Here is a 142,324-nt window from a genome sequence, read left to right as displayed (position 1 = left end):
CCCCCCTCTGCCCACCCCAATTCTTTCTAGGATATTAAATCTTGTTCTGGTATCACCCATAGATATGTGACCCAGATGGATGAGCTAAAAAAATTCTGCAAATAAAACTGTGTACCTCAACGCTCTATAGGTTGGAGGAAAAGGAAAAATGAGGGGATGGGAAGAGGGGAAGAAAGTGCCTTCTTGAATTTAGTTCTGATGGTGAGTTGTAGGAGGTTAGCAAGAAACTCCTGCTATGATTGTTTGTGTCCTGATTAGCCATGTAGGGTATTTTATACCTTACCCTAGAGTTGCATTTTAGGGTTTCTGCAGGGACAGAAATACGTTGCATACCAGTGAAGAAGTCTAAAACAGAGAAGAGTCTCACAAGAGGAACAGTGAACAAATGGGAAGTTTGCTACTTAGTAGTGCAATGCTGGGGTGTAATTCTGGTCCCCCAATCAAATAAATCAAATTCTCACAGAAGCTGTGCATGAAGAGCAACTGAAAAATTAAAGTTTTAAACAGTTTAAGTACCATGTTCCAGTCAAATTATTGTTAGAAAAGTGAGTCAAGTTATTTATTAAGAATAATGTTCATGAAGAAATAACTGCTCTGTTTTGTTCTCATCTTTCCTAGTGTACTTGTTATTTGCCAAATAATTTGGACAAGCACATATATAGCATTCTTCTGCTTTTGTTCATGCAATCTGTTCCTTGTCTGATGTTTGTGGCACATCCAGATGATATTTTCCTTCTTTTTGAAAGCAGTGACTGAAGTGCTGTGAAACTGGGGCACTGTCTATAAGGCTCACAGAAGAACAATTTAATTTAGGTGAGGAGTAAGACAAAGCCTCCAAATAAGACCAAGGGTTCCAAGTGTTTTACATACTCTGTCCTGTTAATAGATCAAGCCCTGAAAAGTTATTGGAGACAACAGGTGGTGGAGGAAGGGTGTCTGTACCGTGCAATGCACATCTAGGCTTTGCCTTCCAGTAAGCCCTTACCTTCTTCTTCTCTTAACAAGATTGTGAAAACTCACCTGGTTTTTAGCTATCTTGCTGGCTCTCGTTACTGAAGATAAAAACAGTGTATAGGACAAGTTTTATCTGAATGGCAGATCTATTTTGCTTCAGGTACTGCAGGAGCTGACTCATGAGGAAAAGGTGAAAGAGCTAAGAAAGGAGACGGCAAGTAGCTGATTAGCAAGTGCCCACAGAGAGTCTTTTGCAAGAGTTGCAGGATATGGGAATCTTCAGACTGTCCACCTATGATATCTCATGTCTTGCTTTGAGAGCATGAGGGCTGTGTGTGACCCTTCAGACCCTGATAAGGTAACTTGTGCTAATGAGATTCCATGTAGGAGCTCATCTTCAGCCACAGTTTCTCCCAAATCTTTGTCATTACTACCTATTAGCATCTGTAATGTCCTCTTCCTGCTTTAGTCATTCCCCTCAGACTGCTGACAATGCCTCAAGATTATTACATAAAAGGATTTTGTTCTCAGTCTTTCTCCATGGTGGATGCCTGTGGGATCCAAAATACTCTTCCAGCTCCCTTTTCTGTATGCAGCTGGTAGATAGTGCTGCCTCTTTGCCCAGTGAGGAAGATCAACATCTTTCACATTACACCCTGTATCTTTTTCAAAGAAGTGGATCTCGGTGCTTTGTGCTGCCACATCAGCTGGGGATTGAGTTCCAGACACTCTTGCACAACTTCATGGTGGGCAGCAGCCTCAAGAACCATCTCCTGCAGCACTTACCCTCTTCTGGGCAGAATTCCAATCATACTTGCAAGATAGTCTTCACTGTATCAGGATTTTGCTTTGATGTAGGAATGGTAGGTAGGAAGAGATTTGCACTAACATAGTCTTTGTGATTGTTATGTATGATGTGTGTTCATGTAGTTTGAATTTCAGCATCTCAGCAGTTCATCTGAAAATTGAAAGTGGGCAGAAGGAGCAGAGGAGGCTGTGGCATTGAAAGGAAACTCTGCAGAACAGAATTTCAGCCTGCAAGATAGCTGGATTCAAAATGTGTTTTTTCTTTTTTTTTTTTCCTTCTTTAGAGTAGGAAATGAAAACCAGATTCCAAACTGTATTCCTCATATAAATCAGAAGTAGCTGTTAGAGCTGAAAGGGTGCAAACAGGAGCAAAACTGGGCCTTCAAAGTTCAATGGGAATTGTGGCTAGTGAGTGCAGTCTGTTAAAAGGCAGGCTTCCTGATATCTCAAGTTGCTACTCTCTGTTGCATTATCTATCTCAGCTGCAGGAACTGATGCACCAGTGCAGTCCCAGTTTGCAGTTTCTAAGTCTGGGAATTTGCAGACCCCAGAAAAGCAGGTCCTGCAAGGAGAACAGGAAAAAAAAAAAGCATTGAGAATGAAAAATAAATTTCATAGTCCAGCTGGCAAATATTTCCAGGCCACAATTGTCTTTGGCAACCCTCCAGCCCCCAAGGTCTCCAATGGTTCTGAGGCCCCCACCGCAAGAAAATCAAGGGTTTAAAAATATAATAATTAAAGAAAATCTTGATGTCATCTGGGTTTGGGAGTATTTGGAGGTTAGTGTTGTGTGAGCATGTTTGCACATATGTACCCAGTTTTGTTGAAGCCTGAGCTGTTGAATGACTAAAACCCTCTACCCTGGGGCAGAGGGAGGGTATTCCCACCTACATCTCATTCTGAGAATCTGGGAATTGGTGGGGTGATAAGGCACTTCTTGTGGAAGAACCTCTAAGGTGGCAAGTCCCTCCCCTTGCTTCATGCCAGCTCCACCCTGCTGACCTGCAAGGCCTTGGTTCCTTTGCAGGGGTGAATAAAACTTGTACTATACTCATCACATGGTGACAAAATCACTTTGACCCAAATGAAGTTGCTTGTGGTTTCCTCAAATGTATATATGAGCAGTAAGGTAATGGGGAGAGTTATGTTTGTACGCAACCTTGGAATTATGCTGACTGGAGCCTCACCTGTAAAACCAGGAGACAGCACGTTCAACAGGATCATTCATCTGGTCTATTCAATGAGAGTCTCAGCTGCAGTGGGAATCCATTCCCCTCTCTGTCCTATTGGCATCCCTTACTCACAAAGTCTTGCCCCTGCTGCCTCTTTCATTCCAGAATGGTTGGGGCAAGCAGTTACACTGGATTTGCCCTCACTTTTGGGTTTCCAGAAGGTGCCTGGAATGGACTGACAAGCAAGTAGCAGAGGCATCCCTTCTCTTTGTCTGGGAGATTCAAGACTGCCCAACACAGTAAAATAAAATGGTTTTTGCTCTGTGTGCTGTTGTGATTGTTGCATTTGTCTCAAGAAGGATTGACTCTAAAGCAATTGAGTTGAAGGTGGCTCATTGTAACCTTACCTGATTCAAGTTTAGGATGGTGTATGTTAAGTATGCAGAAATATGATGATAGAAGGCAAAACCATACTTCCCTTCTCTCCCATGTTAGGGAGATAATTCCCCTCTTCTGTTTGGTTACAGACTTTCTAATGATCATTTCAGACAAAGTATTCAGAACCTGGGCTTCCCTGACAGCAGCCTGCTACCCCCCCTCTATTGTTCGGGAATAGTACATCTAGTTCAGCAATTATCTCTTTGGCTTCTCTGTCAAGGCACTTGAGAGTAGAGCAGATACAGCTAATTCTTTTGAACTAATGTAACTGTTAGAGATGCTGGCTGATGTGGACTCAGTTAGGAAGTATCAACTATGATAGTTCAGTTTTCTTAAAATGTAAAATTTATTACAGGGGTTTTTTTCCAACAATTGCTTTCTTATCACTTGGTGAAGCCTCATGCCTTGCTCAACCTCCCAAAACTGACTAAGGAGAATTTTCAAAGGGGTCCTTTCAAATAAAATGAGACAAAAACCATCTTTGAGGAGGGACAAGGTACAGAAAATTTCTACCCTAAAAAAGGAAAATTTCAGAATTAAGTGTCACAAAGCAAGATTATTACAATGGACATTGCTTTTTACTCTTATTGTAGTTTGCTCACAATGAACTCTTTATTCTCCATGTTCCATGGCCAGGTGGTGGTGGTTTTCACTGATGTATATGCTGCAATAAAGTAGGTGAGTTTTCATTGGGAAGGGGTAGAGCCTTTTGCAGCCAATCCCTGACTGATCCATCAATGTTTCTGCACTGATAGAATGAGGGGACTAGAGAAGAGGTGAGTTTTATGAAATCTGTGGTTTCTCTTTCTTTTCTCTCTTTCAGGCTAATTGGTAGATTGGACCAGATCTCCAGTTCTTTCATCTTGTGCTTGTATGAGCTTTAAAACTTTCTTGTTACTTTTTTTAATTCTTTTTCCCAAGGATAGTAGCAAGAGTAGTCACCTGCTGATAGTTTAAGAAAGCCTTAAAGAATGTAATTGCTGACAAAAGCCAAAGTAAAGCTGAATCTTGGGGAATACAGCCTAAGTCCAAGTTTCCCATCTCTCTGCTCCCTGAAGGGGAGATGGCAAATCTGCAGTCTCATTCACTGGGAGCAATCCTCAGATGTCAAAGGGCAGGGAAGAGAGTGAATAGCCACAACCCTTCCTGCAGAGAAGCCATGCTCCCTGCTCCAGTGAAGTGTGGCTCTCAGAGCAGTGCTTTAGGTGTTACATATCACTGGCACATGACATCTGGTTCAATCTCAGAGCAGGTTGTGGAACAGGTAGCAAAGATGCACACTGGGAACCCCAGCACTGTCTCTCCTGGGTGGTACAGGTGGGCACAAGCCATTGACTCCTGTGGCCATGGGGAGCTGCCAGGCTGCTGCATCAGACCTCTGTGAGAACCAGTTCAGCTTTGCTGCTGCTAATGGTTACAAGCAACTGATCTCTTGTGAAAGTGCCATAAGTGAGGAAGAGTAATTTTACTATTAAAAATACTAAAATCTTCCATATGGAAGAAAGGGTTGACTTTTTTTGTTTTTAATTGCTATTCATTTTTCTCATTGTGCCCTAAATATACATAACACCATCCAGCTGGCTGAACCACAGAGCAGAATGAAATATCTGCCCCATCTATAAAGGCACAAACCTATAAGGTGCAGATGACAGACTGAAGTCTCAAATCTTTGCTCTGTTCACATATATGGATGTTTTAGCATTGGCTTCAATGAGAACAGAACCAGGACTTGGCTTATGTGAAAGGAGCATTGGCAAAATGAGCACAAGCACACGAGTCAGAATTTCTGTGGTGATTCCTTATGTTCCCACTGTTTGCCTGGATTTCTTCACTGTTCTCTGCCTCAGTTTCCCATATTTATCCGTGCATAATAGGCTGAGGATGTCTCACCTAATTATTAATTAAATTAGAATAATAAAACTAACTTTGCATCTACTACTGTTTTTGTAAAAGTCTTTTGAAACTCCACTAGGGGTGTCATTTTGCTGGCATAAAACCTGTTTGTATTGTAAGGATTATCATCTCTGTCAAGAGTCTGGCTGTCTCTGCTTTTTCCTGACCGTTGTGTCTACAAAAAGACCTTGGCATCATTTGTATTGTAGATATTCAGGTACAAAGAATCTGCAGTCGCTACTTTGAATAAGTGTCTGATTTTCTAGAAAAGGGATGAGAGCAAGGAGCTTTCCATTTCCTCCACAGATTGTAGGTTGGTTTTGAGAGGTGTCCAGATACAGAAGCTCTGCAGCCACAGCTCCAAATAAGACGAGGTCACCACTGCAGGGATATTGCTGTGGTTAGTGCAGGCACCGTTGTGACCATCTAAGGACTTAAATCCATATGCATGGCTTGCTAGATAAAGCAAAGTGAGAGAAGCCACTCGGTGGATATAACTTAAGTGTTATTTTTGGCTGATTTCAGCTTCTCTCTCAAATGCCATCTTTGTGCTTAGTAGATGCTTTATCTGACCGTATTATTGTGGTTAGAGTGCAATACAGGATAGTTTGTGTTAATTAATAATAGGGCAGTATGTTAGTAATTGTTGTCCCTTGATTCAAGCACAGCATCTCTACTACTAAGATAGAAGGTTTGTTTTTTTTTCTGGACTCCAGGAGCTTTGTGTCACACTTCAAAAGTTTTATTTTCCTTTATTTTTTTTAACTTTATTATTTCAAGATCCTGAGGTGGCCTGCCAGGCTTCAATTATCTTTTTTTATATTTATTTGGCTTCCCACTGAAACCATCCATTCATCCAGTTTCCATAAAACCCTTAATAACTATTTTAAAGTTTTTGTTCTTGCCTCTTTCCAAACCTATAAATACTGGTTTGAAAACCCAAGCTGAATTCTCTGCAAATAATCCTCTCTACCATCTCTTTGCCTCTAGTTATAGGATGGTCCTTCAGTATTTTGCTTCCCAGCACTTGCTGGTTATCAGAGGTCCACATGCCTCTTGTCTGGGGGGAAAAGGTAGTTGTGGCATATAAGCAACCTGACAAAGGATGTCTCAGAAATATGATGTTTGCAATAAAAAAGGAAAATAGCAGCAGTTAAATTAGTTAGAACACACTTGCATTCCAAACATGTCTTTTCTTCCTGGCCTACTGCAATCCCTCATTCAGCATTTTCATGCCTCTGAGCGAGGAGATTATTGTGCTTGTCAACAGCTCTCAGCTTTTCTGTGACAAACATGAACCAAGCCCAACCCTCTCCAGTGAATGCTGGTAGTGCATGGGGAAAGCCCTGAGAGACTCATGACTTGCCCCCAGAGATCTGTCTTCAGTCTCGTGACATGTTGAGTTGATGGGTGAGAGGAGAAAGTACAGCCATGTCTGAGGGGCCTGACCTGTGCTGCTGTGTAGCTTGAGACACAGCGTGGAGGTGAAGCAGTAGAGAATTCCAGCAGAATATCAGTGCCTTGGAGAGATATGGTGGTTTTTTGGGGATGAGAGGTCAGCCCGGTTATCTTTTTCCTTAGATTAAGACTTGGCATTGATATCTAAGATGATGTCTGCTCATTATGGGAAAGTTTTGTTCTTCTTGTCAAAAAGCAGACCGTTTTCTGCAAAACTCATCCCTAGGAGATTTATTTCTTGCTGCACTTGTACTAGTGGTGGTATGAGCTAAATCAGGATGCAGAGAACTGACAAGGACTTCATGCCAAGTCTGTCAGGAGAAGATTAGAATCAGGCTCATTCCTTTTCTTTGTGCTGTGTTGGCTCTTTGTATTGTGTAGGTGTCTGGATCCTGAGTCCCAATGGCAATGGAATTGCCTTTACAGAATCATTTAGGTTGAAGAAGGCTTCTGAGATCATTAAGTCCAACCTTTGACCAAGCACCAGCATGTCAATTAGACCACGGCACTAAATGCCACATCCAGTTGTTTCTTGAACACCTCTGGGAATGGTGACCTCCCTGGGCAGTCCATTCTAATGTTCAACAATTCTTTCCATGAAGAAATTCCACCTGCTTGTGCAGCCATGGACACCAGATTTATCACAGCTGACCAGGGGCAGCTCTTCACTTAACAAGTGCCCATAAGTGAGATGGATCCAGGATCACATGTCCACCTCACGTCCTTCACAGATGCTCAGATTAACTGGTATCACAAGCAGGACGCCAGTCCTGGAGCTGTTGAACTCAATGGAAAGAAATCCATATGTCTTCAGAAGTTTTGGATTCTCACCAGAGATAAAAGCAAATCTTCCAATGTTCTTGTTCTGTGTAGAAACTGAGTGGGGCCTCTGGCCAACAGCTGAAAAACCAGGGCCTAAAATTAGACCCCTAAAATACCAAGAGCAGTGAGTGGTTCCAACTGATACCAAGTTAGGAAAAAGGGCCTGAAATAAACAGATTCCTCAGTAACCAAGATCCTGTTTTTGAGACAAGTGTTCATTCTCACAAATCAAAATAACAAGAACCCAAAAAGAAAAAAGAATGAAAACATCAAATCAAATCCCAGCAAACCAATGATATTATCAGCTAAAGCATGTCTTACTAGAATGTTTTCCAAAATTCCTCAGAGAGTAGCAGTGAGCCATGAAGAGGATATTGCTCTTTTCTAAGTATTAAACTGGTATTTTTTTGGAACACACCACATTTATTCATGTGATAAATCTGTTCTTCTATTAGGTCCTGTATCTGCTGTATGATTCTTTTGTCCATTGTGAAGTTTCTTCCTTTTCCAGACTTATGCTATAAGATAGATAGATAGATAGATAGGATTTAAACCTTTTTTTTCTTGTCATCTTTTTGACTTTGTGATGGACAGTATATTATTTGTCTTCCTTGGCAGGTGAAGTGAGGAAGCACTTAGCTGCAATAAATACTTTGTCAAGAGGATAATGTTGATGTCCAGGGACTATCTTGCTTTGATCGGTGTGTCTACACATTGTTCTGTGCAATCCTGTTCCCTGACTAAAAATATTGGGAGTACTGATATATGAATGTCAGAAAATATTAATAGGAATGACAGCAATCTGAGATTAGCTCCAATTCCTTTAGAAATAGTACTCAGATCTGGCTTTCAGTCCTCTTCTAAGTTTGTGGATTTGTTCCTTTCTGCATACGATGAAAGTGGCCATGCATTTTATACTATTTTTATGTCTCAGGAATATCTACTTTATCACTTCAGGATGAATGACTAAGCAATAAGGTATAGGAAGCCTTACAAGATCGTAAGCTCTTTTTTTGTTTGTTTGTTTAATTTTATACATAATTGTTCCAGCAGCTTGAGCATCTAGTATTTATTTATTGTTGTACTCAATTGCTGTATTGTCCCAGAATCCTACTGGTCAGTCAAGATCTCAAGTTGTACAACCCAAAGACAGTTTCTGATGCAGGAGATGATGTACCTGTTTGACTCTATACAAAGTGAGGGAGGACTCTTACCAGCCTGAACTGTGCAGTTTCCCCAAAGCGAGGGCATGGAACAGTGCAGGCTGCTTTGGGCATCAACCAATTTTTTTGTATGTATCTGGAGAGAACTTAAGAGATTGAATGTGATTTTTGGCTTAGTTGTCATGTTTTCAATGCAGTATAAATAAGTGAGATCTCTAAGAAGATGCACCTTGAAATCCACATTTGAGGAAGCAGGTTAGGGGCACCCTAAAATAAGCAGCAAAGAAAAAAGATGTGTCTCTGTGGCTGTTCAGTACCAGAAATACAAAGTCTTCTTAGTTCTGCCCAATCTGATTCCTAACAAACATTTTTTTTCCCCATTCTTTCTTCCAATTCTGACCATGTGAAGCTCCTATTGGGTACCACACCACCAGACTGCCCTGTCAGCTGCAGGGGGGGGCAGATGAGACAGAGCAAAGGAAACAGGATTGAAGTACTCCCAGGGCAGGAGAACTTCTATACAAGGCCAAGAGAGAGTCTGATCATCCTTATGAAATGCAATAAGAGCTTCCTTTTTTGACAAGGCATCTGAACAAGGGCTGGGTTTTTCCCGACACTGCAGTCCCCTGATGTTGTGTATCCTTTCTCTGTAACCAGAGAATTCACTAGTTCCTGTAACTGGGGAAAGGAAAGAGGCTGAAGCTTCCAGAAGCCCCACTGGTAACTTGCTTTGTAGTCTAATTAAGAGGGAGGTGGTCAGAAACTAGAGACACTGGCGCTGCTGCAAACCCCTGGATAGACCCTGACATAGAAAAAGGGCTTTTTGCAACACTCCACATAGTATTTTCCATTTGTAGTTCAAGTGCAGTAACGGGCAATAATGACTTGTTCTGTCCAGTGTCAGTTTATGACAGAACATAAATGTAGTTTTAAAAATATATATTAGGTTTAAATGCAGCTCAAAATGTCAGCATATTACTCTGTGGTTTTGCAACAGCAATGTTCTAATAACATCACAGCCCTTCAGCTTCTGGAAGACAACACAGAGAATGATACTTCTCTGGTACTGAAAGTTATATTTTCCCTTCATAGTTCTGGCAGATTTCTTGAAAGTTCAGTGATATCCAGACACAAAGAACTATTTTAAGCAAACCTGAACTCTGCCTAGAAATCCTGATATTATCTATGTTTGGAGCTTCTTACCTCTAGTTCTAATGGTGTTTTAGTGATTGAAGGTGTTTTTCTATGTGTGTGTGAGTAGCAGGAGGTGTTACATTCCTCTCCTCCATCTCCATTGAAGAAGCATTCTGTGGGTGTTTGACTAGGGAGATATTCCTACTTCAAAAATCTGTATTAATCTGGGTACCTCTGCCTGGCCTTGAGACTCAGAAGTCCCCTCTTTCTCTGCCTCCTAATATCTTTGCAATTTCTACCATATGCATCTTCTTCTCTCTCAGCTGGCAGCAGATCTTTCTCCAAATGAGATGGCAGCTGGTCAAGTCTAGGGCAGTTTACACTCCCCCTCTGACTATATTAACTCTCTCTGTAAATGCTATGTGCTGTCTCCTGCACTTTTCCCCTCATCTGCTTAAAAAACGAGGGAGAATTTTTCACTGTGTGGATTTGTTACCTTCCTCTCTCCCATTCCCTGTCCATTCCCCTCTCCCTGAAAATGTTGCTCATCATCGGTGATGCATAATGTGCACTCTTGTGTCCATCTGGATGAGCTGCCCTCAGAACCTGGACAAGCATAGACTAGACAGCTAATGCTAATTGAGATGAAGGTTTTTCCATCCATGGGCCATCTGAAGTCACGGAGTCCATGACAAATCTTCTCTTGGGTCAGGTTCCTCATGGGGAAGGAAGGAACACTGAAAACCAGAAACTAAAACTTTGGTCTTCTGCCGCATGTTGATGGAAAATGAGCTCTTTCTTGCCATCTGGTTACAAAAAGGCAAATCTGCAAGTCACGTAAGTCATACACTTACTGACTCTGATGGGAGACTGGTATTGCAGCTGCATAAAGTAGATTTCTTACAATTTATTTGGTTCTCTAGCAAGAACAGTGCTGGATTATCTCTATTTATGTTTATGTATTCAAAGTGGGTGCCTCTGCTTTAAGCTTAACGTAAGTTAACTGATGAAGGCTCAGCAAAATACAAACATCTGTGATCAGCTTGGGGTCTGATGCTCTAGGAGTCTATTAAGTCTTTAGAAGTTTCTTTCCACCTTAAGTAACGTATGAGCAGTTTTTTACCAACATCCAAGCAGACACTGTTGTGAGGATTCTGTAGGCATAATTTGATGGGTTCATGTGGGTCCTTTCTTTGGGTGGTGTATGAAAATTAAGTACAGTAAGAGCTGGGTTAAATTTCTGAAATCTTAAAGCTGGTTAATGTGAAAATAAGTTTGTTTTCACGGAGAAAGGTAATGAATATTTTAAATTATTGTAGAAAACTTTTGAGAAAGTTATCAAAATTATTAAACTACAAAAAAATCCTGTGAGCCTTTTCAATTATAGGAATATTTGCTTGACACAGAAGATTCCAACTCTAAGCTCCAATTTACTTTTTTGCTTTAGTTGCTTTAAGCATTCCTTCATTCTTGAACTAATTCTCTCAGGCTTTACTTTTATATCAATCCCATTGTATACGAAGAGTGCAGCATTTCTTTCTATGACATCAGTTAAACATTTTGGAGCTCATCACCAGGGGAGCACCATACTTGAAGGATTTGTGCCAACTAAGACATACAGTAACTCTCTTTAAAATAGTTTATTTAACTTTGTGTTCTAAACACAAAAAGATGTCTTTTTCTGCTGTTGGCATCATTATGCACTAAGTATCAGCTTTCTTCTGTGAAGGTAAGAGATCCTGTGTTGATGAATCAGGCTTCAGTAGACCTATGCTGATTCACACTGGCTGATGATCTGAGCAAACTCAAAGTTGCATGGCATTCAGCAGGAACCTTAAATCAGGTCTTTTCCATCTGTATTGTAGCAAGAGAGCTGTCTATTAGAAGGCACATATGTTGTTGTAAAAAGAGAAGTGCAGCTCAATTCTTCTGTTGAGTAGGTGCTGTAGTTCACAGAACTCTTTACTCAAATGCAATGCTGTGTCTTCTGGATCCAGATGAGTCATGCAGACTGGCTGCTTCCATCCCTATAAAAGGGGAATTCAGCATCTTCTTCCTTTCTTCAGGGGCCTTGTCTCCTTCAAAGACATGCTGTCCTTTTACCAGGCAGAAAAGGCAAGTCATCACAGCAGCTTTTCAGCCTGGAACCAGTCTTGGAACTGGTGAGGCTCAGCCTCTGGTAACCAGGGAGCCTAAGTCATGTCTTTGCTGCTCCTGAACAAGGTGGCAGTCAGCACACCACTTCCCGACACTTCTCTGGCTTTCCGCTTGCTTTCTGCCACATGGGCAATGTCTAATGCAGCACTTACATCTTGTATGTATTAATGTCTGTCTGCATGCATAGGTACCCAGATGTGCATTTTCCTTCCAGAATTTCACACGTTCCTACATGCTGTCTGCCCAGAGCACTCCAAGCCTGGGGCTGTGGGAATGTGACACAGCTCAGTTTAGTCTGTGACTGAGGAAGGTTAAACTGAATCAGGTTTTCCTGTTGTAAACTAAGAGTGCACAAACAATAAATGCTACAGTCAGCTTAATGTACAGTTAAGTTAACTTGACTACGCCCAAATCCTTCAACTGTAAAGCTGTGGGACAGGGCAGGGTCTTTCTGCTCTGTTTATACAGCTTCTTGACATGGTAGGGCTGGGACCTGTTTTGAGACCACAGTGAGTGAGCTTAGCTTCTCGTTGCTCTTCTACATCTATCATGTAAGCAGTATTGGCTTGTCATCTCCAGCTTTCTGCACAAGAAGTAAAACTTATGCTGCCCATTCAAGTCCTTGTCCTTTAGTAGAGGCAGAGGGACCTATTCTGCTCTGCAAGTAATATTCCTGTGAAGTACAGGAGCATGGGTGTGAAGTACTAGGGCATAAAGAAGACCAGATTTTGATATTGACCCCACATGGTGGCCATGGGCTAGGGCTGAATACATGGCAAAGAGAGGACACAGAGCAATTCGTTTCTTGCCTCAGGGTGGAATAGCAGACTTTCCCTACTGACAGGTCTGCAGAGCCAACCCCATTTTGAAAAGCCAGTGTGCTCACGTTACACAGTGTTCAAAAGTCCTCAGTGTTTCCAGAATATTTCCTTAGCTTGTTTGTCCAGTGAGGGGCACAAGGGAAAGCAATTACTGCAGCGAAGGTGGAAAATAGAGGTAACGGTTCAGTATAATCACACCCCCACCGTGGAGAAAGCTACATCTCTCCTAACCACAGAGGAGGTGTTTAGTGCTCCAGCTCAAGGCAAATATTTCCTCATCACTCAGAAGCATTTAGACAGGATGTGCCAAAGCCAGCCAGGTCTTGTGGCGTGAGGAAAATGAGCTGCATGGAACTGTCATCAGCAGCAAGAGTCCTAGAGCTTAGACTCAGCTCTTCTCATGACGCTAAAACAGATGACATGCCACATACACAGATGCAGAACTAAACAGACCTGAGTGCAGAGCTAGTGGCTGGTCTTACATTTAACTCTTTGAAGATCACAAATGACACTTGCACCCTTCTTGCTAGAGTGTAGATGACATCAACCAGGAATCCCTTCCAGGGGCAAGCGTGGCTGGTGAAGACGATCCCTTTCCTGCACTGATGGATGAGGTTCCTCTACAGCTGTAGCTGCACTGAGCCACTAAGTCAACGCAAATAGGGGCAGCCTCCCAATACCCATTTTCTCTTGTGATGAGTCCCACTTCTGGTGGAATCAGGGACCAAGCTGGATTTTACACCTACCGAAGTCTTTGAGTCTAGTTGACAGAAGGGAGATAAACCAGGCCAGTCTGATCTCATTCAGATCAGATTTACCTCAGTCAAAGTTGCTGTATTGATTCTCACAGTATTGTTCCCTGTTTGTACGTGACACTGCATGCTGGTTTTATGTTATGAACAGGCATAGCAATTGTTTTCCTCCAAGTGCTTGCCTCTGTAAAGCATTACCAAGTAGTAAGAGGAATTTCTCAGGAGACATGCTGTAGCCTGAAAGTATTTTATCAAGATGAATGTGTGGACGGCTCCAATATGCCACAGTTTAACTATGATCAAATTCTTACCCAGATCCAATGGTGGGCATCTTGTGTATCGTTGGAATTACATTGCTTCAACTAATGTAATTGAGCTGGTTTTGGCTAAGGTAGAGTAAAGTTTCTTCCCTGTAGCTGGTATGGGGCTATGTTTTGGATCTGTGCTAGAAAATGTAGAAAATTCAGGGTTGTTTCAGTTATTGCTGAACAGCACTTACACAGAGCCAAGGCCCTTTCTGCGTCTCATCCCACCCCAGCAGTGAGAAGGCTGGGAGTGCACAAAAAGGTGTGAGGGGACACAGCCAGGACAGCTGACCCCAGCTGACCCGAGGGATATTCCACACCATATGACATCATGCTCAGCAATAAACAGTGGAGAAGGTGGGTTGGGGGCAGCTGCTCAGGGACTGGCTGGGCATCAGCCAGTTGATGGTAAGCAGTTGTTTTTCATTTGCATCACTTGTCTTTCCTGGGACTTATTTATCTCATTTTGTTATTTCCTTATTCATTAAAATTTATTATTATTTGATTTCAATTATTAAACTGATCTTAGCTCACCAATTTTTTCACTTTTACGCTTCCAACTCTCTTTCCCACCTCACTGGGGGCAGGGAGTAAGAGAGTGACTGTGTGGTACTTAGTTGCTGGCTGGGCTAAACCATAACAGGAACGAGTAAAGTGAATGCACAGTGACAGCCTTGGTTCAGGCCTTGCAATAAAAATACAGACCTCCAGATGCTTTAAGCATTGTATAGATTTTGCCTTCAGAAATGTGGTCTAAAGGTTATGAAATCCTGTGTGCACTATTGTAGACTATTGAATCGTTTCAGACTGGTGTCCTGAACGTTGAACTATTTCTGCCGGGCAGCAGTAGTTAGGTTCTTTACTTTCTCTCTGGATCAAGTCCAAGAGGTGGTATTTTATTAATGAATAAATTGCAACTTAAGTCCAATTTATGACAGAATACTTGATGTAGAGAGTGCTGAAAGAAAACCATCCAAGTGAGCCTTCAAGAAACTTCAGTATAAAATATTGCTTCTCTGCAGATTGGTTTATAGATTTATGTACACTGATGCCAAACTACACTCACATACACTGACTTTTCATTGGGGATGGAGGTTATATACCAGATGTTGGTACCCCATATGCAATTTTCCAGAGATGTTTTAATTTTTGAGTCCCTAACAAGTTATTAAAAAGACCTCAATAATTACAAAGGAACTGTACAAAGAGCAATTAAAAATGTCAATTAGATATTTGCTGTATCAAAGGTCAAGCCACATACTTTTGTTTAATGAAATCAGTTTCCAGTAGAGTTCATAACATCATTGATAACCTAAGCAGTGCACCTGACAGCTTGCCTGCCATCTCGAGCTGTAAATCTGGGTAACTAATGGTATATCGAAGTAGAAAAGGTCAATAAATGCAGAAATGTGGGGAGAATCTAATCTTTCCCTGGCACTTGTTATTCCTTCCTTTTCACTCTCCTTTCATTCTATAATCTGTCACATTAAACTAGTCATGCTTGGCATGACCTGATCAGGACAAATTTCTGATAAAGCTGCATCTATTCTTGGCACACGGCATCGGATGGACAAAGGCAATGAGTGACTGCAGCCCCGGGAACACACCAGGGGAAAACTCTCTTCTGGAAATGCAGCTTAAGAAGGAGCCATAAATACATGTAAATAAATTAAATTTGAGAAAGAGAAGGGAGAGATTACAGAAGTCACTCACCTCTTCATGAACAATTAAAAAATTTTTTGTGAGTTTGTTTTTGTTTTCAATAAAACTGCTACTGTAGAGAACAGAAACGTCTTAGGCTTCTGAGCAGTAGTTCAGGTACTGCCAGTACATTTCTTCCCTGTACTGTGCTTATACTTTGCCCATTCCAGAAAGAAATGACTCAGTCAAAAGGACTTCCTTCATGTCCCTTGGGTGATTATTCCACAGCCTGTTAGGTTTTCCCTGTTAGGAAATATTTCCAGCATCATTTTCCCTGCACTTACTTTTAAAGCATTGTTCTGTGACTAGAAATTATCCTAAACAGTGCTCTCCTATCATTAGTGTTTCCATTTCTTCTATACTAGTCTATGGTTATCATATGCCCTCTAGCATTTCACTGGTGTTTAGTTGGGCTGCAGATGTTTAATGTATTTAACCTTTCTCTGTATGCCAAGCATAGGACTGGCACCAGGATATTTATACACCATTAAACAAGGGTGGTGCCTGCTAATGTAATACTGTCTTCTGATGTTTTTATGGTAGAGGTTGTGCTAGAGAACAAGGGCAGCTTCTATTCTAAACTACATGGAAAAGGTACAACTGCTAAAGAAGAATGACTTATAAACAGACTATATATAGTAATATGTTAATTTAATATCTAGCCTTGATTTAAGTCCACAGGGGAAGCAGTTGAATTTAATTGATGTCAGCTTCTCAAACAAAGATATTGCATGTATATGTGCACATAAGCAATTCCAACCAAACTGATGAATATAATCAGGTTTACTAGATTCTTTATTTTAACTGTAAAGAAAATCTCTAAAACCACTAGAGTCTTTTAGACTCTGGGAAACATTGCAAATGTTACCACATTATGTCTGGATGCATAATATGTATGTATTTTCATATCTCAGCATATTTGAGTTTCTTTAAACTTTAAGATTAGCTCTGAATTTCTTGAGTACACAAAGCTCACTTCACGGGTAGTTACATAATCACTGTATTGTATATTACTCTAAATTGCTGATATGTACTTTCTACTTAAACTTCAAATAATTTTTTGAATTAAAGGTAGGGATGATAGTTCTGCTTCTTATTTAAGTTGTAAACATTAAGCGTTTCACTATTTTAGTTGCTTATGAATTTACTAAGCTTGAAGTCTTTGAGCTGAAATGTTCTATGTCAACTCTATCTATTGAAAAAAATATGGGAGGTGTGTGGATGTAAATGATCATTTCAGTGATTTCTTTTTTTTTTTTTTGGTTTTTCTGAGAACGAAGAAACAGGAAAATGTGATATAAAAGTGCAAGAACAGTCATACCAGGTCAGACCAGATGTCTGTCTAGCTCAGGATACTCTCTCTGACAGTGGCCAGTATTGCAAGCATATTTGACACTTCCTTCAAATATTCTCCCAGTCTCCAACAATTTGTGGCTAAGGGATTTTAGAACCAGACACAATATTTTGTGCTTAATAGTCCTTGAGGGATTTTCCTTTGGTGACTTTGTTTTTGAATCTGTGTAAGCTTTTGGCATCTAGAATATAATTTGGTGAGGAGTTCCACTGTTAAAATACACAGTGGCTGAAAAGAGGTCCTTTCTGTTTTTTGAGCCTATTTCCTGTCATTTTCAATTGAAAATCCCAAGCTGTTACATTGGAAACAATCATTTTAAAAGCCAGCCTCTGCCAAACCCCCTCTTGGTCCTCATTTTGGAACACAAACCGTCAACTTAAAGCCCTTTGCTATGCAGGCAAAGAAGTATTTAAGATTGTTTCTTCCTGTGTGCATCACTTCACGTTTATTGATACTCAATGTCATCTGCCCATTTTCTGGCCATCTCGTCACCTTCATCTGAAATTTTCTGTAATCCTTCCTTCATATCTTGGAATACCTAATTATTGCTAGCAAACTGTCTTCTAACTACTGTCTGTCTTTTCCAGATCATTACATAAAGCTTATTTTTATCACGTTACAAATGTTAAGAGTTTTCTTTGAGCAGCTCTACCCACTTCATATGACAGGAAAGAGGAAGATGCGAGTCAGGATTGTCAGGAATATGCATATTGCTGTGTACATGGCCGTCCCCAGATTTCATGAGCATTGTGAAAGGGAATGCTGCAGATTCTTGACAGCAATGATTAGGGAAACTGCAGATGTTCTGTTTCATTGAAAGATAAGTATATTTATGTAACTTTAAAGGGCTGGCTTGAGATACCAAGGATCAACAGATTTCAGCTAAAGAATTAAATTGCAGACCCAAAGCTGACTGACACTGAGAGTGAGACTTGCTTAGAAATCAGTAGCGTGTTGTATAAAATGTAAATATAATATTCTTGAGTTAAGAATTAATAGGAACTAGCCCAGGAAAGCAATTAAATGAACCTTTAACTGTACATGCTTGAGTAAATATTTTCAGTGGGAATACATATTCTGAAATTGAAAACCATACCTGAAACCTTTGCTGGACCCTTTGAGGAGTCCTCAAGCTATCTGTAAATATTGAATATACGTGAATTGTTTGAAATGTATGACCAAATTGAAAATAACCTCTTTATCAGTGGGCTTCTGACTATCAACCTTGACTGATCATTAATTGTTTTCTTCTTTTTCATGCATCTCTCCCAGATTCCCTGTGAGCTGAAAAGTTTGAGAGTCTTTTCTAGGGTCTGGTTTATTCCCCACTGATATGATTATGTGGCAAGGTTCACCAAAACAGTATCAATAGGACTTTTTTTTCTTTTTTTCCTTTCAAAATAAAGTTTCCTAATCTTATCCATTCTTTCCCCCTGTTCCTCTCCAGGAGATCCATTCCACACAGACCATGGAATTTTGGCTTCTCATTTGTATGTGGAAGAAAAACAAATTTCAGAATGTTGGAATTTCCTACAGATCAGAAATTCCTTTTTCCAGATAGTTCTTCATTAAATGTCCTAGTGGCTTCTGTGGCACTTGGCTTGTCTATGTAGGGTTTTCAGGCAGATACAGAAACACCTGAATGGAGGAGAAGGGACTGTATGGCAACACACCCAGCACCTTGCCATGAGGTGAAGCACCCTCTGCCCCAGTGATGAAACTGGGGACTCCCAAAGTTCCAATCCATTGTTAAATCTGTTCCAGAATGATGACTCCTTTGCTCAGTCAGATTAACCTTTCCAGCTGTAAAGGTACTGGATGACTTTGTTAAAGATGGGATGCTCAGAAGTTCTGAAGAGGGCATCTGTCAGCTCTTAGCAGCTTTCACAGGGACTTTTTAATCCTAACCTGCCAGTAAGAGGGAATTTTGAAGGCATTATTCCTTCACATGATAGTTTTTCCCCAGCATAAAAGAAAATAAATAATAACAGAAGTAGAAGATTTCAGTTAGTAGAAAAGGAATGGAATTAGTCCTAATATCTCCCTTTACATGGTCCCTGATGCAATTCCAGTGTGATGCCTTCCAGTGTGTTAATTTTGCTGCCTGCTCTCCCGATTCCTCTGTTAAATTTCTTGGGGGAGGAGAAGAAAGCCAAATTTCACTGAAATGCAGTAGAAATAGGGATAAGGGAACAGGAAGCTCATTCTATGTGGGACAAAAAAGGTAAAATTTAAATTATCCAAGAAGAAATGTGTCTGGTGGCAAGGCATGAGCAGGAAGTGTGAGGGAGATCCTGAAGGAGTTCTGCTCCTCTGCTGCTGTGTCCTTTCCATAACAATTGTGACTCTGTACGTGTAGCATTTGAGTGTGGGTGAGACACATCTTCACTCTCCAAAGTATATCTCCTGTAGTCATTTCAATGAGAATATGTAACAAGCTACGATTTCACTGTTTCTGGTTATTTTTTGTTTTCCACAGTAAAAGGCAGTTATAGTTTACACTTACACAGATGAGAAAGGTATCAGAACAAATTTTGAAGCACTTTCTTCCATAAATGACAATGATTTGCCTTTTCTGTGCTGGAAAACAATATTTAAAGGAAGCCTAGCTGATTGGATTTGTTTACAACACCCTTAGTCCTAAGACAAAGACCATCACAAAATGTTCTTACAGAAGTTGAGTAGTTAGGAAGGAATGATGAAACACTGAGTAATGGTCAAAAAGAGAAATAAAATTATATCCAACATGTCTTAAGGGACAACAATAGATATCTCAAGGTTCCTTGGATTTTCTATCTTATACTTAGGGAACATAAAGGTCAGAAGACATTCATGAGCATCTCTGTCAAAGACTTATCAGGAATGGGTGAAGGATCTTGCACAGTTTTAGTAGGGAAAAGGAAATCAATCCTCCCTAGTAGCAATTTCCGTAAGCATTAAGTCTAACTTTAAAAATGTTCAGGGAACAGAGATAAAGGCAAAAACCAAGGAAATGAGGCAGATTCCCAGAGAGAGGATGTCAGGGATGGTGGAATGAAGGTATGTGCCTTTCAGAGCCTCAGAGTAAGGACCAGAAGAGATTCTTTGGGCATGCCTTTCAGATCACTGCCTGGAAGTATGAACACTATTTATGACACCCCCAAACCTGGCTGGCTGCACTTGTAATGAAACTGCCTCAACACTCTCTCTGAGGAGCTTTCACAGATAGAAAATGGTTGTTTCCCTCTAATTTCCCTCTATTCTAATGTGAATTATCTGTGGAAAATACCACTTCTGTAAGGCCAAAGCTGCTTGATATGACTCAATTCAGGCTTTGGTCTGCTTTTAACCAGGACTAACTCCTTGAATTTCAGGTTTGTTTTTTTTTTTAAATTTTCTTTTCTAATTGACACCACTACAAAGAGAAGAAAATCAAGTGATAACAATCTCTTCCAGTAAGTGATCCTGGAGCTGTCTTTCCCATTAAAGTCTCTCTTCACAGCAGGGTCTTAAGAAAGTTCAAGGAATGCATGTCTGTCGATTCAGGAACAGGCACAAAAAGTCTAAGCGCCTTCCTGAACCGCTGCCTTAAAATAACTCCACCAGTGGCCACTTGTGCAGTGACATTTTGGAAATGTGCACTGCTTTATTAGAAAACTGGACTGTGAATACCAGGCAATCTACTGCGGTTCCTGGGATGGCAGCCCAGAATCTCAGCAGCCTTCCCATCTCAGCATAGCTCAGAAAGGCAATTTTTAAATTTACATCTTCATGTAAAATAATAGACATTGCGAGATGGGGAAGCCTCATAAACTGAAAAAATCAGTTGATTTTGCAGAAGTTGCTTGCTAATTTTCACCTCATAAAGATTTCAGAAGGGATTCTAGCACTTTGTTAAACTGCTGCAGTATTGGAGTCTCCCATGTTTATTTATACACACCTAGTAAACTCCCTGAAGTAGCCAAAGGGCCTGATTTCACCAGCACACAGCTGGGCTTTTCTGTTTTCCGTTGTGCTGGATTAATGTTCTCACAGACAAATGTGAGCAAAGTGTGTACATTAAGCGCAGGTGTTTGTTCCCTGAGGAAATGTGAGAGCCCACCACTAACCTCTCTAGTCCAGGTGCACTTGTCCAAAGAGGGATGATGGTTAAATGCCCTACTTCATGTATCCTTTCCTTTGCAGCTGCAGCTAAACCTCTGTTTTCTGTTTGGAGCTATTGGCTTGATTTCAGCCTCTGTCCCCTCAGCAGCTCACCTGTCACATTCAGCACAGGTGGGTCTAGCACTGTGTTCAGGAATTTGTTGTAGGGCAGGATCCCAGCCTAAAAAAGGTCTGCTCAGCTCTAGCCAGGTTTATTGTCCAAATTCTCAGCTGTTGGAAAGTTTAGTTGACTTAAACCCATTGTGAAAATCTGTGCAGAGATTTGTTTCCACTTTCAGGATGTTTGTGCTGACTTGCCCCACTGGAAAAGCTGCTTAAGCTGGTGGAATAAAGTAGTGTTTTCTCTGATTTGAACTGGAGGACTCAGAGTCCTCCAGTTCTCCTGAAACATATTTTCACTTCAGTTACACCAAAGCAAATGCTACTGAGGATGGAGAAGCTGTAACACCAAAATAGTACTGTGAGATACAAGAAACCTTTTGCTTATTTTGCTAGTTTATGCTTCACCCTGTGCTTATGTTCCTCTTGTGTCCTTCACCTTGTCCAGTGGGATCAGCCCCAGTGTTCCTGCCCTAAGCCTCCCCTGGCAGTCAGCCCTCTGAGCCAGCAAGGGGGTTTGCTCTGGAGTCACTCGCAGGGGTACTCAGGGTACCCCTCTTGAACTTCCCCCCAACAAGTTTCTCAGGTAATATCAGTGGTCCCCATTGAAAGTCAGCGTGAGCCAACAAAGTCAGTGGTTTTGGGCCAGTGACAGGGAGATAAGTGTCCTGGGCTAAAGCTGCAGCACAAAAGGTTTTTGCACGGGTGTTAAGGGATGTGCTGCTGGCAGACACCAGGCTTGCTTAACCCATCTGGACAACATCTCCTGCATCTGTTGGGGTTTTCTGCTTCATTATTTCTGTTGAGCCATATACCTCCCTCATCTGGAATATCTCAGTTGATTTTAGTGAATTTCTCAGGGTTTTCATCTGCGCTAAGGAACGTTTAGTTCATTGCTGATAATAGTGACACTACCTCAGCCCTGCAATGACTGTGGCAGATGGGCCAAATGCAAAGTTGGGGTAGGCAAGAATATCCTCTGTTGGAAATTTTGGGAACAGATTTTGCAATACTGTTTGTCTGTGCAATTTAGACCCATTCAGTGTGTAAGCTGGCCAGAAAAAGTATCTAAACAAAGCTGGTGGGAAGTGCATGTGCAAAATGAACAGGAATTCTATTTCACTGGGGCCAAGGAGAGGTATTTGAACAGAATGAAAGGAGAAGTATTATGCAGAGTCTGTGTGTGGAGACTTAGTTGCATGAAGAACAAGGAAAAATAAATCCTGCACAGAACTATGTTATCAGTGGATCTAGCTGCTGGTATTTTGGTGAATTGTTGTTGCTATCCCAGCCATCTGGAGCATGAAAAAGGGGTGAAGATTTTGATTTTTAAAAATAACATTTAGGACAATTTTTTTAGTTCCCAGCTCTTTGGAGGGCAGTACCCAAAGCAGTGCTTGTTGTTCATTGTGGGAGGGGAAGAAGCAAATGACCTGCACCTGGTTTGCTGGGAACTCCACCCTGGGTGTAACGCTTGTTCTCCTCACATGCTCTCCACGAAGCTCCTGGGTGCCAACACTCAGAGTGTTACAGTGGCTTTTCCCAGCAACGTGCATCCATCCTGCCAATCCTGAAATCCATCTTTGCCACTCAGATTTAACATTTGTCCTTTTGCTGTGCTGAGGACCAACTGTATGTTGCAGGTAAGGAGCATTCTCCCCTCCCTCTGTAGGTGTGACTTCTGCTGCCCTGGTGGAGGGGAAGGGAATGTGTTAATGACTCTGTAACGAGAGGGGTGATTTTTTCCTGACAGCACTTTTAGGTTTGCTTCCAAATTGTGTACAATTGTCATTTATGCTCCTTTAAATTCTTTCTTTTTCTCAGAAGAAGTCAGTGTATAAAAAGAGAATTTGGATTATTAGGTTGCTGGCACTGACCTGTATTTTCCACTGTGTGTGCTCGAAATACAGTATAGTCTTATGCCTCTCCTCATTTGTTTATTTTTTCCTGTCCACTCTTCCTTCTGCCCCCTCAATAAGATGTTGGATTCCTCTTTTCGTGATACTGTAAAATTTTTAAGTGAGCTATTAAGTCACTTCTTCAGTTTCTCTGGAAACATTAAACTTGTACATTTGATCTCCTGAAGTGTGAAAAGCCCAGTGAAATGACTGAGGCATATTAGTGCTTGGGTCCTCAGTGCACTCAGAAGACACCAAATTTTGGTCCTTGCTACTGGAACAAGAGCTTTGAAAACAAGGGATCTAATCCTTTATCGAGACATCTCATAGTTGTCAGTCTAAGGAGGTCAGTTTGCAGATGGGGAAGTGCCCAGCATTTAGTGCTGTGTCGGTACAGGATGGGTAGCATCTCCCTCCTTTCTCTGTTGCTGCCACCTCTTGTGTGCTGCAAAATCGAGCCCTGAGTGTAGGAGGGGATGAGCAGTGAAAAGGTAAAAGGTGGAGCAAAGGGACAATGATAGTGGCTGAGCTGATCTTCCTTTGGATGTTTCTGTTCAGGGTTCCTGCACCCTTCCAAACAGAATGTGGTTGAAGAGAACTGGGCAAGGGACAGGACAGCTCTGGATCTGTCTGTGTTCTAGTGCTTCACATAAAGATGCTTTTCAGCCCCTCTGAGCTTGAGTATCAGTGCTCCTGACCTGGGTATGTGAGTCAAGTACTGCAATTTGAAACTCTGCATTGTGGGTTCAAATCAAGCCCCAAGCTACAGGGAACAGCGGTGTTCACCGTTTCGTGGTCAGCTGATGGGTTCCTGGGATATGAGAACTCCTGGTCTTATCATTTTGAACCATCATTAATGTTGTGATAAAGGTCACCTTGGTCTATGTGATTGATTGGAATCAATGTTTTTAGGAAGGTAATTTTATTTTAGAAAGGATAATTGTTTTTTATTATGAAGATAATTGTAACTAGGGAGTCTCTGTGGTGCAATCCATTGCATGTTTGGCTGATAACTGAAAAGTTGAGATTTGAGCCCACCCATCATGGATTCTCCTTTTTCTCTGCCCGTGTCAGAAAGGTTAGAGTTACATGATCTTTAAGGTCCATTTTAACCCAAACCGCTCTATGATATTAGGCTTTAGGGTTTTGGCCATGCAAAGTGTGCTGTAAAGTGTGATATATATTCCTGATGGCAGTTCCTAGCACAGAGGAGAAAAGGAGTTGCTTCCTGTACCCCCACAGTGAGCCCAGTGCTTGGGACTGGGTACGCTGTGGATATACTTCCATGTAAAATGAACAGGGATGCCTATGATCAAATGGTAATAAGTTTTGGTTCCCAGGAACCAGTCCTATTTCAGAGTATACAGTGGAAATAATACTGCTTCTACTGCTGTTTTACTCTAAAGGAAATATTACTGTAAAAATAGAGCAATTTAGCAATAATTGTCAGCTAGCTGTCATGGCAGCAAAAGCCCCATAACAGAGCCAGTCCCTGAGCCAAGGTTATTTCTAACCCACTTCTAATTCGTGGAAAACAATTTGCAAAATTTTGGGTGGTTTGGGAATAAGAAAAGTCACTTTACAAATCATTGTCTGCTGCAGGAAAAGCAATTGTCATGGACCCAGAACGTAAAAACACAATATGGGATTTTTTTTAGTGTATCAAGTCATGTGACAAATGAGAAGGCTACCAAGGAACACAATTTCAACATAGTCAAACAGCTTCTGTTCTGCCTGTATGGTGAATATACTCTCAGTTCACACAGATCTTTGTGCTCCTGTGGTGCTTTAATAACATCACTTTAAAACCCCAACATTTGGGATGTGTGAGGAGCAGCAAATGCAGCACCTACAGTCATCAGTCGCTGTCAGCTCCAGGATGAGGTTTCTCCTTTCTAATCATGTGGCTCTTACGGCTCAAATGGCTCTTTCTGACATGGGGTGTTTCCTGCAGTCTCCAGAAAACAACCAGGAGAGTCTCTGATTGGTGTGCCCAGCTGCCTGAAGGCTCCAGAGCCTGGGCGGAGAGCTGGTGAAGGGAGAGGTTTCCATTTATTAACCTTGGCTGCTCCCAGGGGTGATGCTGATTTGTTATTACATCGTGTGGCAGGAGGGTGAGAGACCTGCTTGAGATGGAGGTGAGGGTGGGAAATCACTGGATAATAAAAGATGGCCTTTGGTCCAAGGAACTTACAGGACCAGGTGGAAAAAAGGGATGGAAGAAGGGCAGTATTGAGGTGCTTTGTGTAATGGCTGTGTGTGATAAATGCCTTGAAGAAAAAGGGTCTGACATTTCTCTCTGTTCAGTCTATGCAGCCAGGCTTTGGTCTTGTTTGTACTGGTGTCAATCACAGATAGCTCTGCTGACCTCAGTGCAATGACAGCACTCTCAGCTATCAAAGTATTGACTTGACATTAGTTATTCCACTTATAACCTGGCTGAATAGCAGCCAGATGGGAAGAAACAGGAATGGCTGGTAGCTGGCTGTTTCTTTGTGGCTGTTGACTCTTTATTTGATCTAGTGAGAACCAAATTAACCTCTCCATGAAATGGGCACTATCTGCTCCTGACAGCATGGGAGCCCTCTGAGCATTCTGAAGGAGCAGGACTTACACCAGTGGCATTGCTGTGTGCCCAGTAATGTCTGTGGGCAGGCAGACAAGGCATGGCACCACCCAGGGCATGGTTTCTGCCCCACTGGATGAGCAGAGACAAATTATATATGGCAGTGTACTGGGTCTGCTCCTTTTTCAGCAGCAGCCTTAGTAGCCCACCTCTTTGTGTTTAAAATGCTCATCGTGTTATTTATCATGTACTTTTATAAGTCGTATTTTTATTGTAGCATTTGTAAAAAAAGTCAGCCACTTCTTCTATGTTTACCTTAAGCACATCTGATGTGCAAGGCACCAAAACCCTCACAATGCCATTTTTTCCCAAAGACAACCAGGCTTGCTGTGGCACAGCTGGGCTGTAGAGAGTGTAGATGCTTCATACCCCAGAAGGACCCTCTTGTGATGCAACATTGCAGCTTCTGTGACCTGATGCAGTTCAGTAGCCCAGTTCCAGATCCTCTCTAACTGCTCACTGGAGCTGTGTGCTTGGTGGCAATGTGCTTGATTTGGGGCTGCGAGATAGGGCTTGGAGTGCTTAGTCAGTGTAATCTGTTCTGATTCATTCCTCTGGCTGGTTGGTTTCAAATGTATTTTGGATGCCTAATAATTCCAATAAGAAATTTCTAGGAGAACATCAGAAAAGCCGTCCACAGTATTTAAATCACAGTGTTAATGTGACTGAGCTCATGCGGCTCAGAGATTGCAAATCACTTTCAGATGCCGTCAGCATCTTTTTTTTTTGCGCTTGTCTATGTCCTTCCGTGACCATTGCTTGGAGAACCATGTGCACGCTCGAAGGATTTGCTTTGAGGGGAGGGCTCAAATATCAAAGTGGAAAAAAAGCATTCAAACCTAAAAGCTGACCATAAAGCCCAGCACATCATTTTCAGAAGCAGAACATTATTGTTACTCTGCTGACAAACTCCTTTTGAGGGCAGCAGCACGGTCCAGCACCATTTTAGATTTGTCTCGAAGCCGCACGTAACCAAAATAAATATATGGTTACATAAGAAACTATATTATGTTCTTGCTCCATGGTTCCAAGTTTAATTGTAAAGTAAGCACAAATGCAGTATGTCTGCACTTATGGAGATAGAGGGCCAACCTCTTCCCACATGCAACCCTGTTGATTCGCACCTGGGGTAAATGGGCCAAGCAAGTGCAAGGAAGGTGGTTTTGTCCCTTCTTCTAAGGTCCTTGTGTAAGATATAGAGGCCCACAGTGGAGATGAAGACAAGGGGACAGGTAGGGAGAGGTACTGAACAGGCTCTGGGGAGCAGCCACATTGCAGGGAGGGCAGTATGTGGCTTTTGGACATAGCCCAGCTTGGTGTGAGTAAATGCAGCCCAGAGGATTATATTGCTCACATGAATCAATGATGATTTATGCAGCTTGTTATTGTGCCAGCAGCAATGTCTATAGTTATAGTGACTTACTGCTGCATGGCACAAGCCTGCTTTCTGCTGCATATGACCAGGGAAAGAGTTATGGTGAGAAGCTGTGACAAACCTGCACTTCTAGAGCTAGGCTTTGAAATTTGGCAGGGGATCATTGTGCTGCTTTGCCCCTGAAGGTGGTGTGAAAATATATGAATCACTGTGTATTTCCAAAGGGCTTGGACACTATAACTTCAAATGGGATAGAAAAACCCACGAAGAAATCCATTTTGCTTCAGAGCAGAGATCTTCATGAAAGACAAACCTCAGCCTACAGAGGGAAAGGGTCTGGCCATGTGACTGGCACGATGCAGAGACAGACAAGGAGACACACGGCAAGAACAAGCTGGCAATGTTGGGACCTCGAGTTTTCTGAAGTTGTCAGTTTCTCAGTTCTAATCAAGGACAAATTGTTCAATTCCATGCAGAAGGGACTGGATAATGTTCACTGCCCTGTGTTCCCTATGGGATCAAAACTGCTTTTTGGCCAAGTTAGAATACAGCTGCCACTGAGGGGGAAAAAAAACCTGGGAAGATGAAAGGGCATTTTTCATGTCACAGAACTTTATAGCCCCTGGCCATAGGATATTATACAGTGCTCAGTATTCTGTCTCAGTCTCTAGACCTGTAGTGTAGTAGAATAATGTGTGTGTAAGCTTCCAAAAAAAGGATAAATTAAACCAAATCTGAGACACCTGGGCAGGAGGACAGCGACTGCTATAAAAGCCCACATGGACGTGAATATTGTCAATATATGGTGACAGGATGATATTTACCTATGAAGGACAAATGAAATGATACCTACCTCAAATAACCGAGGTTTGAAAGTGTTTTATAAGGGAGGTCAGTAGCATATGAACACCTGATGGGGGAGTGAAAGACAGAGCCAGAATCTTTTCAGTGGTGTGCACTAGAAGTATAAGAAGCAATGAGCACAAACTGAATACAGGAAATTACATTTAAACATCAGATTTTTTTATTTTTTTTTTTAAACCATGGCAGTCACTAAAGAGTGAACAGGCTACCTAGAGAGGTTGTGGAGTCTCCACCCTTGGAGGTATTCAAGCCCTGACAAAGTTGCTTTAGTTGACCCTGCTTTGAGGAGGGGTGTTACACTAGTCAGTCTTCAGAGGTCTCTTCCAAGCTCCAGCATGCTGTGATTCCGTAACAGAACATAGCTCTCCTGAATCCCAGAGTAATGTCTGAAATGAAATGGTTACCAGGATCCTGGGCATCTCCTCTATTTTGATTAAATCTTGCCAACAGAAGTATATGTTCAGGTATGGGGCTGCTCACGCACAGGTGGTCTGTGCATATGTATGGATTCCTGGAGAATCCCTCCATATGCAGGCAAGCCACCACATCTAGCCAGCCTGCCAGAAGAAAATGTGAAAAATTGCTAAATTCCACCAAGATAGAATTTCCAGCTGGAAAAAAGAGGAAGGACGTGTCTGGGGAAACCTGGCCATGTGCTGTTCCTGCCTCCAGGATCTTGTGCTAAGTCTCTGTACAGAACAGTTTCTCCTTAAATAAATACCTATTCAAACAAGGTCTTTGCACACCAGGAAGAGTATATTCATCGCTTGATTATGTGGTAAGTTACCTACTATTCATCACTCTTCATATTCTTCCCTTTAAAACTTCCTACCTGTTCCCATCAGGGGAAAGAAATGAGAGTGTGTACTTGTACATACAGGCTTGATGCTTTTCTCATACCAGCACATCCAGTTTGTGTGGCGACAATCAATTCATGCAGTTGTGCAACTGGTTTAGTTTATCCACATTGCTTGTGAAAAAACAAGCTGTAACAAAAACAGCTTAGTCTGGGGGTTACTTTACTGCTTTTTATTATAGCTGTGTCATACCGTTATCTGTCACACTACATGTTCCACTCCTCTCTGCAGTATCACAGCTACAGAACGCATGAACCCAAAATGCTGCAAGTTAGGTGACCTCCCATGTCAGAGAGGAAAGGAATAGTGGAGGAGCTGGGAATCAGAGGTCAGTCCTTTGTACTTGTAACAGTCCATGGATCCACTCGAACCAGCAAACACCTTCCTCCCGCTGCAAACAGAAGCACGCAGGCTGTCATGGCTCACTTGCAGCAAACCCAAATCAACTCCACGCACAGTGTGGCCACCTCTAGAGGGCGATGATTGACTGATTAATGTTCGTGCTGTAATTCAGGATGATTACTGGATTATCCTGGATGAATCCAGTTTCGATGCTGCAGCTGTTTAGCAAATTGCAGCTTCACTGCAGAAAGGTGCAGAGTCTAGCAGAGGCAGGTGTGCGTCCAGTTGAAGTGATAGAGGAGTTGAAGTGGACAAGTAATGTACCAGAATTTGACTCAAGCATTAGGATGAATTTACAAACTGTTGTGAGATCTTTCACTCTTAGAAAAAACAGAGACCTTCATTTCCATTACAGCATTGGCTTGTGCTGTCCCTTGAAGGAACAGATCCAAAAGTACATTTAAACCAGAGCAAAACAGGGAAAAAAATCAAATCAGCCAGCACAAATTGCTCTGAACTCCCAGCACAAATTGCTCTGAACTCCCAGGTTTACGCTAACAGCTTGCTCTGTTTGGCTTCCAGCACAGAATGGTGCTGCTGTGCAAGCCACCATCCCAGGGATGACCTTACCAGGAATGAAGGAACAGGATTTTTTTCTAGGGAGAAACATTTTCCCAGCCCCACCTTTCATGTGATTTCATCTTCCTTTACCTGCATGCCAGATAAGAAACTGGCAGAGAGATTTCCTGCAGCGTCCTGTGATGTTGTGAGTGGTGTGGCACTGCCCAGCTTCCATACTTCTGGATCTGACTAAAGAATATCACTCACTTTCCCCAGACTGTTATCATTTTGCTTACTAGCTGCTTTCTTTAATTCTTCTGTATATTTTCTCCTGATGCAAATAAACCAAACTCTGCTGTACTTCTCAGCTCTGCACAGAAAATAGTGGACAGTTGTGTGAAAAAAAAGTGTGAGGTGAGGACAGAGTTTCAGGGCAGATGTGTTGTTTTCTTCTTGTAAGCATGTGTAAATTTGAACTGCTGCTACACATTCAGTGCTGTGCTACATGGCCACATCTGTACTTGGCTCTGGAGCTGAATTGTGTGCTCTGCAGCCAAGGTGCCCACTCTGCTGTTCTGTGCTTTGTGTACTGTGCCACGAGGGTCCATGGGCCAGAAACAGTTGACTTCAGTGATAGGTGACATCAGCACCCACATCTTTGACAAGGGAGACAGTGTGAAAACATCAGCACTCTTCTTCCCTCTTAGCACAGGAATATGGGGCTGGTTCCCAGTTTATATTTAACACTGATTCCAAGGAGCATAGCTAGAGGGGATGGAAACATAGTCTACTTATTGTCATTTCTGTGTTGCCAGTTGAGTCAGTACCAGGCTGATATTGGCTCAGAATTATTACCATTTGCTTGGTACTTTGAGACATCTGTGTATATTTTTGTTACCTCTTGTCCATTAGCTTGTGGACCACTGTGGATGTAGCACAAAAGGTCCTGTAGCCTTTCTTGGCCATCTTCATTCCTCATGTCCATCTTGGGCTGGGAGCCAATGGCATGGGCACCAGAGATAAACTGTCTTTTATTTCCAAACACATCCTTCTGCATCATAGCACGCCTGCTATGGAGAAAGCTTGCATTTCAACAGACTGTCCTTTTTGGGACTTTTGCTTTGTTTTGTGAGAGCTTTTTATGGATTCATATGTCATGACACAGCACCTATCACAAGCACATAATTCCAGCACAAAGGACTTTTAAAAAGTACATATATAGAAACTGCGATTTGGAAGCTTAACATTCCTAAAGAATGTTACTGTCTTCAGTGTTATATGCTACCTTCACTTTATGGGTTTTGTTTCTCTGAATCTAACTAGCTGCAAGGAGTCATCTTAAATGGAAGTGACACAGCAAAACCTACTTTGATAGCTTGCAGATTTAAAAATAGCTGTCTTTACATAGTTTTTCCTTCCAAGGTAGAATGTACCTTCTGTTGGCAAACATGCATGCAAATTGTTAACACAGGGTCTCTTTTCCATAGTTTGTCTTACAGTGAGTCATCTGCTCTCTCACTCTGTATATCTATATGCAAATAGGTGGGAATCATCATGGTTTCTGAATTTCTCTCTTCTGTGTTGACAGAAAATCTGCGGTGGTTATTTTAAAATGTTTCCCCTTCTCTAGACAAGGTATGCACATAAATGGAACAAAAGTAATGTTGGATGTTCTTCGTGTACCAGTGATGTGGCTATAAAATGCTGGGTGTTGATTAATATGGTGGAATGATAGTCCCCTTTTACACTGGTGTCAGAGTTGGGCCAATTTTATCTGAAGAGTTTATTGTCTCAAGAAACAAAAATAAATTGAAACCACCATAATTTGGAATATCTCAGTTGTTTATCTCAGAGCCATATGAATCAGTATCAGCTGAGCACCTGACTTGTGGAGATCAGCTCTTTATTTTAAAAAGTATAGTTTTTTATTTGAAAATAAAAAAAAAGCTCTTGGATTATTTCTTAGAATTTGGGGGAAAACCTTTCAAAACTGGGAGAAATGTCTACTTTTCCTAACTTCTACATGGTGTTTATTTCCCATGCTAAAGCCAAAAATGGACTATTTCTGATGACACACTCACTGTTTGGTATTCATATCCCAGCAATCAGAATGTCTCAAGTCACAAGTCTTAATTCCATGCCAGCTCAATCAAAAATTCCTAAGGACAGGTCTAGTGCTTTGGCCATAACACCTGCTGGACCCTGCACGGTTCATGTTGATTTATAAGTGACAAATGAGTGATGTTGTGTGAAGGATCAGTGGTCAGTGGAAAGGGTTACACAATTTGAAGAGGCTGGAAGGTAGAGTTCCCATGGCACAAATTAGTGACACACCGAGGAAACTTCTGTGATTTAGACCACAGGGATGTAATGGAACTGCTACATGTTTTAGTGGGAGAAGGAAAAGATTAAAAGTGCAAAACTAGCACGCATGTGTATTCATGTGCAATTCCTAAGACTTCAAAGACAAGGTCTGACAACCCCAAATATAGTTTCCACAGACAAGGGCGATGAAGAACAAAATTGCTCAACACTTACACAAGTGAACCCTTCCTACCTCCTGCTCTCTGAATCAGAACTTGTCTTCTTAAGAAAAACACTGAGCCAGCTCAACTGATTTGCAAACTAGTGTTGAGAGATTTACAGAAATTACCTGCGAGACCAGGAGGGTGGTAGGGAGGCAAGTTTATCCTTCTCTTGGATGGTAACAAATAGAGCTTCATGTCTTGTGTCCTTACCTTCTCCAATTTTCTTTCTTTTTTTTTCATTGTTGAGAAAAATCAAATTATGTTTGTTTATTCATTCATGGTTAAGACAATAAATGTTTCTTCCAAACGCTTGGCTGCCCTAACTTAATTATACTGTACGTATAATTAAACCACAGTAGTGTTGAGGATATGTGTTCCTTGGATGCTCTGCCAGCATAGTAACCACCATATACCTTTTTCATTGTCTGGGAGGCTTCCTTGGCAGTCTTCACTAGAAGCTGTCAAAAAGGTATCTGTAAGTTGTTGCTAACTCCAAGTCAATTTAGAGCAGGAAATTAAATGTTAATACTCTAACACACTATTCTTTTTTATTAGTAGTATTTCTTCTTTTGTTTTGTTTGCTGGTAACATATGTCCCATTCAAAGGCCAGTAGCAGCCCATGAAGATGACTAATTACCCAGATCGTAGTTTTTTGTACCTGCAGTCAGAGTTGATGATAGTTATGTGTATCAGCAACCATTTCTGAAATCTCTTTGATTTTGCAGGAAGAATACAGTGATAAATTTTTGAAATAGTGGTAATAGTGGGTAATGCTTATCTAAAAGGAAGAACCTCAGCCTCACAGTAGGTCCAGAAGGTGGAACAAAGGTGGCTGGAGCTTTGCTATAGCATCGCTGATCAGAAGAGAGCATAAAGGAAAATTTTAATGTCAGGTCTTAGACATCTTCTTGGAGCCACAGGAGATGACCATATGGCTACATTTCTTCTCCTGCTTTTTCTACAGCCCACTCTCCCACTCAGTCTTGTGAGGTGCTAAGTTCTAGTTGCTGAGACTCCAGACTTCACCCTGTGTTGTGAAATACTGAAATGCCTCAGCTACCAGCACTCAGTTGTCTGTTGTCAGCTTACTCACAGCGGCACAGCCCATGTCTCCTACCAGCCCCAAACGTGGTGACAGAATGGAGTCCTACAGAGATCCTGCTTAAAGAGCTGCAGATAGGACCTGTAAAAACTCCCAAGAGGAGTAAGTGCTAGTGAGTGCCACCCTGTGTCTTTACAACAGAAAAAAACAAGAAGAAACAGCGCCTAGAATTGCAGTAACTGGTCATCAGCACCTCGTGGGTATATGTAACTAAGGTATCCCATAAATCTAATAATACCTGGTGGTTAGATCCTGGTTCTCTTTTTCTTTTTTTTTTTTTTCCCCTGAGATCCTGCTCACTTGTTTTATACACATCAGTCGAGTACTGTTGTGTCCTTGGACTTCTAGCCATAAGCCACTATCTAAATGCAGGTAGCACTATAAAACAAACCCTGGTCCGGTTCTCTTCCTGCAGCACCGTTTTTAGCTGTGTTTCAGCAGCCTGGTGTTGTTTGGCTCTGCCCTTTTGATCCTGCTGCTGCTCTGGCATCCACAGAGCCCATTTGGACTCCTGCAGCTGCCACTGGAAGTAACTACTGCTCTGTTACTCCCTGCAGTGGAAAACAGTCTCAACCTGCCTGCTCCAGCCTGATACTGTGGGTGCTCATGTGGCAAAAACATTTCTGCAGCTCTACTCTAGGCCATATTCCCATATCTGCCTGTAGTGAAACACAGAAGGCTTTGGGTTGGGAGGGACATTAAAGATCATCTCCTTCCAGCCCCCCTGCCATGGGCAGGGACACCTTCCATTAGACCAGGTTACCCAGAACCCCATCCAGCCTGGCCTTGAACACTTCCAGGGATGGAGTGGAAGTACTTGCTTTGCCTCAATATGACTAAACTCTCGTTTTTCTCTAATCACTCTGATCAAGACAGATGATGAAATCAAAGCTTTTGCTCCCTCGTTGGCAATTTTTTTCCCAAATATTGCAAAGCTGCATTTGAAATTTCCTTTTACTGTCCATTGCTTGTAGGAAGAGCTTTTGGCAAGTCAGAGTAAAAGCTATTTTAAAAGTACTGTGCCTATCTATTTGGGGAATAAAGGTACTATGCATTAACTCTTAATGAGTCTGCATGTGTTAGAATTTTAAACCCCAAAACAGGTCTACAGATGCTGCGTGAATCAATTAAAAACTCAGATTTTAAAAAGGGGCAAAAAAGAATACAGACTTACTCTAGTGAGGCAAACAGGGAAAGAAATACATCCTCTTGTACTGCCTAGGAAAGATAGGCATCTTCATAGCTCACGCTTTACATTTCAATAACTCTTCAGTAACTGAAAGGAAGCATCTGAAAGACTTAAGTCCTTGTGACTGTGTTTCCAAAACACACTCCTTTTCTAATGCTTACCTTATAATAGTATTGCTCTACTAAAAAGACACTAATTTCTTCCTGAAGTTAACGCAGTCCCTCTGATGTCATCAAGAAATAAAATTAAAAAAAAAAAGGTAAAAGAAAAAGTAATAATCAGGACATCAGGCTTCTGTGCTGCAGTTTACAAAAGTGAGAGTTCAAAGGAATAGTGATGCTGCTAAATATCTTTCTACTCCCGTGGCTGTCTAAATCTTGAAACAAAAAAAAAAAAAAAAAAAAAGGAAAAATTCCACAACAAAACACTAGACCTTTAATTATAATCTAATCATCTTGATCATAGCAAAAAATATAACGAATGTGAGGCAAGTATGTGTGTGAGAGTACAGGACAGAGAAAGGTTTAGGGCAAGGATCAGTGGAAAATCTTTAGAAATGATGTAAGAGAAAGCAAAGGCAGGGATTGGAGTTTGTAGCCTACAGCAGAGACTATAAAAACTCTGAAAGAAAGCTGAACATTAGGGATAAGTTAGAGGGAAGAACATCACAGGACCATTAAGGTTGGAATTGCTTGCATCCAATGCAAGGTAAGAGGAGTAAGGACAGAGATGGGTTTGGGATGTTTTATGTCTTCTACTCTGTTTACAGAAGCTTTCTTCCCTTCTGTACTTTCTTCCTCTTAATTTTTTTTCAAATTTTTTGTATTAACAGACACGTACAAGGTATAAAGATGCCCATGCCTGATGGGAAAAGCACAGCTACTTTTTCCACTTTGGGATTAAGATAATAAGGTGCCTATCGCCTAGTATATTTGTAATAAAACAGAACTAATAATATTCAGTGGAAACTTATTTCTTTCAGTTAATCAGCCAGTACTCAAACAGAATGTGTCAGTGCATTTTACGACAGTGACTAGTTACTTTCATGCTCTTGCTGTGCTTTACAGTAAACTGCTGTCTGTTTATTGTTATGGATTTTCCTTTGTATATGCTACTGTCAAATAAGATGAAGAGCTATGACAGAACAATCCTTTCACATTACTAAATATCGTATGTGGTTGACAAGTTTGCTGCATGTAATATATTGTAAAACAGGAGATAAATTATTCAGGAAAAGTCCTTAATTTATGAATCTGCTAAAGAGTTTTATTATATCCCATACTAGATAAATGTTGATCCAGATTCTGCTGCATTCCAGCAAAAATAGTATAACTGCAAAAACATTCCTACACTAACAGAGTAATTATCATTATCCAGTGATCTGACTACTTCAGCTTTGTACCACTGTAAATGAAGGTAGACTCTGCTTCTGTAACAGTCATTGTGATTTCTCCATTCTGAGTTCAAAACTATTACAGTGGGGTTTTTTTCCTCCCACACTGAAGTTGTACAAGTAAATACATGCAAATAACAGTTGGTTTAGATGTCCAGAGGCTACAGTAAAGTTCAGAATACACTACTTTTTGAAGCATAAGCACACAGTGCCTTTAGCTTTCCTTACTTGCTTTTTCAGTTTAAAATTATTGCCTTCTCACAGGGATTGCACTGAAAGCTGAGGAGCTGAGAGGAGGTTTTGTGCCCCTGCCCACTGATTCACTCAGGAAGCCCACTATTGCATTTATCTATCTCTGCTCACCTCTATTCAAAAGGCAAGTGAACCTACTTGCCTTGTAAAATACTTTGAACATCATGAGGAAAAACAGCCAAAAATTCCCAGCTCAAACCAAGCAGATCCGTGGTGTAAATGATGGGAAAACTGCAAAATGTGTCTGGTTGAACCAAGTGTTCTTCAGCATTTATAAACACCTGCCACACTGATTTCAGCAGATGAGGGCTTTGTTTTCACTCATTGAATGAATGACAAATGTGTCTTCTGGCTTCTTACACAGCAAATTAAAAAAATTGAACCATACAACAGTTGTAAGGTCTCTCTTGATATACCCTGGCAAAGTTTGCAAGTGATTGCAGCTTTTCTTCTTAGTTAACTCAGAGAAACAGGTTACCCTCAAATTTTCATTTGCGATGCATCTTGTCCGAGACTTTTCTTCTTCAAATAGTACCCTTGATCAGAATTTGTTTGTCTAGTAAATCAGCATGAGTGTTTGAATCTCATCCAGTGCCATACTTTTCTCTTAAGAGCTTATCTTGAAGGATATTTTTTTACCAGATATTAAATAGTCTGTTATTATATTGATAATGTATTTTGCTAATATACTCTTTATATCGGATGTGAAGAACTTCTTATTACTTCAATACTGTTAGGAAAGAAGATAATTTTTCTAATACAGAAAAACATAGTCTATTTCTTGATTTTTATTGATAGAAAGCTTTCTTATTTTTGCTTTAAATGCTGAAGATGGCACTCTAACAATGAATAGTTGTTGGTTCTTGTGCTAAAGATGAAGGAAGAAAGCTGAATATCAAGTTAGAAATGTTAAGAAATGCTGGCATGTATAAATAACATAGGGTTGAAACTTTGTTGGCAATGAAGAATAGCCTAATTTGTTTTCCATTGTACATACCAGGAATACTGCAGCTCACTCAATTATCTTACTGAGGAAAGGTGCAAATAGGTTTGTCCCACTAAGAGGTATTTTCTTACACTGCATAACATCCTTCTTATTTAATAGTCCCTCAGCTTCTAGATGGGCTTTATCACTTCTGTTTGTGTCCTGCTTTATGGTCTCCTACTTTTATGGTATTTATGTGAATTTTGGGTTTTCAATTTCTAAAATCCATTGCTAGAAATTGATTTATTGCACAGTGTACTCAGCTTACAAAGATGTCCAGCTTGTGTCCTTCCTGCCCATTCTAAAGAGAAGTGTCCTCCTCCGTTCTTTATGGCCATTTGGTTTCATGCCCTTTATCCACAGGGAGAGATAAGGACCATGACTGACTGGTCTTCCACAAGTGTTTGCCCACCTGTGTCAATTAAATTTTCCTGAATCATGCCTGTGTCTGTTAAGCAAAGGTACCCTTACATGGCTCTATTCATTTAGACACTTCTTGAACTCCACATGGAAATTAGAGGGGCACCTTTCCATCCTTTCTCCACATGAGCCATGTGATGTGTATGCTGCTCCCACAAACTTTGAATCTTGTGTGGGCAGGGTCAGTGCAGCGTCCAGTCAATCCCTGCAGGGACTAAGCCATGACTGAATCTGTTTTATCAGAGTACAAATGGTAGAAACAATTATGTGCTTGAGCATCCTCTGAGCAAAAGCACAGCTATCAAACAGGCAAAGGTGACTATAGTGGTGATATGAAAACGTCAGGACCCAACACTACAAATCACGTTACAGGGAATACAATTATTAAAATGAAGACTATGAAAATCAATGACTAATCTTGAGTGCCTTCTTGAGAAACCTTTAAGGAACATCATTTTCAGAAAATGGAACATCCTTGGCCTTGAAATACCGTGTGACCAGAATTTTCATTTGGCACACGAAAATACCTAGGCCTTATCTCAAAATAACTAGTCATACACCTCTTGCATAAGTTTATGAATTTTAAATTCTGTCTGGTTCCATCAGATGAAACCTACCTGCATCTATTTATCTACATAGTCAGGAAACTGAAATTGGAGGGAAATTACATTGTAACAGTGTCTGTGCCATATAGCTAATAAAATATATGGCATTGTTTAAAAATCTACACCTACTCCAGGAAACACATTATTAATAACATAAAGGGCCTGACACTGGCAGCTTACGTTTCATTTTGCCATGCAAGTCCCATGCTTCAATGTCTTGCTTCGGTATCTTTTAGAAAGAGGTATATGAGAAGTGTTCCATATCTTATCTGTGGAATGACAACAAAAACACCACTCTAACCTAGTTCTGGGCTCCGCTTTTTTTTTTTTTTTCTGAGGATGGGATTTGTTTTGATTTTTCTCCCTTTTCCTTGACATTTACATGACTATGAAATTGCACCTGAGATACACAGGGGCCCTTAGCAGTTTCTGATATCACTGGGACTGCTGATGTGGGCACATTTTTGGCTTTGTGGTAAAATATATGATCAGAGGATCCACCTTACAACTTTTAAAAGTAATGCAAATTTGTCCCAGCACTAGCAGACTTATTCTTAGAGCTTCACACAAACCACATTTAAGTTGTTCTTTTGGTAAGATAATAATCCATCTTAATTTTTTTGGACAGGGTATATTCCTGTCAGTATGCACTCTGAGGCTAATGAGGCCAATGTTAGTATTCAGTGGTACATTTGATTAAGATAGGTAGCAGCAGTTAATATTCTATTTTGTGGCACTAGAGCAACAACAAAATACCCCAGTAACTGGCTCGCAGGCACAGCTGTGATTCCCCCAGCTGGATGGAATCTACATTCATGACTAACAGCTGATGAAGGCTTACCAATACAAGTCCAGTGTTCATATAGCAGAAGGACTGGAGGCCTAAAAGGCACTGCCAGGAGCTTCCTGGTGCCTATGGGACAGTCATACCTTGGCTTTACATCAGATCCATTTGGGAGCATCCAGGACCAAACCTCAAGGGATTCTGTGCTCAGCCACAAGGCGCTCATTGGAGGAGCAAGGTCCTCGTTTGTAGGTGAGCTTGGGCACATCCTGTGTTGGTGCTGCAGCAACAAGCAGAGCACAGTCATCAATATAGTGGCAGCTGAAGTGAAAGATTACAGTGCAAGGCATGATGTCTTGCCTCAGTTCTCTTGCTAACAGGCCAGTAAGAAAAATAAGGCCCTTGTAATTTATGCTTGCAGAGTAATCTCCACAGTAATGTGAAATATGATAGTTCAAATGGGTAAGAACAATGATAGCTGTTTCCATTTTTGACAGGCAATGGGTTTGGAGCTTGGTGATGAATTGCATTCTGTCTGCAGTTTGTTCAGCCCACTTATCTTCAGGATGTCATTTTGGTTTTTGTTTTTTTCTTTAAAAGAAAAACATCTTTTAAGTCCTTTGGTTGGATGTTGGAGACTTAACAGTTTCTGTTTGGTAAAGTGTTTTGCTTTCTTGTGATCTTTTCTTGGAAAATGACTCTCTACAGATTCCTGAGTAAAAGTTTTGTATGTTTATCCTGCTTTGATAAGGTAGAATAATGTACTCTCTTTTATCTTTAATTTTATTTTAATTGGACCTGCAACAAAGATACCTAATTATATGAGGAATTTTAGTTTTGACACATTTTAAGCTAAAGTATCACTAAGACACATAAATATGTCTGAATTTCAGACTTGCAATTACATTTAGAGAAGGGTAAACCATATTTTAAGTCAGACAACACCAGACCCTGAGATAATAAAGACATGGCATTATACCTCAATCCCCTGACTTAGCTCTGTGAAATTGGTGGTGAAGAATTTTCTGGAAGGATGGAAATTCAGGACATATAGTAAGGGGCGTGACTTGCAAAGGCTTGTCAGAGCTTTGTTATTCTCATTCACTAACAAATACTGTAAAGCCTCACTTAAGGTCTCTCTTGGAATGTGTCAAGGTAAAATATGGAGAGGGTGAAGCAGTAGCCAGTGCACAGCTGGGAAAGCCCCATTTCAGCAGGAGGGCTCTGCTTACCCACTTACAACAGATGAGCTCAAGGAGAAAAACTAACAACTGCTTTTAACAACTAAGGTCCTATGACATTGCTGAAGGTGGAAAGCTAAGTCCCAGACTGGCAGAAGAAAGTATGATTTTAATTATATTTACATAATCCTCATTGCACCATTAGTTTTGCAAATATTTTTCTAAAACTAAACTGCTCCCCTACAACAACCCTGCTTCCTTCTCCTGCCTTGGCCCCATTGCTGCATGAAAATCAGTAAAACAGGGTCTTGCTGGACTGAAGTTTTGCTCCCTTTTCAGTCAGTGACACTGACTCTTAGCTGCTCCTTCCCATGGGAACTAGAGCCAAGCTTTAAGTCCTTACAATTTCCTCTGCTTCTAATTTCACTGGCGGCAAGTTCTGACCAGTTAATCAAATGTCTTTTGTGTTGCAGGTGCCTTAGTGTTTATTTTGATTAGTGTACCAGTTGCTATTTTTAGCTCTTTGGTCTTTGGGTTGAATGAATACCAGCATAGATCTTAAATCATAATAAACATGTGTTTTTAACCTTGCCATTTATTTTTACATCTCTGTATCCAAATAATCAGGATGTGGTTACCTGTGAAGGTAGTAGACTGCTACTTCAAATTTCAATGCACACCCACATACAAAAATAGACATTGTAGAGGGTCATAGCTTTAGAAACACCCAGTCAGACCCTTGTGTTTATGTCAAGCAGTGGCTGTTGCTATCAGACTGAGAAACAGAGGTACTGCCTGATTTACTATTCCAACTTTATCCTTTGATTCCGGTGAACTAAGTCTGCCTCACCCCTACAGAGTAATCATCAGCTTTCTTCCTAACTGCTGATCCCTCATGTACAACATTAAAAAAAAAAGTGTATATATATATATATATAAAATAGAGTAACCAAATAACAGAAGCATCTGTAAAATGTTTTGAAGAAGCTAAGCGAGAAAGAGAGTTTTGAGTTTGCTGCAAGTGTTATATCTTTACTTTTTAAAAATGGACTCCAAATGCTTTGGAGATTTTACTCTTTTGTAGTGTGGGGAAAAAGTAAAAACCAGTGTTTTATCATATATTTGCTGCCTGATCTACTGAGAAATTTTCTACACAAAGGATAAAACAACCATTATGCATTATATAAATGTATTTATACACCCTTTCCATTTCTGCTTTTGCCAAGTGGAGATTCAATAAAGAGTGGCAGAATCAGACTTGAATTATACTCTGGGGCAGGACCTGGAGACAGAGAAATCAGGAAATAAACAGATGCTTTTGGCACTAGAGGCTCCAGCCTAGTTCTTATTAACATCAGCTAAAATATTCCCACCTGAGTCAGTTGGAGGCACATCAGGTTTTAAGAGCTGGATCCAAACAAGGGCTTAAACAACCTAGGCTAAACCCATGGCCCAAGACAATCCCTGGAACAAGCAGCTTCATAGTCCCAACCCTCACAGAACTTGTCCCTCCTTGATAGGCATCTGCAGTCCTGCAGCTGTAGCACATGGTCAGAACACCACCAGTCTGAGCAACGTATTTGCATGCAAGCTTTTCCCAGGTGTGTGAACTGGACAATTTTATTCCAGGATTCCCCTGGAAGTTGTGGCTACCCTTAGGTCGTGTTAGAGGACTAGTGAAATGCAGCCTTGCTTTCAAAATACTGCTGGAGAGGTATGTGATTGCTGTCACAGCTTTAAGCACCTCTCCAGCATGTGGGGAGGTCAGGGTCAACCTACCAGCCAAAGTCTCCCTGCTTACAAATGAGCATCTAGTTCACCTGGTTTTAACACAAGTTTGCATTCATCACAGCTGCTGCTGCATGGACTGCCCCACTGTACAGAAAGGAATCAAAAGATTTGCAGGGCTGTAAAGGAGCAGAAGAGGGAGCTGATTCTGCATGGAAAGGTGAAGAGCATTCAGCTGACACTATCTGGTTGCTGGGGTTTATGCAGTGACTGTTGGGTAAAACACATTAACAGCCACAGGAAGAGAGTCTCCCTTTGTTTTTTACTTCTTTAAGACCTTTGGAGTAAGATTCGTGAGGGAACATAGCTGTGGAGTCATTAACAGACTGTTCTCCTTTGCAGATGCTGCAGTTCCAGCTTGTGGTGGTGCATTTGGCCCTTGTGATTGCCGTGCTGTGGTGGCACTCTAGCTCAGTGCTCCTTGCAGAGGCAGCCCCAGAGGTAGGTGAATATTTCTGGTGGTTGTCATGTAACTGCTCTCCCTTGGGTGTTTTTGGCCACAGAGTGTGGAAGGCACCAAGGTATCCAAACAGTGTTGGAGAATATTGACTCTGCAAAGGCAGAGGAGGAGCCTAGTGAAGAGAGATGCAAATTCCATGGCTCTGGGAGGACAGACAGAATGAAATCCCATCCAAATTCTCACAGCCTCTCCTGAAACACCATGGGATCTCCTGTGTATTAAAACCTTGTCCAGTGGATAGAGAACTTCCTGAAGAGGGGAAGAAGGTGATGGCAGAGGGGAAAGTAAACTCCTCTAACACTGAAGGGGAAGTGTAATGCTTAAAGACAAATAATAGCATGAGAAGGCTGCAGCTTCCAGAAGCCATAAGGAGATCCCTGAGAGGAGATCACCTGCACAAAAGTTACAAATTAAAGGAGACAGAATAGACCAGGAGGGGGAAGGAGCCAAGTCACTTGCCTGAGCTTGCGAAGGAAAGCAGCAGATGAAATGGGAGAGTTGTCTCATGTTTCATCCAAGATGACATGCAGGGTTGCACCTGAAAATACTTCTCCTGCATTCTCTATTTTTAGTCAACTTGACATATGCCAGATTTGGCAGGAAACATATTTATGTAATGCCATAAAAAAAAAAATCAAGTATCTAAAAGTTTGGTCAGAGTAGCACTATTTGGCTGTAGGGTCTTTATATAGGTTTAAAATTAGATGCATACTGAAGAATACTGCTGGATCCTTCTGCCTTGCTCTCTGTCTTCACATAAGCATGTCCTGACTACTGACTATACAAAAGCACTGCAGAAGCTGCTGTTCTTGTGCCACAGAGACCCAGTATTGGGTCTATATCAGTGGTAGATTTTTGTGAAAAGTATATAAGAACAGAACATCTTTGGATGCTTCTTGATCTAGAGGCTTGCACTGAACCAGGGGATGTTTCAGCTGCTGATGGGCCAGAATTTGTCTTTGAAAGAGTTTAAAATCTCAGTATCTATGACGTCCTTTGGCAATGCATCCTCCTTCATCTACGGGCTGTGTTTAAAAAGTAACTCCTTATATTTATTTTAAATCCACCATCTGGTGACTTCACTGGGTGGACTGAGGAGCTCTTTTTCTTGAGGAAAAAATTACCAGTCTTTATTCATCTCATTGATGTTCATAACTTTATAAATCCACTGTATCTCTACTTATCTGTGAAATTGTATTTGGTTCAGTGGTTCACCATAGAAAAACTCTTTTCTACTTCTGATGACTGTTTTAGCTATTTCCTTACTTCTTAAAATTCTATTATATCTTTTTAAGACAAAGTAAGTGAGACTGCAAAGTACTCAAGAGCAGAGGCTGTTTCTGACCTTCTAGTTTCAAGTGTTATTCTAGATAGTTATCCCCACTAACTGAAAGGGAGAGTTGAGTCTTTTTTAAAGACATGATTTTGTTGCAAGCTTATATAAAAGTTTTATAACCCTGAAAGAAAACAGAAAGAATTGCTCTGTGTACTTGAGGCTCATAAAAAGTAGAGTCAGAGGACAGTGTGAGATCCTTTACAAAAGTATCAACAGTGCTACATCATTTGTGTGATCATTGTGGTCATGTACTCCTTCTCATATAAAGGTCACAGTTTTATAAGCTCCATCACTGCTTATGCCACCCATCAAGCGGTGGGAAACATCCCCACCACAACTATGGTGTGGACCACAGTAGACAGGCACATTGCATCATTCATGTGATGCCTTCTTTACATTTGCACTAAAACCACTGTGTATGAATAAGAAAGATAGTGGTGTGCTTCTAATAGAATAAAACCTGGTTCAAGGCATAAATTATAATTTTTTTATCTAATTCTGTGAAGATCAAGTGGAGCAAGAAGGCAAACATTTCATCTGAAGAGAGAATGATTTGAACTTGCTTTTGCAGACTAGCTGCTGCACTGTATTTTTCTGTTGTATGTAAAGCAAATATTTAACTTTGGTTTGTTTAATTTCTCTCTTGATAGACCCCAATATTCTCAGCTATTCTGATAACAAAGTAGAGTTTGGTTTTGAAATGGTGTTAAGCCTAATGTTGTAACTAAGGTTCAAACTGTTGCGTCCACTCAACATACTGTTCTTTCCTTTCCTCCTCCCCATGTAGTGTTACTGCATAAATTCTTTAAATGTCAGTGCTGAGCAAGTTTATTTTGGGATATGTTTTGCATAACTATTAATTAATTTGTCATATTTGGATGGAAAATTCTGTATAAGTTTTCATTACTACTTATTAGCATTCATTTAAAAAACAAAAATCAGTTTCCTGAAAAATGTCAGGGTAGATGTTGGAGTTGGGTAATGGTGATTGCATTTTTTAGAAGTATTAAACTACTCAGCTCATGCTATAAGTGATACTAATCACAGTGCTGAGATAAGGATAGTGGGATGGCCTGCAAAAATAGGCTTTGTGAAGCAATAAATTTTGATATTTTTTGCAATAATGATGAAAGCAAGTCCAATTCTATAAAAAAATTAATTTCCAGACTTTGAGGGCAAAATCCTTTCAGTGGAAAATGGCCACATTTCACAGAAGGTCCCAATTTCAGTGTCCCAGTGTATTTACAGGACTGCTTCTGTGAGACTGGGTTGAGATGGTTTTTCTGGAACCCGAGCAGCCAGCACACTTTATTGCTTTCTTTTGCAGCCTTTGGAGCCTTCTGCTGCTCTGGGCATGGGAGCACCTCCCATTGCCAGTGAAGAGAAGCCAGCCACCAACCTGGCAGACAAACTGTTCCTTCTTGATGAATTGGTGTCTCTGGAGAACGAGGTGACTGAGACCAAGAAGAAAAGAAGCTTCCCAGGATTTGGCTCTCCAATTGACAGAATTTCTTCAACCTCTGTGGATGCTAAAATCAAACAGAGGTAAATTCTTAGATGCTCTTACCAGTGATAAAGTTGGTAGAAGGCTGTTAGTAGGTGCTCTGGGTACTGATGGGTTGGCTTTAGCCACCAACAGGTTTGCTGATCAGTTGTGAGGTGCCTCTGATCAGGAACCATTCTGGTTGCACTGTCCATAATCCTTCAGCTGTGCTGTATAACACATGAACTAGTTCATTTATCCCTACAGTACTGTACAGCTACCAGAGAACATTCACGAATATGTGATTTTTCAGTACACTTTTTTCCACTGATATGAACTAAACTTCAGTTTAAAACTACGTTTTTGATTGTGAGATTATTTAAAACAAAAATATGCCTGAGGGGCAGAGCTAGGTGCTCCTGAGGCTGGAGTGGAAAGAAGGTATAGTGGTGTGCATGTTTTAAATAGCAGCATGAAGAACACATCATGAAAATGGGCACAGACAGTAGAATGAGCTTCAAGACCGTGATCAGCTTTGGATAAATAAGGGTTTAATCAATACATCAACACCTTCATGGCATGTGTGTGAAGATAAGCATGTTTATAACAGGGCTAAGCAATGATGATACAGCTGGGGAGAGACAGTGACTTTGGGGTGAAGCTCAAAGGGCTTTTTGCTGTATCTGAAAGAGCTTAGCTGTCTTGTTCTGTTCTTCTGGTAACTGTCTTCTTTTGGATGGAATCCCTAATGCCACAAAGTATTTAATAACATGCTTAAAGCTTAATCTGGAAGTGGAAAGTATTTATGAGAGCCAGTCAATATTACAAGTATTTTTTTCAAGCAAAGTTTTGCAATATTTTCTTGTTGTTTTTCCATTTATCCACCCTGTCTGCAACTAGGGCTGTTTGACTGCAGCCAAAAGCGATGAAATATGAAATTTTCAAAACCTTGAGTAGAACTATTCTGTTCTGTATGTCTCTTCAAGAGGTCAAAATCAGCTCACTCTGTTTGCTTTTTGGCATATTTTCCCTTTTCAGGGGAAGAAATAGAAGGTCATTTTTGAAGCTGCTGTACTTTTTTGCAAAGGTACATGGTATTACCAATTTGTCTCATGCTTTTTGGATGGAAATCTTCTTTCATTCTACATGCAATACAAGAGGAAAAAAACAAAACAAACACACATAAAAAAAGGGAAATTGTGGTGAAAATTGTCCGTGTTTTCTAGCAGCTTGTCTCTGAATAATGAGCTCATGCAAATGAGTGTCACATTGCACAAAATTCCACCTTTTCCAGCATCAGTTTGCAGTTTTGCACTGGGATTATCACCTTGGAGGAGCTGATTAGCTTTTATGTTTGGGGTTGAGTTATTTATTAGAACCATCTGAGCTGCCTTGATCACTGTATTGATGGTCTGGTACTGCCATCAGCATGGAGCACAGATCAGGTGGGTGCTATGAAACAGTAGTAAGGCTATACCTTTTGATGGAAACAGGCAGAGGCTGCTGCACTTAGAGGAGTAAGACAGAGGACTGAGCACCCCCTCACTCAGAAAAGAACAGCTCATTTCTATATGAGCTGAGACAGTTACCTTTAGAGACCAGGAAATTATTTGGTGAAAGCTGATAAACAGATTGAGCCCCCTGAATCAATAGAGTCAGCGTGTTTAGTGCCTGGCATACAAAAGAAACTTTTGGAAAAGAGCAGATAAAATATAAGTCCACTTAACAGATTGTTCTGGCACCCCCTGGTCACACGAGAGCCCAGATCCTGGTCTTGCACATCAACATCGACGTAACGCTTTAAAAGCATGGGAAAAGCATGCAGGGAGGTGGAAATCTTCAGGAGAGGTAAAAAGATCCATAGGCAGAGGGAGAGAAAGAGGCTCCGGGAATCTTAGACAAGGCTGTTTTAAGGAGGAAACGTCACTTTGTCCCTAGTAAGTGATGAAAGAGGGCCAGCGTGGTTGGGAGGGTGGAGCGGTGGCTGTGCTGCTCTGACGCAGGGTGGCCACAAGAGGGGACGCTCCGCTGCGCTGCCTTTCTTGTAGGCATCACTTCACAATTTCCTTATCTATTTAAGTACAGAACATGACAGTGTTACAGCTAATGGTGCAGAAACACCACCCTCTCCTCACCCCCACAATCCAATTCCAATGTGGGGAGTTAATTCCCCTTTTATCCAGGCAGGGTGAGTATGTCTCTGACACCCCAGACCTCCCTCCTGCCCCCCCCATAAGTTTGTGCCTACACCTGGGGGGAAAACAGTGTTATCCTCGAGGCGAGAGGCTGAGGATCAGCCCTTGGCTTCCCTTCCCTTTGCTTTCCATATGGCTTACTGTAATAATGCTCGATACTTCGGTGCCTAATAGGACAGGGAGGGTCATACGAATGGCTCCCCTTCATTTGCGATGTTCTGTAGCTGCTCCAACATAACCAGTGTGGTGCTCCCTACACGCACCATCAATTCCCATTTTGTGACCCCATCCGAAAAGCAGCTAAAAAAGAGGCAGTGGGGCTGCAGATGCTGGAATGATGGGTCTGGGCTTCAGCCCATGCCTAAGAGGTATGAGGAAAGGAGCCTGCATGGACTACACAATTCTGGGTGGGGTGTGCAGAGCTTTGAAGTCCCAGTATGAGGGAGCATTCCCAAATCTTCGTTCGCGAAGCCTAGCCATGAAATGAGGGAGCATGGCAGTGCTGACACAGAGTTAGACTTCAGAGCACCAGAGCATGCTCTCCTGCTAGTTACTTTGCAGCTGGCAACTTACAGAACAAGTCCTTAAAAAGGACTGATAAAGAATTCATCTTCCAGGGCTTCTCTTGGACCTGCATTTCACTGGTAGTATTTCTAAAGGAAAAGTTGACGTTATTCTCAGCTGCAGGAAATCTTGCCATTTCCAGAATTAATTAAAATAAAACTTCTGCTCGTGGAAAAAGTGCTCCAAAAATGCTGAATTAAGATGGGAAAACTTATTATTGTATATGAAAAGAACCGTGAAAAATATTTCTGCATAGAAATTCTTTCACACTTTCCTCATGCCCTCATTCATCAAACTGTCAGGAAACTACCACATGGCAGAAAAAAAACCCAACAAAACCTTCCCATTTTCAACCTCATCAAAGGATTGCTAATATACAATTTTGATGAACAGTACATAGCCGGAGACCCCATAAGAAAATCCTGCTAGGACTTTTTCAACTTGTCCCCTCTATAACTGTGCAATACTTTCTATCTCCTTGCTTATCTTAGCCCCAGCTGGCCCTGGAGACTTTGAAGATCCAGTCTAATGGGTCACCTGCAGTGTATAATACTGTGCATGAAACAATTCCCCTTTATAAAAGCAGTGTATTGCCTTTCATTTATGAATAGCAGTTAACTTGTGAAGTTATTTGTTTGCAGCCAAGTAAAAGCAGGGATAGTGCATCAAGCTCAGACAGTCTCTAAAACAGCTGCAACTTCTACCTAGTATTTTTTAAGACAAGTGCAGCATCTTATTTTTAAACACATCTTTGGCTGCTTCTGCGTCACAGTTCTGTCTGAACAATAAGGTGTTAGTGGGATGAATGGAGGAATCAAGCATGTAGTAACATTTTGATTATTCATAGGGTGTCTTTTCCCATTTCTTTCCCCTCCTTCTTTGCTTTTTTTCCCCATGCAGGAAAGTGCTTGAGCTGCCCAAGAGACGGTTTGGAGTTCCTCTTGACCGGATTGGAGTGAGCCGCCTCGGCAACACCAAGGGTTAGCAGTTCCTGCAAGTAAGCCAAAGTGTTCCAGGTGTGGGCAGGCTCTGAGAAACCCACCTGTTCTCAGTTACATGGAGGTATTCAAGTCATACCAGTAGGCTCAGAAAGAGTGGCTTAGGAAATGATGGCTTCTTATAACATGGAATGCCCTAATTTGTCACTGAGTACCTCTCTACAAGAAAACAAGTATTTTTAACATTTTCCTCTCTTCTAGACCACCTTACAGTCTATTTTTCCAAGCCTTGCATTTCTGACATTGGAAAATGTAATGTTTACTGCTTTTTTGCCTACAGGTACTTCTATTCTTTATGACTGATGCTGTATTGGAAACATTACAGAGATACAGAAGATGCATCACAGCATGTCTTGTCATTGACTAATGATACAACACTCAAGGAATTGACCTCCTGCAAAATCTGTTTCACATTGCATTTTACAAATGTTGCATTTACAGTAATAACAAATTCAGTTCATCAGGTCAGAATGCTCTCACAGCTGTGCACTATGTCACTGATAGGAAGGAACAGAGAATATGTATATATTTTATTGCATGGCATTTATCTGTTAAACTAGCAGAAATTTATTATCCTAGCCAGGACTGATAGATTTTTTGGATTGAAAATAAAATTTCGAGAGATGCCAACAGGAGTCCATGAAAAGCAGACAGTTTGCTTTGGAAATTTCTTTCAAGGGGAGTTGTTTGGTAGATGAAGGGAGGATTTAACAGTTATGGGACAAAGCTAGAATTTATTTGAACTGCTGTTTGAGAGAATGATGTCTTTTGCCTTTAGTAGGAGTTAGTCTGAGTAAGAACTGTGACGATGCCTTAGTATTTGTCCTGATGTTTTGAGTAGTCTTTCTCTTATCTCTGCACCATATTTAGACATGTTTTCATTGTATAGCAGATCCTGAAATGTGGCAAGACTTTTAGTTTCCTCCTCTAAGGTGATGAATACATTTCACTCCTCCCTATGCATAACATAGGATAGCGTCCAAATATGAAGTCATCTACTTCCTAGACCATCTGCATCATATGCCTTATTTTAGCCTCTTTATGTGTGCACAGGGCATAATCAGACATGTAACTCTAAAAGTTCAAGTATTTCTCACTCTGGTAAAATGTAAACATGTCCTCTCCACTTCATTTCAGAGTAATACAGTTTATCTTAAATCCTGTTTCATGCTTTTCACTCCTTTCCAGATTATAAAATATAGCTGAGAAGAGCTGTTTGCTGATATCTCAATGCTCAGATTCCTAGCTGATGTTTTCTAAACATCACATTCTCCTTCTTGGACTTTGGTCAATGTCAGCTAAATTCCTCAGATTGCTATTCTTGGGTATAAACCATCTTTAGCATTGCAAAAGAAGATCCATTGAGAAAGAGATTATGCAGGATTAAGAAAAAAAGTTATTCTTGCCAAACACCCTGTGTAAGGCAGAGAATTAAGAGTTAATTTCCTAAAGCTTATTATATGAGGCACAAGGCACCTCGCCATCAGGCTGATGCCTGGCCAACCAGTCACCCCAGCCATTCGGTCCATGCTAGAAACAAGTCTGCAAATGCAGTCCCAGGCAAGCCCAGAGCCTGTGCTCTGCAGTGCACTGCCACCACCCATCCTGAGCCTGCCCTGCGGTTTAGGGAACATTTATCTTCTTGCACTGAGCTCATCCAGACAGTCTGCAGATTATCTGCTTGCAAGGCAGCCATATGTAGGGGCATGGTCAGATTATGGAAGGGATGACCTGACCACCCAAACAGCTGTCAGTCAAGAGCAGCATAGACAGAGTCATTGCGTGACATATTTTGGAACACTGAGAGCAGAGGAATCCAGTGCTAACACAGCAGGTTTTCAAAGACACTGGTGAGTCATAAAAATATTAAACAGTTGGCAGGCATTAGCCCGGGCTTCCAAAAAAGGGGGAGTTTTAAACCCTGAAAGCTGTGTGCAGAAATGCCCTTCACCTAAAGGGCAATGTGGAAGCAGAGCAGGACAGAGGTGTCTGCGGTGGTGTTGGTGGAAGCTTCAGTGCTGCTCCCACCTCACTGTGTGGATTACTTAGGAGAAAGCAACAGTCTTTCCGTTCCTCTGCCCCATCTACCACAGAGCACCCTGAGACCTCCTCTGGCTCAAAAAGCATCTTTAAAATCCGTAAATTGGCAAGCGCTGTTTAAAATATGATGCTGTCTGAAAGGCTGAGTACCACAATCTGTTTTTGTAGACAATATTGGATGGCTTCAGCCACTGTGCATAGCGTGGAGATCAACAAATGTGAAATGAGGATATACTGCAGCATCCATCGCACGCTGGATTTGTCCTGTGCTGCCTGGATTTGCAAACCCATTCAGGTGCCTGTGAGGATTTTCTTCTAATAAATCAACATGGTCGACTAGAATGTCCCAAGGAAATCCCTTTAATTATTGCCTGTGGGTCATTAACTTTAGCAAGAGTGACTGCCCAAGCATGAATAAGGTATGAGCAGACACCCAAAGAAGAGAGGGGTTTCTCTTCTGTGTGTTTAGGGGAAAGGACATGACCCCCACAGTGACATGTAGAGGGTAAGCCTAGGGGGAACATCATCACCTCTGCTTCTAATTAGTCAATTAATTGCATTAAACACAAACTCATCACTGCAGCAGAAGCAGCTAATACAGCAGCATGGAGTGCCTGTGAGGAAACAGTTGGGTAGTTTGGGTGCCATGAGCACTTAAATAACTGCATTGATGGGATGTAGAGCAAAATCACTGCTACACAGCAGGATGCATTGCACTCCAGGGAATTCCTGTGTCTAGGATCAGAGCAAGCTGTTAAATACCCACAGACACTGTATTCCTTTTCCTGGCTTGCTGATGGGTTGTCACACTGGGTCAGGAAGGCATGGCTACAGCAAGCAGGTGACAGATGGAGCCTGCTGAGCTGGCCTTTCATTGCACTGGGATGTCCTGCAAGCTGAAATCATCTGAGCTCAACTCCACCTTTGGGCACTCAGTACAGCTCTTGGAACACAGTTCCCTTTCAGCTGGAGCATCAAACTCTTAAAGAAAGAGAGACCCTTCTCTTGTCCATAGGGTATAATTTTTTCCTGGATTTGGTGCTGATGTGAGGGTATGTAAAAGTGTGCTCCCACGTACCTTTTCCCTTGCACAAAGGCAACAGAAAATGGGAAATATGTTCTAAGTCACTACCAAGGAAATAACAAATAATTAATGGTAACAGGAAACTGTATTTTGCATGTCATTAGACTTCACTGATATAATGAAGCTGGTTTTATTCCATAGATGCTGGCTTTGGCCTGTAATAGGATGAATAGATCTCCTGTTAATGAAGTACATGCAAGGTACTGTTGTGGTAAGCGTGTTCTTCTTGCCAGCGCCCAAGGCAATGAGTGTGGGATGGTAATTACAGCTTTGGGAGAGGTAAAGTTTTGAAGACTGTGTAGTATGCAAGCTACAGTTAAATCACATGGCTCAAAAGAGCTGCAGAGAAAGTTCAATGCTAGTCAAAATCAATCCACAGTGGCTATCAGTTCCTGCTCTCATTTATACTGTTGCAAACCTCAAAGTTAACATCAGGGTTTATTCTGAATTTACACCTTCGGGAATGAGGTCCTTTGTTTTTGCAAATAAATGTGGATACTGTGACTTAATATTTATATATGTAGGAATCACTGATGGATTGTGATCTCTCCCTTTTGCTAGTCCCTGCACTGACCAGCCAGATGAGCCAAAAATCTCTGCTGAAAACATCTCTTTGGGGTGAGTAGGTAGAAACCAGTGGTTCTGGTCTGGTCCTGTGAGGACAACATCCCACACATCTGTGAGGAAGACCCAACTCTCATTCCTGATCCTGATCAAAAGGAAGAGTCTGTCTCTCTGGCACATTAAAACTCTAGGTGTTTAATGGGAGCCTTATTTCCATTGTAAACTTCACATGAACCATTAAGGTAACAAGAGCCTACATCAAGGGAAATGTGCTGCCCCTTGGGCCTCTGCAGGGGCTGAGAAAGCAAACACCACATGCTTCTGTGCAACAGAAAATCTTTATTGGAATGATATCCAACAGATCCAGATTTCTGTGCTTGCCCTCCCCTGTGCACAGTGACAGGACATGGTGAGGAGCAGCTCTGGCTCAGCAAGCTGAGGCAGGCAGCCTGAGCCCTGAGCCCTTCACATCACACCCATCCTGCCTTCCTGTCCCAACAGCAGCCATTAGGTCATCACAGACCTGTTTGTAGGAGGCAACAGAAAACCAAGACACCACTGTGAGCAACATCTGCAGGTGTGGGCAGAGGCCCAAGCCCAGGGAAGCTGAGTTAGTGTTTGGTGCCTCAGGGGACCTGGTGAGAAGGGGGAGAGTGTACAGTGGCAATAAGCCTGAATGGCACACACAGGACAGCACAGAAAGTTGGGAAGCATCTTCCAAGTAGAAGACCATGGTAGGGTAAACCTGGAAGGAAGGAACAGCAGAGAGTGGCAGTGGGCTACCAGCTCCTGTCACAGTCCCTGTTAGACTTGGCTGTGGTGTGGTCATGGAGGATGGCATCCAAATTAGCAGCACGATGAAAGAACAGAACAAACTCTTAACACATTTATACCCAGCCAGGCAGTTTGGGGAAGGGCTCATCTTCATCCTCCAGTCCTGATGAGCCTTCAGATGCAGTATTTCCAAAAGCAGGCTGGAAAGGGATGCAAGAGAAAGATGTTAGCATCCAAGGGACTTTTTCCAGCTTCCCACTCTGGAAGAGGGTTTCAAAAGACCCATGTCTTGAGAGAGTTGAGGTGTGAAGGCAGCAGTATGGTTTCTGGGCACACCTCAATTATCAGCTTTGACTTCATATAACAGTTTTAGAAGGTGTTTTCTTTAGCTGCTCATAGTGTAAACATGGGGTCTAAATGTTTTTTCCATATTGCTCGATTTAAAAGGGTTCCTTTTGCTCTACTTCAGCAATGTCAGGAACAAGCTTTTTATTTCTTGTCTACTGGCCAGCAGTTTTTCTGCCTCAGAGGTGTGTGTGGGGTTTTTCACCTGTGGCTGACTGGAGGAGCAGGATACTGACTTGGAGAGACTGGATCTGATCCTTACTTATATTTTTAAGACCCAGTCACTACCACTCTGCTACTAACTATCTCCAAACAACACTGATCTCTGTGGGATCTTCTAAGAAGACTAGATTAAGGAAGGATGCATATTTTGGTGTTGGAAAAAATAGCTGTATCACCAGCACGAATCCATGAATCCCATGTGGGTCTCCTATTATCAAGTATGAGAAGAGATTTCTACCTGGTTTTTGAAAGCAGGATCTTGGAAGGAAGCTTCTCCTGAATCAGCAATGCTCACACTGAGACACGAGCTCCTCCCAGACTGGAAGGACTTTAGATGAAGACAAAGATTCTCTGTTTTAATTTCTGTCAGAATCTGATTTAAACCTGGCAAGGGGAAGTAGTTTTATCTATCTTTAAAACTTCCAGGACTGGTGAGGGCATGAATTACATTAGCCAAATTAATGACAGCCTCCAGGGTTGCTTGTAAATTGCATATTGCCTAAGGATCACCTAAGCACTTAAGCAAGCCTTGCACAAAGGAATTTTCTCTTGGCTGTCTGGCAGGTTGTCAGCTTCCACATGCACAAAGCATGTGGGCTAAGGGCAGAACTAGCTCTTTTGTTTTTAGGCCAGATCTGTCATCAGTGACTTCTGGTTCACAGCTGCTGCTGCTGCTTTGTGGAGGAATCCACAGAAAGCCACTGTGAGCAGCATTGTCCCTGTGCTTGTCAGGGGCAGCCTCGCAGGAGCACTGGTACCACAGGCTGCTGAGCCACTGGTTATGGACTGGACAGAGCTTGGAGACCAACTGGGAGACCTACCAGATCTTAGTTCCCTGCATTCTTGGTTGATTTCCACATCTTTTTAGCTGGTTTTCAGCAGCAGAAACAAGTGCTCCTTTTTTCTCTGTAGGGAGGCATTGACCTTGGCAGAGGGGAACGCATGCAGTCCACATGTCTCATTATGCCTTCAGCACTAGCTTTGTGCCCAGAGCAAAGCGACGGGTGCACTGTGGGGACGTGTTCACACAGAACTCACCCCCTCCAGGGCAGGCACTCTTTGCTCACATAACCCCATGTTCCTCTGTGAAAAGTGAGATGTGACACTGACTGCCTCCATGAGGGCCTGGTGTGCAGACCCAGTTGTATCTGCCTCGACAGCAGGCAGGGTTGGGTACACAGTCCTTCTCACCAGCTGCTAAACCAGCCAGCCATTGACAAGAGAGGGCCAGGACTGCCAGATAAGCTGCCAGCCAGATGTTTTTCAGCATATTTGGGGCATGTTTACTGTCACTGCCTTTGCTGCAGAAAGGAAGCCCTAGAGATGAGAGTGGACAGGATGGCTGCAAGGCTCTAACGCAAAACCTACCGCGTTTTTTGGGCTGGGATGCTGAGAGACTTTCCAAGGCATAGGCCACCTCTGACCCTTCCTCAGTTGAGAGCTGATCCTTCAACTTCTCCAGCTGTTTAAACAGAAACACAGCAGTAAACAAAGGCCCCATTATGAGGAGCTCCACAGAGTGCTGGCAAGTGCAGGGCAAAGGAGGTACATGTAGACTGGCTGTAACCCCTGTGGGCAGGAGGCTGTGTAGGATATTGGATTAAGAGTCAAGATAGGGCTGAGGCAGGTCTCCAGGCATCCAGCCACTGCAGCAGAGAGCATCACTCTTCCATTGCTCTGGGTTGTCCCTCCTTTCTCTCCCTCACAGGTCTTGCTACCTTTCCCTGGTTATATTGTGGGTAGTCCACCATATTTGTTCTTCATCCATAGCTACTATTTTCTAGCAGACTGTGAACTTCTACAGCCACCATCCTGACTTCTGCTCTGGCAGAGTTGCCCCCAGAAAGTCAGAGTTTAACATCCCTCAGCACTGGAGCGAGGGCTAGCATAGAAGCTGGCAGCCTCCCCTCTGGCATGATACACTGTGATTTTTCAGTCTGAAGTGAAAAGTGCCATGTGGAACCTACCCCAACCTCCAGGATCCACGCAAACAGCTGATCTGAGAAGGGGAGAAAAAGCACTTCCACTGCTCATGGGGTTTGGGGAGTGGCAGCTGTGTCAAGGTTGCTGCAGACCTTTCCCTATTCCTGGGCACTGTATGTAGATAGGGGATGCTCTGTGTGTGTGTGCACTTTGATCTGACCTTGGGTAGGGCCACCTTTACTAGCAAAGAGTCCAGAAAAAAATTCTGGCTTAAGTGGGCAGTGACTATCCCTCCAACTTCAACCCGTTATCTACTGCAGCCAGCTGATACAATGCTTAGGAAGGAAGCATGACTTCCTCTTCCCACTTGCTTTTCTTCCATGGAGATTTCCATTTGTGCTTAATTTTTTCCTGGCTTGGCCTTCACTGGCCTTTCACTGGTGACAGAGGCAGGAGCTGCCTCAGCTCTTATTGCACTCATCCATAGCCTTGCTCTCTTTCCACCTTTTCCAGCTTGTGCAGCTGTTTAGCCCAGGTTCTGCTTTTGTAGCCCAGGTTCTCCTTTTCTCTTTGTGCAATACATGCTTACATCATATCATCAGGACGAAGGGCAGCAGGATGCAAAGATGGAAGGATATGGCATAAAGACAGCTTAAACAATCGTTTAACTATTCATACATGTATGCTTCTATGTGTCTGTACGTTTGCTTTTCTCACCTGTTCAAGCTCTTCAAATTTCTTTGCCAACTCCCAGTCTGCAAGAAGGGAAAGAGTAATGTCAGTATCTGCATTGCTTCATGAAGCTCCAATTAAAAACCATTTCCTCATTTGTCCTCTCCAGGGGTTGACAAGAAAAGACCTAGTTATCATTTAATTCCTACTAGTGATCTCCAAATGAATGACAGCAGAACCTGACAGAAAAGTGGGTCTTCTCTGCTGAATCCTATTGGACTTTATCCTAATTCTCCATTATGAGGGAGGTTTCTTTGCTGTTCACTAGGCCATAGGGGAATTGGCCCAATGAGGTCACTTAACTGTGTGAAGCCAACTCAGGTGACCCTCTTTGCTGCTTTTTAATTTTATCCTGCTAACAGCAAATCTCTAATTCAGGCTTTTCTGCCACTGGCCTTTATATGAAATTTCATTTCTTCTTTTAGGACTTCTTTATGCTCACATCACCCATGCAGGCAGAAGTCAGAACACACAGAGTTAGCCTAACAGAACTTACTGCTTTGTAAGTCAGCAAAGATCTGGGCTAGCAGAGTGGAGCAACAGGAAAAGTCACATAGCAGTGAGTGCACAGATTCCACGCCTCTAAAAGTTGGGGGAGCACAAGGACCTGGGGGCCAGCTTCATAGATCAGACTTAGAGATCTCAAGGCGAATCAGTACTGTACTACTGTCAAAAAGCTATGCAGGTGGATGAACGAACTGCCCTGAGACATCCTGTTCAGAAGGAGGAGAGAATTAGGTTCCTGGAAACAGGATTTAAAACCTCCAACTGAATTGGGAATGGCCTGGACTAATGATAGGGAAAGCTGCAGGAATAGGGGGTTTCAGTCTCACTACTCTTGAGGACTGAGATACCTTATTCCAGAATCAAACTGATGTCAAAATCACTTAATTTTTTAATAAGATACATGAGCTCAGTTAAAGCTGAGTGACTGGCTGCAGTGGTTCTCCTGGGAGGGCAACACAAAATGATCAGCCGGTTTTAAGTGCTAGTTTAGTGCATTTGGGAAAAATGCACTAAAATAAGCAGAAGAGCCAGGAAAGAGCTAAAGAATATCTCTGCTAGGCCCCACAAGCAAGCCAAAAAACAGCCCTGAAGCTGCCTCTTTTGTCTGTTCCTAATGTGGCACCAGGCATTGGTCTGGATTGTCAAGGGGATTTAGGACATAATTCCCCTTGATTTCAGATTTCAGATAAGACTTCAACTCACAGACACATTGCCAGACTTGTTTTTTTGGTTTGGTTTGGTTTTTTTTTTAATGTTTGAAACTGAGCAGGAGGGTTCCAAGAAAGAGCTGACTGCTTGCTTGGTTTTTCCTTCAAGAAGGAAACCATTCTGTTGAAAATCCAGAATATTTTCTGACAGATATTTAACTGCCAGTAAAAGCAACAGTTCCTAAGCAAATCCATCACATCAGGACTCAGTTTGAGAGATGTGATGGGGATGAGAGTCAGGAGGTGTGGGCTCTGTTCCTGGCATTGTCAGCAATGACCTCGGTCAGATTCCTCCTAAGTATGTCTTTACATATCCGTAAGGTAGAGAGACAGATCCTGGCATATCTGTAAGTCAAAAGTGCCACTTAGGAGGTGTTGTTGTTATCATTGTTATTATAGACATTTTTACCTCTTTCAGAGTTTCAAGTGCCTATTTTGCCTTGACTTTCTGCAAACTGTAAGTTTGGCCAATGACTGCTATGAATAGAAAATGAACAGCGGTCGAAATTGGGAACAGATTATCTCAGGCAGGGAGAAGGAAGTTAATTTATGGATGAAGCCTTGAGAAACTGCCTGCTGTAAATCCTCTGTCTCTGCTCTGCTCAGAGATTCATTATATTCAATTGTCTGGCATAAAATGCAGCCTTTCCTCCAGGACTAATAAGTGCAATAATCCATAAACCTATCATAAAAATGTTATTTCTTGAATGCATCCTCTTTGCAAGAAGATGCCTTTGTTAGTATAAGGACTTGATTTATTTGTGTTTATTTATTTGTCCCAGGTTTGTTTAACCACTGCCTTGCTGCATTAACAAGCATCTGGGGAAGATCACCGAGTGAGTTTGATGAATGGATTTTCATAACAAAATTTTTGCTGGGCCCTGCTCTCAGCTGTTTTCATAGGGAAGGGCAGCTTCCTGCTCTGAGACCACCACGTACAGCTCCAACCCTCCCCTGGGTGCAGTGGCCGTGGGAACAGCTGACCCCTGTAATCCATTTGGTGCCCAATGTCAGGGAAAGCCCAAGTTTCTCTTCAGCAGGTTTGAGTTTAGCCACATGGTGGCTTTAAATTTGGTGTCTGTTCACAGAGCACAAACAGGAAAACTTCCCCATGGCCTGTCTTTGGTGTCTCCACTGTGTGGGAAAATCCCGTTGTCTCAACCGCCTCCAGCAGTAAGCAGGGGCTTAGGCCCAGGCAGGAGCTCCTAATGCCCTTGTCCCAGCCTACACTTGACCCCAAGGGATCTCACCTACACAATCTCTGCACAACTTTGGTGCCACCCCACTGCCCCATGTGCTCACAAGATGCTGCTGGTTTCAGCAAGATACGGAGCTGTCTCTCAAAAGCCCATGGGGCTGTGTGGGGTGTGGGTGGAGAGGTGACTCCCAAAGCTGGCCTGTAGCCCAGACATTGAACACAATGTCTCAGGGATATCAGGTGCACAGGGACTCAGCAGAATCTCTTCTTGTTATTACTTATGTACGCACACATGCTCCCTTGCCAGCACAATGCTGAGTGTCTGAGGATCTAGGGTATGTGTTTTTTGGCATTGCAAAAGCAGGTCCAGGAGCCCCATGATGGAGAACATCTGACATTAATCACATGTAGGCACCATACCGGGTGCTTCTGCTTTCTGAGCAGCTGGTATTTCTGAGAAACCTGAGAATCAGGTTCCTTGCATTCATGCACACACAGATTCAAGAAGTGGAGATCTCCCATCCCCTTTGCTTACCAACATTTTCTGGCCTCCGCCATGCAAATTTCTTATTAAGAAGCAGATTCAGCAGTGTGTCCTCGTGATTTGTGTCTTCTCTCTCTGGAAGCACTCGGTTCTCTGCAGGACATAAAACACATCTTCCTCAATCTCATCAAATTAAGAATCAATTAATCAATTGATTCAATTAATCTCTTAATCACATTAAGAAGGCTAAGAAGTGGAAGGAAAATGTCTCCTGTCAGCACTCATGAGGGTAGAAGGAGCTCGGGGGAAAAGGAAGGTGTGTAAGCACAGAATAAAATGTCCAGGCAGTGAGGGCTGCGCAGTGAAAGGGTGTGGGATGGGGAGCCCTCCCTGCCAGCCCCGGGCTGCTGGCCAGTTTCTCTGCAGCCTCATCAGCGTGGCTGGCTGCAGAGAGCTGGAGACATCACCTTCGTTTAGAAGTTCCAACCTCTTCTGGAAGGCGGGTGTAGTGGATGCCTCTGCAAAGCCAGACAAGCAACCCACAGGATCCTCTCTTCTCAAAACTGCAGGTGTTACCCCCACTCACACCATGCACCTTCCCAGGACCGATAGAGGCTCATGTGTGGGTACCACAGCTGAAATGCCCTGAAGCCCCACAGCCCATTCTTGCGCTCACTCAGCCTGGGGGCTGCTCTATCTGACTGCCAACAGTACTGCAGGATTCTTCCTGAACCAAGTGTGGAGGAGCTTAAAGCAAGACCAAGCAGAATTTTTCTGTTTTCCAGGAAAAACTTCCCCAAGCTGCTGTTCTAAAGCTATTTGGACCCCTGTAGGAGGCCCCTTTAGGGAACTTTCTCAGTGGTTTTACTGTAGTGGTTGTGGCTATGCCCTCAAATGAATGGTTGTGAAGGTCAAGGGTTTGGCAGAAACCAACAGACACAGGATAGGACTAATCAGTGCCCTGAAGAGACCCTCTCAGCTCTGCTCAACAGATTTCCAGAGTCTTATAAGACTAGAATGTTGCACTCATTTTTGATAATGACAGAATAAGAGCCAGACTTTATAGGTAGAGTGGCCATTCCACAAAATCTTTGGTCTGAACACCCCTGTTCCACACCCAGACCCTACAAAGCCCTGGAAGATGCCTACAGAATCCATGGAAAATACTACGAAATTATACAGAAAGGCTTATTTTCTCTCCTTCCAGGATCTTTAGGACTTCATCTCAATGTCTTCAGGGAGGTAAGAAAGGAGAAAACAGTCTCAAATAGCCATCAGCCCTACAGAGCTCTGAGGGGATGAATGCAATTATTTTTGATAAACATGAGGCAAAACATTACACCAGGTGAGCCTAAAGGATGCTCAAGAGTATATGGGAATCAGCTCTGTTAGCTAAAGTCACATAAATCTGCAGAAGCAGAGGGATGCTGGACAAAGCAATGCTGCAAGTATTTGGCCAGACTCAACCCTGCCTCATGCTGCAGCTGAAGCCTCTGGTCCTGATTGTGATCTCTAGAAATAAACCCAAGGGAGCGAGAAAAGCTACATGCTGTGTAAAACTTGCAATTAGCATGGAGTGCTATAAACCTTGTTCCTAAGTCTGAAAGACAGTTATAATTTTAAAATACCTACTTTTACTTGCTCAGGGGATTTGCTACAGGAAAAAAAACACCCTATAAACACTCTAGTACAAGATAAACACAAGCAATATTTAGATAGCTTGGCCTTGGGGATATTTTGGTTGTCATTACAAAAATAAATAGGTGATATAAGATGAAAAACATTTGAAAAGCAACGTTATTTTCAAGGCTATATTTAGCTGCTCATTCTTTTTTCCACTGCCAAGTCTCTTTAAGAAAGAACGTTAATGATTGACATTTCCTTGCAGTATAAGTTCAAGCTAAGACTAATTTAAATTATGGGAGAAGAACATATAAAAAGAAGTTCTGTGAAGAAAAAAAAGTTCAGCAGCACTCTACTACTGACATTTATGAGCTGTCAAATCTCATATGGTACATACTGGAATTGCTACTCTCTGATATTTTAATGTTTTTCTTTGGAGATTTTCTTATGGGAGAGAAAGAGCTACCCTTACCAGATTTCACCAGATCTGATATTTTCACTCATTAGCAGAATGTGTCATGCAACCAGCTGCAGATTAGAGGAACAGCTTTAGCTCATGCTGATATGAACAAGTCTCTCGGTAGCACCCATGTTAATTGATTGTGCAGCCTGAGGTTCATTTTGTTTCCTTTCCCAGATAAGGGAGTGTTGCATTGGCCATGGCAAGCAGCAAAGCAAAAGCATAACCACCTACCTGCGTCACGTAGTCTGTATTCCAGCTTACCTTGTAGTAAAAAAGGTTCTCCATGTGTGGATGGGACACACACAGTCATGGTCAGGATGGTTAGCACTCCAAGACACAGCTGGACAGACCACATCTTCTCCACGTTCCCACTGCCCAGAAGCATTCTTCCTTCAGGCACGGTGGAGGACTTCAATGAAACCCAGCGCCAGATGAGCTCACTTTTAAGAGGCAGTGGATGTGCCGTGATTGCAAATGGCCTTTGGAGGAGGGGAGAAAAATATCTCTTGAGATATAATTCAACCTGTCAATATGATTCACTCCTTTGGGAGTGGACAGAACAACCCAGTAACATATGTCAGATGGAACCTGTTCAATATATCTCATATCAGACTGATCTAATGAATTCTGATGTTCCCACAGGCGTGCACTGTTCACGCACGTTGATATACGTTCCATACATACGTACATTAAAAATATTTTTTCAGGGCTGCTGCTTTAATGGAGTTCAGACATGAGGACTCCCACGTTAGCAAGGAAGATTTGTCTAATGTACAAGTTGCCGTATTTTCCCAGTTTGGACAGAATCAGGCTAATGGGGTTTTGTAATTTATCATCTCACTTCCTAGCTCCTATATTAATTAATGTGAGATATAATGAGTGCTGAAGTGGTGGGAAACAGAGGGGTAGAGCTCTTTTCATTTAACTGATTGGAGGATGTCGAGTGTGTCTTGCTCACTGTGACTTATGGCTTTGTCAACGGGAAAGGCTTCACACCCTATTTTGGGATTATTTTGAGTGGGGGAGTGCAGATTTGGCAGTGATATGGAATACGTCAAGGATGGGCAAGTGTCTTCAGTTTTTTCTTGGGGGAAAAAAAAAGAAGTGGAAGGTCAGATGCTGGTTCTGGCTACACAGCCTTATTTTATAATTTTAGAACAAAGTATAGAGGCACATTGTACGTATTCCAAGTCTTCTCAGGTCATGACTATATTTTAGCTTGACTTCCGTTTGTTGCTTATCCATCACTATTGATCAGGGACCTGCTACTACTTTCTATAACTACCTTACCAAGGAAAATGTTGTAATAGTAACAGCACTAAATTTTGTTCTTCACTTCTGCTTTTCATGCAGAACTGAATCATCTGTACTTGCCATGGTTTAAACCCAGCCAGCAACTAAGCACAACAGAGCTGCCGGCACACTCCCCCCGTGGTGGGATGAGGGAGAGGATCAGGCCAAGCTCTGACTTGTACATACACTCCTAGTGACTCACTGTGTGTGCTTTTTTGACACCACGTCATGCCAGATTACCCAACATAGCTTCATCTGATGGTACCTGCACTTCATCTTAGTATCATTTCCATGTTTGGGCTTTTGGCTTCTGGTCCCCTGCTCTCCCTACAACTTGCTCTGTGCCTTGGATAGGTATTGAATGACTAGCCTTTTAATAACCCTTGTAATATTTTATTATCTGATATATTATCAATAAAAGTATAGGGGGAGAGGCTTAAATTTTTTGCAAGACATGTCTCTAAAAATGAATGCGATGCTTCTCTTAATGAATACTTTTCTACTGAGAAAATATTCCAAAATTTTCCCCGCAGATATAATATGTACAAATAAACCAAACTCGTATTTTTCCTCAGATTTGTGTGAGACAGTGATCAGCTAGCTGAAGCACTTCCCTTCTTCATAAAGTTCTGTTTGGACTCAAGGACACCTATGTCCCACTAAGAACAGTTTTTCAGTCACCTCTGTCTCCCTAAGCCGCCTGTTTCAAAGTGGTCAGAGTTAAGTAGCCCCCATGAAGCAGAGGCCATAACTTAATGAGCACCACCTTGCACAGGAGTCCAGTGTGGACAATGTAGCTGTGACACAAAACTAAATTCTCAAGGGAAGGTCAGGTCCATTTGAACTTGGTGATAAGTGGCTTTCCAGGTCCTTACCAGCTTGTCTAGAGATGTGCTGTGAAATCGACTTTGCCTTGATACAGAAAGTGGGTTTTTCCAGTTTATGCAGAATCCACAGATCTCTGACTGTTTTTTCCAACCCTTGGCTATCAGATCTCATGGGCTATTGGCAGGCTCTTTCAGGAAGATGAGTTATTCCTGGGATTTCCTCTTTCACTGCAGAGAAACTTCAGTTCTGGATCACTGCAGTTTTCAGCCCCCAAAGCAGCTCATGCATAGAATGTGCCAGACCTTTCAAATGAAGGCTCTGGTGAAGGTGAGGAACTGCCATGCTACATTTACATATGAGAAGGAAGATTACTGGATGCTCTCATCCAATGGGTTGGTGGATAGACGTCTGGCAGCTGCTGCCAAGCACTGGTAGAATTTTTGCATTTTTTGAAGTTATGAGATGGTTGATTTGCAGCATTGAGCTTCTCTAAGATTTCTACCTGGAAAATTCTGCTGCACATTTGTCCAGGTTCTGGAAATACTATTACATTTTGTTCTTATGTATTTTATTCTCAATAGGAAAACAACATAGTCTCCATATTCTTCCTATTACTTCACTCAGTGATAATGTCTTCTACATGCTCCACTGAGTACTTTTGTCTGGAGTTCAAGGACAATGAGAACATAAAGATGTGAGCTCCATCTCTACCTCCCAAGGTCCTAGTCTGTTTTAGCCTCTTCATGTAGAAGTTTCTCTTTCAACAGAGCTGTGCAGACAAAGCCAACCAGTTCAGATGGCAGAAATGGAGAAACCTTGGCCCAAGCAGAGGCCACCAAATTCAGCTGCACCAGCTCTGAGCATGAGAGAGATGAATAAGTGTGTCAGGGCCCAGGGGGTGTTAATAGTCCTGAGCATCCTCAGCTGGGGCCTCACAACCCTCTCTGCCCATCAGCTCAGGAGGCCTATTTAAGCTCAGCCCTGGTCCACTTCTGTTTTTCCCTGAGCTGTGCTGGAGGAATGCTGGTCTGGGGCTCAGCTGTCTTTGCCTGCACATGGTCCCTGCTGATCTGGACCCAGACCTGCAAGTTGACTTCCCTGTTTGACCTCAGATGTGTCCCATCTCTGTGGACGGTCTGGTGTTCACTGAGCTGTGTTTGTCCCTGACTGCTGTCATCAGGCCTGATGCTGGCCAGTGTATTGACTTCCATCTTGACCCGGGATCTGCCTCATCATCATGGGCTCCCCTGACTCCTGGGGCTCTTGACTGAATCTGGCTGCAGTCTCTGATCCCGCCCTGCTTGCCCCTTTTGGGATGGGTCCCTGTCCTGCTGTCAGCACCATTGCACTTGGCTCCCTGTTCCCTAGGGCACAGCTGGCCCTCTGATATCATCTTCCTAGAATTGTTCAGCTTCCCTCTGTGCACAGACTCCTCTGCCAGGTGGACCTTGGAGCGATGAAGGCTTTCAGGTATGTTACATAAAATCCCAGTTTCTCTCAAGTTACTCTGAGCTTTGCCACTAGCTCTAATGAAACTAGGGCTGTCTCTAGAAGAGATGCAGTCCCCAAATAACCCATCCTGAGTTTAATCCCACTGTTTCAGACCAAGCCTCAGACAGGTGGAATTCAGTGTGGGTTTTGACTGACTTGTAAGATGTAGGAGGCAGTGTTGAGTTGTTGAAAACAGAACATAAAAAGGATATTTTACAGAGCCAGCTTGGAGTGGCAGGATTCCAGACCACTTTGTATGCTGTACATTGGGGTTTGGAGAGAGAGAGAGAGAATATTCTTTTCTTTTTCAGAGCCTCCTGAGGACACATAAAAACACCACATGCATCATGTATTCCAGGTGAGCCTCATCAGCATCCACAGGCTTTGTCATTGTCTTATGGTCTCCACTTAACCGTAGCTTGTTTTGTCCCACAGCAAACAACCTGCTGAGGGAGGGCCTGTCAGGGAAGTCTCTTTACTTAAGGTTAGGAGAAGGCACATATGAACTGTTACTCAGTCTTTGCACCAAAGATGGGACTTGGTTGTAACTAGTCTCAGGTGGTAGAGACAGGGTTTCATACTGTGTGATACATATGGGGAGATTTCATGCATCACTGTTTTCTTCCCTAGAATGTTCCTAATAATAAGATGAGGGTGGGGAATTAGAAAGAGATTTGGAAATGGGGAGTGGACATGCCTTGTAGAGGGAAAGACAGAATGGGGGCTTGCAAGTGCCATCAAATCAGTGAGAAGTTGGTGAGCTTTTTAGCTGGCAAGAAAAGGGAGCTGCATGCACAGCAGGGGTGAAGTGATCTTCCTACACAATGTCAGAAAGGCAGGAGTCATCTTGCTCCCCATCCTGGGTAGTGACTTGTGTACCCTCCTGTTCCACCCTCTATCACCTCTATTTATTTACATATGCAACGAGCTGTTTCCATCTTCTGTAGCCAAGTCGTTTCTCTCTTTCATAATGTCTGCCTTCCTTGCTTGTATCACCATTGTAGACTTTTCCCCATTTGTCTGTCTATATTTCTATTGCATCTATCTGCTCCTCTGAGTCTCCAATTGTGCTTCACCTGGTAGGAACCAGAGGAGAAGGTATTAAAATGCCTGTCCTCTTCAGCTTTCATCCCTTACATATTTAATGTCGGATTTCTCCTCTGCCTGAATCACCTCTACCCTGGGGCAAACTTGAGAGAACAAAGCCCACTCCAGTCTGTTATTTAAAGCACCACTGGAAGGTGCTCAGATACTCTGCTGATGTGGGGTGCAAAGTCCCTGACAGGGCAAGTTGACTGCAGAAAGGAATTAAAATGTTGTGCTTACAAGCCAGGAGAGTAGTCCCCCTCACAGCTCCCTGAAAGGAGGGAGTGCCTAACAGGGAGGGAGATGTTGTTGTAAAATGAGATTCTCTGTTCCTTAGGGGACTGTTAAAACCAGTCAATATTTATGAAGCTTTTAGTCTGACTCATACAATTTGTTCCCCCTTCTACGTGCTTGTCTTTGGGACTCAGCTGTTGCTTGGCCTGTTACTGACATAAAATTATATGCTGTGGTTTAACTGTGTCTTTGCTTAGAGAAAGAGAAGGGGAAGGTCCAAGGCAGAGTGTAGAGCAGCTCAAGCTGCCACCTCACTTCAGGCAAACAAGGGCCACAAAAAGGGAAGCGTCACCAGCTCCTATCACAGAGAACCAGTTCCTCAAGGTTAGGGCAGTGGAGGATAAGAAGTGCAGCTGGGCTGCCTTGTCTGGCTTTCAAACCCACATTGAGGTCTGTCAGGAAACCATCCAATTTCTCAGAGAGCAAGTCAGCTCCAAAATATCATCCTGGAGTGAGGGACTGAAAGAGTAATTCAGGAATGTAAAGGCGTTGGATGTGGGAAGAGGCAGCCTGTGGAGAAAAAGTAGGGAGCAGAGGAAGTTGTGGTACCATTCTCACCTCTGCCTCTTAATCCTGAGCTGAAGCACCTCCTCCAGATTCAGCATCCTGTCCCTACCGAGTGGGGTTACTTGGCTGAGGTTCCTGGTGAGGAGAGGAAGGCAGTATAGAAACCTTTTCTGCTCTGAAATGTGCCATGACCTGCTGGTCTCAAACACATTTCCAGTGATGCTCCTGAATGGTAAATATTGGTGTGGGTGTGTAAGGACTAACCTGACCCCCATGCCAGGACAGTGGCCTGAAGAGGTGTGATCTGGAATGACCTGGTTATACCATCAGATTTACCCTGAGCTCGACTCCCCTCTGTTCTGACTCACTTTCTGCAAGGCTTGTCTTCATCGGGGATGATGAATGCAGCTTGTGCATGTATTACTTTGAGTAACATGGCCAAAAAGAGAAGGCTGGGTAATTGCCCAATAAAAATGCTGGTTGGGGCACTTTTAAGGTTGTAGATGTCAATTCTATCTGCTAATAGTGCCAACTTTCACACTGTTGTTCCCTTTTCTCCCTCTTCCTGTTCTCAGTTACCATCTGTTTTTTTGGCTTATTGAGAAATGTTGCCCATTTTTTCTGGAAAACTATCACTACAGGGAGGCTTGGAGGATACACAGATCTGTTGTGTTTTGGTGAAACTTGTGCAGATAATCACAAATCTTACCTTTTGGAGAGCCTGTCTTTTTACCTAGATTTTCATTTGCACCCCAAGCTGCTGAGAATCCGTGAGACTTCTGCACATGCAAAAGAATGTTTTGTTGAGCGAACACCACTGCTTTGAGTGCAGACTTGCATATACAAAATCATGACTTGAAACAAGGGCTCCGGCTGAGGCTGTAGGACATATCCATCCCTCACCTTTTGGTCTGCTTACCACCCTGCAGCTTGGGAAACAAGTGATAACACAGGAATTTTTTATTCCTTTTTTTTTTTTTTTAATCTAGAAAAGGGTGGGCAGGTGCAATCATATGAGGTGATTTGTTTAGGTAGAGCTAGAAATTTTTCCAAGTGGAATATAGCAAAGTCACTGCTAGGCAAAAACTACAGTGACTTCAGGCCCCATCAAACTCCCTCTTACAAAATCAGTGTGTTGTGGTTTCATCCAGGTGGTAATGACTGACTAGCTGAGAATGGCCAAGGTGCTTCACCACTACCTGCCACATTTGTTAGGATTCTTGTGGGCCTGCAGGCAACTCTCTGTGGAGCACCAAGTGACTAACATTATTTGGGTGGGTTCTGTTCTTCTGACATAAGAGTAAGGAAAGGATGAGGAAGAAAAATGCAGCAAATGTACCACTTTTAGTCTTACTTCTCTCTAAAGGAGACTTTTGGAATACATACCTGACTTCAGAATGCAAAGGTTTACTCTCCAACTTGACAGTCAGCAAAAGCCCTTGCTCTGTAAAGGCATGGCTTTTGATTTTTTAGTGCCCCTCGTTATGTTACATGTAAGCACAAGCTGAGTTTCCTCTTTGCTCGTTCTTTGCAATCACCCCATTCACTACCCCTGGTGAGCTTTATAATACTTTAATCCTTGCAGGTTTCTGCTCCCCTTGTTCTTCAGAAAGCCTGGATTCCCACAGGCACCATTCAGCTACCTATGGAAATTACACACCTGCTTCTTGGTGCTCTTTGCCAGTGTTGTAATGTTTGCTTCCTCTCATCCACCCCTTCTGGCACAGGACTTCAAACCTCTCTTGAAGTGTCTTACCTTAGAAATGCAGGGAGGTTAATGTCTGAAGTGTTATTCTTTTTCCCCTGTCTGGTTTTCCCCTGCATCCCTACATCCCCTGCCTCCCTCCATGGGAGGCCCTGCAGCATCCCTGCCCCAGGGTGGGGGCAATTCCTATTTGAGCCCCCAAACCTTGATTTTTATTTATCACAAGGGAGAATAATTTGCTTGCATCCCTTAGGCTTCCTGAAGATAGAATGGAGTCCTGTGCTGGGTTTTATACAAGGAGTTTGATTTTAGAGAGAAAAACAAAAGCCCATATCCCCAGGAAGGTCAGTCACTGCTGATCCAGAGTTTTGGACATGGACTTTTGTGGCACCCGATGACAAGAGACACTTAGAACCATTTTTTTCCATCCTTTTGCATTGACCATTAATGGATGCACACGTTCCCGCCTGGGATTAATGGATGCACATGGTCATTATCCTCTGTGTCTATTCCGACAGCAGCCTCATCAGTTGGAAGTCAGCTTTGCCATCATTAAGGAAATTTTAACAAAGACTGTTCTGTTGAAAGTGAACATCTTGATGAGGCTTAATTTATTTCACAGTTGTTGTTATCCTGTTGACCTCAGATGACAGCAGGAGACTTGGAGAGGTGCCCAGTTTATTTAAGAAACAAGAACAAAACTGTCTCTCCCTGCCTGGAGAAAGTGCTTAGCAGCATAAAGCACTCCTAGCTCCTAGTCCCAATGCTCTGCCTGGCAGCCCCTGCTCCTCAAAGCTCTGTGGCTTTTCTGAGGGCCAATCCAGATTGTGTTGCTTTTGTCTGTTTTTGACAGTTTCAGCCTCTACTTTGCACATTCTTTCAGGAGTGTTTTCAGAGCTGTGAAAGCTGGGAAAGTGTTCTGTCATGCACCAGCATTACAATCTGGGTTTATTCCAGTTTGGGGGCAGGATCAGATGCCTGGATGCAGGTAGGGAAAGTGCCCAGTGCTGGAGCTCCCTGGTGTTTAACATTTGTGTGGTGGCACAGTCTCAGCTGCAGTGCCATCTCTGAGTCCCTGCCCACAGCTGTCTAGTGGAGCACAGGTCATGGTGTGCCTGGTATATGGGGTCTGTCATGGAGAATAGTTGCTGGAAAGCACAGAGCCAAACAAGGCACACAATGCAAGGACAAGGGTCCAGGGTCACAGGCTGCAGCAAGGACAAGTACACCTGGATACAAAGAGAAAAATTACAATGAGAGGTGGTGTGATCTCTAGCCTTGGAGATTTTCAAAACTCACCTGGGCAAGACATTGAGTAACCTCATCAGATTTTGAAGCCAGTCATGCTTTGAATAGGGGGTTGGATTAGAGCCCTGAAAATTGTCTTCTAAGTGAAGTTACTTCATGAGAGAAGAGTTAAGGATGTGTGTTGTGCATTTCAGCTCAAATTCTGCATTTGTCATGGGAAATGATATGGACTTACCTTCCAACAGAAGCTCCTGTGAGAATAAATACCTACTTTTATAAAAGATTGAAAGGTCATTGTCTTATTACCTTGAATAAAAGAAAGCAGATGGTCTTCCCAGCTTTATTGAGATTCATCTACCCACAGCAACATGTACCATTTGTCAAGCTGTAGAATTTGCACAGGAAAAGCTGATGTCAATCCAGCAGAACAAACACCTTCCATGCTTTTTGCCTAGAAGTGGCAGCTTGTAGACAAAATTGAGGGTTGGGAGGGTGATTTGAGATCAGCCACACTGAGGAGACCTTTGGGAGCATAAGATGTGATGCTGCTGCAGTACTACCATTACATCAATAATTTGTTTGGTTTCTGTTTGATTCCATCTCATCCTCAGTCCTGCTGTGGTCATTTTTGGATCTTTTATAATCATTACGTGATTCATGCCTTCTTCCAATCTCAGAGATTTCATCTGAGTACATCCCTCAAAAATCAAGCTAAGATGAGAGGGAAGTCTGATGTCAAGAAGGCAGAGAAAATACTTTGGTGTGTAGCACGCTGCCTTAGGGAACAGGGTTGACAGTTGAACTTGTGTTACCCCTCCCAGAAGCCTGTTCCATCCTTTCTGTGCTCTGACAGCTAGAGATGTTTCCCTCATTTTCAGCACCAAGAACTTAATGTCACTTATGTTGACTACCTGTAGTTTCCTTAGGTCCTTGCAGAGCTCACCATCCAACAGCTATGAGTGAGCTTCAGCACATCCTGCAAGAACAAATACATTTGCATTACTAAGGGAGCTACAGGAAGGTATGAGGAGCCCATAATTTGTGTAGTAAAAACCTAAACTCAGGAACTACTCTGCTGTGACTCTGTGCATCAGGTACCAGATCTTGCTTTAGTGTAGCTACACACAGCCAGGAAAACAGTGTGCCCCATAACAGCAGCTAAAGTCACATCAGTCCAACATGGCATTTCTTGAATGCAGTGCAGATTATAACTAATTCATGTTGCTGGTTTGGTCTCTAGACAGGTAACTTAATATGATACAAATTCATTACTGAAGACTAAGCAAAGAGCTGTGTGTGTGGAGTAAAGTGCATGACCACTGGAATGGACAGCCTTAAAGCTTTGTTCATAAATGTAGGGTCATAAAGGTGGCTCTGTTGCATTAAAGCTGCTGTGTAAATGTGAATGCTCCTGGATTTCAGCTTCTATTGGTCTGATTTGAACATTTTCAGAGAGAAGTATTCAGGAGAGAAAGGCAGGAGAAAACCATATTCCAGATTTGGAAAGCTGTGACTTGCGTCAGGTCAGTACATTCTGTGCCAATTCTCCTGTATATTCCTGGTTTCTTGGCCTTTTCTTATGTCCTTAATTTTGTCCAATAAATCTTATTAAGTGATCAAAAAGCTTGATTAGTAAAATGTGAAGGATGTCCAGAGGAATACACTGAATTCAGAAAAACTCTAATTTAGGAGAAGCTAGAAATGGACTTTCAGACCTTTCCTTAGCACAGAGCTGGCTGTAACCACAGGGATTATTTGCAAGAAGTCCTTGTGCAAATAGCAGAGGGATTAGAGGGAGGAACAGGGCAGAGCTGGGTCTGTGACAGGAGATAATCTGTGTGAGCTGCCCCTTGGAGGGGCAAGACCCTGAGACTAATCCCCATCTGTGTAGTGTGGGTCATCCATGCACCATTCACCTCCCAGTAAATGAGTACTGTGGCCTTCTAGGCAGAAGGCTCATCAGCTCAGTGTGTCAGCACACAGGAGAGGTGTGCTAGGTGTGTGTATTGAGAAGGGACACTTCATGAGAGGAAAGTCCTGCTTATCAAACCTGATTTCCTTTTATGACAAGGTAACCCACCTAGTTGATCAAAGGAAGCCAGTTGATGTAATCTTTTTGGATTTTAGTAAAGCTTTTGATACTTTCTACTTTTTGATATAACTGTCACCATATCCTTCTGGTCAAACTGTCCAGCGCACAGCTGAATAAACACATCATGCAGTGGGTGAGACTCAGGGGAGACCTCATTGTAGTTACAACTTCCTCGTGAGGGGAAGAGGAGGGGCAGGTACTGATCTCTTCTCTCTGTTGACCAGTGACAGGACCCAAGGAAATGGCCTGAAGTTGCATCAGGGGAGGTTTAGGTGGGATATTAGAAAAAGATTCTTCACCCAGAGGGTGGTTGGGCCCTGGAACAGGCTCACCAGGGCCATGGTCACAGCACCAAGCCTGACAGAGTTCAAGAAGCATCTGAATGATACTCTTGGGCACATGGTGTGACTCAGGGGGATTGTCCTGTGCAGGGCCAGGAGTTGGACTCGATGATCCTTGTGGGTCCCTTCCAACTTGGCATATTCTGTGATTCTGTAGTTCCGTGACTTTCTCTCTGGAGAAGGCTGAGTGGTTAAAAGGAAGGTAAAGGCAGTCAGGTTAAAGACAGACATTTGAAAGAAACAGAACTAAGGACAGACAGTTCCTGAGTTTCAGAAAACAGGACTGGAAAATTCTGGAGTAGCACAGGGCTAATCCTCTGGAAATATTTATTTTTTTTTTGTAATTCAGTTTCTTTAATGGTTTTGCTTTTTAATAAAATTGAAATATTATTGCCTTTGATGTCTTTTTCTGAGATCTGACATCCCACTCTGTCTCACTCTTAGCTCCTGTTGCAGTTGCCCAAGGTACAGTTTCCTGGAGCCTGTTGGAGAGGTGGAGCAGGAAATGGGCTCAGCCCGTGTATCCCCCTACTCCCCAGTGGCACAGGGGCCATGGGCCATTAGAATAGGAGCTGGAGGCCCCTCATTTCAAATGTGGCAATACTGATCATCTTCTGCTTGCACAGTCCTCAGCTACACAGTTATGATCAAAGCACTTAACAGTCGACATGAGTGACTGCTTTTGCCGAACACAGCCCAGAGAAGCTCAGACATCCCTAAACCCCAAATCCTCTTCCTCTTATCTCCTCTCCTTTGTCCACGGGACATCATCTCATGCTGTTCCTCTGCTGCTGGCAAACAAAGGTGGGCTGGGCTGTGAGTCCTCCCCGTCTGTGCTGAAGGCTGGCACTGACCCGCACGTGGCAGAGCACTAGTGGGGTTTAAAGGCCTCTCAAGGTGCTCCTAGATGAGGAATCTGTCGCCTGCACTGCCCTGATCGAGAGGCGCCCGTCCCAACAGACAAACTGACCATCCCTCCCCCTGAGAGACGAGGTGCAGGGGCCGTGACACCGCTGAGCAGTTTCCGCTGAGGCTCGACCGGGACACGCCTGCGTTTCCCAAGCCGGCGGGACAGCAGCGAACAAGGGGGTGGGATGGCTTTGGGATGGGGATGATGGGTCAGAGGCAGCCAGATCCGGCACGGGGGATCCGAGCTGTCCGAGCGGTCTGACAAGCCGCCCCGACACTAGGAGGGGATCTCCAGACGCCTCCTCAAAGCAGCAAAAAGAAAAAAAAAAAAAGTGAACTATAAATAAACGCCCTCGCAGCCCCCCCGTCCCGCTGGGCTCCTCCTCGCGCCCCGCCGGCGGAGGGGAGGGGGAAGCCGCCCGGGACGCCCCCGCCCGCCTCCCCGGAAGGGGTCGAGGGGCGGCGAGGCGGCCCCGCTCCGCCCCGCCCGGCGCTTTCTGTCCGCTCTCCCGCGCCGTACGGCCCGGCCGCGCCGGCTCCATCCGCTCGCAACTTGGCGGTGCGGGGCGCGGGGGCACCGCCGCGGCGCTGCCCTCGCCGGGCGGGGGCGAGGCCATGGCCGGCATCGGCATCGACCACTCCAAGCTGCCCGGAGTCAAGGAAGGTGCGGGTCACCCCGGGGAACATAGGGGCGCTAGACGGGACAGGGCTGTTTGGCGGAAATCGAGGGGAAAAACTAAGGGAAAAACGTTTTTGTTTTTTTTTTTTTTTTTTTTTTTATTTGGGTTTTTTTTCCCCATTATTATTGTTTTACAATTTCCGAGCGCCGGGGCGGTGCCGAGGCGCCGGGTCAGCGGGAGGGGACGGGGGCGCTTCGGCCCTTGCGCGGGGCTCCCCGGGGCTTACGGGAACGTCCCGGTGCCCCGTGCGGGATGTCCGGGGGTCCGTGCGGGTCGCGGGAGCGGGTGGAAGGCGGGGGGGCCGCCGGGGGAGCAGCAGCGCTCGCTGGACTGAAAGCCTGGCCCCGCTACCGACTCTCCCCTCCCGGGGTGAGCGGCGGGGGCTGGGTTGGAAGCGCCGCTTCCCCCCGGGAGCAGGCGAGGAGCGGCGCTGGGGAAGGGCGCAGCCCTTTGTCTGCGCCGGGGCCGAGGCCGCCGCCGGCGCCTCTGCCGCGCTGCCCCCGCCGCGCCCGGGCAGCCGGGATGGGGGCACCGGGCTGCGCTCCCGCGGGCGGTGAGACAGCCGGGAGACCCCGCGGGGGATGGACGTGCGGACACGTCCCTCGCAGTTATGGCTCGGCCGTGTATGGAGGTTCCGCTCGGGGCGTTGAAAAAATGGGAGCAGAACTGTGAATGTTCACAAATTTGAGGGGGACTGGTGATGTTGAGGTCCCGGTTATAAGTACTTAAGCCCAATGGTTTTTATGAAGACTGCCCTGCACTGAGATCTGGAGCTCCGCCCCGCCCTGCAGACCCCCCGTGCCTGCCGGAGCAAAGGGCGGGGAGTGCCCCCCTCGCTTTCCAGGGGTCCCGCTGGCTTGGCCTGTGCTCAGAGCACGGATTCACCTTCCTTTGAGCCAGGCTGGCCTTGGTTTCCCTGTTAGCAGAGTGTCTGCCTCACACGTGTGCTTTTGAGCTCAATTAAACGTGCCCTGGAGCTGCTTTGGGTTTAAAAAGCTTTGCACGAGTTAGTTTGTTCTTTCTGACAGTGATTTGTGATATAAACCAGTAGAAGCACTGTTATAATCAAGTTAGTTTAAATTTATGCTCTGGTAATAGAGAGCACTGTGTGCCTGCCTAAAACAACCAAAATTCCTTAAACTTTTTTCCCTTGCTACTGGTAATTTTTTTTTTTTAATTTTTGTTTTAAATTTTTTTTCTAATTTCAATTCTTGCAAAATAGTAAGTGTGAATTTGATGATTCAGCTGGTCAAGAATGGAAAACATATGTGTGCAGGCAGCTGGGTGTTCCTTTTGACCTCTTGTCATCCTTCAATGCTTCAGTCAGTGCTACTGGAAGGAAAGTTGAAGTTTTAGGGGTTAATGTTGTCCCTATTAAGTAATTAGCAAAGTTGTTATTGGTCATTTTAGTGTGGCCAAGATCTCATCTTAAGAGTCTGTCCACACATGGTTACTCAAGAAAATGAATCCAATTAACCTTTCCTGTGGGTTGATTAAAGTGAATTAAATCCCTATGTAGATGCTCATATTCAGAATTTAGGTAGCCTTGATTTGTCTTTATTCATTTCTGAAGTGAACTAAGTGGACCGAGCTAAGGTCACTTTCATGCCTTTAGCATGGAAGAATATTTACAGGGTTGCAATATAACTCAACCAGTCCATGTGAATTTGCACCTATGGTATAGCGTGGATTAAGCTTCAAGAGTGTCCTGTTACAACGATTTGTTGTTACATGATAGCAATGGGATTAAAGTAGAATCCCAGAGCAGCTCCGACGTGCAAAGTAGATGCGGTTTGAGCCATGTTTGCAAAGTCTCAGGCATGTGTCACGCAGTTCAATGGTATCAGTTGTTTTTATTTTGGAAGTGTTGAAACTGAGCTATGCTTTGGATTAGGTCTTTTCATGCTCTGTGTTAATGCCAACCAAGGAAAGAAACGCATTGCCTTCCACACCTAGGGAAATATTTATTGCTCCTGATAGAGAAATCACTGTTGATCCTTCTGGAAAAAACATTCTCTTTCTTTGTTTGGGGTAAAGGTCGGCTTAGTCATTCATTAACAATGAAGAACATCGTTTTGGTTTGAGTACTTTGTTCTTCACCAGCTCTCCTTCAGGAGTGGAGGTGTTGTGTCCAGGTTCTCTCTGTCTACAGGTAGCTGGGACTGCTATGAGACATGGTGATCCTCCTCTTCTGGAGTGGTCTCAATAAACTCCTCTAAAAAAGTGAGATCATTTCAGTGCAACGATGGTAGTGAAAATCTGATAGCTATAGCTACGTGCTGCAGGAAGTCTTGCTTCATGTGTTTACTTTCCTTTCTTATCTCTGAAAGCATTTATATCAGCTGAAGGCCTGATATAGATGGCATTTTGCAGGTGAAAACTACTTCAGCTGCTTCAGTTTATTTTGCGGACGGGTTTACGGGTGTGAAATGCACTCTCAAAGCACACTTTTCCTACTATAAACTAGACCTTGCTGCTGCAGCCTGGTGTTACAGAACCATTTTTCCATGAGTGGTAAAGTGAATGTTCTGACCACTGTGGTCAGTAAACCTCTTGTAAGTTATTTGCTAAAGGTTTTGGTGTTAGTTGCAATCTGTGGCCTGAATTGCTCTGCATGCTTTTTTGTTCACCTCCCAAATGTCTGTGACATATTTGCTTTTCACAAAGTAGCCTTTGCTGTTTGCTCTTTTGACCCGCCTTAGGAGATTACCCATCTTTATGTGACTAGATCTTTTTTACCAGAGGTCTTATTTGTGAGCCTTTTGGTGATAAAAAAAATCCTAGAAACATTATTTTAATTACTTACTTCTAAAGCAGATACAATAAACTGCCTTGGACTCTGCTTGATCTGTCTCACATTTCTGGTGATCTGATGCATTACTAGCAGCTAATTTGGGAAGGGCTACACCTTCTTCTTGGCTGCTTGTTGGAAATGAGCTCTTGGACCTGAGTGGCATTCGTGGCTGCATGCAGGCAAGCAGAGCTGCACGGGAGGTGTTTCTGAGGAGGTCTTTTGGAGTTGTGCAAACCTTGCCCACCTTCGGAGGATGTACCTGTGTTCCTGTCTGCTGTTGTTGCCTTTCCAAAGGGCTGAAGTGTGTGACAATGGCTGTTTGAAGGAGATACCTGTCTGCTAGGACTGAGGCTTAGACCTTCATCCATTGCAATCTCTGAGAGCCATCAGTTGTTAGCAGGAAAAACCCAGGGTTGGGCAACCTTGCCAGGGGCTCCTAATCTTCCTGCCAGTTTGAATCCTTTGTGAGGAGAGAAAAGGGAGAGGTGGGGGGGAGGACCCTGAACTCTGCCCCAGCAGTGTGAAGCTCTGGAAAATTTCCCCTGGAAATTTGCAGTGGCTAAAGTGTTTTTATTGAATTTTAGTTTTAGTAGTGCTATAAAGACATAAAAGGCAATACATCTGTGCCAGTCATTGGAACTGGCCCTGCCACGCTGCTGTCTGGAGCTCCAGCCTTGACAAAGGCTGATTGTGGCACCTGTGCTTGGAGAGACACGGCAACAGTGCTCATACCGTGGTTTCTACTCTTTGTTTTAAGCATCTGATTTGACTTTTGGGAGCTCCTGAGCTGTACATTCAAATGCTAGTGGTTGTAGTGTGCTGCCCGAGAGGCCAGTTTCCCAAACGTGGTAGTAAAAGATAAAGCTCTCACTGCGACCTTGGGGAAACAGGAAGGGCTGGAATATTTTCTGTCTTGGCAAGGCGTTCTCCAGGCAGGTGGCCTGGCTGGCTGTCTTTTGCCTTAGCATAAATTGAATAAAAGTTTGCTGTTAGCATCAGTCTCTCTTCTTCCCAAGTACAGACCTTCCCGCTGACCTCTGCAGCTTAACATGACCTGTGCTGAGACTCCTGCAATAAAAACCTCCTGGCCACTGACATTCCAAGTGACTGGGGAGGGGGATCAGCTCTCCAGTGCAATGTTGCAGGCTCTCATGGAACAGACTGAGCTTATTGGCTTATGCTGGGGCCTTTGGTGCCTGTCTGTGCTCAGCAACACAGTGGACAAGAGAAACTTGGTGTCTGTCAAAGGTGGAGGGGGGTTCAGGAAGTGTTGATGGCTGGCACGGTGTCTGATGAGGAGGGATTCTGCTTAAGGGTTTTTCAGGGAATGGTTTTGAGGGATGAGCTGTCAGCTGTATTCATGTGAAGGAAGCATTGGCCTTTAACTGGATTAGTATAATCAGGGCAACAATTTTGAGAGCAGCTGAGGGTCAGCCAGGTCATTGTGAAGCCACCTGCCCCATGCCCTTTGGCTCCAGCTGGGATTTTGCCTTGCAGCATCATGATTTTCTGCTTTTGTGACTTCCTTGTAGAATGGCTCTGAAAAATTCAGGCAAGTTGGATGGCTTGAGGGCAGTGGGGAGGCAGAGAGTGATGGAACATAGATGCGAGTCACTGGTTCATGTTCACTCTTCTGGGTAGTAGGAGATCTGTTTTTCCAGCATGCATGAATCCAGTAGCTGAGACTGTGGTGCTCATTTCACTTCTGGTTAAGGCTGGGTGGAAATTTTATTATGCATTCAGTAGTTCTGGGTCTGCAGTGCTTGGCAGAGATGGGCAGGATTAGCATATTTCATCCTCCTGGCTCTGAAAGGCAACTGAGCAAGCAGGTCTGCCTCCTCCCATCCCTAAATCCTTAGCACTTGTCCTCTGCAAGCTTCTGTGGAGGTTGTACTGAGGCAAAAAGATTGCTCAAAAAGCAGTCTTTGGCAGAGCAAAGCTTCCAGACTCCTGTTGATGCTTATTGCAGAGATGTTTCCTTAGCTCCTGACAAATTTTTGGACTGGGATAAGAGAAGGCACAGCCTGCTTTGCACCGATTCCTGGAGATATAGGGCTGTGATGGAGGGTTTTCTCTCATGTGTGATACTACTGGGGCATCATCCATCACCCACCGCTGGTCTCTGAGTAGTCATCCCAGCTGAGCTGTGTGTTTGTGGTGACCGTGGGCCTCTGTTTAATCTTTAATTTCCTGTGGCCACTGAAGGCCAGAGGGTGTGTACGTGCCAGGCAGGAGTTGGAGATGGCTGCTGCAAGGAGCAGGAGAGGCTGGCTGTGCTCACTTTGGCACAAGGAAACCCTGCTTGGAGAAACAATGGGATATGCCTTGGGGCTGTGTGAAACTTCTGTTTTGCTGAAATAAGCTTTCTTTTTCTTGCTCAGAGTCATCCAGTTCACATGAATGTCGTGATTTATAGGACAAAGCAACAAGTTCCCTGCCTGCTTCCTTGTCCCCCTTCCCAGAGTGTCCCCAGATGGCTGGCTTCCCACTTGCTTGCTGCTCTTCCTGCTTTGTGCTGGTTTGAAGGCTGAAGGACTGAGGAAGAAGGCTGGTCTTTTGGTGAAACTGCCTTAAAACTTGAGAAGCTTTAGGTCCATTTTCTGGCATGGCAGTCACTGCTGGCTTGTCCTTTTTTCGTTCTCCAGAAAGGAGATAAAGATAGTTGCCATTCTACTGCTGGTGGATTGCACTGCATGGAGTAAAGGGCATATTTGCTGGACATTTCCACCAGGAAAGCTGTTGTCTCCCTGGAGGCTCCCGTGTGTCAGGAACACTCTATGTTCACCTTACAGTGCTGGCTTTTCCACAGGACAATATAGGACTTCGTGGAAGTCCCTCGACACTTCATTTATAGTTTCTTTTCAAAGAGCAGAAAATGGAGCCTTCCTGCTGTTTTCTTTCTCAGTATTTAAAAAGATATCACACAGCTCGCTGAGTGAGTGCTGTGTGGCCATGGCTGGGAGAGGCTTCCAGCAGGGCTGGAAAGAGAGCAGGAGAGTGCAGCACCATTCCGTATGTATGAGATGCAAGGCAGGGCTGTTGTGAACTTTGCCTTGAACAAAGGAGATCAGTTTAGGCCTGGGTGCTCATAAAATTTACCCTGTAACCTCAGGCACCCTGTGAGTTAAGCTTGCCAGAAGTGTTGCTTTTCCTGGGGAGAAAGGTGTAGATGAAAGCCTGCACAGAGCCTGCCACAGCCCTTCTGCCCCTGCCCAAGGATTTTGTGTCAGGCTCCAGAAGCTCAACTGATGATTATTTTAATTGCACACCATCCCACAGTGCCACTGCCACAATGCTCTGTCAGCCAAATAAAAATAGTGAGATCCTTTTGTCTCAGACCTGGGTTGGTAGGGGTTTTGTATGTCTGCTCTTGACAGCTCTGCCCTGCGGTAAGTGCTCTTCAGGATAGAAAGTCAAAGTGGGTTTGTAAGTGAGTCACTCTTCTTCACTTCTCTTTTCAAAGGAGGTGTAACAAGCTGTGTGCAGTAAAACGGAGTTCCTGTCTGCATTTTCGTTCGCTCATTTCCGAGCCCTTTTGCTGAACCAGAACTTGGTGGCTGGAGGAATCAGCTCTAAAAGGAAATGTTATGTGGGCTCAATATGAGCTGTTCAGAAGTGATGACAAAGGGGAAAAGGTTGTAAATAAGCAAATATCTGAAAGCACTGAGACACAGACCATAAGGACACTGACAGGACTGACCTGAGAAGTAATGGAATATAAAGGAGGAAAGAAGTTTGTGCAAACAGGGATATTTCCTGGCAGTGGGGGTTTTAATTTCTTTTAGCAGAAACCTCACCAAAAGTTACGATATGTGTAGTACTGGCTCTTTACATCCAGATGGGACCAGTGCTGGAGTGTGCCCTGGCTGGGAACATTCTTTGCAGAGGAACTGTTGCCCCTCACCTGAGACATGTGTCGGGGTAGTGCTGGACTGGCTTGGGTCAGCCTTCCCTGGTGTGGATGGAAAGCTTCCCTATCTCTGCACAGCAGAAAGGCTTTGCACTGCAAAAACACCTGAGCTTATCATATATGTCTGTTCCAGATATGGCAAATGTGACTTGTGGTGTCCTGGTGGAAATAAATGTCTTCTCCCTCTGTTCTGACGTTAGCATTATTATTGGGGTGCCAGCTGGTGGGACGGGGAGGATTTATGTCCTAAATTCACCAGTGCCTCGTGAAGCCTTTGGTAGTGCTGCTGGGAGCTGGGGTGAAGTGTGGAGGACAGCAGGGAAAAGGCCTGGGAATTTTCCAAGCTGCCAGGGTGTGGGCTGTTTTTGTGGCTGGCAGAGAGCACTGCCGTTCGCAGGACTGTGCTCTCCTGCAGGCAATCTGGTTGGCGCCAGGTTTCCGAAGGAAGTCGGTGTTGGGAAGAGGCTGGGCTCTCCTGGCCTCATTTGCAGTGCTGGAAGGACTGCGTCCTTGGCTAGGGCTGCGCAGCCCTCCCTGGATCCTGCATGTCCCTGATACAAGGTGGAAAAAGCAGCTTTGCCTCCAGCTCAGTGCTCAATAGTACCTGGTTCTCCAGGCAGTGGGCATTGCCCACAGCATCAGCTCTGACTGCGCAACAGGTGAACTTGTTTTGTCCTGATTTTAATTGAGATTTTATTATTATTATTTTTTTCTCTTTTTAAGGAGCCGTGAATATGCAATATCACCTGAGGGTGATATAGCTCCCAAAGCAAAAAACTTTACTTTTGCTGACCTGGGGCTCATTTTGTGCTCTTGGAGAGTAGAAAAGGCTGCCAGCCTGCTTCTTCCTCACATTTTGCAGTGCATGTGAGCTGTGGGCTCAGATGCCACAAAGCAGTTTGTATTGGGAGCTCTGCCTCCCTGTCCATCTAGCCTCAGATGCCAGGGACTTATTCTTGCCTTCATGTTCCACTGTTTTAAATCTGTATTTGCACTAATGGCAGTGTGCCAACACAAGGCTGTGACAGGAAAGTGGATTTGTATTGTTAGTGCTGCAACTTTACCTATTTGTGACTCTTTTGTACATGGATGTGGAACTCTGACTGATCTGCGGCCAGTTTTGGTACTTTGTGTTCCCCAGAGCTGACTAATAAACCTGGAGAATTTAAACACAGGAAGCAGTGGGAGAGAGAAGAGAGTTCCCATGAGGAGCTGGTGGAGCAAAGAATAGGGGTTTTGAAACAACGTAGAGCGTCCTCAGTTGATTGGGTAGAGGAAAGTTGTTCTTGCGGAGTAGATTTGCAATGCTGGCAGCAGCTGAACATGTGACAGACAGGAATCCTTCCTTACATCCCATCAGCCGCCTTTCTAGGGAAAAGAAAGCTGATTAGGAATCTCTGCAAGAATCGGAGCTGATTGCAAGATCAGTTCATGTACCTTCAGCTTCCAATGCAGCAGCTGGCTGGGTTTCTGGCAAGACTGGGAGGCTGCCCAGAGGCCCATCCTGCATGAGCTTTGCTTCTCTTGATATCTCATCTGGATGAATAAAACCTGGCTTGTTCACATGTGCACTGATACTATGGTCTGTCCTTCCAGTTGCAGCTCTGGTTTAGCTACAAGCCTCAGAACAGTGTCAGGATTAGCTCTAGTCACCCAAAGACTGAAAATAAAGTGGTGTCTCTGGGGGAGTCTTTCTTCTGCTTGTTTTCTCCAGAGATTCTTGTTCCTCTGTACCAATGCAGGTTACTGTTGTGTAAAACCACACTGTGGGGTTTTGAGAGGAACTTGAACCTTTTTTGGGCACTCTGTGTGTTGGTGTGAGGTTTCCATCAGTCAGCCTTTTGTAAGCAGTCACTAAACTGAGTCAGGGCATGAAGTTGTACCTGAGGGGCATTGAGAGCTCCTGTTCCGTATCCTGTTTCCCTTGTATTTTGCTATATTATCTTTTAGGGTTAAGCTGGAAGAGAAGCCTGGGAGAGCTGACACTTTGCATTATCTTCGCTCCCGTCTGCCTGCCTGCTTCTCTAGAGCTGCTGTGGTGTTATTCACCACAGCCCGAAACAGAGGGTTTAGAATTGTTGGTGGAAGATCTCTGACCCAGGGCGCCATGTCTCCTGAAAGCCACCCTGAACCACAAAGTGGACCTGCCAAGCTCTCTGCAGAGAAACTACTGAACTGAACAAGGAGTTTAGGTGTGCATTTATCAGAGAACGGAAGTTTTGCCTATCTGGGAAATTCAGTGTGTCATTCTAAGAGTTATGTAGTGTAAAAATGCCTAAAATGCTGAAACAAAAGCTGAATTAAACAGGTTGAAGCAAAATACAGTAATCATTGTTGGAGATGAGTGTGGGGTAAGGGAGTGTATGTAGTGCACATCTTTTGAGATGGCAAGCTCCATGCCCGAGCAGTTTTCTGAGTGGGTGGCTGTTTTGAGTTGTGCATGAAAGAAAACTGTTTTTCTTTCCCTCTCCCCTCCCTTACACCAATTTAAAAATGAGTAGTGTTGGGCTTAAAGCTAAAACTGCCATGATGTCCTGTCATCCTGCAAAAGAAACAAAAACAAAACCTCTAGAAAAAGACAGTGTTGTACAATCCCTGGGGCACAACTGAAGGCATGATTTACAGCTACAGTGGTGTTCATGGGGATGTCTGTGAGAGCCAGGGATTTTGACCTCTCTTGGTGAAGGCAACTCCTGCCCTGCTCTCCAGTGACACGTGTGGTAGTTTGCCTTTGGGCAAAGTGAGGATAAAACACAGCTGTTGGAAGCAAGTGTTGTTTGTTTTGCTGTGGTCTATGGTTGGGAGGCAGTGGTTAAAATTGACTTCTAGGAAAGCTTCTCCCTGTCTCTGTTGTTGGTTGATCATTTTGCACATGTGGTATTAGCTGAGTCAACTGAAGCTCTGTCAAATGCTGGAGAGAATGAACTACACAAGCAACTTTAGTTCTCATTGATGATTGAGATTAACTTCTTCCATACACAGACCCAGTTCATCTTGGATGTTTAGTGAAGTGTTTGACTGCCTGAGGTCTGCTATTTGGCTGTGGTGTCAAACTAGCTGAACCATCCCTGACAAGTATATCTACCTTGAAGTTTTTGTACCTGCCCACCTAGGTGTTATTGGTGGGTCCACAGTGCAGTGGCTGAGCTCACTGGTCATCTTTTGGGTGTAGGTAGTCCTGTACACGGTGACAGACACTGGGACACTCCAGAAATTTCTACAGAGATGAGTGTTCTGAGCTTGGCAGGTAATGACATGCAGACATTAACATATATTGTGTTACCTATCTGCTCTTTGCTTTAAAGTGGCAAAGTACTGTATGTATTGGGCCCCTGGAATAGAAAGCAGCAGCTGTAGGAGGAATGTTGGCTATAGGATTTAGCGGTATTGGAAAGTTCTTGTGACTCGAAGTACTCTGTATCTGGGAACCCAACAAGACATGGCTGAAAAAGACAAATTTTCAAAGCATGGGTGCTAGTACTCCTTAAGGCTCAATGCCATTTTCAGGTATGTCTGTATGTCCCAGCTTGAACAAAGTCTTGGGGCAGAGTGGCTGGAAACCTACCCAGCAGAAAAGGCCCTGGGGGGGTGCTGGGTGGCAGCTAGCTAAATATGAGCCAATGGGTACCCAGGTGGCCAAGAAGGCAAATGATATCCTGGCTTGTATCATTAGTAGTGTGGTCAGTGGGACCAGGGCAGTGACTGTCCCTCTGTACTCGGCACTGGTGAGGCCATACCTCGAGTGCTGTGTTCAACTTTGGACCCCTCACTACAAGAAGGACAACTGAGGTGCTGGAGTGTCCAGAGAAGTGCAGCAAAGCTGGTGAAGGATTTGGAGCACAAGTTTTATGAGGAGCAGCTGAGGGAGGTGGGTGTGTTTAACCTGGAGAAGAGGAGGCTTGTGGGGAACTTTATTGCTCTCTAGAACTACCTGACAGGAGGTTGTAGCCAGGTGGGCATTGGTCTCTTCTCCCAGGCAACCAGCAGTAGGACAAGAGGGCATGGTCTTAAACTATGCCAGTGAAGGTTTAGGTTGGATATAGGGAAGAAATTTTTTACAGAGAGAGTAATCAGGCATTGGAATGGGCTGCCCAGGGAGGTGGTGGATTCACTGTCCCTGGAGGTTTTTAGAATTAGACTGCATGTGACACTTAGTGCCATGGTCTAGTAACCACGGCAGTGTTGGATCAAGGGTTGGACTTGATGATCTTGGAGGTCTTTTTCAGTCTGATTGATTCTATGATTCTATGATTGTGTTTTAAACTTTGAGAATAAGAAGAGTTGCTCTATTTGGAAACATTGCGGATGAAAGTAGATAGGGTGGAATTATCCAGTGATGAAAAAGATGTCAGCCTTCTCTGTAAAAGTGGAATGATAAATTTTATCTAATTTTGTGGCTGGGGCATACCCTAGGATAACCTTTTGAGGTGCCTTTTGAGGTATTTTTTCACTATCTTGAGTATTTCCACGTTCCTGTTATACTGTGCAATCACATCACCTTCTGTTTTGAGGTGTCCAGCAGATACTCTCTGTTTAAAGACTGCTCTGTGGTACAGTGTGCAGAAGTGAGAATGCCAAATTAACAGCCTCAGAGAAGGCATTTTGTGTATGCTGATGATTTCTGTTTCAAGGCAGGTTAACAAAAACAATCAAATTCTGAGGATTTGTTTCCAAAATGCATAGAGTCTTCCTTTTTGAAGCACTGTTGGGCAGGTGAGAGCTTATTGTTGGAGAGGAGTGTAGACAGAGCACAAAAATCTCATGGCCTTGACCTCAAAGCATTTAGCTTAGAGCAGAGAGGATAACCTCCTTCCCAGATCCCAAGCTGTTCTTAGCTTCCAGGCCAAGACTGCTAATAAAAAAAACATGGTGGTTTGGTGATTTATTTTTTTTCTTTTGCGTGTTTACACATTTAAGAATTAGGCCAAGACCCCTCAGTTTGGTTCCCTATGGGGTCATCCAGTCTCCTTGTGCTGCCTCATAGCTCCCAGCCATGTGTGATGCTCTGGTGCTGTAGCTGAGAAGCAGAAATCATTCCCTTTCTCAGGCTGCCCAGACCTGCCCTCTGTCTGGGATCCACCTTCTCCCTGTGCGAGTTTTCCAATGTCCTTGGCGCTGATGGGGCCTGGTGAATAAGGTCCTAGGAATGTCGTCTGTGTAACTGCAGCAGAGGGAGACGTGTCCTGGCCAGCCTCTGTCAGCACCCGTGTGTGGTAGCAGGAGCTCGGGTGTCTCCCGGTGCAATGGGAGAGGCAGGGCAGAAATGGGAAACACTGAGGTCGGGCCGTGTATCTCACAGAGCAGCTTTGCTGGTTCTGGAAAGGAAACGTCCCAGTTGTGTGTTTTATCTGGAACTTTCCTTCAGGGTAGCCCCTCACCTCCACCTGGGTGGCTGCTTGGTCACATTGGCTTCGTTTCAAGGAAACAGTCTGCAGATTTTGGAGGCTACCTGGCTTGGAGTGGCCTGGCCAGTCCCTGCTGGTAAGAGTCTTTAAGAGGTCCCAGCTTGCCTTCTAATCTGCAGGAATCTTCATAACTCAGCATCCTCCTGAGACTGCCGGCTTGTAAAAGGCTGCATTTGCTGCTTACCACATAATTTATCAGCTCTATAGGCCCTAAAAAGTGATTTTTAGTGATGAAACTTTTTTTTCTGTTACTTTTGTCTTTTCTCTCCCTCCTGACCTTGAGATAGGGATTCAAAAAATGCAGATGCTCTAAACTAAGCATGACTCACACTTTCTAGTTTATTTTGTGAATTATCTAGCACACGCTGCTGACAGGAAAATGTTGGGAGTGGAGGGGGTGGGGAGCAAGAGGTGGTTTTTAAGACCCAAAAGGAAATGCTTAGAACATGCATCTGTGGTCCCTGGGTCATTGACCTGGCTGATGTCCCAGAGCATGTTTTATGGGCCACGTGAACCAAGGGGGCCCTTGGGCCCTGTAGTGGATGTCAAAACGTGGTCTAAGACTTCAGGCAGAAGTGAGGGGGTGTTTTGCTGTGAACCTTACTTGAGAAAGCAGTGGGGTTTAACCTCTTGTCGAGACACTGCGTGTTCCACACCACCCATTCCTGGGTGTTACCTACCTCTTTGTCACACACCTGAATAAATATCACTAACAACATGTAAGGCTGCCTTTGCTCCTCTGTTGTGGTTACCTTACTCTGTTTGAAGCAGTTTGGTGTTTGAAATGCTGAGGTATGAAGCTGAGGTAATGCTGGAGAAAGCTAGTGAGGCAGGTGGCAGAATATAAAAAGGACAAGGTTATTTAATGTAATTTTGCCAAGTTCTGTACCTAGGGACTTCCTTATCTTTGTGATAAAGGCAGGGCTTGCAGCCAAGCTTGCAAGACCCGCAGATGCACTCATGCATCGAAAGGTCTGTTTTCAGGGTGAACTACCAGAGGAGAAGACCTTTGCTTGGAGCTTGCAGAGAGGCTCTTGAGGATCCCTCAAGCAAGTGAGCTCCTTCTTCCATGCCACTGCATGAATTTTGATTCCACCACTTGCAAAGGATGACGCTTCTGCCCTCATCCTCCCCTGCTGGCACCTCTGCTGGTGGTAGCAGCAGCTGGGATTTCTGGGTTGGCATTTCTTTTATTGACAGCTGTGCCAGAAGCGGGTATTCCAGGTCTGCTCCCTGCTGCGCCAAGGCTGATTGGCTTAATCAGACTATGGTAAACCTGTTGTGAATGTTTCACGCTTCACTGGACTTGCCAATTGTAGCTGCTCTGATTGCACCCCTGCTGCTTGTTTGACTGCCTGATGGCTTCTAGCCAGCGCCCAGGGATGGGAAGTCAAGTTGATTTGCAGCAGTGAAGGTAACTTTAATCTTACCTTTCATTTTTTAGGCATACAGTTAGGGAGTAATGAAATGGATTTCTTTTCCCTCAATACAAAGCCTCTTGGAGAGGACAGTTGTGAGTCTCTGTTGTCATTGGGGCCATCCTACTTCTGAGCATAAACCCAGTGCACGTAATACCTAGTAATGAGTGTGCTGGAGCCACACTGAGACTGGGCAGGGGATGAGGACTAGTGCTGATGAAATTCATTTCAGACCATGCCTGGCTGGTCCACATCTCCAGTTATTCATAGTTGCCTCATTGTTGGATGTGCATCTTCAAGGACAGGAGGGTTGGTTTCCTTGGCCTCACTTGCAGCTGCCGTCATGCTTGACTTGGTGCCATGGGTGCTGGGTCTAGTCTTGAGGGAGTGTTCTGCACTGCCACCACCCCCAATTTGCTAGGGAGTTGCAGGTGTCCCCCGTCTCTTGCCACTTGGCTGTTTGACAGTGCTTCGTTGTGTTCATAATGGGATGTTCTCATCTTCCTTTGCACATTGTTCTCAGGCTGATGGGACTTGGGAATAATGTGCTCAGATGAGCTGGAGTCAGCCAGCCCGGCCAAATTTCTGACAGTGACGAAAGGTCTTCTTGTGCTGTCTGCCCTGCCAGCAGCTACAGCAGCACAAAGACAGGGCTGTGTGCTCGAGCCGTCTGTTTGGGTTTGTAAGAGTGGCTTAACAGGAGTGTGTGTGCAGCCAAATGGCTTCTTCAGCAGTGCATAAATAAATGAAAATGTGTGAGCAAACCCAAGGCTTGCTGCTGCCCCACCAGTCTACTTACTCCTTGCTGTGTCCTCTGTGAAATGGGGGCACTGGGGAGCCCCAACACTTGGGACCTTCCAGCATGCATTGGTAACTGTCCAACTTCCCTCTCTCTCTGTACTGGATCTTGATGGGTTAATATCACTGTTTTAAGACCCAACCCCTGTGTTAATGTCTAAGCCCTACAATTTGGGGGCTCATCCCAGGGCGTTGTTCCCCTTGCTTTGACACTGTGGAGACAGGACAGGTGGTGGCTGGGCATGGCCTCAGGTCTGGGTACTGTGTGGCTGGGTTGGCACTGCGTCTGAGCTGGGTGGCTTTGGCTCAGGAGCTGGGAATTGCACCAGAGAGGGTGGTACCCAGAGCTGTGTGTGCTTCCTGGCCCAGGCACTGAGCTCCTAAACAGGAACCTTGGTCCCTGCTTTGTTTCTCTTGACATCCAGCAACTTTCAGCTGTAGTCTGTAAGAATTGAGGATCTGAGGAGTTTGTTTGTTTGGAGACCCATAGACTACTTCCAGCAGATCTCTGGAGGAGCAGCTAGAAGAAGCCGGTTCATCTATGCAACACAACAGTATATGGACTTGGCCCTATTATTTTGAGTCCATGCTTTCTTTAGGAAGTTTTTAGTGGCCTATCAATCCAAAAGGGTTAAACAGTCCTTGCTGTATTGTAGGAATAAACCTCACCGGAGGGGATCAGACTTTCCTGGGGTTGGTGCAAAACTTGTCAGAAGACAAACAGCAGTGTCCTACCACGGCCCTCCCACTTTCTCAACAAACATGTTTCTGTCAACGTGGTTTTTCCCAAACAAACAGAGAGTGTGTCTGGGTGTGGGTAGAATGGAGTAAAAAAACAAAACCGTGAACTCCTCCTATGCACGTGTGTCTCTCTGGGGAGGATGGAGCAAAGGTCTGCAAGCACAATCAGCAGCATGAATGACAAGGCAGAGCTCTCGAATACCAGGGGGATCAGGGCAATGTGTGAGTCTGTGCAGAAAGGAGTTAAGAAGGGCTGGGATGCAGTTCTATAAGCATTTCTTACAGCAGTGATCTTTATGCAAAAGAAAATGTAGCTCTGAAATGTTCATCCTTGCTCCTGTGCTGCCTGCCTTGTCTTGCTAGTACAGCTGTTTGGGCAGCTGTGCAGTGGACTTGCTCAGAGACCTATTGCAGTTAAAAATAGCACTGCCTTCCCCTTCTCTTTTGTTGTTTTCCTTTTTTTTCTTTTTAACAGTCAAGAGCAAGTGCCGCTTCCTGAATACATAATGGTAATAGCACAACTTTAGATTTGGGCAGACTTTGGCTGTGTGTTGAGGTGTCTGCTTAGCTCCAAACTGATAGTAGGGCTCAAACCTCCAAGTTGGATATCCCTTTCCAGCAGGCCAGATGATGCTTCTTGTAAGCAGTAGGTGGTTGTTCCACAATCATTTTAGGAAGCTGAAGTAGTATTAGGGACCACAGAAATGAAGTCTCTGTGGCCAAGATTCCCTTGCCCTATCCCATAAAAATATGTTTGTGACTGCCAAGCACCTTGGGTTTGTCACCTGAATAGAAGTGCTGCCTGCAACCCATCTGTGGCTTTTCCAGATCTGTGGATGAAGACAATGTTTCTTTCTTTGCACACAAATGCCCACTTGGAAGCATTTCAGTGCTATTTAGTGTTTCATGTAGTCTTTCCCTTTTTAAAAGAGGTTGCAATAAAAAAAAAAAAAGGCAAAACCAAAACCTTAATTACAAAAGCCAGAATTGTACATGCTTAAAGTGAGCCACTTTGGGATCATATAACCATAATCTTTGTCCTCATCTCCACCCTCCTGCTTGTCACTGTCCTTCCCTGGAGCGCTGCTCTGGCTGTTAGGAGCTCTTGTCATCTCTAAAACACCCTTCAACAAAGAAAGACTCAACAAAAAATTCCATTGAATATGATAAAACATTTATCTGATCTCTTAGTACACACAACTTGAAAGTCTTCATGATATTTTGTGAAGAAACCTGAGTGCAGAGGAATGTCTTGATGCTTCTCTAGCAGAACATGAATGTGAGAAGAGGGAAGGCTTATGGCTCAGGAAAATGTGGCTGCTTTCTCATTTCCTTGTTTTTTCCACCCTTTGCAATGATGGAAATATTTTATCTTTTCTGTCTCTGAAGCCTTTTTTAAACAGAATCCTCGTAAATTCCCCTTGTACTTTTGATACATTCTGGGGGTTTTGGGGTTATTTTCATTTTATCTTCTAGGCTGTGCCTGTGCTCTGCTAAAGAGAAACCTTGGTCTTCCCCAGAGGTTTGCCCATGGAGCGCAGCAGCAGGGGTTTGTACTTCCCGCTGTGGCTTCAGAAGCACCTCATAGTCCTCTGCTTTGTGACCTGTGTTTCAAGTGGGAGATATTCCCCTCTCAGGTCCTGTTAAGCTTCTTAGCTTGTCATATTGAGGGGAAAAATAAGTGACAGACTCCTCCAGTATAAATTTTTCAATGCCACTGCCTTAAACTCCCCTTGAAGCAGGGAGAAACCCCGTGTGAAGTGGAGCCCCATCCTGCAGTTTGGGAGCACAGGTTGTCCTTGATTCACAGGGGAGCTGATGTGTGTCTAGCACCAAAAGGCTGAACCAGATGCTGTGTGTCTCTCCCTGTCCCAGTAAGTGTGTGACCTGAGTTTTGTTGGCCCACTGGCCTATCATAATTTAAAAATACACACTGGTGTTTTTCTGCAGTGTGGGTAGAGCATTCCCTTTTGCAGGTTCAAGTGTGAAAGTGATAGGCATTGGCAAAAATCTGCTGCTTTCAGACTGGTGCCAAAGGGAGTTTGTCCTTTTCCTATTTTGCTTGTCTCTAGGTCATTTTCAACATGTTTTTGAGAAGCTGTACTTATTATGTGCAGCCCGTAACACTGTGGTGGATCCCATATCTGGGTCCTAGGTACAAATCCAGCATCTGCACTTAAAAAGTCAATGAAGCTTACAAGAAACATCTATAAAATTATGCCTGAACTGGTAGAAATGCCTTGCAGGAAGAGCCATGGAGCTCAGTCTGCTCAGCTCCGGAGGGGTGGCAGTGTGCATGTTCCCTTTGTGCCATAAAAATACTGTTCCCAGACTCTTTAATCTGGCAGAGAAAGTCACAGTAACCACAAATGCTTGCCCTTGTTTTCAGTTGAACACAGTCAGCATGGGCATGGGTATGAATTTGAATGGAATACAGGTTTGTACACAAGATCTGATCCCGGGGTGGCATGGGCAGTTCTGTTCTTGAAGTGGAGGGGAGAGTGAAGAAGGCTTTTTGTGCCAACAGGGACAAAGAAGTAAGTGCATGCAAAAATAGACATGAGTGAAGGAGGGGGAAAAACACAAGTCCAGAAAGTGTATCAGAAGTCTGTATATTCCCCTGACTCCCATAGCTCTTTTGATGCGTTTTTGGATTTTTTTTTTTCTGATACTAATTCTCTTTACTTTGTTTCCCTGTTCAGTATGTCGAGACTTCGCTATTCTGGAAGATCATACCTTGGCCCATAACTTACAGGAGCAAGAGAGTAAGTAGCAATAATGTTGAGAACAAACTGAAGCAAACTTGTCCCAACAGATAACCTGGCTTTATTTGATTTTGCTAAGAGAAATGCTTCCTGCATTTATTCAATTTTTATTCTTTTTAATGGAATACGATTTATTATTGCTATCTTGACTATCCTGTAATGCTACACTGCCTTCTGCTCCAGCTCACATTGTACCCTAGAGATAGTTGCATTTCATGTTTCAGTTTTGTGCTCTCCTTTAGAGTTGAGTTTGTTTATGCCGTTTGTGATAAAATTGTATGTAGGAGTGCACTTGAGGTTTTGTTGCTGTGCAAGGTTTTTAGAAATGACTAGCAATTTTGGAAGCTTCAAGTTTTATAGGCTGACCTGAAGTACAACCAGAAGAGGTCTGTTTGTTTACTTTTTTCAGAATTGCCTGTGTCTGCCTTTTGAAAGGAGGCTTCCTTTTCAGATATTTTGAGGTAGGGCAGCTTTGGAGAAAAAAAAGTACAGCCAGGAACTTCAAAGTGAGTGGTTCTTTTTTTTAATGGTTTTTTATGTGCTTATCTGTTACTTTGGGTATGTTTACATTGCAGTTTCAGGTGTGATGGCCTCTAATCAGCTTCTCACCAGTTTGGTGTCTGCCAGTACTAGGTGCTAATGCCATTCCAGCTGTTCCACCAAGGATGCAGCTGCTTGTGCCCTTGGTGCTGGAACCTGAGACCACTGAATTAAAGATGACTCTCTGCTGCAGCTCACAAAGCCATTTTTTCTTTCAGGCAATATCCATGTATGGTAAAGGCATCACTGTAGTACTCAGTTGCTCTGTTGCTAAATATAAAGGTAGTGAGATTTTTGGAACCAATTTTGCTGGGAGTGAGAGGAGTTTTCTTCTCTAGAGGTTCTTGAGAACAAATTAGGGAAGCATCCATCAGAAGTCCTTTAGGTTCAGCTCATCCTCAGTGGCCTCTGGTGATCCCTTCCAGACCCCCTTCATTCACTTAGGGTGATTTCCCATGGTCAGAAAATGAAATTCAAAGCCTAAAAAACATTCTCTATAAACCTGGATGTGTTAAGATATGCAGATCTTGTTTTGGTAACAGAGACATGTACACAGCCCCCGCAGTGCTAAAACAAGGCAATCTCAAGCTGTTAGCGTAATTTCAGTTCAGGACTTTAATGATGCTGCCTGGTGTTCCCCTGCCAAGATCTGTCTTCCTCTCTGGCCTGGAATCTCCCTCCCACTTGGTTTATCTCGTTCACGCAGTGAAGTTCTGCACCCTGATTTGAGGGTTCTTGTCTGTGTTTGTTTCCAGTTGAGCATCACTTGGCTACAAACGTTCAGCGTAATCGTCTGGTGCAACATGACTTGCAGATGGCCAAGCAACTGCAAGAAGAGGAGGACAAGAAAGCACGTGCTCAAAAACACCAAAAAGACTTGTGAGTTTGTGATGGAGCTGTTGAAATGGGAATGCTAGTTCCATTTGGTCGGAGCACTGAAATCAGCTGCTTTGATTGGACAGTACATGGGGCTCAGGTTTTGCTTTTGTTTCCTTTTTTCTTTGGCTGTCCATTGCTATAAAAGTATTAATACTAGGCACAGAGTAATGAGAACAGGGTGGAAGTAGATGGTCCTGGGGCCCATCCTGGCTTATGTTCTGTTGCCTGTCCATGAGGAGGAGTCTCCCCATTGTACTGCTTGTTGGCAAAATGGAGTAACTTGGCCACTTGTGTTGACCTTGTGGCAGCTGAAGTCTGAGAAAGAAGGAACCATGCCATATAAATACAGTATTACAGTGAATTCTCTTGTGAAAATTGCAGATATTGGTGTGTTTGTACTGGTGCCCAGTGAGTGCTTTTTAGGTGCTGGGTGTCCTGCTGCACTGAAAGCTGAAAGCCCATGCTTGTGCTTGCAGATATTCAGTGTGAAGTGACCTGGAAGGGGAAACTGCTGCCCCAGGGTCACTTGGTGGGTATGGGTATTGGGGACAGGCCTTCTTTTGCAGTCACTGACTTCTGTAGCAGCTGTGGGAGGGTATTTAATGAGTGATCCAGTTTGCTCTGCAGGTTTGCTCAGTCCCCACACAGCACATCGAACCCTGTGGTTTGGCTTTCTGTGTTCCATGACTCTCAGCTGTGGAGCTGGTGTGGAAATGGAATGTGGCAGTGCAGGGCAAAACAAACTGTACTTTCCAATCCAGAGTGGACCTGTAATGCATGAGATGTAACAAATGATTTTTGTGACAGATCTCAACCAGATCCTGCTAGTGAGAGATGGCAGGATGGGGGTCACTGCAAATGCAGGGCCTGCAGGGCAGGATGGATCTTCCAGCAGCTGTGCTGCCTCCAGGCTTGTGTTGTGCTCTGGGATGCCACCCACCAGGTACAGCTGGTGGCGGATCACAAAGCCTGGGTGGCTCATCTGGCAGGGACAGTGATGAAGCAGAAGAGCTCTGTGTTGCAGATGTGCGACATACAGGACTAGCTTCAAAGCAGTGGCTCATAAAAGCTTTGAAGCTGGGGCATAACAGATCAGCCATTGTTTTCAATGTTCCCAGCACACTGAGGCAGCTCTGGGGAGATACATATGTATCTCTCAAGTCTGTGGTTTTTTTCCAATAGCTTTGTCTTTATTACCAATTAGAGACGTGAGCGTGTAAATGACAATGTAAAAATTAATTTTGTATGGCAGAGGTGATTCCTTTTTGTTACTTGCTGGGAGCTGCAAATGATTTTCTTCTTGTAGGACTCTGTAAAATGGGATTTACGAACTTTGTGAGCCAAGGCACAGGCAGAACTGCTGATGCAAAATGTTGTGTCAGCAGCAGTTCTGCTCCTGGAAGCATGAGCTCTTCTGCAAGAATAGTAAAGTTGGAGGCATCCTTTTGTAATTGGATCTTTTTCTTCCTCAATTCTTTGTATGTTCCCACTCCTCCTTGTCCAAGAGTAGCATATTCTGGCAACAAAATAATCCTTGCTGTTGATGCTTTCTGTATTGTGTAGGTCAGTTTGACACTGCAAGGTGATGGGAGAAATAAGGAAGTAAAACTAGGGGGTCTTTAGAAACAGGAAACATAAAAAAGCTCTTCAAATTTGTGGGGTTTCTTCTGTCTTTCAAATCCTAAATTTTCTCAGAAAGACTTTGTGAAGATAAATGAGAGAATAGAAATAACTTCTTTCTTTTTAAGAATTCAGGGAAGCATCAAACCTTATTTTCATGCTTCTTTCAAAGCATCTCTCACATCTAGCTGAGCAGCCTGCACACTGCTAAGTGTAGTAGCAAGATGACTAAAATAAAATAGTGTGAAAATATGTCCTTTCCCTGTTTTGCTTTCAGTGCTGTGATGGTTCTGTTGTATTAATGTAACCTAGTTCCTTTGAAAAATTCCCTTAAACATTTCCTTTTTTTCCCCTCATCTGGCAACAACTAGTAGCTACAATCAGTGTGAATGGTAGGGAGCTTTCTGATCACACAGATTTTTGGGCTATTTTCTCTTTTTTTTATAAACTGATGTAGAGTTTTCCCAACACTTTTAGCACTCCTGCAGCCCAGGAAGGAAGGATACGTAGGTGGGGTGTTTAGGAAGGGTGATGTTTATGTTGCTCTGGCTGATTTCTGAGGTCTGATGGGCACTTGAACTCACACTAAAGAAACTGAAGGATGAGAAGGGCTGTCAAAGTTCTTTAACCTCTTTTCTTACGCTCACTCAAGTTAAAACACTAGCTTATGTTGATTTACTAATCAAGTCTCAGTATTTAGTTACCACTGAGCAATAAAACCCAAAACCTAGTCCTCTGTTCTTGTTCAGTTCTAAGAAATTGATATGGTGTTTTCCAAGATGTGTGTCATCAGGAACAAGAAAATGCTTCTGCATTTGCATTACTTCTAGTGTTCTTTGCTGCAAATGGAGAGGCAATGACCTTGTTGCTTTGCCTCTGAAAGATGATTAGCTGTTTCTGGGTCCTGTTTGTCTGTAATAAGATGTATTTTAAGTATTTAGCAAGTCAGTTTGTGCTGATGAACTTGGCACTTTATCTCTGCTCACAGGTGCCAGGGGAACTGGAGACGTGCAATGCCTTGGTGTGTCTGACCTTTCTAACTTGCTTTCTACCTGAATTCACGTCCTCAGAGGCTGGGGTCATAAGGGATCCACTATCAGGCCTACTGGCAGCCTGCCCCCTAGGATTTGCTTATTCAGCTATTGTTTTGCTGGGGGCTGTGGTTCTTTGCTGAGTGCCAGGTTTGCCAAGGTTCCTTTATATAAGGCAGGTTCAAGAACTAGAGTTGCTGCTGTGTGAACTCTTGTGCCTTTGAACACGTGTCCCCCCAGATCAAATGAAACACACACAGGCACATGCTAAAAATACCAGGTTTCATTACCTGGATGAAAGAAACTGATGTTTGACCTATTAATAACTCCAGCCCAACTGCAGGTCTGCTTCCAAGGAGCAGTTGATAGAAATAAAGAAGCTTCTTTTCCCTCCTACTGCATGTACCTTTTTGTTCCTTAAGACAGATGAGTTGTTTTTTGGTGACATTTATCCTCTAAACCCTCTTGTTGCAATGTCCTTCTTCTGCATATCCACCCTTTCTGCTTCTCTCATTCCTCACTTTCTGTAAAAGAAGGCTCTGTGGTGCCACTGACTGCTCCAGCCATGCCACGTTTCTTGATTTTGCAACCTAAAGTGCTTATCTGCACTTGAAACTATTTTAACTTCCTCTGCTCATGTCTTAGACTCTCATGCAGTCCTTTATCTCCAAGTTCACTAGGTTGCTTCTGCCCAGATCCTTGCTCAAGCCTAGAACTAGTTGCTTCATCCCACGCAGCACAACTTTGACACAGTGCAACCTGCTTCTCTTGAATTATTTGCTTGTCTTCCATAATATGCTCTTGGTAGTCTTCCCATCACCTATCTGATCATTGCCACTGTGTTCTTCAACACATTGTATTCTAATAAAGCAGGCTCTGCCTGTTGCTGTTCCCATTTTTGTCTCCTCCTATGCCTTGCCTTTCAGTAGTTGCAATTGCAGGGATTGATTTTTTGGACCTGTTTAAAACTAGTCTTTAGCTCAATTTCAACAGTGCTGAAAGAGAATTTTTAATCTTTCTTCTCAAATGCCCCAGCCCTTTTCTGAGATGCCCTAAGGAATCTTGTTCCATTGTTCCAGCCTGTTTGCTGGACATCAGAGCATGCTGCACTGTTCTTGCAGATGCTTTTGGTGTGATGCCCCTGAAATACCACCTTCTAGATCTGTCTGCACAGCCGGAACTCTCCTGTCTCAATTACTCTGGTATCTCTTTCCCCAGTTAATGCAATCTTGTGTTCCTGCATCCGCACTGGCAGGCTGGAGATGGCTCCCTCCCCCCTGTTCTGACGCATGTTGCTCCCTCACCTCTTGGCACTGGTTCTGCTTTTGTGTCTCATCCCACCTCAGCTGCATTTCTCATCATTACTGAACCGCCACCTCCAGCCTCCACTTGGCCTATGTACTGCATTCCTGCACTTTCTTCTTCTTGGCTTTCACGTGAAAACCACTTCCCAGGTATACCTGCATTAACTGTACCCCTGAACCCCTCCTTTGATAACACACGTACAGAAACTCAGCAGAATTAAACTGTTTGCAGACTCCTAAGTGCTGCCTTGGCCTGCCCTATTTTTTGGTACCTACCTCCTTTCTTAGCAAACTGCCGGTGAATCTGTTTTCTTTTACTTTATAGTCTTTGAAGGTTTTGGGAAGTATTTTCTAAATTTGGTTAGCAGTAGGTACAGAGAGTCCTCGTCCCTGGTGAGGATTCATAGGCTCTGCACTAACACTGAGTAATAATTCTTTTGTGTAAATCAGATGGATTTTTTTTTTTTTTTAGCTCTTTTATCCCTTTCTCCAGGCTGACTGATGCCTGTGGCTTCAGCTGCCTATAATCCTTGTCTCCTTACCTTCTAGGGAACGACAGGACTGCGAGATCGCTCAGGAAATCCAAGTGAAGCTCACGTTTGAAGCAGAGGAGCGCCGCAGGCAAGAGGAAAAAGATGAGGTAACCTTTAAAGCTGCAGGGATGGCAGGGCTATTTGTAGCAGTCCTTTCAGGTCAGGCATTTCTTGGCCAGTAGCCACAGGAGTTGGCTTGCATGGTGGCAGTCCTCGTCCTCGCAGATCTCTGTATGCACAGAGATTTTTAGGGAGTCCTGTTACAGGAATAAGATACAGTCATAGTCCTCACCCTCAAGGGTCACAAGGATTGTTGGTGCCAGTGGCTTTGCTATTGAAGAAGGCAAGTAAAAGGTAGGTCTTGTTGAGGTGTTCATTGCCCTGGTGTAGAAAGTTGTAGTGGTTTATGCACTCTGAGACTTGCTTGCTTTCTCAAATGCAAGAAGATAGGTACTGCTTTTGGGAAAATCTTGGATCATGATGTCTTTGTCTTTGTTGCAAAGATTTCAGGAGGACTCTCCACCCAGCCATCCACTTCTGGCTTCTCAGTTCTTCAGTTTAGTCTTTCACAGCCTGAACACCCTGTTGTAGTTTCTTGCTAGCAAATTCCTTTTGAGATTTCAGAATATTACTCTGCTGCTATTGAGCAGTTGCGAGTGGGCAGTGTGGTTTGTCGCTGGTGTTCCAAGGATTTGGCTTGTCGATCACCTTACTGGGTCAGCCTGTCAGATTGCGTTTTAAGAAACCTACAGAGCAGAGGAACACCTGTGTGAGCATTGGGTGTGTCCCCATTTTTTGATTACAGATGGTTTCCTGAGAAGTCTGAGTAGTCTCAAGATGCTTAAGAGGCACTTGGTGGCATTTTCTGTATAGGAAGAGCTTGGAAACACAAAGCTGCATTTCCTGGAAGAGCCTGAAGTAAGAATCTGTCCTTACCTGACAGATGCATCAGTTTGCTTGTGCAAGGCTTAATTTTATTCTTGTACTACTAATTCCAAGCAAGTACTGAAAGGCTGTCCAGACAGATGTGGAAGGGCTTGGCTTCCAAGGGGAACTTGTGGTAACGGGGTGGAGGAACACTTAGGTCAAAGAATTTGAGCTATAAAGGTGACAAATATGTCTTATTTTTATCAGGAAGGTGAAGGAGATGCAAAACTAATGTTGGCTTGGGGAACTGCACCTTTCCTTCCTGCTTTATGTAGAGAGCTGCAGGGATGTCAGTGGTCTGACAACAGGTCCTTGGAACTTGTCAGCCTGCTGACCATCTTGTGCTCTTGGGAGCAGTCTTCAGATGACTGTGGATTAAAGCAATGAGAAGTCATAAATATTCTTTCTCTTCATCTTGGTACATAGAAGTTCCCAAGTGTGGCTGAAATGTAGCTGTGGACTGAGGCAGATCTGGTCTGGACTGCAGGGTTTTCAGATGAAACTCTAAGCCTGCCTGCTTATGAATCCCTTTTGTAAGGAGTGGTTTGTGTGGATTTGCAAGTCTTGAGCTGTCTCAGTCCTGGAGATAATGTGCTTAAGCATATATATTTATAGATTTACTGTACTTGCTAGAAGAGGTTAACCTTGTCAGGTGAAAGAGGTTTTGTTTTGGCATTTTTTTTTTTCCTAAAGAGTCTATGGCATCCCCAGGTCCTCCACAAAGCTGGCTATAGAGCAGATCTTATCTGAATCCTGAAATAATAGTTTGTACTTGAACAGCCATTCAATGTCTTCCAGTGCAGGCTTTGCTCTGGAGGGTGTTGACTCTTAGTTTGCATTTCAGTGATGCCTTTCCTGCCCTCAGTGTCCACTTTACATGCATGGCTCTGTAAAGGTTCTGAGGATTAGGAAGGCTTAAATGAATAGCATCCAAAGGGCTAGCATGCCATGCTGGTATCTGCCAGCTTTGCTTCCTGGCTTCAGACTGGCTCCACTGATTCTCAAGCTTCTGGACCCCAGATGAGCAAACCCCAGGGAACTGTTTGTGGTTCCTAGGCCTTGTTGATCCATTAGTCATCTCGAAGGAAAACCAATTAGGAAAATGGAGTGCTCGTCTCTTTGGCGTATTTACCAAAACCGTGACAGAAGACAAATGGCTGCAGTCCCCCCTGAGCTCTTGCCTTGTGCCTGGCTCGCTCTTCCTAATGTCCCTTCGATTTTCTTTTCCTTCAGTCTCTGTCTGTCAAACTGATGCATTTCCCTGCCTGGCATCCTACAGTCCCTGCAAATTACAGACAGTGTGAAGCGAGTTTGTGACTTGCTGTGGGAACTCCTTCCAGTCAGAAGTGCCTTCAACTGGAACCTTAACCTCTGTTTATCTTTCCCTGGCAGAGTGCAGGGGTCAGATCCAGCCCACTCCTGTAAGTGGGTGTGCACTTCTGTGACTTCTAAATTCTAGTTGAAAGCCTGAGGTTACACAGGTAGTCCCTTTTGCCCTGCTTTGGCTGTTCGGGCCAAATGTGTGCAGGGGGAACAGGAACCTGTGAGTCTGCCATGGGGTTGGAATTTCCATGGTGGGCTTGGGTGAGGTTGAATACTGGTTGCTGAGATGGTCCCTTGTGTCGTCCACTAGGTTGAAAGCCCTATCCCACCTGCGGGTTGAATTTGAGTAACTGTTGTTTCCTTGTCTGAAAAATTAAACTATAAGGATTTTAATAATTGAATAAAGAATTTGAATAAAAGAATCTGGAGATATTTTCAGCAGTGATTTTATGTCTGTTTTCTTCCATCTCTGCAGGACATTGCCCGTCTCCTACAACTGCAGGAAGAAAAGAAGCGCAAGAAGCACTACCCAGAGTCCCAGGGCTATGAGGAGAGCTATTATGCAGAAAATGGAGGTAGGTTTCTACTAGATAAAAGGTCATGGCAGTATAGGTGAACCTGGTGATCTGGCAACTCCATCTAGGAACTTTCCCTTATCCTACAGTCCTGTATTGAGCACTGTAGCATTACATCAGTTTCAAGGGTCAGAATCATTGTTTTCTATGATTAGGAAATATTTAAGTAAAAAAAAAGAAAGACAACAGTTTTATAATTTTTGTTGTCCTAGAAAATGGCCTGGAGGACAGGGGTAGGGTGTGTGGTGTGTGCATGTACGAGTACAGCCATGCATGCATGTTTTAAAAGGGCTTGTGGAAAAAAACCAGTAGCTGATAATCCACAGTTACTGCTGTGTAACACCCAGTGTGCGGGGGAGGATCATGTCGATGCAATTCTGTGCTTGCATTTGAAGAGAAACAGTTCTGTGTGCTCATTTGTGATGCTGGCACGGCCACATAAAGGAATAAATGCTGCTTCATGGAACTGTGTTTCAAAAATAGCTCCTTGCAGGTACGTATCCAAGCAGTAAAATTAGCACAACCACTTTGAATGACTTACTGAAGAACAAGGTCATCTCCACAGAGTGTCTCTGCTGTGATTATCATCTGGGACTGTACATTGTGGAAATTATATGATCCGCAGCGCTGTATTGCTTTCTCTTGGTCAGCTTTTGTGATTGAATACAGACCTTCTTTAAACTGGGAGGAGAGAATCAGGGTGTGTTTAATTATGGAGCAATCTGGGGATGGCTTTGCTGTGCACTGGTGGTGGTTCCTGTGTTCTTCCTTCAAAAATGTGGTGGGAAAGATGGATTGCTTTTGATTAACAGATTGTGAAGATGAAGATCAAACCTCTTATTTCTCATTTTAACATCAATGCCATTGGCAGTTTTCGAGTCTTGCATTTGAACTTACACAAGTTAGGTTCAATTTGGAAGATGTTCAAAGATAGACAAGGAAATACAAAGCAGTAAGTGCAAAACAGTAACCAAGTGGAAACTTCATGACCACAAGTCGTGCTACATGTACAGAGCTGGGAAAAAAAGCATCTTGGAGTTCTTATGGCCAACCCACACTTGGGGTTTTTAGAATTAAATGGGACAAGTCTCCGAAAAAATACAATGTAGGTAGTACTGTTGCCATGCAGAGGTGGTAGGACAGTATGGATTTTTATGACAAATCAGCTGACAAAAATTTATCTGCATCCAGGAGTCACATGGATTTAGGCTATTGCTCCAAAGTAATCTGAGCTCTTTAAAAGTGGAAAAATAAACATGAAAAAAGGCAGAGTTCCTCCCAGAAGTGTCTGTGCCATGAAAAACGGTTTTGTATTCACTCAGTCCCTTGCTGCTTGAGAGAGTAACACCAGGATCCAGAGAGTGTTTACACAGCCCCTTCAGAAGGTGCTTCAGGAACCAGCACCTGCCGATGAGTTAAATGCCCTGAGATACCCCAAAACCAAGTCTTTTGCTTGGGTTGTCTGGCATGGTTGTGTTACCTGCAGCAGTCCTTTCCCAGTGTAGCCATGCTTTACTCTTTTGTGTTCTGCTCTCTGCTGCTGTATTTATTGAGCTTTCCTTAATGACAAAATTGAATTAATTCTTAGACCCTTGTTAGTGATGTTCAAAAACTGGCTCTTGCTTTCAGGCTCTGGTCTCCGTTGTTCAGTAAGTCAGATTGTTTTATTGGATATTTGTTTTCTGTAAATCATATGAATGATCTAACACAGAAAAAAACCAACCAGTTAAAAACCAACCACAGCAGTTCCTGTTACGGTTCTTGGACTTCTAAAAATACACCTGTTTTGGATAAAAGTCACACAGATTTGTTTTCAAGGTGGATTTTCTGTAGGCTGTATTTTTGCTGGCTCTGAAAAAGTTTTTTCTGAGTAGAATGCCTTGAAGGGAACATTCAGTTTTGGTGCGGGGTTTGTTTTTTTTTGTTTCCCCTGAAATCTAGAAGGATTGTAAGGGAGGCAGAGCTATTTATTAAAACAGAATGTAGTTCATGTGGTGAAATCTATTTTAAATATATTTAGATAGTATAAAAGAAACGTCTTGGCAGTTGAGGAGGAAAGTCTGCTGCTGCTGGGTTTTTTTTCTGTTTTTTGGGTGGAGGTTTGTCTGTGTAGTTCTGTTTCAAATCAGACTCTGCTTTAAGACCTCTTTTTTTGTTTTGAAAAGCTGCTGTAGAGAGATAATCATTCACTCAGTGCAATGATTTTTCTTAGCAAATTGGTTGATTGGAAAATAAATCAATTAGTAGTTTGTAAAGAGGCAGACTGTTGCATCCTCCTACCTGTTTCAAGTTTATTACTGAAACTAAGAGCAAAGAAAATTTCTACCTGTTTTCTGGAAAGCACAGAGGAAACAACCCCACCGAACTGCCAAGTAAGTGGCTTTTCTAGCTACATTGCTGAGGTCAGGAGCCTCTGTTTTGTGAATTCTTATTCTGCCCTTAAATTTCCATAACCCTCTCTTTATTCAGAGCTGAAACTTTTATTTAGGCAGTATAGAAGTGCAGGACCTGAAACTTCTGAGTCTGCAAGAGATATATGACAGTGTGGTGGAAGATGTTTGGATGCTGCAGCTGTCCATCATCCTATTCTTGCTTTTAAAGAAACAAAAATCCTATCTCTTGTCTCCTTTTCTGCTTTATGTGGGTCTTGCCCCCATCAGTGAAACTAAGGAAAAAACTTGTGCCTGAAGGCAGGGCAAGGCACCAGTGCTTATAAACCAGGATCCAACCTTACCCCTCTGCTTGGTCCCTCCTGGCCTTACGCCCACTGTTGCCTCCCAACCTTACCTGCATCTTGTGCCTTTCTTTGCGAGCCTTTCTCAGGTGATTTCAGGATCCTGCAGCAGTGATGTGTCATCAGGAGATGAGCTGCTCTCTTGGCTGTTTTTCAGCCCCAGTTGCATCATTAAAAGTCATTTGTCTCTATATTGGCTTGTCCTTGTCTAGGAGGTCTCAGACACTTTCAGGCTGGACCTGTGCTTTCTGCTCTAGCCTTGTTGCCTCCTGTTCTGCCCTGCTGCCATTTCACTCTACCCCCTGTTGTATCCTGCAAGCATTATCTCTCCCTGTTATTTTTTCTGACCCCATCACGCTCTACCTGCATTTTCAGCTTCTTGCATCAAGCACCCTCGTTTGCCTGCTGCGAGTCTGGCCTCAGAACCACCATTAACCCCTGCACCACTAACCCACTCATTGTTTGTCCCCCCATTGCTCAGAGCACCCCTGGCGTGACCCCAGAGAGCAGTTTTCTGAGCCTCACAGGGCACGCAGTCATGACAGGCGCAGGCACCACCAGAGAGAGCACAGAGGACCTCCCTCGCCTTTGGCCGACGGTGCCTCCAAACACGGGCACTCCACCTCGGAGGATCGTCGGAGGTCTCCTTACCTGAGAGAGACCAGCAGTGGCCATCAGCAGGAGTGGAAAACAGCCAGCCAGGAAAGGTCCCGGAGACATCCTAGCCTTGATCTGGAAAGAGAGGCTGAGCACAGTGCCTACGATCACAGCCATAGCTGGGAGCTGCGGGGGAGGAGGACAGCTGGCCGGGAGAAGGGTTGGAGACCTCTCAGTCTTGACCTGGAGTCGGAGCACGGACTTGCAGATGAGGCACAGCACAGGAGAAAGCCCCCAAGGCAAGACAGAGAAAGGCACCTTCCCCTTCTTGAGTTGGAACTGGAGGCTGAGCAGGAAACCTGGCATCAGGGTGGCGGCCGGGCAGTGCGCCCTGAAAAACACAAATCTCGCCATCAGGGTCACTCATCACACAGGATGGCACATGATGAGAAGCTCCATGATGCTGAATTTAGAGGTGATCATAGAAGGGGTGAGGCAAGAGACTGCAGAAGGGCAGGACACAGGACACATTCCCCCTCCCCACATGCTGTGACCCAGGGGAAAGGTGGAGGCTGCCATCGAGACTCAGGTAACCAAGTGATGGGGAAGGTGTACGTATGTGTGGGGATGGACCTTTGTGTGCCCCATACTAGTATCTGACATATGTATTGCTTCTTTGAAGATGCTTGTCTCCACTATCTACCTGCAGTGTGTACACAGTTAATTCTCCCTGATTTAGTGGGATTCTTCTTATCCATAAATGTTCTTGCTCTGTTTATGTCCTGATGTTCCATGGCATTGGAGAGGATGAGTAAAAAGGTATTGTTGGAAATGGTGCTCTTGGTATCCTGTGTTTAAAGGAAAAAAACCCTTCTCCCTCCCCCCTCAAAAAACCCAACCCAACCAACCAACAGCCAACTTTTGTTTTCATGATACATTTTGTGCAGTGGTCTCGTTGCACAGGAGGAAAAAAACCTAACAAACCCCCAAATGTAAGGATTATGCTTATCTGTTGTTGAGGTGCAGGACTGTAAGTGAAAACACTTTGCTAAAGCACTAAAAAACCCAGCAATTTTCATCCACTTCTTATTGAGAACCCTGCTGGCAACTTAATCAATTCATTTTGGGCTAAGTTCATTAGTGGCACACGGTGTCCAACTGGGCTCTGTTTGTAAGATGGGGTTCTAGCCAAATTCTGTACAAGTGGAGTTTTCTGGGAAATGTGTACTTGTGTTGTTCTTGTTCAATAATACGTGGGGAATGGGGGCTTTAGAGATCCAGAACCATCTTTCTGCTTTTAAAACCACACTGGAAGTAAGGGTGATCTAGTGAAAGTAGGGGACTTGGATCTATGTCTGTAACAATGTGAGGAAACTTATGCTTAAAGCCATCTAACTGATCTTCCCACGGATAAGGTGAGGATGATAATGGGTGTCTGTCTCTGGAGATACTGGGACAGTTATTCTTCTTCCTCATAATATGAAAGCCTTCCTTGGCAAAGTGGAAGGTGTTAATCAGGTTTATCTTTTAAATAACAAAACTCTCTACTCAAAGCCAGAACTGAATATTATATGAACTTTAAATGTGCTTACTTGGCTGTTTTCTCATTGAATAGTAAAATTTATTGGTCATCCCAAGGAAGAAATAGTCTGAAATTTCATGTGAACCTGTCCCAGGCAGCCTTTGCAGCCCATGCTGCTCCAGCAGTGCGTTCAGAGTGCTGTGCTCTTAACAGATGTTGGGCTGCTCTCTGCTGCCCAGTTTTGCCAGTGTATCTGTATCAAGGCATGGTGTGACAATTCCTTTGCTAGCATCACTGTCATTGAAGACTTCAAGGGACATGGTCTCTTCTGCCATATAGTTGCATTTGTCATAAGACACGGGTATTTCTGTGTGCACAGAGAAACCTTCCTAAGGTGTGTGCTGCACCTCAGCTAAAGATGCTCTCAAACCAGCTGTGTGGCAGGTACAACGTCGTGGTTCTCCTGAGGGGGAGCTGAAGAGAATGTGGGTGTCTCCTTACCAAAGCATGTGGAGAATGCTTGAGTTGATTGTTTTCTCTCACAATTCTGTAGGCACTAATTTTAGGGGGATGAAACAAACCATGTATGATGGACCCCGAATGGAACAGGAGTTGTCTGATGCAGAGATTGCTCGGAAGCTGCAGGAGGAAGAGCTCCTGGTAAGTAGAGGGGATGCATTAGTCATCTTGAAGGAACTAAGGTAGCCAGCAATGACAACTTTAATTTGTAAACCTTTTATCTATGAGAGCGACTTTAAGACATAAAGTGCTACTGTGCTTTCTACTTATTATCTTTGTCTTCCATACACACACATATGGAGTGACAGCTGGCATCCACCCAGTAAGGACCTATTTTTTTAAATAAACACCCCAAAATTAAATTATTGAAGCAGGGTGATATTAAATGAATGTTTCCAGGCAAGTGAAGATGGCCTGTAGTCAGTGTGGCCAGCCCAGAAGTGAGATAGACCAGTGCCCATCTTTGAGAAGAGAGGGCAGCAGAGTTGGAAATCCATTGTGGTGTGCCCTAGCAGATACATGAGGACAAAATTCAGCTGAAAAGCTGAAATGACAGTTTGTTGTTGGGTTGTAAGTATTGAGGTATCTAAGTATATTTGGGGGGGATGGTTGTGTATTTGTATGGGCACCTACTTGCCCTGCCTGTAGGTTAATGAGTATGAATAATTCAGAGATGTTACTTTTTTGTCTCTGTTTTTTCTTCCCCCATCTTTTTTCCTTTTCCACAGGCTAATGAGGCAGATCAGAAGGCAGCTCAAGTAGCTCAAGATGAGGTGAGCAATAAGTAAAATATTTGTGGAATTCCTTTACTTGTGGAAGCTGCCAAACACCACTTTTTCCCTCTTACCCTCTAGTTGTTCACTTCTCTCCTTGTAGGGGAAGCTTGGAGCTCTAGTGGGGTTTGCTCCTACCTGAGTTTCATGTATATGCTCAGGCCAGCCAAGCAGAGAGTTGCACTGCCTGTTGCAGCCATGACGGAGGAAGGAAGTTCATGGTTCTGTGAGAGCATTTCTTTTCTGAGCCCCGGGGGAGACTACCCAAGATGCTGGGAGATCAACCACCTCCCCCATAAAGGAATAGGGGGCAGAAAGGCTCTGCAAATGCACTTCTGGCAAATCAGGGATCTGCTGGGCATGCTGCATGATGTCTGTCTTAATTTTACCCTGTCACTTGATTTCTGATCACAGATGGGTGAAGTCCTGGATTTGCACCCTTCCCATTCAGCGGCTGTCTGTGGGAAAGTTATTCAAATTCACAAGAGCAGTAAAAGTGTCTGAGGCATTGTCTGTGTTTTCCCTTCTAGGAAATTGCTCGACTCTTGATGGCTGAGGAGAAAAAGGCTTTAAGGAAAGAGAAGGAGAGAGAGAAGTCTTCCTTTGAAAAGAGGAGGCATGATCAAGATTGGAAGGTATGTCAACCTTCAGGAGGCACCACAGATAATGTTATTCCCATTTCCAGAGGGAGGTGAGTGTGTGTGGTGAAAGCAAAAGGTGGTGATGCTTCCAAAGAGTCTTGCTGTTCGTTATTCAACTGCTTCCCAAGACTTCTGGAGCCACCTCCTTGGTTAGATGCTTTTGGCATCTGGCCTGGGAGATTGGTACTGGATGTCACAGCACTTTGTGGCCTTGCTGAAGCACTTTCAGTCCTCCTGGTGCAGGACCTTCCCTCTGCTAAAATCCTGACTGTAGCAATAAAAGCAGTAGTTGGATCTGTTTGTATAAGGGCAATGCAGATGCTTCAGATGTCACTCTGCCTTGTAATAAAATTGACTGTGTCATGAAAGTACTGAGTCTATTTGCCTAGGTTTTTGCATGAGTAATAACAGAAGGGCTTGGCCAGCCAGCGTGGGAGAGGATAGGAAACAGATTTCATGGTCTGCACTGCTGAGGTGCTAAATGGGATGTTGTGTTAATCTTGGGGCCTGATGGAGGTAGCTCTGATGTTTTCAGCCTCCTTACTGTGTTTAAGTGGTTGCAGGAGCACAGCTGCGTGCAGCTGGTCCCTTGTGCTCAGCCCAGCCATGTGCACAGTCATTACACACTGTGTTTGACCCCAGCTTCAGGGCAGTCCCCGAGAGCTGTCACATATTTAGCACAAAAATTGAGTTTGGCTCAGCAAGGCTGAGTTTTGTTTACTGGAAACTAGTCCTGGTACTGGCATTTGCACATCTGACTATAGTTAATTGTGTGTACAAACCAAGCACGAAAGGGCTGCGTGGAGCTGTGTCAGCCTCAGTGCACTGGTGGGTTTCTTGCAAGGCACACAGATGAACAGGTTTCCCTCCTTCCCATCAGCCTGATGCAGGCGAGTCCACGCGCTCAAGGTCAAGAGAAGGGCCTGAAACTCAGCGACACAGAAGCGACAGGTCTTCAAGGTGAGCTTGAACTGACTGGCAAAAATGGGGAAATGCAACTGGGAAGCTGCTGAGAAGCTGAATCCTGGGGAGGAGTTGTGGGATGACCAGCCTGACCCACCTAGGAGGGAGTTGGTGGAGAGCAGAGGTTTTAGCACCGAGAATAGATGGAGGGCACAGAACTCGTGAGGTGTTTGGTGACATGCGTCACTCACTGCGCTCATGGCATTTGTCCATATTGGTCTCCATGCCTTGTGCTGACAGAGATTGATGAGCTTGTGCAATGACATTTGTTAAATGGCAGAAAAACATTGAGAGGGTTAAAGAGCTTCTGGGGATGTGAAAACAAATGTCATATCTGGGCAGGAAGGAGTAATCACCATGCATTTGCACAGCTGCTCCCTTGGGTCTTTGCTCCTAGTTAAACCTGTACACAGCTCCCACTGCTGCATGTGGACACCCCCTGCAAGCAAGTGCATTGTGCTTTGGGGTCCCTCATCCCAAACTGGGAACATGCTGTAGCCCATTGTTGCTTCTGAATCTCTTGATACTCTGGCTCAAGGCCCCTCATGAGCGACTGGGCCCTGGAAGTGACCCCAGTGCCTTTGATTTCCATTCCAGAGAGGAGCCTAGAAATTATTGTTGAATTTGCAAAAGAAACAACAGATAAGATGTGCAGGTGGAGACTGAAGAGAGATCGTATTAAAATACTCTGGGACTAAAACTGGGCAAGCATTAAACACTTCAAAATGTTGCTCTTTTGAGTGAGGTTTGCATCAATCTTCATGATGGAAATTCTTTGTTTCCTGACAACTTGAAACCATTATTAAATGAAAGAGGTGCAGGAGAAGCAGTAAATACTCTGCATTTCTCACTGCAGAAACAGTAATGAGCTGTGCTCAGAGGAGCTTCTCTGCAGGCGGGAAGTCTGGGCCAGGCACAGTTTGCATCAAACTGACAGCGACAGACCAGACAGCTGAGATGTTGCTGTTGACACACTGTTATGCCTTTGAGCTATTTCCCATCACTCCTTTTGCCCTGTGCTTGGCAGGTCACAGCCTCTCCTCGATGACTTTGAACACTCTCGATATTACACAAGCCAGCCCAGCCCCTTGCGCCAGATCCCCAGACCTGAGCATTCTCCTAAAGGTAGGATCAATCAATCCCAGCGCTGCCCCAGCTCTTAGGTTGTTGTGAGCTGTTTTGCTCAAACAAGCAACCTGCAAGACAGAGTATTTGAAGGCAGTGCTAATAGAAACAAGGAATGCATATTATTACACCAGCAGCAGGTGATGCTGGTCAGTGTTTGACCTGTACTTGCTGAACATGTTGCAGGCTGAGAGACTAAAAAACTGAATTGATTTGCCTGGAGTTTGTCAAACTGTTGTCTGCATGTCCTCCATGATCTCTTAATGATGAATGACTGTAAATCCAGGCAGCAAATGATGGAGAAATGACACTAAGACAATGACATGATGGATTTTAGGTGACTCACTATTATCAAACAATCCAATACAGGACAATTTCGCATTATCACCTGGCTGGCGGGTAGATGGGATGATCAGACAGAAGCCTGTCCTGAGGACAGGCTTATTTTGTTCCTGTGGCATCTCAACACTGCTTTGTTGGCTTGTTTCCTGAAATCACTGGGGATAGAGCAGTGTGATTAAGGTCACCCCTGTAGATTTTTAACTCACACAGTTGGCATTCAGATTTTTCTGTGGAGTCTCTGGGGAAGGAAAAGGGCAGTCAGAGTTTAACTCAATCTCTCAGGTTTTGTTGAACTCCACTATTGTGACTTATATGTGGACACTTTTTCCTTTCTGAAATTTAAAGTTTGGGAAACTTGTGTTCTGTCTTCATCAAGTAAGCTGCAAAGTTGATGGCACTTAGATATCTGAGTCTGTAAGCCTCTGTAAGTGTTCATTCAGTTTTCTATAGTGAGACTGTGAAGTGGGGCTGCAGCACCGTTCACTCCCTAGACAAAATGTGAATGTTTGCCTGTTTTGTGGATCTATCCTTCCTTTTGCTTGGGTAATGAAACATATGGTTCCCATTTTGGCCTTTGACTTTACCAGTCCTTGGGAAGTCAGACAGATGGACAAGATGGCAGGACAAGTAAAATACAACTGCAGGTAGTAGTTTCTTCACCAGGATCTAGCCTCACAGAATTTTTTTCTTTGTTTTGTTTCCAGGTTCCCGTAGGAAGCAGTAAACTGTGCTAGCCTTTGCTTTGGTACTGACTCTTCTGTAGCAAATATTACTGGAATTGCCAGGCAACTTCCTTGATTCCTGACCCGACGGGAGGCCCACCCTCCACTCCCAGGATCATCTCTTCAAGTGTCATCATATTAAGGAAAATTATTTGTTTTAGTTTCTTACTCATATGTGATGACTGAAGCAGTGCAGTATAATCTAGCTGCCACTGAGCTGTGCAAATCAACCAGCTGGCTTAACAGCTCCTTCGTACATCCTTTTGAGGCTTTCCTTCTATTTTTATTTTTAATCTTTGGCTGGAGCCAAATAGGACAAATAGGACAAATTGAGATGCATGTACAATGGAGGAAAATTGAAGAAATGAGTTGGGTTATGGCAGTGCAGCGAAACATCAGAAGTACAAGTCCTTTCAGTATTAGGATGGCTTAGCACAAAGAGTTGTAAGAGGAAATGTGTTTCTTCCTGTGTTGGATAAGACAACTGACCCAACCTGACAGTCATACTAGGAAGGAGAATGCATTTTCAAACGTACACCAGCAAAGGCCAGACCCTGGGACCGGTGACAAAGAAATTGCCTATGGAACAGAATTTAACTGCTGTATTTCTTTCTAGGGTTTCCAAAAATCTGGCTAGAGTGTGTAACTAGGCATTTAGCTCCAGATATAGGATAGAACAGTTAAAAGGAAGACAATTTCAACTGAAATTAGACCTTGTGTGCGTGCTAGGGAGTTGAAGAAGCTGTGAGTTGTGGTTTGTGAACTCACACGTGTCTGAATTGACCTCTGTGGTCACCTACTTTGAGCTTCAGTGTGGTAGAAGCCAAGGAATTTCACTGAAGTCAAGTAGGATCTCCTGTAACTCCTAGCTTGTTTGCTGATGCACTTGAGTACAGTTACTTGTATCTGAACCTGCATATGTCTTGGAAACATGGGGCTGAAAGAGGGCCATATGGGCGTTAAATTAAAAATCTACAGTTACAGGCAACTTGAGCTAGACATGGAGTGCTGAATGAAAGGTCCACACCATGTCTGTGCTGACTGCCTTCCTTCTACAGTGCTCTGTCCAGCACCCCAGGCAGACTCCAGTCTGGTATAAAAAATTATTGCTCTCTAGGGCTTAGCAGGGTCCGTAGGTTTGTTGTCTGTATAGATTTGCCCATGCAGTGATTCCCCCCTTCCACTTTGATGGCTTTCTGCTCTTTGAAAATCATTTTTCTCTTGCACAGACAAGTAGCCTTTTCTTTTGGCCTCCACTCATTTCGATTCTTTTGTCTTTTTAATAATTTTTTTTGCCATTATTTTCAGGTGTATTTTTAAACTAAAAAACTGAACATTTGGACGCTGGCTTGGAGTCTGTTCATCTGGTACAGGCAGGTTGTTCATGTGCCAGTCCATTTCACAGCAGTGAGTTTGGCTGCCTTGCCCCTACAGCCCAGATTCCTTAGTGCCCAGCACTGAGTCTGTCCTGCCATGCTCTTTGTTGTCTGCCAGCAGCTCCAGTTCTGCCACTGGCTTTGTGGAGGAGGGGAGACAGAGCTGTGACTTCACTTGCCCTCACCACTGATCTGCCTGGGAAGGGAGCCTTGACAGCTCTCTGGACCTATAAGAAACTGGAATAGAACGTGGCTGTCTGCTGTTTCTCTAGTGCACAATTCAAGTCCTAAGGCAGCTGTAAGGCTTTAACCTTGGCTGTTGTCCTTGGTAGGATAGGGCCAAATCTCTAGGAAGACTAGGCAGGTTTTTTTTGTCATAAGTTGGAGGGGCAAGTTTAATGCGACAGCACAAACCCATGTCTTGCCTTGACCAACAGCTTGAGAAACTTCCATCTCTTACCCCCACTGGCCTGTTGGCAGCAGTTCAGTATCTATGAAGAACCACATGACCCCCAAAAGACCAAGTATACACTATCCAAAACCCTTGTAATGTAGGACTTGGTGCATCAGCAGCATCCTGCTACCTGCATACCCTTGCTTCCAGACTGTTAGCTTACTCACCTGCATGAACCCTTAAGTGACTTGCGAGGTCTTGCTTGCTTGCTGGCTGCTGCTTCTCAGGAAATATCCCAGCCAGCAGCTAGATTTTACTGTCCTTGCCTTGTTTTCTCGTTCTGTCTCTGTCCATTCAGAAATGTTAACATTGTTTAAAAGGATCCAGAAAAATAACAACATAGATCCTGTTTTTCCTTTTTTCTTGTTTATTTGATAACTTGGCCAAGTGTGGCAACCTCATCTACTGAGATTTTATTTTATAAAAATTTATTTTTGTATTTCACCTGACAGTCAAAATTTCTGCTGCTGAAAATGCCTTTTTTTTTTTCCTGTGGGCTTTTTCCCTCCACTGCCATCAGAGTAACTATTGTTGTGAAATGAATGCCTGGTATGTTTTTATGAATTAACACTTCCTACATAACAGGCACTGCTGCTTGTATCACCTGGTGCACTTGTGAAAACTGGATGGGGAAAAATCCTGCCAAATCAGGAAGTGGTTGAGCTTTGTACTTGCTGTGCTTGCGGAAAACTGGTGACCACCTGCAAAAGGTAAAGGGCAATTGCCAACTAGGAATTTAGGCCTCTGTGGGCCTCTCTGTAGGGTGGCTATGATGGACTTTCTTGCACTGCAATTGGCTGATGTAACTCTTGTCTTACCCTAATTAGAAAAGTCATGAAGACCATGAGCCCCCTGACATTTGAAAAACCTGTTAATTCAGAAGAGATGCTTGGTAGTATCCAAGTTGTTGACTTCAATGGGAGCGAGTAGAAATGATATGAGAGAAAACTCTAGTTGATTTAGTTTGGAAGCTGGGTAGTCTGAAGAACACCTCAGTGCCTGCTCTGTGGAGCTCCAGGATCTTCTTAATGGCCTCCTTGGGCCAGTCAAGCTCTCCAGCCATGGCACCAAGAGACAAAGAGCCCAAGGGAAGGAGCATCTGGTGCTTCCTTGGATGCCTTCAGGAAGTGCTGAATGCTTTATGGGCTGTTTTGCTCTGTATCCTCCCTTCATCCATATCTTTTTATTCTTACTGTCTACCTTTATTCATTTGCTGTCCCTTTTAAGTGTTTCTCCTGTTTTATTTTTCCATAGCCCTTATGGAAAGGGGGGCCCTAAGGTTTTGTTAGAAGGGGCTGACACCTATCAAGAGAGAGAAATGCTAGGAATGGTAGCTGAGGAAAGCAGATAGCAAATGGGGTATAAACAGAGCAATTGTTCACCTGATATACATTGGGGTCCTGATGCAGTCAGACAGATTAGGGACTTCCTGAGGCAAAGGTTGCAACTGGACTTGTGTGTTTAGTGACCACTTCGGGAAGGGAATTCCGTGGTCCCACTGAAGTCAACAAGAGTTAAGATCATGGATGAACAAGGAGCCAATTCCTCTTGGGGCTCAGCGGCCACAGTTCTGCTGAGAGTCAAGAAGGTGCAGTTGGTGTAGGCAAGATGCAAACTCAGCACCTTGTACATGTGTCCCTGGAAAGAAGCACAACAAAGCTGATCTTTTATAAAGAAACAGCAATATTTCCTTCCTATGGCAGAACAATGTTTCAGTATCTTTATTTTTTCCTTGTTTTCTCTTGCCAAGTTTTAGTAGCTTTGTCTATGGGTTTGCTCCAGATTTAGTAGGATGTAGGAGTCCTTGCTGGGACCCCTGCCCGGGTTGTTCAGGTCTTGTATCCCTTTCTCAGTCTGTGCATTAACAAGGCATCAGGCACCACGTGGAAAATTCATCTCCATGAAATCCTGGTACTTCCTAATCTTCATAGTTGGCACATCTCAGCCACAAGAGCTCTCACCACCTCCTTGCCTCCGTCCAAAGCACAATGTCTGCCGAAGAGAGGTTGGGTGAACTGGAGGGATCGTGCCTTACCCGCAGGGATACTCCATGTCTTCAGCAGGCTGATCTGAGTCGCCTTGCTATGAAACACTGTCTTAATCTGGACTGTACAGCTTCCTGCAGCAAGAAGCAGCTGTTGTCACGTGGATAGATCCAACAGGTTAATTTCATCTTTTTTTTAAAGAACTTCATGATTTTGAACTTGGTGGGGTGAGAAAATATCAGCTCTTAAGGGATAAATGAAGTTTCATCATTTAATTTCTCCTCTTGGGGAGGAAGGATAGAAGTTACAGATGCTGCAGTCTGCTTCACTCTGTAAAAGGGATCTTTTATGTAAAGTATTTTTATATCTCTGCATTCCCACCTGTCAGGATTTGAATCAGAATTGATTACATTCTCTACTTATGGAAAAAAATGGATTGTTATTTTTACAGTGCTAGACCTTTTTGTTTTTATTTTGTGCCAAATTACACCCACTGTTACATTCTAGTGTTTTCATTCAGTTTATTGCTGTGGATCAATGTGTATATTATATATTTTTATTATCAAGGTTTTTATTTTAATTCATATTATCCTGTATACAAACTAACTGTGGATTGCTAATTTATGTATAAAAAGGGGAGCACTTGGAGACAGTGTGAGGATTCCCCTACTTAGTTTACACTCTTGTAAGTTAGCACAGCCAGTCCATGAAACTTCGTGCACAGAACAATCTCCTGGGTGTCTGTCCCCCTGAGCAGGTGGCTCCTTCTGTCCCTCACGGCAGCACTGTCACTGCAAGACTGTGTGAGATGCAATGGGAACCGAAGCACAGCTCATAGCGTGGACTGATGGGCAGCTGAGCTCAGTGCTATCCAGCTCCTGGCAGTGATGCCAGGGAGGCTGCTGCTTTGAGGTTTACTCTGCTCTATATCCATCTCTAGCCGATGGACAGTTGGGTTTGCCCCACTCTCCCAAGATGTTCAGGGCTTAGTTTTGCAGTTGCTTTGGGGGGTGGGTGTGGGACACAGGGCTAAGGCACAGTGGTGTCCCTCACATGAAGTATACCACAGGTAGCTTGTCTTATGTTTGTTGCAGAAGACAGGCATAAACCTACAGAGAACCCAGTTTACTCCTGAAATGTGCTGTAGCACATTAGTGGTTGTGCAGCACTGCTGTGGAGGCACTGGCTGTGCTGCACACATGTGCCCCTTGGACTGCTGTGCCCAGGACAGGCTGTGGGACATGTGTTTCATGTTCAGAAAGCTGCCCTAACCTCAGCATCTGGGCTGGAGATATATTAGCCACCTCCTCCCCATCAGTAGCACAGGGCAAAGCTTAGCTGTGCAGTTTGGGCTCTTCCAGGAGAGTTCCAGAGAGGACAGTGGCACACACAAATGAGTATTTTCTACTTCATGGTAAACAAGTTCCACTGTATCAGTGTTCACTCTAAGTAGACTCCATGGTCTGTCTCCAGCTGCATCTGTGCACTGCAATATAGTTAATTGCCTCAGAGAAATAACTGCAGTTGTCTCATTTAGCTCTTCAGGGTAAACTTTCAGTCTGTTGAATCTAAATATTAGCCATGCGATGAGGTGGATTAGTCAGAAGGCTTAAATTCCTCAGAGCTGCAAGCGTACCCTGGGTTGTAACAGCTAATCCTTAAATATGAATTGCACACTGACAATAATCTGTCTATGCAAGCCTATTCTTGTTTTCATTTTTGACTGTTCACTCTGTAGTTTTACCAGGTTTGGCATAGAACTTCTGAATGACATTTAACCAAAGTATCATGTCTGTCTGTGTGTGTGTGTATAGCATGTTTTGCTTCATACTCCTGAATTCTCATTGAATGTAAAGGGAACATTGCCTTGCCCCATTTTGTTCAATAAACCGCTGTATTTTGTTACCCACCACATCCTTCTGTCCCTGTGTGCTTTTTCTGGAAACACTGAAGTGGGTTACACAAAAGCAGGAGAAAACAACACTTTGTTCCATGCTTTGTTCTGAAGCTCAGCTGCTTCTACCAATGATTACGTTCTTCCACTGTAATAAATGTAGCAAACAAACAAATTTGTATTTAATTTGATTATTTTGTGGACAGACAGATGGAAAAAAAGCTATCTAATATCTTGAAAAGGATCTGGACTGTTTCATTTCCTGAGACTGTGATACTGAAAAATAAAGCAGTATAATTATTTGTAAGGGTAGGATGCTTTTTCTTATTTAATTAACACAGCTTTTAAGTTTACAAAAAGCCTGCTTGAAGATTCCCACAAACAACTTGTACCTACAGTGGTGGAATGGAAGGCAAGAAGGAAACATGGCAAATGCCCTGTGACTGACTGCTGTCTTCAAAGGCATCAGCTGAGGATGCAGCCACAAGCAGCTCAAACATGATCTGATGGCACTGTCATGTCACAAACTCAGTTTGTTACTGAACATGCTAAAATAAAGGGGAGGTTACAGAATATAAACTGGATCTTTGATCCAAACTGTAAACCTTTCCTAGATATTTATTTACTCACTTCTCTGGTTGCCAAGTATGAGAATTGCAGAGGGGGCAGAGAGCCCTTTGGCACCTCAGCAGGGGCTGTGCCAGGCTGTTCCTCCATGGCCCAGAGGTTTGGGTGCAGGGGTGAGTGCTCTGACTCCAACCGAGTTCAGTTTGGGGCTAGATTAGGGTCCATGTCACAGCACTTACCCAGTGCTTTCAAATGTCTTCACATCATCTTTACCTCCCACCAGCTCCATCTCGGAGTCCCTTAGGTCTCAGCAGTGAGTAGAAGCAGGAATCAGCAAAACACACATGGCTGGCGATGCAGCAGCCTTGTTGTAAAAACAGGGCACTGAGGAGTGCCAAGAGCTCTGCCAACTTACAACCTATTGCAGCCTCTTGTCTGGAGTGACTGGGCTGGTCTGTTTTCTCTGAAAGGCTTCTTTCATGCCAGCCTTGGCACTTGTTGAAGCAGTAGGCTGTGGTGGGAGGGGGTCCAGCTGGAGCCCTGAGAAACATTGTTCACCTGCTGCAGCAATGTGCACACAGGGAACTGGATGTGGGAGCCACAGAAAGAACACTGAGGAGTCCCTGGGGACTTTTTCTGTAGCAGAAGACCTTTCTGATCTCTGAGTTTCCAAGTTGCGTGCTGCTCTCAGACTATGGGTGTGGGTGGCCATTGCAGGTGGGTCTATAGTGCCATTGGTGATGGATCAAGGTTTTCCAGGTATCTTCCATCTGTGAAAAAGATAAGCCAGCGGAGATGGCAAAAAGTCACCATTGCTGGGTACCCATCAGCCCAACTGCCCCCTTGGCTGCTTTGTCCTACACTTCAAGGTAGGAGTTGCAGGTGGCAGCTGCCTTCTCCTGCCTGCGCACATGTTCAGATCATCTTCCACCCAGGTCCATGCTGTGTAACCAGAGGCTCTTGCCCACAAAGACTCGTGTGTTTCTCATGTCTTGGGAGGGCTGAACCTGAGCTACAGGCTGCCAGTGGAAGGAACTGCAGGGCTGGGGGTGCTCACACAGCAAACAACTTTTTGTGGACAGCCAGGGCCAAACTAAGCTGTGGTTTGCTGACTCGTGCATTGCTCTGGGGGCAGTTGGTGGGTGACTTACCTGGAACTGTTGCTCCTCTTGTTCAGGAGGCAAATCATGGTTGCGGAGTGACCCAGAGCCTAAACCAAGTGAGGTATCTGAGGTACAAATTACTTGCTGTAGTACACATGGTATGTATGTACCATTCCCCATTCGTTTCCCAGAGACCTGGTGGGTTACAGGAGGCCTGGAGGTGAAGAACATCCCCTCTGCCATGTGAAACCCTGGTTTATTCCTGAAACTGTTCCTTCTCAATTTCAGTATTGAGCAAAACTAGCCCAGGTATCTCAATTCTTTGCACTATCCTGCTCAGAAACAAGTGACAGCTCCTGGCACCCATCAGTTGTCTCAGGTCAGAGGTACATGTGTCCATCACCATGATTTGTTCTTGCAGAGACAGTGATCCTTGAACCCTGAGCCCATCAATTTTACCCTGACTCACCCTGGTCAGAATTCCTGATATGGTTGATGGCAAAAATTAGATTTAGTAAATGAGACCTGGGATCAGGCTGCAAAACAAGTTTAAAACAAGCACAGAACTTGAGTCTGGCAGCTGGCTATTTGTTGAATGTCTGTGCTTCCTTGACCCCAGAGAGCCCCAGACAGGCACCCAAGCAGCTCCGCCAAAACCTGCTCCTGTTTCATGTTGTTGCTGGTGAGCAGCAGCTGAGTACTGACACCTCGATTTTCACAAAGTCTCCTTTCCCCTAACACTGCTTTTGCCTTAGTAATAGCTCCCCTGTCCTGCCCTTGTCCCCCAAAATGGACATTCTAGCTCCACCTCCATGACTCACCTCATGGCCTTTCGAGGCCAGGCTTCAAACACAGGCACAGCAAGCCCCTGGCTGGTGCTGGGGGCTAGAAATCGTGCTACACATGATTTCTATTTATGTATAAACAGCGTAATGCCACGTCACGGCAATTTTTTTCCTGGCTATTTTAGACTTGGATGGTGTCTCATTTTCACATTTTACTGAAAACACGGTTGACATATGCAGCACTGAATTGTGAGCCAGAGGAACACGTGTGTCTCACTAGTGGGGTTTATGCCCAGGAGAGCAGTGCAGGAGTGCATCAGCATCCCATTCCGTGGGATGAGCATGGAGCTGGAACAGGTTCTTACCCAAGAGTGTTCTACACTGCTGTCTTCCTCCACTCTTCATCCTCCCCATGTGCAGGCAGTGTCCAGAGGGTGATACCATTGCATGCACATGACACCAGAGGTTACTTGTGGAATGTGAGCTTTGTCCCAGCAAAGCTGGAAAAGAGCTGATTTGTAGTTAACAGTTGCTGGTACAACAGTAGGAGGTTTACTGTGGGAAGGTGGTGTCTGGGGAGAGGATGAGATGTCCAGCTACTCAGGGTTTATTCCCACCACTGGCACTGACTGCCAGCTGCCACACTGCATGCTGTGCCAAAAAGTTCTGCTCAGCTTGTCAGGGGACACATAAACCCCACTTAAGCACTTCACTTGAGTATTTTTATTTACTTGTTAATTGCTCACAACTGATGAAACACTGAAGGCCAGCCTGAAGGTGCATGTTAATGTCCGGGAACATCCCTCCCTTAGTGTGCAGGCAGGTCTGGAGGAAGGAATTGCTTACGGTCCCCTCTCCAAAGGAAAAGGGACACATCAAGAACAACTGTTTCTCCATGAATTTTCTGGTCTGCTAGGAAACCCAGCCAGCTTATCCTACTCAGAAAGTCCTCAACCATAGAAAGTGTGTCCTGTGCACAGACGGGACTGCCACTGTTGCCACAAGGAACCTGTCAGAGTTGATGCAGAGCATCTCACAGGAGAAGGGGGATGCATTGTTGCAGCACCTGGGACAGAGAGGACCCACAGCTGCTTCAAGTTTGGCCATGACTGCAGATCTGCAGACCTGACTGCAGCTGTGTCTTGTTGGCACCTTGAGGGCATAAGAGGGACCAGTAGCAGCAGCACAGGCAATGGGGTGGCAGGTCTCTGTGAGCTAGAGAAAACTGGACTGTTCTAACAGCAGTAGAAACCAGGTTGCACTGGTGCTTGTTTTTCTGCAAACAAAAGGAGTTAAATCAGCTGTGCAAAGGTGTAAGATAGTGCCAGTTTACCTCATCCACAAGAACACTGAAACAGTTCATCTCTCCTGGTCTCCTGTTCTCCGTCTTCTACACCTAGCTGAGAAGAGACCCTTGTGGGTCCCAGCTGAGAGTGGTGGCCTCCATCAGAAGCAGGTAAGCCAAGAAAGGTTGGCTTTTCTTCTCTGTGGGACAGACACTGGTAGCTGGTCTTGGGAAGATGTCTGCTTGAAGTCAGGATGTGTTGAAGTTTGTGCTAATTGCTCTGCGACCTTAAGGTGTATGAAACGTTGCTCTGTGCAGATTTTGACTCCGTCCCAAAGTGGTTCAGCTGTGTGAGCACAGCTCAGGGCTGGAGCTTTCCTGCTCAGCCTGTCAGCACGGCAAACATTCAAATGTTGTGTGGCACTAAACTGCTTTTGCTTTCAGATAAAACTCCCTCACAGCTAACACTGATACATCTGCACTGTGAAAGGGCTCCAAACTCCCATGGAAATGTCTTGATACCTCTATCCCATGCTTACTGAGTGTATTATCAACTTTCTTCACGTTCCTCACATGAATGAAGTCAGTTTTAGTGCCAGCTGTAGTGTGCAATCCAGTCCTTTCTGGTCACAATTTTTTTCTCTCAAGTATTCTTAACAAGGGATGGGAGAAATACATGGAGGTTTACCTAAAAATCCATCTCTTCCTTGAGAAATGAAGAGCAAACTAAAAACAAAAGCTTGAAAATTAAATTGGATTAATAAAGAAAAATTATAATAACCTTGGGGATAAAAAAAGAAAAAGTCAGGAAGGTGGAAAAATCCTTTACTTTCCTTTTGAGTGATTACTTTTGCTCCCATGCCCGTTCGAGTGCTGTGCCTGGGCCCAGGATGCTCCAGCAGCACGTTCTATCCCAGGGCTCTCTCTAGTGGTTAGTTCGCGGAAGGGAAGGACTGTACAGCCGCTCACTGGTGGCGCTGCGTCCGCGCCGAGGGGGACACACTGTGCCTGCACCGAGGGGTTGCATTTTTGGGTGCTGACACTCCGCAGCAGAGAGAGTAGAGCAGCTGTACGCTCCCCTTTCGCAGATGTGTCCTCTGCATGGACCAATCAGGCCTCGGGAGCACAGGCAAATGCAGCCAAACTCCTACCTGTGAGGTGTACAGAGAGAAGAATCAAACCTGAGGCAGGATGTATCAATGGTGCTTTAGTTCTGCTGAGTCTTCAGGGTAAAAAAAGTGCAAGTGGGCTGTATTGGATGAAGCCATTTCAAACCCTTCAAAAGTCAAAACACTCCATGGCCTCAGCATCCCTTTACACAGCTGTATGGGGTCAGTTATTCACTCTATAGCTGTATCAGATTGGTTACAAACAGATCTCAGTTTGAGACCTCCAACTTAGCCTTGCTCCTTTCATCACACTGCAGCTGGAGACTGACAGCAGAGAGGATCCCTCCGCTGGGTTGACCAGCAGTCTTTGGGGATCTGCATTTAAAAAAAAATTTTATATATCATTGGGCAACATAGTTGGTAATAGCCATTGTCACCTAAACTACTGATTGCTTGAAGGGTAGTATTTGGGCAATTTTCTTGTTTACAGTATTGCACATTTTATATTTATTTCATTATAGTAATTGTGTACCAAAACCTTAGATTTTAACTATGTTAAACATGTGGCACTCAAAAACTCGGGAAATAGCAGAATTTAAATAATAGACATAATGCTAATTTAACTGCTTTGCCAGTACACAATGTAATCCAGGGAGGATTGGGGTAGTATTTTCCCCTGGACTCTTGCCTCAGGCTCAGGGCAAGCTCATTGCATGCTGAGCTGTGACTAGTGCTGCCACAACCTCAGACTTGGGGTGGCAGCCACAGGCATGCTATTCACTAGCAATCCAACACATCAGCTTCTAGGACATTATTAAAAGAAAAAAAAAGCCAGACAAGTTTTAAAGCATTACATAAAGACATAAAGTAGAAACTCCCCAAAGAACAGGGAGTTCTGCTTAACAAATAACACAACCACCCACACCAGCTCCAGCCGGGAGCCAGAGTCTCCACCACCTTTTCCTATAAACTCTTAAATGCCTCAAAGCAAGTGACTCCTCCCTTTTATCACCAGCCCTTCCCAGCTTGCTCTCCTGGGAAAAGGCCTTTTCACACTTAGAAAGATGCTTGTTCCCATCCTTCTAATGGATTTAAACTTTTCTCTGCTTTTGTTGTGAGCGTTTTGGTTTACTCTTTAGAGGATTAAAAATTGACCTCCCCCACGCTTTTTGTAACTTTTGTGTGAAATACTTCAGCCTGTGATTCAAATACAGTAAATGGTTTTCTCAGGCTTGCAGTGCTTTGAGTTTTAGAGAATATTGTCGTTCTGTGGTGTGAATCCCAGAGAAAACTGTGGCTGGTGGTTTGCAAAGAAGCTTTCAGTGACTTTGTGTGTAGCACCTCTGCAAAGCTGTACTGGATACCCATGTGTCAAGCAACCTGTCTGAAAACTTGGCCTTGCAGCCCCTCTTTCAAAGGGGACAGGTGTGAGTGGCTTCTGCAGTGCAGGAGGGTCTGGATGGGGTACGGGCTGGTACGAAGCACTGCCTCAGGCCCTGCAGCCAAGCTGCTGCACTAACTACCTGGCAAGTATTTTAAATGTCTTACTGAGCCACCATAACCTGTGGAAGAGAGATGTTCTGTAGCAAAGCTACCACTTAGTGCTGTGAAAGACAAGAAAAAGCACTTAAGGAAACCTTTTTGCTAAATCATTCCATTTTTGCTGTGCATGAAGGCAGAAAAAGCATCACTACTGTGTAGAATATTAGGAAGTTCCCTTGCAGGAGTTATCTGCATCCCACTGCCTTGGTGATGTACAATCCTTAAGCAATCCTTTCCTCAAGTTGCTTCAGGTGCACATGCAAGGAAGAGGCAGCCTGGCTATAGAATAGCATCTTACTAACCCCAGCTTTTTCTGCTGAACTGATTTCATTTATTTTCTTTAAAGGCTTCAGAAGCACAGCTGTACTTATACGCCTGAATCCCATGGACCTAAGCACATCAGTATTTTTACATCTAGATTTTTTTTTTCCCCCCCTTCAGTCTTTATCCTTTACAGCTTAATTGGGTTCTGTGTTACTGAAGGCTGCTTGCTACTTAAAGAGCATTGGAGAGTTGCATTGAAATATTTATGTCCAGTGCATTACTTCATTAAGGAAATGATCTAAAATGAATGGAGATTGAATTATGCCCAAAATGCCCTATAAAACTGGATGCTGACTGATTACTTAATGGTTCTCCTGATACGTGATGCATTAGAGGTCTCTGTTGCCTTTAATTTTTCATGGGCTGAGCTCAGTCTTGCAGCAACCCCAGATTGTTGGTTAATGGGCTTTCCTTGTAACAAAGAGTATAATTCCTTTTTTTTTTTTCCTTGACATACATGGTGTTTTCATGATATATGAGTTGAAGTGTCAAAGTATATTTTGTACTTGAGAATGTATTTGGGGTCACTAAAGGGATCACCCCCATTTCAGTGCTCATAAGCCAACCTGTTCCAAAAATACTCCTGCAGCTCAGGAGAGTCCGTGTAATGTGTTTTGCCTTTAGATGAGTACAGGTAAGCTGTCTCACAAGTACACTGGCTGTGTAAGAGAATGGTTCTGTAGTTAAAAACGAAAGAGCTGAATTTGATGCTAACTACTCAACAACATATTTGGAGAGCAGAGAGCTTTTATCAAAGCTCAATTTGGTCTTCAGTAACAGATAATGAATTCTGCCCACTGTGATCAGCTAAAGCAAATAGCAAAACAAACGTTACAGGATGCAAAGGAACACTGTGATAGGTCTTTTAGGTACTGATGTCCTCACTTCCAAGCGTGACGTGCATATTCTTTTCTCTTCTGGAGTCTTCCTTCTATTTGTTTCATTCCTTAGGAAAACCTCTCTGTGCTTCCATGATGGAGATGCTCCAGCCTGTGTGGACTGGACAGGACTCAGAGTGAATCTGGGGACAGCAGAGTCTGCAATAGTGAGCTGGGACCTGGCAGGTCTGCCTTGCTTGTAACAGTCCTGCAGCATCATTCCTGCTTCTCATGGCTGGTCCTGCAGGCCTGGGCAAACCCAGCTTCTCAGGACCTGTGCAGTGCCAGTTTCAGTGCCTGGGAGGGATCTAATCACCCACAGGCATTGTTGGCCTGGCCTTCTGCAGGGCAGAAGTTCTTCAAACATTCATTTTTACAAAGGAAAATGTCCAGGATTTAACAGAAATGCCTTTTCATAACAGAATTTCCAGCTGTATTTCCCTTTTGGCCTGTCGCTTAATCTCACTGTCTCATGCACTAGGAAAATCCAATCCTTGTGGAGTTAATTTTCTTAATTGATGCTTATTGGATTATCTTTAAAATCAAATGAGCTTTAGCTGGGTGAGCTGGAAATAAAGAGCATGCAGGGACTTAAGGGCAATTCAATTCATTAGTATTTCTTTGCTAGTAAAACGTAGCTCCTGCAGAGCCCAATTTCCCGAAACGCTGGAGATCCCTCTACTGTGAGGGACAGTTGTAGCAGAAAATACAAGACTGGGAGTCTGGAGAGTTGGGGCCACCTTCCAGTTCAGTGTAAGTGCAGTGTTGGTGGGGTTGAGGGTACCAGCAGGAGGTGCCTGGTGCTGGGCAAGGTATGTGAACTGCATTGCCAGCACCAGACCTCTCCTGGGGAAATCTGGGATTCCAGAAGTACGATTTAAAAGATCAGTATATTGACACACTTTGGGCTATTCACCAGGAAATGCAATGTGTGTGTGGGATGTGCCTGGTTCAGGCTGACATCAGCTTCCATGGCTCGAGGGGACCCAGACACTCTCCAGGCAGCATCCACTGCACTAGTGTAGCAGTTTTCTGCATCCAAAGTGTAGGTGGTTAGCAAGCTGAAAACCTGGGTTTTATTCTGTCTGCTCACTGAGATGCAAAGCCATGTCTCCACTGTGCCAGGAGAGTGTGCTGGCTACACAAATTTGGTGTGATAAGACTCTGCTCTCCAGGCCCTGGTGTTCAAGCTGTGCTGCCTCTTTGATGAACTGAGCTCCCAGGACCAAGGGAAGTGATGCAAGGGAGAGCCGTAGGTGTCCCTCAGAAAGAGGGCAATCCTAGATCAGTCCTGCTTCTGCAGTAATTTAGGTGTTTGACAGCGTCATTAGATAAAATCCTGAAATATCCTTGCTGTATGGAGCCAAGCTTGGCACTTGCAGGATGTGTAGTCCTGGGGCAGCCTCACCTTGAGCATGTGGATGGAATTGGTGTTTCTATGGCTTCCAAGGATCTTCTGGGAGCTGTGTCCCTCTGAATGATGGCAAGCAGTGAGCCTGGGAGCCAAATACAGCAACTAGACAACAAGCAACTGTGGGGATAAATAATTGGAGGGAGATGTAGGGGAGTCAAGATTACTGTGGAGTGGGGCATGCAGAAAAAGGCCACAAATGCAAAGGAAGGAAAAACAGCATTGTTGTTGTTTTTCTTCTAGAAGAAACTGGGGGTTTTGTTTTGCTTTCCTGGGGAAAAGAGAATATCTACTCTCTGTCTCATAATGCAATTAAAACCCAAAGCAAATCTTCTGACTCCTGACAACTTGTGGTTTTTGACTCCCCACAGCTTGAGGTTTTTAACACGGTAAATACAGCAACTTGTTTTCTCAAAGTCAAAAAAGGACCTGTGGTTTGTGACAAAAGTTATTAATAAAATGTGTTCTCTTGGGCAGTGAATTTGGAGGTTGCCTCATCAGATAGTAATTACCAGACCAGCACCACCATTCCTGAGACAATTGAAATGTAGCCTCCTGACAAAAAATTGATTTTGAAGATTAATTGTCCCCTGTAGCACAGTTTTAGACAGATCTGAAATACAGAGAGGACAATTGTCCTTTGGGTTTAATAGAACTGTCTCTTTGATATCCACAGAGCTAGGGCAGCTATATGTGTTTTTGTCCTGGCTTACAGATGATGACAATAGGAAGAAGGCATTTTCAGAGAGGTGCCACTGTCAGGAAGGGGAACACCCGTGGTGATGTCTATCTTAGCTGCACTCTCAGTACCTGTGCTGGACCGAAGGTAATGACAAACTTTGTAGTTTAAACGTGGAATTTCCTCATGTAGCTCTAACTGCAACAATGCCAGTGCTGTATAATCTGCACAGCTTTTAAACCTGAGTTGGAAAGACAAAGCCAGCTGGAAATAAAAAGCATGCAACAACATCAATATCTTGATTTTATTTTTCAAACCTGTATGAAAGGGCACTGCTTAGAACCCTGGGTAGCTCTGGTCTCCCCCGGGAGGACTTTTGAAGTGCTGTAAAACAACTTTTGCTCTGTTTAACACAGTTATGGTTTATCTACTGTGCTTTGAGCTGGGGAAACTTTTCTGTGTGGAAATTCTTTTGGGATATACCTTTTTCCTTGCCTGTCTTCCTGTGGTTTGAGCTGAAACTTCTCTAATCTTTGAACCAACTGGTAAGCTTTAGTGAAATTGGCCAGAGGCATCCTTGGTGTTGGTGCTCAACCAGAGAATTCACACTTGTGGTTGCTGGAGGAAAATAGGCTTTGCATGTTCTGCTGCTCAGGAAGAAACCCACATTTGATTCTCCCCAGAATTCAGGCAGCTGAATTTGAGTTGGGTATTGAACCTCCCCAGGCAGCAGTGGGATGCTGGGAGAAGGAAAAGAGAAGATGTGTCTCTAGGGGGGAAACCTGTCATGATTTAATATTTCAGGACTGCAAGTGCTGCTGGTTCAAGTGGGTGCCTGAACCTCAATGTGAAAACATTGGTCTCTTGGCAGAAGTAATACAGGTTTTCCGTAACAATCCCTGTCTGTATCCCATTGCATGTGCTTCCTTTTATTGTGGCAAATTCATAGCAGCAAGAAGACTGAGAACTGACCTGGCCTTGTTCTTGGTGTCTCCTGGTACACAGTTTCTCCTCTGCTCTGTGGCAAGATTTCTTCATGCCTTCAGCCTGACCTCTCTATTCAAGTGTTCATAGTCTCTGTCCTGGGACTTTTCCTTCTCGTGCCTTCTAAGAAATTGAAAACTTGCAGAGTTAGCTGTTCCAAGCAGGAGAGGCTGATCATGTGTAAAAATAAGATGATTCCTGGGGAAGCTGCGGACCTGGAGGCGTGAGCACAACCCCAGAGCATGCTCTCAGCTCTTGTGCAGACTGTGATGGGAATTGCTTGAGAGTGGGAAAGAGAAGATGTCTTTTGGAATAAGCACTGCAGGGAGCAGCGAGGTTTGGGACTGCTCCCTTCCATGGTGTTTAACAGTTGAAGCTCAGGAAACCTGTAAGCCTGGCTTGCAAAAGCTGTAACTGTCCTTCACCTCTTACATCTGCACACGACACTGATCCCATAATTCCTCACCCTCTTAGCCTCTGGTGTGAGAGAAACCCCTTCTGAATCAACTTACTTAATACAAGATTTAGTAAGTTGATTCCCAAAAGGTACTGGCAGGCTCCTGACAGCATTATCAGCTGGGGATGGTACCTACCAGCACCTCTGGGGCTTCTGGGCTTGCTGCCGAGCTCCCAGGCCACAATCCCTCATTATCAGAGAGGAAGGTGTAGAAAGGAGCCACTGATGGCAGCTTTGGGCTACGATTAGCTTTGAAACATTTTTTTCAGCTCTCTGAAAGACATCTCCCCATGGTACTGACAATAGCAAATGATTTTCAGCTTTTCCAGGCTCTCTTCCATTCCACATTGTGTTGCTGATAACCTCACAGCAGGGATTCAGGGGAAAAAAAGCAAAAGCCAAACAAATAAAAAAAAACAACGCTAATTACTTTATACTGGGAAAAGGAGAGAAAGGGCAAACTCTGGGAAGTAAAACTTGCACAAACTTACTATGATGTCTCTCTTACCTAAGCACAGGCCCCAGTGCCAGGGTCTCCTTCGGCTGACGGTCACGTTGAGGGGCTTTGTCACACACTCTGCAGGGGCACTTTCAGTACAGGGTACATTCAGTCTTTCAGGGAACATCTAGTTTCTTTTCTGTTTGTATTTTTTGGCATGGTTTTACTAGGCTTATAATCAAAAGAGGGAAAGGAAGAATAAAATGAAATTATGTTCAATAGAGACATGGAGTGAAAACTTCATGCTGGGCTGTGAATGGCCCAAATTTTCTTAAGCTCAGATGCCCCACTCTCCTCCCAAACGTTTCTCAGCAAGTCTGTGGTCTCTGTGTATGTGCAACTAGATTCTTTGGCCACTTGATGTCTCTGTGGGTCGTGGAGAGCCATGGCTAAATAAATAGAGGTCACGTTGGAGCTGAGTGGAAGCAGCAGCAGTGATAAGCTTGCTCCTCAGAGATGAGCCTTTGCTAGACCAGTGTGCCAGTTCCCCTTCTCTGCTTGTTTCTTTTAATGAGCTTCAAATTCTCAAACCAGTTGGAAAAACAGGAAGATTTGGGTAGCCAGTTTCCAAAGGGAGTTGATGAGCATCTGCACCCATCAGTGCTGTAGGTATGGAACACGTCATAGAAATTTGGGACAAGGGGTCTTGGACAGGCCCCAGCCCTATCTGCTCTACCTCTAGTCAAAACCCAATGGCAGAAGGGGGCCAAGATGCCAGACTGTTGCAGTGTCTCCATACAGAGGAAGATGAGGCTTAGTAAGTATCCGGCCAAAATCCTCACCATTGCCTGATGGGGTCTTGCATGGGGGAATTGCTGTGTGCTGCCATAAACACAAAACCCAGCTCTGTGTGGACGTGGGTCATAAGCCACCTGTGTGGCTTTGCAGATGTGCCAGTCTGTTCCAAGAGTCTGATCACCCTGTGACACTCGGACAGACTGAGGGATCAGGTGGGGCAGAGATGAACCTTCCAGTCTGACACCATCACAGTCCTAAAGACAGCATTTGCCCCAAGTCTTTTTTTTTTATGTATTGTGAAAATCTAGATTAGCCTTTGCTGGAGCCAGACTGATATCTCTGTGCCTTCGGTTGTGGAGAGATGGTTGTGCCTGAGATTGCTTTGGGCACCATATAGATAAATTGAATGTGATTACAGCCACAGCTGCACATGGAAATTCCTCAGGAAAAGAAGTTTCCCATAGTTATTTCTACTGGTGGTGCTAAATTTCACTGAGATAGTAGCTGGAGGGTCCAGCTCTCCTGTGTTAAATGCAGTGCTTGTGCACAGCTGGTTCTTCTTTCCAACCCTTCTAGTCCTAAAGAATTTGAAGTTTTGCTTCTGCAAACACAGATCTGCCTAGACACAGGCTTTTCCTCATCGTGATTCAGCAGGACTGTTGCTGTTCCCTAGGAATGTACAGAACCTTTTCAGGTACAATTAAAAGAAGTCAAATGACCTTTTTTTTCCAACTCAATAAAAAGTTCTGCAATGGTTTGTCTCAAATAAGAAGTTTTAGCTCACTGCATGGGTTTTCAGTTTGGGCCGTTTATAAAGCTTCTGCCTGCAGTGTATCCGTCACTTTTCCCAGAACCACTTGTGAGGGAGGAGAGCTTTGTGTTGGAAAGATGGTGACTGGTAAAGTGCTCATCTCCAGCAAAACAGCTTCCCTGAGCTGCTTCCCAGCCTCAGGGCACTTGAGCAAAATTGCACACGAGGCTCACGCTACAATTTGCTGTTACTTGTGTGGGAAGATAAACTTGAAACATCTCAATCTATTTGTTAAGTTGCAATTTATGAGCTACAAATGGCTGAGTCTTAGAGGGGAATAACAGATTTGAACCAAAACTCTGCCGCTCTGTCCCTGGAGGCAGAGACCAGTCAAAAAACTAACTGCTTTGAGTGGAGCATATGGATTTACAGAGGTGACAAGCAGCCCTCTCAGGAACTAGCAACAGTGCCATAGGCTCTGTGCTGCACATCAAAGCGGTTGGGGCTTAGAAGTGATGGGCTTAAAGTGAGTGGCAAGGACTTGAAGAGGAAATGGTCTGGGAAATACACAGAAATAGCAAAGGCTTCTGTGTTCACATACTCTGTTCCTTTATAGTTCACGAGAGAAAAAGGGGGAATTTGTTTATTAAACAGCTTTTTGTGACTTATTAATTCCATTCATCTGAGGATAGAGCGGCTCCCTTCAGAGTGCTTGTTATTGCTTGCCTGGAAATCAGTCAGGGTCTGGCCATGAAATGATGTTCTGGTTGAAACTCCTTTTCAGTCAGTAATTTATGCAATTGCTAGGAGACTGCTCAGATGGCTAAATGACTTCTATTAACATAACTTTAATTCTGTACTTTTAACAGAAGTAATTTATGCTTCCTTTTTCTTCAAGACCCTTTATTAGACTTCAAGTCCAAGTTCTGGGGACAGATCAAGGCTTTGTCTTTTTACCAGTGATTGCTTCAAGTTATCTTTGAGGCTAGAAGCTGCTTAAATTTTCTCGGTAGCCAGACGGGGAATATGGAACAGGTCTTGGCAGGTATCAGTTCCTAAAGCCTCTTATCTCTCCCCAGGGAAGCATTTATTGGGACTTAGTTACACTGACAATTATGGTCAGGTTGGCTTCCCCAAGAGAGTGCTGGTGCTTGTAAACTTAATCAATTCTTCTAGCAAATGTTAGATGTTTTGCCTGCACTTATTTACTGTAGAATAAAAAAGTTTGACTGGTTTGGTGCAACTATCAGCAATAACAGTTGCTGTGGTCTCTCTTATTAAGTCTGATAGTTGTGATTTCTTGCAATAGCTGGACCAGCTGGTGCTCTGCCATGTCTCCATTTTTTCCCCAGTTAGGAACTCAGCCAGTTGTCTATGGCAGATTGGGGCTTGCCAGAGAGATTTAGATAGGAAGGGAAAGTGCTTTGAGAATTTAGGACAGAAAGTACCATAGAGGAGATCAGCAAGAACTGCCTATTAATTATACAAGGTGGTATAAATTCCTAATCTACAAACTGTTTTATTAATGGTGGCCATCATTAATACAAACCACCCCCTAAATGTTGCATAAGCTATGGAGCAACAGATGGGGGATCCAGTTCTTGCTTTGTGTTAAACAAAACTGCGTGAGCACACAATTCCCAGTGTGGGGAAATTCCTGAAAACTTTGCTTCTCCCATAATCTCAAAGGGGATATTTTTAATTGAAAATAGGCACCATAAATGGAAGAATCCACTTGGAGTCCTTCAGCTGGATTACTTTGTAATGCAAAAAGGGAAAAAGTCTATCTCCAATTATGACAATATATTTTGCCAGCCTGCACTGATGGAGTGTTGCCAGGGAAACTCTCTAATCATCAAAGAACATGTTAGTGTTAATGTGATTTTTGTAGGTCTCCTAAGAGAATGGCTTATGTCCTTCCAGGAGAAAGGCACTGCTGAATAAATCATCCAGCATTCCTTACCAACAAGGCTCTCCTAAGTATATTGAACAAATCAGGATTATTTTTCTGAAAGGAAATGTGCTTCTCTTCCGAGCAGCACACCAGGCATTGCTGGCAGCAGCTGCTTGGAGGCATGTAAGCAATGGGGTTTTTCTTGGAGAATGCTGCACAGAAAGGCCCTCAAGCTGACAGTGTGGTTGGTGGGACAACAGAAACATCATGCAAGCAGGTCATTAGCCCATTTGGGGAGATAATGAAGTCCAGTGGCAGACAGTTCTGGAAACTAAGCTATGGTAGTTTGTTCTCCATGCATCCTTGCATCTGGCTATTGGGCTTCCTTCTTTTTCTGCCCCTGCCATCCAAGGGCCTTCCTTTTTCTTGGTACTGCTGCAGAAGAGTATCCAGACAAGCTGCAGAACCTCCTAACCTGCGGGGAGCTGTGTCTGGTGCAACAGCAAGGATCTCTTCCATGGAGGACTGCAGTAATCTGCCTTTCTCTGCAGCAGCCAGGTGGCAGCTATGGAAGTGAGGTTTAAGTGCAAGTGATCTTCAGCCCCAGGGCTGCCATAAGCTGGAATATATAACTAACCAAATACTTCCAGGGATGTGTTTCTTTGTATCTGGGCTTTCAAAGTAGATTTTAGCAGCCCAGAGACTGTTAAATAGACTGTCTCATCTTGTGGGAGTTAGAGCTGGGAGGTTCCCACTGACTTCAGGGGTTAATAGGTGTGTGACTTTGGGTGCTGGTTAGGGAGCTCACCTGCAAGGCGACACACGTAGGCTGCAACCACTGGCTTCTAGGACAAATATCTCTGTCTGAGCTGCTGGCAGACTTGGAAACCCACCCATACCCAGCACTGGCCCTGACACTGATAACCCTTTGTCTGTCAGGAAACTGGCTGAAAATGGGGTGGATGATGACTGCTCTGGTGCCTCAGAACACAGGCTATCAGATGGGTTTTCAGTCACTTTCTGTCAAGGACTGGCACAGGCTGGCTGAGCAGCAGGCAGGAGGGGGAAGGTTGGCAGAAGCTGGTGGGGTGTTGGGCTGCCTGGAGGCACTGCAGCACTTGTACCACACAACACTAGCATGATGCCAGCATGGGTATCCTCCACCTATCAGGCTCTAGGGAACCCTCATGAAAGCTCCCTGAACATAGCCCTAAATGTTTTGTTGAATGTGGTGCCTCCCCTCAGTCCTGGTTTTCAGTTGCAATTGCAGGAACAACAGCTCCTGAACAGCTCTCTTTGAAGGAGGCTTGGGAGAATTCTGAGTCTCAGATGAGACTACGGTTCACTCAGTCATCTGTGTCCTTTCATTCAGCCCTGGGGACAAGGGCAGCAGAGTCTGTTGTCATGAGAAAAATCTGAGCACTTCTCCACTCAGACTTTGGCCTGTCGATAGTCCCTTCACATCTCATTTTGCAAAGGCATGTTGTTACTCCTTGGTGATATTACTCACTAGAAGGTAATGAGGATGGGAGCATTCTAGCAGCTAGTACTCTGTCCTAAGGATGTATGACAGGATCAAGATGTGACTTGGAACATCCATGAAACCTCCTATGGTACCAGAGTGCCACACAAGCCCCAGCAGCACCCACGATGACAGGACCCCTCACACACACTGTGCTGGTTTTCCCCCTTGTTTAGTACCTCAAGTGAAGGTGGGAAGAAGTTGGGGCTCCTGCACACTCAGTCCTTGGCTCTGCTGAGGACACAGCACAGCCAAGGTGGTGCACAGCCTGTCACAGGTAGGCTCACTTGCTTCATCATATTTTATTACGTTTTCAGGAGGTGAATGTGGAAGCAAATTCTTTGTCTTGTTTTGATTGAAAGACTCACCTTCAGGTCAGGCAGTCTGTCTTACTCTTTGTTTGCAGAAAGCTAAATTAATTTCTAGGGCTGTTTAACAGAAGCATAAGGTTTAGCAGTGTGTTGTCCTGGAAAGCTCTGCTAACATACAACCTACATCAATTATACTGCCCTACATCAATTACACTGTCTAAAGAAGTCTTCCCTGGGTGACTTATTTTGTATTGCCCCTTCTCCAGCTTTGTATAAAATAACGACCTTGGCAAAAGTCAAAGAAACGCACTGAAATCTGCCCAGTTGTCTGCCTACAAATATTCCCTTGTTATCCCTTGAGTGTTGAGCAGGACTAGTGAAAGCACATGGGACAGCTTTGGCTGTGTCTGGCTTAAGGGTCCATCATTTCCCTGAGATGGTGCCCACAGAGCAGAGCTCTCAGCTATGGGATGTGTGGATGTGGGTTCCCAGGCTGCAGAGGCTGAGCTGTCACAGCAGCACTCCAGGGAGCAGTGGAGGTAACACCAACCAAACTGGCTTCTCCTTGTCAGGGGCAGACTGTGCTAGAAAGATCTTAGTACTCTTTTTTTTCTTCATTCATGCTGGTCAGGCTGGTCTCCAAGTATACAGACAGTGCCCAAGAATCGAAATAATTAAGAGAAGGAAGGAGGAGAGGGAAGATGTGTTTATGGGTTGCAGCCAGAAGATTTGAGCATTGGTGATTTCTACCCTGAGGTTGGCAGCGCTGGGCTCAGAGAATTTTTGGATGCCATGGGAAACGGGTGGGATCATTAGAAAAGTTTGGGTTCTGTGTTTAGCTGGAGAACCACTGGGACTCAGCAGGCCGGCAATGAGGACTCTTCAAACACTGTTCCTCCCCTTGGGCCATGCTGTCCCCTCTTGGTGCTTATCCATAACTCCGGATAACTTTTGATAGTCATGTTACACGACAATGTCCCAGTAGAGACAGAACTGGAGAATTTGGCCCACTTATTTTTAACAGAAAAGTAACAGCTGACAAACCAGATTTTGACTAATGTGTAGCTGTTTTCTTGTTGCAGTTAACACTAATGACAAACCATGCATGATATTAAACAGGTGTTCATTAAAGGTTACAGATCATGTTCTGTATCTCTTCATCTCATCTCTCCTTCTTTCTCCCAAATCAAAGTTCACATTTGGGTGGTTTTTTACATTTTTCAGAGCTCTCTGCAAACATTAACTAATTAATCCTCACATCTCACTATACATATGTTTTAATTAATGAGCACTCATTTACTTAACTGACACTGTCTCATTAAATATAAACTGAATATATGTTTGGGAACTTTGACTAGAAACATTACTGGGGATTTATACAAGGAATGAATGCAAAATATGTTAATAGTAGCTGGAGGCAGCAAAATTCAGATACTAAGGTATTTAGTGAAAAATATGTTGTGGTGTCAGTGAGCAGAGTCAGACAATTAGCTGTTCCTATAAGATGCATATGTTGTCATGACCTTGAAGTCATAATTCACTCTGTGTTGTTAGCATAGTAATCCTGATAATTTGCTTCCCATAATGACTGTCTATACACTTTCTTCTGTTAGCTTAATTTTTCAAACTTGCAGAAGCTGGGCTGGCAGCTTGCTGTGAGTTACTCAGGAGTGTGCTGACATGTAAATGGTAATGTTGAGACTTACTACGGACACTGGGTAGCCTTCTGTTATCATCCCCCAGGCAAAGCAGCCATGAAACTGGTAACTGTGTTGTGGTTGTCTCAATAGCTTTGTCTGGAGGCTGTTGGTGGAAGGGGGAGGAAAAGGGAATGTGTCTCAACTTCCCATTACCCATTGTCACTCTTGGTGAGGACAGGGCACTTACTGCTGCATGCTGACCAAACTCTCCCTGGATTAACTGCATTGTCACAGCTCCCTGCAGTTATTTAGGGCCAAACTGCCGTGGGTGTCAGTGAGAGTTAGAGCCAAAGTACTCCTGAGGATTTGGGCTGTTTTGTCCAGGTATAATTCTCTTGGCTGTGTCTCTTCTTGTTGCATCCTCAAGCATTGAGCGATTTAAATGCTGCCTGCCACCCAAAAGGCAATCACAGCTCGGTGATGACTGAAGTGTTTTCCTATGAATAAATTTGTAAATCAGAAGAGGAAGAGTTGAGAGTTTTTACAGGGTTGTGAGTGTCATTTATGTTGCAGGAATGTGGCTAGAAATTAAGCATTATTTGGACACTTTAGATTTGGATTAAGTCCTCCAAATCCCACTGCATTTATAGAAAATTATTATTGTTTGAAGTCTTATGGATTACTTTACCTTTTCTATCTTCCTATACCTTGGAGAAATAGTGGGCCAGAATCCTGGCTTGCTGCCAAGAGGTGTCTCCAAATGTAACTGAATCTTTCCTCAGTATGAAATTGAGAGATTTTTATCCTAAGTTTTGTTGCCAAAAGTCAGATGTGTTTTATTTCCCTTTGTTTTTTAATGTCTCATGAAGAGCTCACTCTTTGTAAAAGACAGTGAGTAATTCCCCGGTGCTGAATGGTGAGGGATGGACTTCCCACTTATCCTGCAGAGACCAGTTGTTGTAGGAACAGTAGCAGCAGGAGCACTTCAGTTTTGACAAGATTTGTACATGCAAGTCTGAATGTATGTTCCTTTGATTGATGTGCTTTCAAATCAGTAAGAACTTCCACACACAAAGAAGCTCTTAGTGATGCCTGATCTTTTATCTAGAAATATGTTTCCATACTAGCTATGTGTTAGCTTGTTATCCCAAAGAGTTATCGGGGCTTTGGGAACTCTTCTGGCTTTCCTCCTTCTTGTGACTTCTCTGTATCAAGGAAATTCTTGCAAGCTGAGTGCTAACTCCTCATGCAACCCCTGACACCTTCAGGAAGGTTTTCCTCTGGTACTTGACTGAGTCTTTGCAATCAGTGTTCCTGGTGACACACAGGAGAGGGCAAAGCTTTTCATTTTTTTAGGGCAAGCAGGAGTTGAGTGTTCTGTTGCTCAAGCCAGCACATTTCTTTGAGGACACACGTACGTATCATATGGCACGGTAACACTTCAAAGCAAGCTTCGCTCAAAAGTATAATGAGGAGTACCTGGCATGACAACAAGATAACTACTGGAACAAGGAGCGTGATTACATTTTGGGAAAAACATTGTAAGCACTGTTTGCGATTGAAGTTTCTGGAAAAGTGGTACTTCTTTCTCTTCTGTTTTTATCAGAACACTGAAAACATTCAGTAACATTATTTCCTAACCTTGTTTTTCCTCCCAGCAATCTTTTGTCTTGTTCAAAAAAATCTTATAAGAATAAACATGCTGGATCTAGGCTGGTGTCTCATTTACAGCAGCACACAGGCAAGCAGAGTGGTAGTAGTTTTCCAGTCTTGCTTCCAGCAGTTTCTAGTTCAGGGTTTTCATAAACCAAAGGCAGTGTCTGTCTTTGTACTTTTTTCTTTAGCGAAATGTTCCAATTTTTAGCCTGTGTCAACTTCTCTCATCCACAAGATTCTGAACAATGAGTTCTTTGGCTGCAACACACATTCATGAAGAACCACCTCCTTTAGATTGTTTTGAATCTATTCTTATGGTTTTGTCTGATAGCCCTTAGTTCTGATTTGGAATATGCAGTCTGTACCTGTTCCCTTTCTCCATGTCAATCCTGATTTTATGGATATTTTTATGCTTCCCTTAGCTATCTCTTTTCAGGATTGAAGAAACCTGATCTGTTTAGACCAGAACCATTTCAACTATCTTTGACTGCTACATCAGGATGAAGATATGAGTATATGGAGCTGTCATTCAAATAAATTCACTGGCTTGTCCTTACTTTGTGGGAACAGTTTTACTGAAATCAGTGCCATTCTCAGAAAAAGAAGCTTTGGGTAACAAGTAGTCAGACTATTCAGACCAGTCTGAGGACACATAATATGGTGACTTTGAAGGATTGGGGTTTTTGGTGCTGTTTTTGTGATAGATGAGTATGGTGGGAAAAGAGACAGAAGAGTTTCCTTATTTTAAGATCTTTCTGGTAGATTGCAAGTGTGCAAGAACACAGCTATAAGTGAAGGAAAAGGCTATGTAGAACACTGAAAAGAATGTAGGAGGGGATTAATTATGCTGTCCTGTTCAGGATGATATTATGGTTTTGGAAGAGGTGTGAAATGCGTTAGAATGTTAGTCAAGTCTTGCTGATGCTTTTTAATTTTCATTTGGATAGCTAGGGATAATTTATTTCGCTCCAGCTGGGAACGTGTCTAGTGAAAAGGATAAAAAGTTGAATTAAACGTCTCTTGAGACAGTTGCAAAGAGAATAAGCAGTGCCTGAGGGGATGCACATTGTTTGCCAGCTGTAAGTCAGTTGCTGCCTGTCCCTTTCTCCTGTTATCCTAGAATCCTAGTATGATTTGAATTGGAAGGAACCTGAAAGAACACCTTGTTCCAACCCCCCTACCTATGGCAAGGACACCTTCCATTAGACCAGATTGCTCCAAGCCCTGTCCAACCTGGCCTTGAACACTTGTAGGGATGGAGCATCCATAGCTTCTCTGGACAACTGGTGCCAGGACCTCACTACATTCACAGTGAAGAAAACCTTGGATATTGCATTTTAAACTCCTTCCTTGTGATTCATCAGTTCATTACAAAACCTACCCTATCAGACAGATTATTCAATTTTCTTGAATAGAGCTCCTCTAGCCTTGGGGACTTGTCTCTTTCTGCAGGATGTCATTTATCCTGGGCAGCTACAACAGCACAGAGTCCTGAAGAACCTGCAAAGGGATTACTTGGAGTCTTGGCTCTTAGTAACTTATTTCTTACATGACAGCATTTTTTTCCTGGGGCCTTTATTAGGAAACACTGAGGTGAAAACAAGAGAAGTAATTAATGTGCTCTGGTCCTTGGAGTTCCCCTGGGTCCTGCTCTCTGAGGCGCTGTGAGATCCTGACTGCGCTTGTAAGGCTGCACGTCCATTTGTCTGTAAAGCACGCATGTAAAGGCCTCTTTATCACTTGTGCCAAAAACCTCTTGAAAGAGGGACTTGGTGAGCAAAGTGTGATGCAAAAGCCTCAGGATTTTCTCAACAAAGGCAGGTTCTATTTTGTAATTGACTTCCCTGGTAGCTGGTACTGTTTTCTGGGTTTTGCCAAGCAATGAGAAGACAAGGTGAAGTGTGATAGCTTCACCAGTCATCCAAAACATGGGTGGGAGGAGAAAAATTTTACAGCCCGAGCCTCTGCCTAGCACAGAAAATAATGGGATTGATGACTGTGGACTGTGCTTCATGTGAGTTTTCAGTATCCTCCAGACTCATGAACTTTGTTAGGAGCAGTTTAAAAGACAAAAGGCAGACAAACTTCCATGTGGCTTTGGTTCTCTAGTCCTATTTTTTTTCTGTTATAGTTTAGCTTGCCTCATTTAGTACTTTTGGTTCTTGCCAGAATTTTCAGATCAATATTCACAAAAAGGATTTTTGTGGAATCAGCTAGAAACCAATGCACAATCGTCTGTGTATATGTAAAAGTTTAAGATCATTCTTCTTGGCCAGCTGCAGAATGGAGACATGAAGTCAATGTCTGCAAAGAGTTTACATGATTAGATTTCAGAATTAATTCCCACAGTGAAACCTCATCTCTTGGCTACCTTTAAGAAAATCTGGCCTCTAATATGAATTTGGCAACTTTCTTCTGGGAATAAAGAAATACAGTATTAAAACTCCTTGTTTGTTGTAAACTGTAGTATAAATGTAAAATGTTTGAATAATCCATGTGTAGCTGCTATTCATGAGATTTTTCTGAAGCCAATTTTGTAACCTGCAGAAATACCTGAGCTGAATTTACCTGAGAAGGAAATTACTTTCTGCTTACCTAAATCCACCCCCACATCCACACCAGAGTTTCCACTGGTTACAGGAGTCTGCTATACTTCAAAGCCTTCTCCAATTTGCAGTGTTGCTCTGGGTTGTTAAGCACACAGAACTATGTCCTTCTCCAATGTTAGCATCATTGGTATCTTGATGGGTTCAGAGATAAACGCCTCCATGAAACCTATCTGCTGCTTCTCCATTCACCTCTTTATCTTGCAGTGGAAAAAAGAACTTTTTTACTTCTTTTCATTTCAATTAAAATAAAAAAAGGAATATTGCTTTTTTATTGGATCCGCATTTTTTCCCCTCTGCAAAAACCTCATGGGAGAATATGGTTAAGAAGGGATGACTTTACTGTTTTTCTGTTTTGTGGCAGATGTATGTGAGGTGAATGGAGAAGATTCCAATTAAAATGCCTTTTTTCTTTGCTCTGTCTTTGGTAAAGTATATTCGAGGAAGATGAGAAACTGTTCCATTTTAGTGAGGCAAGTGCTAACAATAGAAGTCACGGGAGTTAGAGAAAATTGGGTTGGAAAGGCCATAAGTCTGTGTCTTTCTTCTCATTTAAAGGCAGGATTGACTCACCTTGCTGTGCCATCTGAAAGATTCTTTTCTAAACTGTTCATGGAAGATTTTTATGGCTGGAGAATCCAGATGTCTCATGCACAAGTATTTTCAGTCCTTGTCCATTTTTTTGGGGCTAAATAATAAGAATATTTTTGGGATTTACCCTACTGCAGTCCAAGCCCATTCCTTCTTGCCCAGACCACCACAGAAAAACTGATAACTTCTTTTCTGTAATAACCTTTTATTTGTAGAGCATTGAGTGCTTCCCCTCCCCTTTTTCTAAGCCAAACAGTTCCTGTTTCACCCTCTTCTAGCTCACTGAATTTTCATCCACATGTTCCTGAGCTATGATTCCAGGACTGGACACAACTCTGGCAGAGCTGGCTGAAGAGTAAAACTTTCTAACAGTGTCTTCTGGGAAAGCACAGGGGTTTTGTGGCCCTGGAAAGTTTCTCTCTTTTGGCTTTACAGCAGATGTCTGCCCTCCCTATCTTGTGATCCTACCTGCCTCAGCCTGTGGCTCTCCAGTTTGCCTTGATGTCAGTGAATTATTCCAAATGAAATTCAGACATTGTTTGTTTGTCCTTTATTACACTGTTTCAATCTTTCCATAGTTTGTCACGATTGTCTTGAATTGTTTCTATCCCACAACATGCTCGTGGCTCTTCCCAGCTTAGCAGCATCTGCAGCTTGCTTAGCATGCTTGTCCCTTCTTTGTTCCCTTCAGTACTCAAAGTCTCCAATGGTAGCAGACCAAAGCTGCCATCAGCAGATACTGCCTTTTAGTCTGTCAGCAAGCCGTTGAAAATGGCTCCTGGAGTCTGTTTTTCTCTGGCCCCTTCCGCCTCATCACAGCTTCACAAGTTCTTGTTTCCATAGCTTGGCTGTGGCAACACCAATGGGATTGTGGAAAGTCAGGTTCATTGATATTTGTGCTTCTTTACCCACAAGACACTGTTATTCCTTTGAAAAGAAATTAAGATGCTTTTAAGTGATTTAGTTTTGATAAATTAGTCTAGAGTGTTGCCCATCTCTTATCACTCTGTAATTTTTCGGTGGTCTGGTGGAAGCTGGCTGGTTTCTGACACCATAGCTCCAACTTCTCTTAAAAGACCCCTCATCCTCTGCTGATTCACTTGAGGGTATTCTCATGAGGGGTGACTTCCACAGAAACTGGAAACAGATGAAAAATCATAGAATAAGTAAGGAAAGGCTGAATAGTTCCAAACTCACTAAGACCTCTTTTTTCCTCTTGTATTTCTGCCACCCCCCTCTGCCCCATCTCCCTGTCACCTACCACAAAAAAGGAATAAATCTTTTTTTCCTTCTGACCTGCTCCAGGCTCGGGGGAGCTCAGGCAGGAGTGATAAGGACTTGGCTGAGGGATTCAGGGAGGGCAGAAAAATAAGAAGAGAAAAGTCAGCTTTTTCAGGCTGAAATTAGCACTTGGTGCACTGAGCTCTTCTTTATGGGCTGGTGTTGTGTAGTGCACTGAAAGCTGTTAACTGTGATCTGTGCTCCTTACTGTTCCATATCCTTGGGTATATTACGTCACGTCTGTGCCTCAATTTCTCTCTCTTTTCAAGTGAAATGAATGATCCTGAAGACCTCTGTAGAGAATTTTGAAAGCCGGGGGTGAGGACAGACAGGGATTTAGCACTCCTGCCCTCAGTAGATGTTACAGACTGAGGACCAAGGATAATTTATCTGAATGGCCCAGTTCAGACTGTTGGGGTGATACTTGTGCTCAGAGATGTCTCTTGGGGGCTGGCAGGTAGCTGCCTCTTGGGTTTGAGAGAAGGAATTAAGTGGTTCATCTTTGACTGTTTGTTGCACAAATCAGCAAGTGTAACTTGGTCAGAATTAGTCCCAAAAAGGGGGTAGGATGTGCACCACTGTTCACACATGCAATGATGTGAGTCCTCTTGAAGGTCAGAACAGTGATATACAGCCTAAGTGCTTTGGTTACCTAGAATATAAGGGGTTTATACCAGAATGACTTAATTTTGCTTGCTTTTAAGGGATGGCAGACTAACCTTACCAATCCATGGAAATCTTTCCTATTCCTTCACAACACTACACAGTTGCCCTTTTTTCATAGGCAGCTCTTCCTGTGCATATGTCAGAGTGATTTGTCCTGCTTATTAGCTGAATTTATTTTCTTTCCAAAGTGAAAATGCAACTGATGTAAATGAACATCTATTTCTTTTGGGCTAGAACCATCTCAGAGCTGGGGCTGAGCAGCTGCTGCTGTGTCATGTAATAGAAATCACAACCCTGTTCTTGCAGCTACACAGATGAAATCTCTGGCAAATTAAATCAGCCACAAACTCTTTACACTGTTCCTGCACAGCCAGGGGCCATTAGATAATGAAATGAGGAGAATAATGGGCTTGGTAAGAAGTATCCCCTATCCCATCAAAATCCCACTGCTGAGACATGCTGGGGAATACAAGAGTGCAGCTCTGCAGCTCTTCCCCTCAGCAATGGGAGATACCCCTAAGCTGCTCTCCGCCTACACGAAGGGTGTTTCTGAAGGCAACAATAACTCCTTTGCTTCTCCTTTATCATCATTTTCCCCTGGTGTATCATGAGGATCATGCAGAGCTTCCTTGTGGTCTGGAGAGAGTAACAGACTAGTCTGGACAAGTGCCTAAATCTGCATTGCCATCTTAAAGGTCTTGCCTCTCCCGGGAGGGAGGCATAGCTGTCAGTGAT

General features: G+C 43.8%; 3 protein-coding genes across 9 annotated transcripts; 2 read left to right on the top strand and 1 right to left on the bottom strand.

Annotated features, from left to right (window-relative positions):
* Positions 1–22,683: 22,683 nt before the first annotated feature.
* OSTN (osteocrin) lies at positions 22,684–50,079 on the top strand. 4 transcript variants are annotated; one of them, XM_027685722.1, is made up of 5 exons: positions 22,684–22,816; positions 42,267–42,365; positions 45,048–45,265; positions 48,863–48,942; positions 49,241–50,079. In XM_027685722.1, exons 1-5 carry the CDS (start codon positions 22,808–22,810, stop codon positions 49,261–49,263), a joined length of 429 nt encoding a protein of 142 aa, XP_027541523.1. In that variant the 5' UTR covers positions 22,684–22,807; the 3' UTR covers positions 49,264–50,079. The 4 variants fall into 4 exon arrangements, with proteins under 4 accessions (XP_027541523.1, XP_027541524.1, XP_027541527.1 ...); XM_027685723.1 differs by lacking the exon at positions 22,684–22,816 and adding an exon at positions 35,172–35,224; XM_027685726.1 differs by lacking the exon at positions 22,684–22,816 and adding an exon at positions 35,172–35,224 and having other exon boundaries at positions 48,863–48,959.
* A 2,920-nt stretch (positions 50,080–52,999) lies between these two features.
* Positions 53,000–70,427, bottom strand: UTS2B (urotensin 2B). 2 transcript variants are annotated; one of them, XM_027685718.1, is made up of 6 exons: positions 70,385–70,427; positions 61,888–62,105; positions 59,592–59,693; positions 56,630–56,667; positions 55,358–55,451; positions 53,000–53,622 (listed from the first exon to the last, which is right to left on the bottom strand). In XM_027685718.1, the coding sequence occupies exons 2-6, from the start codon at positions 62,009–62,011 to the stop codon at positions 53,597–53,599; spliced, it is 384 nt and encodes a 127-aa protein (XP_027541519.1). In that variant the 5' UTR covers positions 62,012–62,105; positions 70,385–70,427; the 3' UTR covers positions 53,000–53,596. The 2 variants fall into 2 exon arrangements, with proteins under 2 accessions (XP_027541519.1, XP_027541520.1); XM_027685719.1 differs by lacking the exon at positions 70,385–70,427 and adding an exon at positions 63,795–63,900.
* A 3,558-nt stretch (positions 70,428–73,985) lies between these two features.
* Positions 73,986–116,617, top strand: CCDC50 (coiled-coil domain containing 50). Of its 3 annotated transcripts, none has more exons than XM_027685421.1 (12): positions 73,986–74,084; positions 91,869–91,931; positions 93,227–93,350; positions 97,855–97,945; positions 100,564–100,663; positions 103,879–104,583; positions 106,070–106,176; positions 106,764–106,808; positions 107,339–107,443; positions 108,330–108,409; positions 109,440–109,537; positions 110,584–116,617. In XM_027685421.1, exons 1-12 carry the CDS (start codon positions 74,036–74,038, stop codon positions 110,601–110,603), a joined length of 1,587 nt encoding a protein of 528 aa, XP_027541222.1. In that variant the 5' UTR covers positions 73,986–74,035; the 3' UTR covers positions 110,604–116,617. The 3 variants fall into 3 exon arrangements, with proteins under 3 accessions (XP_027541222.1, XP_027541223.1, XP_027541224.1); XM_027685422.1 differs by lacking the exon at positions 73,986–74,084 and adding an exon at positions 82,868–82,996; XM_027685423.1 differs by lacking the exons at positions 73,986–74,084; positions 103,879–104,583 and adding an exon at positions 86,033–86,285.
* Positions 116,618–142,324: the final 25,707 nt, after the last annotated feature.

This window comes from Neopelma chrysocephalum, unplaced genomic scaffold (genome assembly GCF_003984885.1).
Source record: "Neopelma chrysocephalum unplaced genomic scaffold, ASM398488v2 Primary Assembly neopelma1_69, whole genome shotgun sequence".
Lineage (NCBI taxonomy): Eukaryota > Metazoa > Chordata > Aves > Passeriformes > Pipridae > Neopelma > Neopelma chrysocephalum.
Note: the sequence above shows the minus strand (reverse complement) of the source record. Positions and strands in the feature narration are given on the sequence as shown.

Coding starts and splice junctions, on each gene's coding strand:
- CCDC50 (XM_027685421.1), top strand. CDS start 74,036: ATGGCCGGCATCGGCATCGACCACTCCAAGCTGCCCGGAGTCAAGGAA. Junction 93,351..97,854: donor CAAAAACACCAAAAAGACTT/GTGAGTTTGTGA, acceptor CTTACCTTCTAG/GGAACGACAGGACTGCGAGA. Junction 108,410..109,439: donor AGAAGCGACAGGTCTTCAAG/GTGAGCTTGAAC, acceptor TGTGCTTGGCAG/GTCACAGCCTCTCCTCGATG.
- OSTN (XM_027685722.1), top strand. Junction 45,266..48,862: donor GATGCTAAAATCAAACAGAG/GTAAATTCTTAG, acceptor TTCCCCATGCAG/GAAAGTGCTTGAGCTGCCCA. Junction 48,943..49,240: donor CCGCCTCGGCAACACCAAGG/GTTAGCAGTTCC, acceptor TTTTGCCTACAG/GTACTTCTATTCTTTATGAC.
- UTS2B (XM_027685718.1), bottom strand. CDS start 62,011: ATGCTTCTGGGCAGTGGGAACGTGGAGAAGATGTGGTCTGTCCAGCTG. Junction 56,668..59,591: donor GCGGAGGCCAGAAAATGTTG/GTAAGCAAAGGG, acceptor CCCTTCTTGCAG/ACTGGGAGTTGGCAAAGAAA. Junction 55,452..56,629: donor AATTTGAAGAGCTTGAACAG/GTGAGAAAAGCA, acceptor CTGTTTAAACAG/CTGGAGAAGTTGAAGGATCA.